Source organism: Mustela putorius, unplaced genomic scaffold (assembly GCF_011764305.1).
Source record: "Mustela putorius furo isolate JIRA1106 unplaced genomic scaffold, ASM1176430v1.1 tig00000224_pilon_pilon_pilon, whole genome shotgun sequence".
NCBI lineage: Eukaryota > Metazoa > Chordata > Mammalia > Carnivora > Mustelidae > Mustela > Mustela putorius.
The window spans coordinates 1,510,319-1,654,497 of record NW_025421321.1 but is presented as its reverse complement, the minus strand read 5'-3'; the positions used below and the strand labels follow the sequence as shown (position 1 = coordinate 1,654,497).

The 144,179-nt window shown below is 44.8% G+C and overlaps 2 long non-coding RNA genes across 2 annotated transcripts; both read right to left on the bottom strand.

Moving 5' to 3' along the window:
- Window positions 1-35,971: 35,971 nt before the first annotated feature.
- On the bottom strand, window positions 35,972-43,883 carry LOC101692957. Its single transcript, XR_001181487.2, has 4 exons — window positions 43,832-43,883; window positions 38,224-38,398; window positions 37,325-37,671; window positions 35,972-36,148 (listed from the first exon to the last, which is right to left on the bottom strand). It is a non-coding gene; the product is annotated as an uncharacterized LOC101692957 (long non-coding RNA).
- A 13,795-nt stretch (window positions 43,884-57,678) lies between these two features.
- On the bottom strand, window positions 57,679-122,082 carry LOC123391351. The gene is made up of 4 exons (XR_006605987.1): window positions 121,708-122,082; window positions 90,824-91,400; window positions 73,023-73,600; window positions 57,679-71,401 (listed from the first exon to the last, which is right to left on the bottom strand). It is a non-coding gene; the product is annotated as an uncharacterized LOC123391351 (long non-coding RNA).
- Between the last annotated feature and the right edge of the window lie 22,097 nt (window positions 122,083-144,179).

The window sequence follows — 144,179 nt, the reverse complement described above, 5'->3', positions numbered from 1 at the left end:
TTTTCTTTTCTTTTTGTTTTTTTTTTCTTTCTTCCTTTTTGAACCTCTTTTTATCCCCTTTCTCCCCACTCACGATTTTGGATCTCTTCTAATTTGGTTAAAGCATATTTTCCTGGGATTGTTGCCACCCTTTTAGTATTTTACTTGCCCCTTCATTTACTCTTATCTGGACAAAATGACAAGACGTAAAAATTCAACACAAAAAAAAGAACAAGAGGCAGTACCGAAGGCTAGGGACCTAATCAATACAGACATCGGTAATATGTCAGATCTAGAGTTCAGAATGACAATTCTCAAGGTTCTAGCCGGGCTCGAAAGAGGCATGGAAGATATTAGAGAAACCCTCTCGAGAGATATAAAAGCCCTTTCTGGAGAAATAAAAGAACTAAAATCTAACCAAGGTGAAATCAAAAAAGCTATTAATGAGGTGCAATCAAAAATGGAGGCTCTAACTGCTAGGATAAATGAGGCAGAAGAAAGAATTAGTGATATAGAAGACCAAATGACAGAGAATAAAGAAGCTGAGCAAAAGAGGGACAAACATCTACTGGACCACGAGGGGAGAATTCGAGAGATAAGTGACACCATAAGACGAAACAACATTAGAATAATTGGGATTCCAGAAGAAGAAGAAAGTGAGAGGGGAGCAGAAGGTATACTGGAGAGAATTATTGGGGAGAATTTCCCCAATATGGCAAAGGGAACGAGCATCAAAATTCAGGAGGTTCAGAGAATGCCCGTCAAAATCAATAAGAATAGGCCCACACCCCGTCACCTAATAGTAAAATTTACAAGTCTCAATGACAAAGAGAAAACCCTGAAAGCAGCCCGGGAAAAGAAGTCTGTAACATACAATGGTAAAAATATTAGATTGGCAGCTGACTTATCCACAGAGACCTGGCAGGCCAGAAAGAGCTGGCGTGATATTTTCAGAGCACTAAACGAGAAAAACATGCAGCCAAGAATACTATCTCCAGCTAGGCTATCATTGAAAATAGAAGGAGAGATTAAAAGCTTCCAGGACAAACAACAACTGAAAGAATTTGCAAATACCATACCAGCTCTACAGGAAATATTGAAAGGGGTCCTCTAAGCAAAGAGAGAGCCTACAAGTGGTAGATCAGAAAGGAACAGAGACCATATACAGTAACAGTCACCTTACAGGCAATACAATGGCACTAAATTCATATCTCTCAATAGTTACCCTGAATGTGAATGGGCTAAATGCCCCTGTCAAAAGACACAGGGTATCAGAATGGATAAAAAAACAAAACCCATCTATATGTTGCCTCCAAGAAACACATTTTAAGCCCGAAGACACCTCCATATTTAAAGTGAGGGGGTGGAAAAGAATTTACCCTGCTAATGGACATCAGAAGAAAGCAGGAGTGGCAATCCTTATATCAGATCAATTAGATTTTAAGCCTAAGACTATAATAAGAGATGAGGAAGGACACTATATCATACTCAAAGGGTCTGTCCAACAAGAAGATTTAACAATTTTAAATATCTATGCCCCCAATGAGGGAGCAGCCAACTATATAAACCAATTAATAACAAAATCAAAGAAACACATCAACAATAATACAATGATAGTAGGGGACTTTAACACTCCCCTCACTGAAATGGACAGGTCATCCAAGCAAAAGATCAGCAAGGAAATAAAGGCCTTAAATGACACACTGGATCAGATGGACATCACAGATATATTCAGAATATTTCATCCCAAAGCAACAGAATACACATTCTTCTCTAGTGCACATGGAACATTCTCCAGAATAGATCACATCCTCGGTCCTAAATCAGGACTCAACCGGTATCAAAAGATTGGGATCATTCCCTGCATATTTTCAGACCACAATGCTCTAAAGCTAGAACTCAACCACAAAAGGAAGTTTGGAAAGAACCCAAATACATGGAGACTAAACAGTATCCTTCTAAAGAATGAATGGGTCAACCGGGAAATTAAAGAAGAATTGAAAAAAATCATGGAAACAAATGATAATGAAAATACAATGGTTCAAAATCTGTGGGACACAACAAAGGCAGTCCTGAGAGGAAAATATATAGCGGTACAAGCCTTTCTCAAGAAACAAGAAAGGTCTCAGGTACACAACCTAACCCTACACCTAAAGGAGCTGGAGAAAGAACAAGAAAGAAACCCTAAGCCCAGCAGGAGAAGAGAAATCATAAAGATCAGAGCAGAAATCAATGAAATAGAAACCAAAAAAAACAATAGAACAAATCAACGAAACTAGGAGCTGGTTCTTTGAAAGAATTAATAAAATTGATAAACCCCTGGCCCGACTTATCAAAAAGAAAAGAGAAAGGACCCAAATAAATAAAATCATGAATGAAAGAGGAGAGATCACAACTAACACCAAAGAAATACAAACTATTATAAGAACATACTATGAGCAACTCTACGGCAATAAATTAGACAATCTGGAAGAAATGGATGCATTCCTAGAAACATATAAACTACCGCAACTGAACCAGGAAGAAATAGAAAGCCTGAACAGACCCATAACCAGTAAGGAGATAGAAACAGTCATTAAAAATCTCCAAACAAACAAAAGCCCAGGGCCAGACGGCTTCCCGGGGGAATTCTACCAAACATTTAAAGAAGAAATAATTCCTATTCTCCTGAAACTGTTCCAAAAAATAGAAATGGAAGGAAAACTTCCAAACTCATTTTATGAGGCCAGCATCACTTTGATCCCAAAACCAGACAAGGATCCCACCAAAAAAGAGAGCTATAGACCGATATCCTTGATGAACACAGATGCGAAAATACTCAACAAAATACTAGCCAATAGGATTCAACAGTACATTAAAAAGATTATTCACCACGACCAAGTGGGATTTATTCCAGGGCTGCAAGGTTGGTTCAACATCCGCAAATCAGTCAATGTGATACAACACATCAATAAAAGAAAGAACAAGAACCATATGATACTCTCAATAGATGCTGAAAAAGCATTTGACAAAGTACAACATGCCTTCCTGATCAAAACTCTTCAAAGTGTAGGGATAGAGGGCACATACCTCAATATCATCAAAGCCATCTATGAAAAACCCACCGCAAATATCATTCTCAATGGAGAAAAACTGAAAGCTTTTCCGCTAAGGTCAGGAACACGGCAGGGATGTCCATTATCACCACTGCTATTCAACATAGTACTAGAGGTCCTAGCCTCAGCAATCAGACAACAAAAGGAAATTAAAGGCATCCAAATCGGCAAAGAAGAAGTCAAATTATCACTCTTCGCAGATGATATGATACTATATGTGGAAAACCCAAAAGACTCCACTCCAAAACTGCTAGAACTTATACAGGAATTCAGTAAAGTGTCAGGATATAAAATCAATGCACAGAAATCAGTTGCATTTCTCTACACCAACAGCAAGACAGAAGAAAGAGATATTAAGGAGTCAATCCCATTTACAATTGCACCCAAAACCATAAGATACCTAGGAATAAACCTAATCAAAGAGGCACAGAATCTATACTCAGAAAACTATAAAGTACTCATGAAAGAAATTGAGGAAGACACAAAGAAATGGAAAAATGTTCCATGCTCCTGGATGGGAAGAATAAATATTGTGAAAATGTCTATGCTACCTAAAGCAATCTACACATTTAATGCAATTCCTATCAAAGTACCATCCATCTTTTTCAAAGAAATGGAACAAATAATTCTAAAATTTATGTGGAATCAGAAAAGACCTCGAATAACCAAAGGGATATTGAAAAAGAAAGCCAAAGTTGGTGGCATCACAATTACGGACTTCAAGCTCTATTACAAAGCTGTCATCAAGACAGCATGATACTGGCACAAAAACAGACACATAGCCAACTTTATGATCAACTAATCTTTGACAAAGCAGGAAGGAATGTCAAATGGAAAAAAGCCTCTTCAATAAATGGTATTGGGAAAATTGGACAGCCACATGTAGAAAAATGAAATTGGACCATTTCCTTACACCACACACGAAAAATAGACTCAAAATGGATGAAGAACCTCAGTGTGAGAAAGGAATCCATCAAAATCCTTGAGGAGTACAGAGGCAGCAACCTCTTTGACCTCAGCCGCAGCAACATCTTCCTAGGAACATCGCCAAAGGCAAGGGAAGCAAGGGCAAAAATGAACTATTGGGATTTTATCAAGATCAAAAGCTTTTGCACAGCAAAGGAAACAGTTACCAAAACCAAAAGACAACTGACAGAATGGGAGAAGATATTTGCAAATGACATATCAGATAAAGGACTAGTGTCCAAAAATCTATAAAGAACTTAGCAAACTCAACACCCAAAGAACAAATAATCCAATCAAGAAATGGGCAGAGGACATGAACAGACATTTCTGCAAAGAAGACGTCCAGATGGCCAACAGACACATGAAAAAGTGCTCCATATCACTCGGCATCAGGGAAATACAAATCAAAACCACAATGAGATATCACCTCACACCAGTCAGAATGGCTAAAATCAACAAGTCAGGAAATGACAGATGCTGGCGAGGATGCGGAGAAAGGGGAACCCTCCTACACTGTTGGTGGGAATGCAAGCTGGTGCAACCTCTCTGGAAAACAGCACAGAGGTTCCTCAAAATGTTGAAAATAGAACTGCCCTATGACCCAGCATTTGCACTACTGGGTATTTACCCTAAAGATACAAACGTAGTGATCCAAAGGGGCACGTGCACCCGAATGTTTATAGCAGCAATGTCCACAATAGCCAAACTATGGAAAGAACCTAGATGTCCATCAACAGTGAATGAATCAAGAAGATGTGGTATATATACACAATGGAATACTATGCAGCCATCAAAAGAAATGAAATCTTGCCATTTGCAACGACATGGATGGAACTAGAGCGTATCATGCTTAGCGAAATAAGTCAAGCAGAGAAAGACAACTATCATATGATCTCCCTGATATGAGGAAGTGGTGATGCAACATGGAGGCTTAAGTGGGTAGAAGAAGAATAAATGAAACAAGATGGGATTGGGAGGGAGACAAACCATAAGTGACTCTTAATCTCACAAAACAAACTGAGGGTTGCCGGGGGGAGGGGGTTTGGGAGAAGGGGGTGGGATTATGGACATTGGGGAGGGTATGTGATTTGGTGAGTGCTGTGAAGTGTGTAAACCTGGTGATTCACAGACCTGTACCCCTGGGGATAAAAATATATGTTTATAAAAAATAAAAAATTAAAAAAAAAAAAAAAGAATGGCCACATTCTTCCTTGCAGTGTCCAAGAATCATGGTCTGAATCTTTGAGGTGTCTTTTTAGGCTGTACCTTGCCTCAGGGCACCAATTCAGGGCCACTCCTCCTCACTGCTATAAGGAAGAGCCCTTGGTGGTTGCCCTGGCAGCCTCCTCCTGGACCAGGAGAGATCAAAAGTTCATCTCATGATCTCCTTCCAAACTCTTATTGAGGGCCAGTCCTAAAAGATACTCCAGACAAGCTCCCCAGAAAGGATCTGTCTCCCTGACATATCAGGGGAAATCCCAGCATCTGATGGCCCCCCAAGCACCTTGATCACCATCCAGTAAATCACAGTCATGATTATGTGTGTGTGTGTGTGTGTGTGTGTGTGTGTGTTGAAATAATTATAGAACTTATAGAAAATTTTCAATAGCAGTATAATGAATTCCTGCTGATTCCTTTACTTGGGTTACCCAGTGGTTGTGGTTTTACCACATTCCACTCACTGTCCCCCTTCTCCATTGCCACCCTTGCGATGCTCTCCCCTCAGTCTTGGTCACTAGCCTCTTGGATGAAAGGACAGGACCACAACACATTCTTTTCCTCCAACAATTAGGGACTCTACCACTTCAGGGCAAATTCTGTTCTCCTATGCACCTTTACCGCCATGCACACACATACACAATACAAATGTGCCCTGGCTCCACAATAACTGGACCTCACATCTAACCCACCCCGCCTGTGTAAGTCCACTGGGACTTTCAGCTCAAGCTTATGAATTTTCCTTATTGAAAATGTGTTTTAAAATTTGTGAACACAGATTCAGGTCTGTAGAATAAAATGGTATCCATGTTTTTATATTCATATATACATTCATATATATTTTTTTCATTCATATATTTTTAAAATTTTCAGTGTTCCAGAATTCATTGCTTATGTACCACATATTGCTCCATGCAATACATGCCCTCCATAATACCCACCACCAGGCTCACCCAACCTCCCACCCCTGTCCCTCCGAAACCCTCAGATTGTTTTTCAGAGTCCACAGTCTCATGGTTCAATCCCCCTCCAATTTCTCCCAACTCCCTTCTCCTCTCCATTTCCTCATGTCCTCTGTTTTATTCCTTATGCTTCACAAATAAGTGAAACCATCTGATAATTGACTTTCTTTGCTTGACTTATTTCACCCAGCATAATCTTTCCATCTCAGAGAGAAGCCTCAATCTGTTCCCCTCTGGGTGCTTCAGAACACATAAATTCCCCCTCTGCCATTGGCAGAGCACATCCCCAGTTATGGTCTCTAGGGTCACAGGAACTCCCGCTTGTACCCAAAACCAACCATGAGAGATACTAGCTGCAGCTGTCTGGGCAGGTCCAGACCACCAGAGAGGTCCCAACCAGAGATAGCAAACTGAGATTTTTCATGTTGGCCTAGGCTGAGAGTGTTCAGAATTCCTGGTCCTAGAGAGCACTGGCTGGCGCCTGCACGGATCTCTCTCAGGGGAGGGTATGGGGCGCGACTCAGACCTGGTCGTGCAGGGCACATGCAGAGAACAAAAGGCTGTGGTTGTAGGGAGCACCGGCTGGTGTCCACACCAGACCCCCTCATGACCACTGCCACCAGACGTTCTCAGACACACCTGCGGCTCAGGGACCTAGACCTCGCTTCTTCACTGTGCTCTCTGGTTCCCTGCCATCGGTGGCCATCCTGGGTCCCTGGCCATAAGTCTCTGTCCCTAACTGCCCAGTTCCACCAATTTTCCCTTAAGATCTTTTGCTCTTCTTGAGTGCTTTCAACCAAACTCCAAGTTAATGCTGGTCCCCAGTCACAGGGCACTCTCATATTGGGATATTACTTTCCAATGGGTCGCTTCTGGTGGCTCCCTCCCCCTTTTGTTTATCTTCCTGTATCAGTCCGATGTTCCCACTCCACTTCACCTGCTGACTGGCATCTTCTGCCCCTGTACAGATCCAGAAATGTATAATTCTAATCTCAGGCTAATTTCATGGGTGATCAGAGTTCTTTGGTAGATAATCAGCTGACTTTAGGGGACAGGTTGAAATAGCACCTCCTACTTCTCTGCCATCTTGTCTCCTCCCCTTCAGCAATATCTAGAACGGAACTTCCAAGGTACGTCTTCCATCATGAAGACAGACATTATTTCCAAACTAAGTTTGGAAGCCAGAGAGAGCATGCCTTGTGCTTAGGGATAAGAGGCAACACTATAGAGAGTGTTGGTTAACAAAAACGATATCCATCTGGAAGACAGAAGCATTTTATATTATTATTTTTTTAACATCTTTTCAGTGTAACAGTATTCATTGTTTTTGCATCACACCCAGTACTCCATGCAATATGTGCCCTCCCCAATACCCACCACCTGGTTCCCCCAAACTCCCCCCCCCCGCCACTTCAAAACCCTCAGGTTGTTTTTCAGTCCATAGTTTCTCATGGTTCTCCTCACTTTCCAATTTCCCTCAACTCCCTTCTCCTCTCCATCTCCCCATGTCCTCCATGTTATTTGTTATGCTCCACAAATAAGTGAAACCATATGATAATTGACTCTCTCTGCTTGACTTATTTCACTCAGCATAATCTCTTCAAGACCCATCCATGTTGCTACAAAAGTTGGGTATTCATCCTTTCTGATGGAGGTATAATACTCCATAGTGTATATGGACCACATCTTCCTTATCCATTTGTATGTTGAAGGGCATCTTGGTTCTTTCCACAGTTTGATGACTGTGGCCATTGCTGCTATAAACATTGGGGTACAGAGGGCCTTTCTTTTCACTACATCTGTATCTTTGGGGTAAATACTCAGCAGTGCAATGGCAGGGTCATAGGGAAGCTCTATTTTTAATTTCTTAAGGAATCTCCACACTGTTCTCCAAAGTGGTTGCACCAACATGCATTCCCACCAAGAGTGGAAGAGGGTTCCCCTTTCTCCACATCCTCTCCAACACATGTTGTTTCCTGTCTTGCTAATTTTGGCCATTCTAATTGGTGTAAGGTGGTATCTCAATGTGGTTTTGATTTGAATCTCCCTTATGACTAGTGATGATGAACATTTTTTCATGTGTCTGTTAGCCATTTGTATGTCTTCATTGGAAAAGTGTCTGTGCATGTCTTTGGCCCATTTTTTGACACGATTATCTGTTTTGCATGTGTTGAGTTTGAGAAGTTCTTTATAGATCCTGAATATCACCCTTTTGTCTGTACTGTCATTTGCAAATCTCTTGTCCAATTCCGTGGAGTACCTCTTTGTTTTGTTGACTGTTTCCTTTGCTGAGCAGAAGGTTTTGATCTTGATGAAGTCCCAAACATTCATTTTCGCTTTTGTTTTCTTTGCCTTTAGAGATAGATATATCTTGAAAGAAGTTGCTGTCGCTGATTTCAAAGAGGTTGCTGCCTCTGTTCTCCTCTAGGATTCTGATGGATTCCTGTCTCATTTGAGGTCTTTTATCCATTTTGAGTTTATCTTTGTGTACAGTGTAAGAGAATGGTCGAGTTTCATTCTTCTACATATAGCTGTCCAGTTTTCCCAGCACCATTTATTGAAGAGACTGTCTTTTTTCCACTGTATATTTTTTCCTGCTTTGTTGAAGATTATTTGACCATTGAGTTGAGGGTCCATATCTGGACTCTCTACTCTGTTCCACTGGTTGATGTTTCTGTTTTTATACCAGTACCATGCTGTCTTGGTGATCACAGCTTTGTAGTAAAGCTTGAAATCAGGTAACGTGATGCCCACAGTTTTAATTTTGTTTTCCAACATTTCCTTAGCGATTCAGGGTCTCTTCTGATTCCATACAAACTTTTGGATTATTTGCTCCAGTTCTTTGAAAAATACCGGTGGAATTTTGGTCAGAATGGCATTAAAAGTATAGATTGCTCCAGGCAGTATAGACATTTTAACAATATTTATTCTTCCGATCCAAGAGCATGGAATGGTCTTCTATCTTTTTGTGTCTCCTTCGATTTCTTTCATGAGTGTTCTGTAGTTCCTCGAGTACAGTTCCTTTACCTCTTTTGTTAGGTTTATTCCCAGTTATCTTACTGTTCTTAGAGCTATAGTAAATGGAATCGATTCTCTAATTTCCCTTTCTGTATTTTCATTGTTAGTGTATAAGAAAGCCACTGATTTCTGTACATTGACTTTGTGTCCTGCCACGTTGCTGAATTGCTGTATGAGTTCTAGTAGTTTGGGGGTGGAGTCCTTTGGGTTTTCCATGTAAAGTATCGTGCCATCTGCAAAGAGAGAGAGTTTGACTTCTTCATTGCCAATTTGGATACCTTTTATTTCTCTTTGTTGTCTGATTGCTATTACTAGGACTTCTAATACTATGTTGAAGAAGAGTGGTGAGAGTGGGCATCCTTGTCGTGTTCCTGATCTCAACGGGAATGCTGCGAGCTTTTTCCCATTGAGGATGATATTGGCTGTGGGTCTTTCATAGATAGATTTGATGAAGTTCAGGAATGTTCCCTCTATCCTATACTTTGAGGCGTTTTAATCAAGAATGGATGCTGCATTTTGTCAAATGCTTTTTGTGCATCAATTGAGAGGACCATGTGGTTCTTCTCTCTTCCTTTATTAATTTGTTTTTTTCACATTGATTGATTTGCAAATGTTGAACCATCCTTATAACCCAGGGATGAATCCCACGTGGTCATGGTGGATAATCTTTTTAATGTGCTATTGGATCCTGTTTGCTAGGATCTTGTTGAGAATCTTAGCATCCCTATTCATCTGGGATATTGGTCTGAAATTCTTTTTGGTGGGGCCTTTGCCTGGTTTGGGGACCAGGGTAATGGTAGCTTCATAAAAAGAGTCTGGAAGTGTTCTTTCTGCTTCATTTTTTTTGAAACAGCTTCAGGAGAATAGGTGTTATTTCTTCTTTGAAAATTTGGTAGAATTCCCCAGGGAATCTGTCAAGTCCTGGGCTCTTGTGTTTTGGGAGGTTTTTGATCATGCTTCAATCTCGTTACTAGATATCAGTCTATTAATGTCATTTTTTTCCTGGTTCAATTGTGGGAATTTATAGTTTTCCAGGAATGCATCCATTTCTTCTAGGTTGCTTAGCTTATTGGCATATAACTGTTGATAATAACTTCTGATAATTGTTTCTGCTTCCTTGGTGTTCCTTGTGATCTCTCTCTTTTCATTCATAATTTTGTGAATTTGGGCTTTCTCTCTTTTCTTTTGGATTAGTTTGGCCAATGGTTTATCTATCTTATTGATTCTTTCATAAAACCAGCGTCTAGTTTCACTGATGCATTCTACAGTATCTCTAGTTTCTATCTCATTGATCTCTGCTCTAATCTTGATTATTTCCCTTCTTGTGTGTGGAGTTGGCTTAATTTGTTGTTGATTCTCCAATTCTTTAAGGTGTAGAGACAGCTGGTCTATTATTTTTTATTTTCAGCATAACAGCATTCATTATTTTTGCACCACACCCAGTGTTCCATGCAATTCATGCCCTCTATAATACCCACCACCTGGTACCCCGACCTCCCACCCCTCGCCCCTTCAAACCCCTCAGATTGTTTTTCAGAGCCCATAGTCTCTCATGTTTCACTTCGCCTTCCAATCTACCCCAACTCCCTTCTCTTCTCTATCTCCCCATATCCTCCATGTTATTTGTTATGCTCCACAAAAAAGTAAAACCATATGATAATTGACTCTCTCTGTTTGACTTATTTCATTCAGCATAATCTCTTCGAATCCCATTCATGTTGCTACAAAAGTTGGGTATTCATCCTTTCTGATGGAGGCATAATACTCCATAGTGTATATGGACCACATTTTCCTTATCCATTCGTCTGTTGAAGGGCATCTTGGCTCTTTACACAGCTTGGCGACTGTGGCCATTGCTGCTATAAACATTGGGGTACAGAGGGCCCTTATTTTCACTACATCTGTACCTTTGGGGTAAATACCCAGCAGTGCAATTGCAGGGTCATAGGGAAGCTCTGTTTTTAATTTCTTGAGGAATCTCCACACTGTTCTCCAAAGTGGTTGCACCAACTTGCATTCCCACCAAGAGTGGAAGAGGGTTCCCCTTTCTCCACATCCCCTCCAACACATGTTGTTTCCTGTCTTGCTAATTTTGGCCATTCTAAGTGGTATAAGGTGGTATCTCAATGCGGTTTTAATATGAATCTCGCTGATGGCTAATGATGATAAGCATTTTTTCATGTGTCTGATAGCCATTTGTATGTCTTCATTGGATAAGTGTCTGTTCATATCTTCTGCCCATTTTTTGATATGATTGCCTCTTTTGTGTGTGTTGAGTTTGAGGAGTTCATTATAGATCCTGGATATCAACCTTTTGTCTGTACTGTCATTTGCAATTATCTTCTCCATTCTGTGGGTTGCCTCTTTGTTTTTTTGACTGTTTCCTTTGCTGTGTCGAAGCTTGTGATTTTGATGAAGTCCCAAAAGTTCATTTTCGCTTTTGTTTCCCTTGCATTCTTAAGCAAGGTTGTCTTTAGTTTCCAGGTATTTGAGTTACTTCCAAACTTTTCCTTGTGATTGAGGCCCAGTTTCAAAGCACTGCGATCTGAGAATATGCATCAAATAATCTCAATCTTTTGGTATCAGTTGAGCCCTGATTTGTGACCCAGTAGGTGGTCTGTTCTGGAGAAAGTTCCATGCACTTGAGAAGAACGAGTATTCTGTTGTTTTAAGGTGGAATGTTCTGTACATATCTATGAGGTCCATCTGGTCCAATGTGTCATTTAGCGCTCTTGTTTCTTTATTGATTTTATGCTTGATGATCTATTACTGAGAGTGGCATGTAAGATCTCTTACTATTTTACTGTATTCATATAATATGACTCTTTATCTTGATTAACAGTTTTCTAATGTAATTGGCTTCTCCCATATTGGGGACATAAATATTTACTGTTGTTAGATATTCTTGGTGGATAGTGTTGGGCTGGCAGGAAGGGGGCTACCAAAGATGGCAAAAGTTCCCGCCACAAGACCTGAGCTCGGACAGGAGAACAAAGGCCCAAGCAGGAATCTGAGACCCCCGCCCTGGGCTCCTGTGGACCAATGGGATCCCGATGAGCAGGCGGGATATCCAAATAAGGGAAACTTCCAAGAGACCCCTGAGCTTCCTCCGAGACCCCTTAAAAGCCCCCTCCTCCCTGCCTTGGGTGCGACTTCCGCCACTCTGCTTTCCAGAGTGGCGGAACCTCGCCCGAGGGTGCCCACCTCCTCCCGGCGCAACTTTCCTGGCTCCCCTTCTCCTGAGCCCTGAAACTTCGCCAGAGAGCGTTTTTAATAAATCTTGCCTTGCACCCACTTTGCCTGGTGTTGTGTTTATCTCGCCGGAAAAAACTTTACAGATAGTCCCTTTAAGAATGATGTAGTGTCCTTCTGTATCTCTGACTACAGTCTTTAGTTTAAAATCTAATTAACTGATATGTCTGATATGAGAATCGCTATTCCAACCTTCTTTCGAGGCCCATTGGCATGAAAGATGCTTCTCCATCCCTTCACTTTCAGTTTGGTGTAGTCTTAGGTTCGAAATGGGTTTCTTGTAGATAACATATGGATGGGTCCTGTAGTTTTATCCAATCTGCAACCCTGTGTCATTTTATGGGCATATTTAGGCCAGTCACGTTGGGAGTGATTATTGAGAGTTATGTTTTTATTGACATCATGCTACCTGTGAAGTGTTTGTTTCTATAGTTTGTCTTCATATGTTTCTGTTCAATGATTTCCTTAGGATTTTTTCTCTTTTTTAGAATACCTCTTTAATATTTCTTGAAGTGTCAGCTTGGTGGTCGCATACTCTTTTAAACTTTGCTGGTCTTGGAAGCTCTTTATCTTTCCATCCATTTTGAATGTCAGTCTTGCTGGATAAAGTATTCATGGCTGCATGTTCTTCTCATTTAGTGCCCTGATTACATCTTGCCAGCCCTTTCTGGCTTGCCAGGTTTCTGTGGACAGTCTGATGTTATTCTGATGGGATTTCCTCTATATGTAAGGAGCTTCTTTGTCCTAGCTGCTTTCAAGAGCTCCTGTCTATAATTATGATTCATCAGTTTCACTATCAGGTGTCTTGAGGTCTTTCTAGATTCTGTGATCTTATGGGGAGACCTTTCTGCCTCTAGTACAGGAAAGCTGGTTCTATTTGTGAGATTGGGAAAATTTTCATGGAGAATTTGTCTAGTCTTTTTTCTTTCTCCTCCTATTGAATGCCTTCAGGCATTCCAATAATTCTGACGTTGGAACGTTTCATGGCATCATTTATTTCCCTGATTCTGTTTTCATGGCTTCTAAGTTGTTTGTTCCAGGCTTCCTCCTGATCCTTTTTCTCTGTTTGTCCTCCAGATCACTAATTCTATCTTCTGCCTCAGTTACCCTAGCTTTTAGAGAATTTACATTTGATTGGAACTCATTGAGAACATTGTGAACATCATCCCTGGTGGCTTTCAGTTCTGCCCTAATCAATTCCATTTTGTCATCCATGGCTTTTTCCAACTTAGCTATTGCCTGGATAATTGTTAGCCTGAATTCCCTTTCCAACATACTGTCTATGTCCATATCCATCCTTCTGTTGCTGAAGGCCCAGTCTCTGAACTTTTCTTCTGTTGGGCATTCCTCCTCCTAGTCATTTTGGTGAGAGATGGCTGAATGGATGTGTAGCTGAATGTATTGACCGTGGTGCAGTCAAGGTGGATCCTGGAACGCTTCTGAGCAATCAAGTAACCCCACCCAAAAGAATGAAAAGAAAAAAGAGAGAGAGAGAGACAGGAAAATAAAAAAGGAAGATAAAAGAGAAGGCCCAGTCCAATTAGGCCCCAGGGTAAGATTTATTGATGAAGTTCTAGAACCTAGGTGAAGTTGGGTGGGCTGAGGTCCGGAGCCGATGACCAAGAAAGAATTCTTGAGACATCTTTGGTGCAAAATGGTGGTTTATTAAAGCACTGGGACAGGACCTGTGGGCAGGAAGAGCTGCTGCCCTGGGTTGTGAGGGATGGCAGGTTATGTACCCTGCAGTTGGGGGAAGGTGAGGGGAAGGGAGGTTTCAACGGAGTTTTCATATGCTAAAGAGGGCCTACAAGGTGCCAAGATGTCAGAGGCCTACCCAAGGCCTTGCCCTTGAGGCTGGATCAATGTTGTCTTTAGACCAGCCATTAACATTAAGATAGTTGGGAGACTTTTTGGTGGGGGGTCACAATCCTGCTATCAATCGTCTTTGTTAGTGAGATTTAGGACATTTTTAAGCCAAGGGAGACTCCTGTCTAGCAGGATTGTGAGCTCTGCAAATTAACTATTTGCTTATTGTTCATGGCAGTCAGGGCTGCCTGAGGGATGCTACACATATGACAGAGGGGAAGCGGATGGTGGGGGGGGTACTAGGAGCCAGCTTTTGCTTTGTCTTCAGCCAGCCTTGTTCTCCCTCATCATTATGAAGTATACAAACAAAAACAGACCCCCAAAAAAGACCAACAAAAGTAGATGACAAGAGGAAAAATAAATGAATAAAAACAAAAATAGAACCTTGTCAAAAAGAACCCCAAGCATAAGATTTATATACTACTAGCACAAAACAAATACACAGAAACACTGGTAGAAGAAAAAGATGGGAGAGTGGTTATAATTTCTCAGTGTGGATGTGGAAGTTTATTTTGATTCTTCCTGGATGTATCTTGGTATCTTTGTTAAAGGACCCAATTTCCTAAGATAAAGGGGGATTAAAACTAGTTTACCTAAAGGGGTAGCATTGTTTGGGGAAAGGGGATTCCTTTGAAGCTTATCTCTATATGAATATTAGAAAAAATAAAATTAAAAAAAAATAAGAAATTGAAAAGCAAAAGAAAAACACAGGTATATGTATCAAAAAGTTCAGGTTAAAAGGTTGTTATGGGATTTGATGTACTGAATATCTCACTGTGATGGCAAATAGGTTAAAACGTCATATATAAAATTTAAAAAATGAAAAGAACCAGAATAGTGGGAACGAATTAAAAATAAATGTTGCGTCTATAAAGTAGTGGTGTTTGTCCTCTTGTCTTGGTTTTTGTTTGTTTATTTGTTTGTTTATGTTGGCTTTTGGGTTGAGGGGCCCTGGTTTTCAGGGAGTCTTGTTAGAGTTAAGTCCTCCTGCCCCCATCAAGGGGGTGGGCTCTGAGGAAACCGGTTTTTCAGGCTTTTGTCTCTGGTGGTTTGTTTGTTTATTTGTTTTCTCTCCCCTTGGCAGCTTTTGATGGTTTTTGGATGTTTAGAGGAAAGCAAACTGCTGAGAGAAGCCTCAGTCTGTTCACCTCTGGGTTCTCCAGAGCACATAAATTCCTCCTCTGCTGCTGGCAGAGCACGTTCCCAGTCACAGTCTCTGGGCCAGACCACCAGAGAGGTCCCAAGCACAGAGAGTGCACTGAGATTTTCCCGCAGGCACGGGCTGGGAGTGCTCAGACTCTCAGGGTCCGGGGTCCTAAAGAGTGCTGGCTGTTGCCTGCACACACCTCTCTCAGGGGAGGGTGTGGGGCGCAACTCAGACTCTGGTCGAGTGGAGAGTGCAAAAGGCTGTGGTTCTGCCAGCTGGTGAGGCTCTCTCACTCTCACAGTTGCTGGCACCCAGAGGTGACTCAGGGACCAAGACCTGGCTTCTTTGCTGTACTCCCTCTGGCTCAGCACCAGCAGTGGCTGTGCTGGATCAGGGGACTTAAGCCCCTGTCCCTAACTACCAGATTCCCACAATTTCTCCCCCATTATCCTTTGCTCTTTTTGAGTGCTTTCAACCAGACTCCAAGTTAATGCTGGTCCCCAATCGCAGAGCACTCTTATATTGGGGTATTACTTTCCAATGGGACCCTTCTGGTGGCTCCCTCCCCCTTTTGTTTATCTTCTGCTCCCTCCCCCTTTTATTTATCTTCTGATATCAGTCTGATGTTCCCACTCTGCTTTACCTGCCCATTGGCATCTTTTGCCCCTGTAGAGATCCAGAAGTGTATAATTCTAATCTCAGGCTGATTTCATGAGTGGTCAGAGTTCTTTGGTAGGTAATCAGGTAGGGTACAGGTTGAAACAGTGCCTCCTCCTACTTCCCTGCCATCTTGTCTCCTTTATTTTAATTTCTTGTGGAATCTCCACACTGTTTTCCAAAGTGGCAGCACCAACTTACATTCCCACCAACAGTGTAAGAGGGTACCCATTTCTTCTCCAACACACATTGTTTACTCTCATTTTATTTTGGCCATTATAATTGGTGTAAGGTGGTTTCTCAATGTGGTTTTGATTTTACTCTCCCTGATGGCTAGTGATGATGAACATTTTTTCATGTGTCTGTTAGCCATTTGTATGTCTTCATTGGAGAAGTGTCTGTCTGTGTCTTCGGCCCATTTTTTGACATGATTATCTGTTTTGTTCACACACAGTTTTGAAAAGGCTTCTGTCCTCAAGATAGAGGCCCTTCTTGTAATTGGGTTTCTCTCCAGTGTTGTTTCATTGCCAAAAGCAGAAGAAATATTCTCTCTGACACCCAAGCATAGTTGGGAATTCATATTGGTCTTTATGATGCAAGACGTGACTTGGGTGTTGTATTTTACAACAGGTTCTTTATGGTCCAGTATGTTACTTTCCATTACTGTGATACACAATTTGGAGAACACTCCCAAATGGCTGTAGGGTGGTAGTGGTAGGGTTGGTTTTTTGACAGGGTTCCATCTCAGAGCAATGTACATGGAAATTTCCTGAAAGTATCACACAGACTTTTTTCAGAGTTTCCATCTTCATTACGATGTTTATTGAAACTCCCGATCTGACAGTGACGCTTCTTAGAGTTAAGTATATGGTACTTTGCCTAAGCATCTGCACATCCATAAGAAATCGCTTCTGCCAGCATGAAGCAAGGTTCTAGTGGAAGGACACTTTGCCAACAGACTGGAATCTCCCAGGTAAGTATATGTCACTCTGTGTCCCTTCCCTTCCAGGTTTGAAATGGCTTCCACCTTCAGGAGAAACGATGTTAGCTGAAAATCAGTTACTCTCCCTTGTTTCTTACAGTTACATTCATGGCAAGGTGCTTACCCTCTTCTTGAAACCAGATATTCATTGAACTTAACCTTCTACACACACTTCGTCTTCCTAGGTAAGATATTTCAGTTTACCTTATGCTCCATACACATTTTTGAATGTACATCTGTCCTCTGGCAAGATCATGTTTGTGGAAGTTGGGTCTTGCTATAGTGTTGAGTTGAAAGGTGCTTTTTCAAGATACTAGTTTCTCACTCACAGTGAAGTGCATGTCTCATTCCTCAAGTTTTCACTCACACTTTTTGAAAAGGTTTCTGTCTTCTGGATGGATGGTGTTTTTTGGTAACTGGCTTTCTCTATGGTGTTGCCTCTTAGCCTTAAGCACAAGGCACACTCTCTGGCTTCTAAGCTTAGTTTGGAAATCACATTTGTCTTAATGATGGAAGGCATGCCTGTAAAGATCCATTCTACATGAACTGGTTCCTCAGAGTCTAGTATATGTTACTTACCGTGTACTGGACCACACATGTTGGATAACACTCCCATCCACCTGTGAGACGGTAGTGGAAGGAAAGTTTCTTGACAGGATTCTTTCTGATAGGTACGTACATGGCACTTTGATGATGTTATCACACAGACATTTCAAAGAACTTCCATATTCACAAACGATATTCACTGGAACTGCTTTACTGACAAAAAGGCATCTTAGAGTTAATAAATAGCACTTTGCTTAGCCTTTCTCAAGTACATTTGTAATCGCCTATGTCTTGATGAAATACGGTTTTAGTGGAAATATGCACGCTGCACACACTTGTATCTCCCAGTTAAGTACATGGTACTTTCTGTGTCTTTTCACTCCCAGGTTTCAATAGCCTCTACCTTCAGGAAGACAAGGTTAGCTAAAATTCCCTTTCTCTCCCATGTTGTTTCAGGGCAAATTGTTTCAGGGCAAGTTCCTTACCTTCATTGTGAAACTAGATATTTGTGGATCTTAATCTTCTGCACACGCTTCGTCTTCCTAGGTTAGAAGATTTCAGTTTTCCTTTTGCTTCATGTACATTTTTTAATATACTTTTGCCTCCTTTTAATACCGTGTTTGTGGAAGGACGGTTTCTCTACAGTGTTGTTTGAGTTCAAAGGTGCTTTCTCAACCTACTTGTATCTCCTTCACATTAAAGTCCATGACCCTTTCCTCATGCTTTCACACACAAAGTTCTTTTTTAAAATACCTTTTCAGTATTTAAGGATTCATTGTTTATGCACCAAGTCCAGTGCTCCATGCCCCTCTTTCCCTCCGCAATACCCTCTATCAGTCTCATCCAACACCGCACCCCACTCCCCTTGAAAACCCTCAGTTTGTTGTTCAGAGTGTACAGTCTCTCATGGTTCATCTCCCCCTCCAATTTCCCCCAACTCACTTCTCCTCCCCATCTCCCCATGTCCTCCATGTTATTCCTTATACTCCACAAGTAAGCAAAATCATGTGATAATTGACTCTCTCTGATTGACTTACTTCACTTAGCATAGTCTCTTCCCATCCCATCCATGTTGATACAAAGGTTGGGTATTCATCCTTTCTGATGGAGGCATAATACTCCATTGTGTGTATGGACCATATCTTCTTTATCTATTCTTCCGTTGAAGGGCATCTTGGTTCTTTCCAGTTTGGCGACTATAGCCATTGCTGCTCTGATCATCGGGGTACAGATGGCCCTTCTTTTTAGTACTTCTGTGTCTTCGGAGTAAATATCCAGTAGGGCAATTGCAGGGTCATAGGGAAGCTCATTTTTACTTTCTCCAGGAATCTCCACACCGTTTTCCAGAGTGACTGCACCAACTTGCAGTTTCACCAACAGTGGAAGAGGGTTCCCCTTTCTCTACATCCTCTCCAACACATGTTGTATATTGTCTGTTTAATTTTGTCCTTTCTAACTGGTGTGAGGTGGTATCTCAAAGTGGTTTTGATTTGAATCTCCCTGATGGCTAATGATGGTGAACATTTTTTCATGTGTCTGTTAGCTATTTGTATGTCTTCTTTGGAGAAGTGTCTATTCATGTCTTCTACCCATTTTCAATGCTATTTTCTGTTTTGTGTGTTTGAGTTTGAGGAGTTCTTTATAGATCTTGGATATCAGCCCTTTGTCAGTACTGTCATTTGCAAATACCTTCTCCCATTCTGTGGGTTGCCTCTTTGTTTTGTTGACTGTTTCCTTTGCTGTGCAGAAGCACAGAAGATGAACTCCCAGAAGTTCATTGTCGCTTTGGTTTCCTTTGTCTTTGGAGACATATCTTGAAAGAAGTTACTGTGGCTGATGTTGAAGAGGCTACTGCCTATGTTCTCCTTTAGGATTCTGATGGATTCCTGCCTCATGTGGAGGTCTTTTAATCCATCTCAAGTTTATCTTTGTGTATGGTATAAGAGAATCGTCGAGTTTCATTCTTCTACACATAGCTTTATTGCAAAGCTGGGGTCTCCAAGCCAGCATGGTACTGGCACAAAAACAGACCCGTAAACCAGTGGAACAGAGTAGAGAGCTCAGATATGGACACTCAACTCAACTTTATGGTCAAATAGTCTTCAACAAAGCAGGAAAAAAATATAGTGGGGAAAAGTCTCTTCAGTAAATGGTGCTGGGAAAATTGGACAGCTCTGTATAGCAGAATGAAACTCACATACCCTTTTGAGAATGCTTCTGTCTTCAGGATGGATGCAGTTCTTTGTACGTGGCTTCCTCTGCAGGGTGGCCTCTTAAGCAGAAGACACATTCTCTGGCTTCCAAGCCTAGTCTGGAAACCTTGTCTATTGTCATGATGCAAGACGTGGCTTGAAAGGTCCATTCTACACCAGTTGGTTCCTCAGCATTAAGGGTAGGTTAGTGACCAGAGTATGGTGGCACACAGTTTACAAATACAAAGCACTACCATCTGCCTGAGAGGTGGTAGTAGAAGGATGGTTTCTCGACTATCCTGTCCATGTTTATACAAAGGCTGGATATTCACCCAACCTTTGTTGTTGTTGTTACTCATTGTTATGGACATGGCACCTTCTTGATGCTCTCACACAGATTCTGAAAAGTGCTTTGATCTTCCGGAAAGATATTTATTGAAACAACTTTTCCAGCAGTGAGGCTTCTTGGACTTAAGTCTGTGGCACTTTGCTTTGGTTTCTGCACATACATTTGATATCACTTCTGTCTTCATGAAGCAAGATTCTAGTGGAAGGATGCATTACAAATAGACTTGTATCTCCTAGGTAAGTACATGGCACTTTCTGTGTCCCTTCACTCCCAGGTTTGAATAGGTTTCCACTTTCGGGAGAGACGATGTTAACTGGAATTCTTATTCTCTTCTATGTTGTTTCTTAGGGTCACGTTCATGGCAATTTGACCCAGCACCAGTAACTCACACACAGCACACATACACCAAACACCTATACACTACTTATATTGCACACCCACACAGCACATACACCACACACATACCATTCCTACACAGAACACATACACATACACTGCACCCACACTTCATACCTAAAACACACAAAATACGTGTACAACTCTAAGGGCCTGGTTGGCCAGAGGGAGTCATTTTGTGTTTATGTAGTGAACTTAGATTGACCCCACCCCTCCCAGAGGAACTTACTTGCAAAGCCTAGGTACAAGGGCGGGCCAGGCCAGGGGAAGACATCCAGTCAGTGGGGCACGCATATATCTACTAGGGTAAATTGAAATTCAATTGGCCACCCGTGTGTTACCTAGCAGTTTTTTCTATGTGTGGCAGACTTAGCATAACTGTGCAGTGTTCTCTGTGTATTGCAATCTCATTGGCCCTCTGTGTATAGCCCGGCTAAACTACCTCTATAAAAGTTAGTCTGTGAGGCTGGGAGGGATTGACTCTTTGCAAGAGATGGCCCTGACTGGTCAGTTTGATTCTCAATGCTTGGCATGACATAAAGCTTTGCTTGACCTTCGCTTTGTATCAGTCTCGCTCCTTTGATCACGGACCCTAACACAATGCATATACCATACCTACACCACAGACACATAAACACACATAACCATACCATCACAACACACACTGTGCACATACACAACATACACCATGCACGTGGCACACACAAACCTCTCACTCAACACATGTACCACACACACTTATCACAGAACACACACCAAATTCATTACAGAGACACACCCCATGCAATACACATACTATGCATGCCACACACGTACCATACACACATCACCCAACAATACACAGTACACATACACCACACACGTTTCATTTGCCTCATATACAACAGTCACACCAAATCACCCAATGTATTTAACAACATGTACGTCAAAACACTCATAGTACACACACACACACACCAAAAGGACACCAAAAGGACACAACACCTCCATCACAGACACCTCACACCTACAACAAATGACTCCCATAGAATGCAAGCACACACCACACACTATACAAACAGTACACATCAAAGGACACTACACAAAACCCACACTGAAAGCGCTAGGAGAACACCCACACAACAAATTCATACCCACACATAGTTGACCCATTTCCCACATGTACATCACAACCAATAGAGACATGACACATACAACACATTGGCCACACACAAACACATCTTCCCACATCATATACACCACACACACTACTCAATTCAACACACACACTACCCGTATTCCACACATCACACATAATTCAAACACACACGACACACATGGAAAAATCAAATCCACCACAACACCACAAATCCACTGCACATACCTGTACACAAACATGCCACATACTTCCCTCATGCACACTACACCTTCAACAAGAGTCACCACAAAAACAGCACTTATCCACCCCATATACACCGTCTACATGCCACAACTCTACCCCGACCCACGCCTCAGATCTCCACATACTTACCACAGAAACTCAACATATTGGCCTCACACACACACACACCAGACACACACCAAAGGCACACACAGAAACCACACAAAACCCACAACACATAAATAGCTTACACAATATAATGCACACCACACATGGGACATAAATTTCAGGCATATATGACATACACGCATGTCACATGACAACATACATCATATATATACCAGAAACTCACGACAATTCAACAACAAAAGTAGGTCAAACATACACAACACACACAAACCACAATACACCATGCACACCATACATCTCTCACCAACATACCACACATGGACCACAAAGAAAGACAGCACACACACACACACACACACTCACTCACCATACATAAACCATCCATATACCACACTTAGCCCACACATACCACCCAAAACCACACTGCACATACACCATGCACAGAGCACATAAATAATCCACACACAACACATACACCACAAGCACACTGCATGTATATCATACATACACACCACACATACCCCACCCATGCACACTACACAAACACCAAACATACACCATACAAAACACATCTCAAACATGCACAAAATGCACATATAACACACTCGACACCTCTACCCACACAACTACACCCACATATGCAACAACTTACATATACCACCCATACACCACCCAAGCCAGAATGCCTACTAGACTCACATCACACTCAAGCAATGCTGTCTACACACGCACCCATATACCACACCACACTGCTCACATAATGAGCATAGACAGGCAGATAGACACACATGCCCACATGCACACACAAACATATACAAACTCACACACACGTCTACTTAGTTCTTAGATGGCTGTTGTCAGCCTACTCCACTGTACCCAGCTTGTCTCCCTCTCCCAGCTGATTAACATGCCTTCATTATGAAAAGAAGCTCATTTCCCCCATGCATCGAACACGGCACAGCATGGCCTGCCCAGAAAGAGGTCTTGCATTTAATACTATACCGAGTCCCAGTTAAACACACTTGAGAGTCACCCCCCCCCACCCAAAACAACCCTGCTATCCCCTAGCCACTCCTACCTGTATTCACTGGTGGGAAGGACAGGAAAAAGAGCCAAAAGAGCCAAGGCCAGAAGACTTCTCTCTCTCTCTCTCTCTCTCTCTGGGCAGCAAGGATTGAGGTGCAGCCAATGGAAGTTTCCTTGGCTCAAACCCACAGGTGTTTCTTATTCCTGATCTGGTTAGCTCACTAGCAAATTGTGCTAGTCACTTCATTTTCAACCTTACCACATTCTCATCTCTACTGAAGAACTCTGGCCCTTTGTGTCCATTTCCATTTATTGATTCATCCATCCTTACGAGGTACAGCCTTGAGGCCATTCAGATTCTGTGTTTCTGAGCAATAATATCTCCATTAAACTGGGAGTCTGGCCAAGTCCCTGGGCCTGTGCTTCATGCTAGGCCACAGGATCACTTGCAGTTTGGTCTCAGCGGTATATGGACATTGGGAGGCATAGGGAATTGATTTTAATATGCTAGTATCGGATGTTTGTGTGTAGGCTGGGCCAGAGGTTTTGAGGGGCAACTGGTCACATTGCTGTAGCACAGGGAAACAAAGTTAAACCTCCTGCCAGATTTACTTATTCCCATGGGAATGGAGAATGTCAGCCCTCCTGGTAGCCATTCTCAGAAGCTTGCTGTATGTCCCACTAGACCTGGGTTCACATTCATGGGACATGGAGCCGTCAGTCACACAGCTACCGCTCCGTGGTTTGTGGCAAGCTTCAGTCCTAAATGAGAGCAATCTGTATGTGACAGCGCCAAAGAAATTGGTCCTCTTTCTTCTAATTGCTTGCTGCTTTGCTGGATGGACCAAGTATTGTAATGGGTGGTCAGCTTGCTCTATTCTTTGGCTAAGATGCCTCTGTTCTGTGGACCAGATGGCAAGGGAAAGTAGAGTACTCTCCATGCGTACTCTCCATGCAGGTCGTGGTGAGTGCGGAAAGAGCATATTCAGTGGATTTTGACTGAGGGCCCGGTTCCAAACACATGAGCATCAGCAGAGAGGCCTCAACTGCTTCCCTTGAACTATGACTGTCCCTGCTCCCTAACCTGAAGGGCAAGAGAAATATCCGAGGCCAGAGGCTTTCCCTCTCCTTCTGAAAGGAGAATGGAAGCCTCTTTCTAACTCTCTGGTGCAGCCAGTGAAGGTTTCCCTTGGCCAGAGTCCAAAGGCATTTCTTAACCTGGAGAAATCCAGCTCATTAGGAGACTGTGCTAGCAGCTCTATTCTGAACATAGTCCCATTTTTACCAGTCACGAAGGCCTGTAGTATGCTGTGTAACCTTTCCAACCTGTTGCTCTTTTACACAACTGCCCTCATCTTTTGAGCCATTCTGAGCCAGTGTTTCAGAGCTATTCCACCTGCTTTTAAACTAGGGAGGCTGGCAGAGTCCTTTGGAATGTGGGCTAGGTATGATCACTGGGCCCCCTCAAAGGTTGCTTCTAGAACTACCTGGACGGGGAGAGGCCTAGGGCCAAAGCATGTTTATGTGTAAGCTGGGAAGGAGGTTTGGGCAGGTGGTGGCCTCATGTCTGGGGCAACACTAACAAAAGGAGACATCTCCTTGGATCCCATGGATCCCATTCCTTTTCCAAATAAAGACATTTGGTCTTCCCGTTGCCATTTCCACCACCTTGCTATGTTTCTAACAAGTTTTTGGTTTATATTCCATGGCAATGGGACTCTGACTAACACAGCCAGCCTGCAGGGATTGCTGGTGAGTTTGTACTCCAGTTCTGTGCTGTGCAAGTGAATCAGTGTCTGGTATCGCCCCCACTGTGAAAAATAAAACAAAGCAAAACTCAACCAAACAAAAACTAAACAAAACTGGCTGTGTGGTCCCTGAATGCTTGCTTCTCACTCAGCCAGCTGTGGCAAAGGTGGTGATTGGCAGCCAGATTCCTGACCACCCTTAACCAACCTGGATGCCTGCATCCTGAAAAGCAGGTGGTTCACACATGTGAACTATGCCCTGGGAACCACTCAGTGCAAAGAGAGCCCTTTCAAAGAATACTGAGATCTTGAGATCTCACACACATTTCATGGGATAAGATCATATTCCAACTTTCATGAGATCTCATCCAAAATGTCCCCATATCTCTGTCCAAATCTCGTGAGCTCTCACCCACACCTTGTGAGATGTCTTGCCAAATCTCATGAGCTCTCATCCCAATCTTGAAGTCTCTGCCCAAATCTCAAGAGAACTCATCCAAGCCTCATGGTATATTATACAAATCTCAACAGATCTCATTCTAAGTATCATGAAATGTCACACACATCTTGAGAGGTTTCGAACCAAATCTCCTGCAGTCTTGGTCCTGTAAGGACCTATTTTAGCCAGAACACTCCCATCCAGGTTAAACAATAACCTTGTTGTTTAACCCTTAAATTGTCCCTGCCCCCCTTCCCCCAGGGGACTTACTCAAAAACAAGACCCAGAAACCAGTCCCAGGTAACAAAGCCCAAATACAAGGGTGGAGACATCTGATCAGTAGGGAGGTGCATACTGTCTCCCTAGTTACCAAGGAGAATGGGACCCGCCCCCTGGGGCACCTTTTGGGCCCCAATTCTGACCAAGGTGATAGGCTGGTTCAAATATCTACTAGGGTAAATTATAATTCAATTGGTCACTTATGTATGACCTAACATCACTGTGCAGCTTTCTCTGTGTGTTACAATTTCATTGGCCACATGTGCATGGCCACATCCAACCAACTGCATGGACTTTGCCCTTAAAAGCTAGTCTGTGAAACAGAGAGGGGTCACCCTCTCTGTAAGAGGCATGGCCATGGCCGGTCAGTTTGATTCTTGATGCTTGGTGTGAAATAAAGCTTTGCTTGACCTTCGCTTTGTATCAGCCTCGCTCCTTTAATCACGGACCCATTATTGGGGACCTAACAGTCTGAATCTCATGAGATCTCCATTCAATATTGTATGATCTCATTCAAATCTCACCAAATGCCCTCCAAAAAAGGCAGCAGTCTCCCCCTGAATGATCCAAATGATCTCCTCACTTCAGCTTGTTGTGTGGTCACAACTCACTGCACTCTTTCCAACTTGCTCCCTTTCCCTTACTTTATTCTGTGAACTGGGCTTCCTCCCTGTCTGAGCTACTTGGTTTCTCAACCCCCCAACTCACGGCTCTGAACCTCGCCTCTGCCTTCAGCTGTTCAGACTGTTTCCTTCCCTCCCTCCATATATAGATTGTTTCCTTCCTCCTCCAATTCTCTTCTTAGTTGTTCAAAAGAGTTGAATGTTGATCTAGTCCTATCCAAAGGACACTGCAAGTTCTGGATCCCCCAAGTAATCAGCCATCTTGGAAACATAACTCATATAGAAAACTGTGTCCTAAGGAAAGTAAGATGTTCCTTTAGGGACACTTAAACATAATGTAGTTTCAAGGAATTTCCCTGCTATGTATACATGTATACTATGTGTACACATACACACACCCACGTTACTTGATGGCTGATGTAAGTAGTGTAGTTTCAAGTAGATCAGCCTTTTAAAAAAAAAAAACACTATATATTCATGACAGGAAGATGTTTCTGACAAGTTCCTTTTTTTTTAATTTTTTTTAATTTCTTTTCAGTGTAACAGTATTCATTGTTTTTGCACCACACCCAGTGCTCCATGCAATCCTTGCCCTCTCCAATACCCACCACCTGGTTCCCCTAACCTCCCACGTCCCCACCCCTCAAAACCCTCAGGTCGTTTGTCAGAGTCCATAGTCTCTCATGGGTCACCTCCCCTTCCAATTTACCCCAACTCCCTTCTCCTCTCTAACTCCCCTTGTCCTCCATGCTATTTGTTATGCTCCACAAATAAGTGAAATCATAGGATAATTGACTCTCTCTGCCTTATTTATTTCACTCAGCATAGTCTCTTCCAGTCCCATCCATGTTGCTACAAAAGTTGGGTATTCATCCTTTCTGATAGAGGCATAATACTCCATAGTGTATATGGACCACATCTTCCTTATCCATTATCTGTTATTCATCATCCATTATCTGTTGAAGGGTATCTTGGTTCTTTCCACAGTTTGGTGACTGTGGCCATTGCTGCTATAAATACTGGGGTACAGATGGCCCTTCTTTTCACTTCAGCTGTATCTTTGGGGTAAATACCCAGTAGTGCAATAGCAGGGTCATAAGGAAGCTCTATTTTTAATTTCTTGAGGAATCTCCACACTGTTCTCCAAAGTGGCTGCACCAACTTGCATTCCCACCAACAGTTTAAGAGGGTTCCTCTTTCTCCACATCCTCTCCAACACATGTTGCTTTCTGTCTTGCTAATTTTGGCCATTCTAACTGGTGTAAGGTGGTATCTCAATGTGGTTTTAATTTGAATCTCCCTAATGGCTAGTGATGATGAACATTTTTTCATGCCTTGACAGGTTCCTTAAACAGTGTTCTGAGGAGTTCAACAACTGGTTTTTAGTAGTCTTATGCACAAAGAGAAAACACTTGTGGTTTTTATTTAATTTCTTTTCAGTGTAACAGAATTCATTGTTTATGCACCACACCCAGTGCACCATGGAATACTTGCCCTCCATAATACCCACCACCAGGCTCCCCCAACCTCCTACACCCTGCCCCTTCAAAAACCTTCAAAATAAAGATAGTTTTTCAGAGTCCAGTCTCTCATGGTTCATTTCCCCCTCCAATTTTCCTCAACTCCCTTCTCCTCTCCATCTCCCCATGTCCTCAGTGTTATTTCTTATGCTCCACAAATAAGTGAAACCATATTAAAACACTTGTGTTCTAAAGGAAAGAAGATGTTGCCTGGAGCATGGATAAAAGAACACTGTCAGTTAAGATTTGGCCACAGTGCCAATTCATTGCATTGAAACGACAGGGGATGTTTCTTGAAGATTTTTCTTTTTTTTTTTTAATATTTTATTTATTTATTTGACAGAGAGAGATCACAAGTAGGTAGAGAGGCAGGCAGAGAGAGAGAAGGAAGCAAGCTCCCTGCTGAGCAGAGAGCCCGATGCGGGGCTCAATCCCAGGACCCTAAGATCATGACCTGAGCCAAAGGCAGAGGCTTTAACCCACTGAGCCACCCAGGCGCCCCTCTTGAAGATTTTTCAAGGCATTAGTGTTCCAAGGAATGAAGGACAAGGACACATTCTCTGGACTCTTCACATAAGTACTTGAACTCATATGTGAAAAAAAAAAGTTGTTACTTAAGCGATGCTTTAAAAGCACAGAGTAGTTTCAAGAAGTTAAGCACCTGTTTTTGTTTCAGCTAATGCGTCCTCACATAGCATGCAAATGAAAAGAAATTGTCAACTCAAGGACACGTTCAGCAGAGTGTAGTTCCAGGGAGGTAAACGCATGGATTTGTTCCTACTTATTCTACACCTTCTATCCATTATATGCCATTACAACGCTTATGTCTTCATGAATGGAATATGTTACTTGACACGTTTTTAAACACAGTGCAGTTTTAATTAGGCGCAAAGGCTAGGACTCCCAGGACTATGTTAAATAACAAGCAAAAGAATTAAACGGGGTTCTTTCTTACAGCATACACAAAAAAATAAACTGCAAGCGGATGAATGACCTAAATATGTGACAGGGAACCAAGAAATACCTAGAAGAGAAGAAAGGCTGCAACTTCTTTGACCTAGGCTGCAGCACTTTCTTGCTAGACACAGCTCTAGGGCAAGGAAAACCAAAGCAGAAACAACCTATTGGAACTTCATCAGGATACAAAGCTCTGGCACAACAAGGAAACAGTCAGACAAAGTAGAGGGCAACACATGGAATGGGAGAAGGTATTTGGAAGTGACTTAACAGATAAAGGGCTAGTATCCAAAACTGGTAAAGACTATCAAACTCAACACCCAGAAACCAAACACTCCAGTGAAGAAAAGAGTGAAAGGCATAAACAGACATTTCTCCAAGGAAGACAACCAAATGGCTTGCAAACATGTGAGAAAATGCTAGGCATCACTTGGCATCCGGAAACTACCAATTAAAACCACAATCAGTTCCATTAGTCATCAAGGGCTTTCTCCAACTTAGCTATTGCCTGGATAATTGTTAGCGTGGATTCCCTTTCTGACATACTGTCAATGTCCATATCCAATAGCTCTGATGCAGAAGGCCCAGTCTCTGAATTTTTTCTTCTGTTGGGCTTTCCTCCTCCTAGTCATTTTGGTGAGAGATGGCTGAACAGATGTTTAGCTGAATGTACCAACCGTGGTGCAGGGAAGGTGCACCCTGGAACGATTCTGAGCAATTGAGAGTCCCCACCAAAATGAAAGAAAAAAGAAAAAAAAGAGACAGAGAGACAGGGGAAAAAAAGAAAGATAAAATAAAAAAGAAGGCCCAGCCCAAACAGGCCCCAAGGTAAGATTTATTAAGTATACAAACAAAAACAGACAAACAAAACGACCTACAAAAGTAGATGAAAAGAGGAAAAAAAAATAAATAAAAACAAAAATAGAACCTTGTCAAAAATAACCCCAAATATAAGATTTATATACTCCTAGCACAAAAACAAATACACAGAAACACTGGCAGAAGAAAAAGATGGGAGAGTGGTTATAAATTCTCAGTGTGTGGGCGTGGAAGGTTATTTTGATTCTTCCTGGATGTATCTTGATATCTTTGTTAAAGGACTCAACTTTCCTAAGATAAAGGGGGATTAAAACTGGTTTGTATTTATGAAGTAGTGGTGGTTGTTCTCTTGTCCCCCCCTTTTTTTTTGTTGGCTTTCTGGGGGAGGGGCCTGCTGCCTGGGTTTTCAGGCAGTATTCCTAGAGTTAAGTCCTCCTGCCCCCATCCAGGTGGTGGGCTCTGAGGAAACTGTTTTTTCAGGTTTTTGTTCTCTGGAGGTTTTTTTGTTTGTTTGTTCTTTTGTTTTTTCTCCTCTTGGTGGCTTTTGATGATTTTTGGAGGTTTAGAGGAAAGCAAAGTGCACCCAGTCCTCCCTCTCAGAGAGAAGTCTCAGTTTCTTCCCCTCTGGGTGCTCCAGAGCACATAAATTCCCTCTCTGCTGCTGGCAGAACACATTCCCAGTCACAGTCTCTGGGGTCACAGGAACTCCCACTTGTACCCCAAACCATGAGAAATAATAGCCCTGGCTGTCTGGCAGGTCCAGACTGCCAGAGAGGTCCCAAGCAGAGATAGTACACTAGATTTTCATGCTGGCCAGGGCTGGGAGTGCTCAGACTCCGGGTCTAAGAGCGCTCTGGCTGGCTCCTGCAGGCACCTCTCTCAGGGGAGGGTGTAAGGCACGACTCACTCTGGTCACGCAGCACATAAGTGGAGAATGCAAAAGCCTATGGTCCTGCTGGCTGGCAAGGCACCCTCACCCTCAGGGGCTCCACCACCCAGACGCTCTCAGGTGCAAGCCCATGGCTCAGGACCAAGACCTGACTTTTTCGCTGCACTCTCTGCTTCAGCGCCAGCTGTGGCTGTCCTGGGTCTGTGGGCTTAAGCCCCTGTCCCTAACCACCTGATTCCCCCAATTTCGCCATCCTTTGCTCTTTTTGAGTGCTTTCAACCAGAATCCAAGTCAATGCTGTTCCCCAATTACAGGGCACTCTCCTATTGGGGTATTACTTTCCAATGGGACACTTCTAGTGGCTCCCTCCCCCTTTTGTTTATCTTCCGATATCAGTCTGATGTTTCCCCTCTGCTTTATATGCCCACTGGCGTTTTCTGCCCTGTAGAGACCCAGAAGTGTGTAATTCTAACTGCAGACATTTCATGGATGATCAGAGTCCTTTGGTAGGTAACCAGCTCACTTTAGGAGACAGGTTAAAATGGCACCTCCTCCTACTTCTCTGCCATATTGTCTGCACTGCTGCTTAGTTTTGAAACGAGGTCTGTCTTCATCTCGGAAGACATGCCTGGAGAGACCCATTGTACACGAAGAGGTTCCACAGAGTTCAGCATATATTACTTACGGTGTATTGCACCAGAGAGGATGGCTAACACTCCTGTCTGCCTGGGACATGGTAGTGGAAGGATGGTTCTTCACAGGATTCCTTCTCATAGGTACAGAGAGGGATCTTTGCTGATGCTGTCACTCAGACATTGCAAAGTTCTTCCATCTTTTTGAACCATACTTCATGAAACTGCCTTACTGAAAGTAAGGCCTCTTGGAGTTAATATATGGCACTTTGCTTGGGCTTCTTCAAGTACATTTGAAATAATTTCTGTCTTCATGAAACAAGGTTTTAGTGGAAAGATGCAAGCTGCACACACTTGCATCTCCCACTAAGCACATGGCACTCTCTGTGTCCCTTCATTACCATGTTTGAACAGACTTCCATCTTCCAGAGAGCTGGTGTTCGCTGAAAGGTGGTTTCTCTCCAGTGTTGTTTCTTAGAGTTCCATAACTGCAATTTGCTGGCCCTATTCCTGAAACCAGGGATTCATTGAACTTAACCTGCACACACTTCGGCTTCCTAGGGGAGATTTTCTCAGTTTTCACTATCTTTCACACACACTTTTTTTTTTTTTTAAGATTTTATTTATTTATTTGACTGAGGGAAATCACAAGTAGACGGAGAGGCAGGCAGAGAGAGAGAGAGGGAAGCAGGCTCCCTGCTGAGCAGAGAGCCCGATGCGGGACTCGATCCCAGGACCCTGAGATCATGACCTGAGCCGAAGGCAGCGGCTTAACCCATTGAGCCACCCAGGTGCCCCTCACACACACTTTTGAGTCCACTTCTGTCCTATGGCCAGACCATATTTGTGAATGGATGGTTGCTCTACAGTGGTGTTTGAGTTGGAAGGTGTTTTCTCGAAGGACTTGTTTCTCACTCAGAGTGAAGTGCATGACACATTCCTCAAAATCTCAAACACTATACTGGACATGCATCTGTCTTTTGAATGAATGCCCTTTTTGGGTTAAGTGGCGTTCACTACAACATTGCCTCTTGGACTTAAGCAAAAAGTACACTCTCTAGCTTCCCTGCTTAGTTGTGAAATGAGGTCTGTCTTCAAGATGGAAGACACGCCTGAAGAGACCCATTGTACATGAAGTGGTTCCACAGAGTTCAGCATATATTCCTTACTGTGTATTGCATGACAGAGGTTGGCTGATACTCCCGTCTGCCTGGGATGTGGTAGTGGGAGGATGGTTCTTCACAGGATTCCTTCTCATAGGTATGGAGAGAGACTTTGTAGATGTTGTCACTCAGACATTGCAATGTCCTTCTGCCTTCACGAACAATACTTCCTGAAACTGCTTCCTGAAAGTAAGGACTCTTAGACTTAATATAAGGCACTTTCCTTTGCCTTCCTCAGGTACATTGGGAATAATTTTTGTCTTCATGAAACAAGGTTTTAGGGGAAACACATGCTGCACACACTCGTATCACCCAGCTAAGTGTATAGCACTCCTTGTATCCCTTCACTCCAAAGTTTGAATAGGCTTCCACCTTCCAGAGAGATAGTGTTCGCTGAAAGACCGTTTCCCTCCAGTGTTATTTCTTAGAGTTCCATTCCTGCAATTTACTGAACCTCTTCCTGAAATCAGGGATTCATTGAACTTAACCTTCTGCAAACAGGTCAGTTTCCTACGGGAGATTATTTCAGTTTTCCCCATTGATCGCATAATCTTTTGAGTCCACTTCTATCCTCTGGCCTGACCATGATTGTGGGTGGATGGTTGCTCTACAATGTTGTTTGAATTGAAAGGTGCTTTCACAACAGACTCACAGTGAAGTGCATGACACCTTCCTCTATCTCTCACACACTGTATTGGACATGATTCTGACTTCCGGATGAATACCCCTACGGGGGTACTGACCTTCACTATGATGTTGCCTCTTGGCTTTAAGCAAAAGGCACACTCTCTAGCTTCCCTCCCTAGTTTTGAAATGATACCTGTGTTCATCATGGAAGACAAATGTGGAGACACCCATTGTACATGAAGTGGTTCCACAGAGTTCAGTATATATTATTTACTGTGTATTGCACCACAGGTTGGTTAACACTCCCGTCTGCCTGGGACATGGTAGTGGAAGGATGGTTCTTCACAGAATTCCTTCTCATGGGTATGGAGAGGGAACTTTGTAGATGCTGTCACTCAGACATTGCAAAGTGCTTCCATCTTCACGAAGGATACTTCCTGAAACTGCTTTCTGAAAGTAAGGAGTCTTAGACTTAATATATGGCACTTCCCTTTGCCTTCCTCAAGTATATTTGCAATAACTTCTGTCTTCATGAAACAAGGTTTTAGGGGAAAAACTCATGCTGTCCACACTTGTATCTCCCAGTTAACTACATGGAATTCTCTGTGTCCCTTCACTCCAACGTTTGAATAGGCCTCCACTTTCCAGAGAGATGGTGTTCACTGAAAGGCTGTTTCTCTCCAGTGTTGTTTCTTAGAGTTCTAGTCCTGCAATTCGTTGACCCTCTTCATGAAACCAGGGATTCCTTGAATTTAACCTTTTGCACACACTTTGGCTTCCTTGGGGAGAATATCTCAGGTTTCCCTGTGCTTCATACACACCTTTGAGTCTGCTTCTGTCCTCTGGCCAGACCATGTTTGTGGATGGATAGTTGCTCTACAGTGGTGTCTGAGTTGGAAGGTGCTTTTTCAACAGACTTGTTTCTTGCTTACACCAAGGAGCATGACACCTTCCTCAAGCTTTCACACACTGTACTGAACATGAATCTGTCTTTTGAACGAATGCCCTTTTCGGGGTAAGTGGCTTTCACGACAATGTTGTCTCTTGGCCTTAAACTCAAGGTACACTCTCTGGCTTTCGTGCTTAGTTATGAAGTGATGTCTGTCTTCTTGATTGAAGATGTGCCCCAGAGAGCCATTGTACATGAACTGGTTCCACAGAGTCCAGGATATATTACTTACTGTGTATTGCACCATAGAGGTTGCCTAACAGTTGGGACTGCCTGGGAGGTGGAAGTGGAAAGATGGTTCTTCACAGGATTCTGTGTCAAAGGTAAGGACAGGGATTTTTGCCGATGCTGTCAGACAGTGCAAAGTGCTTCCATCTTCATGAACCAAATTCTTTGAAACTGTCTTATTGACATTAAGGCCTCTTAGTGTTAATATGTGGGACTTTGCTTTGGCTTCTTCAAGTACATTTGATATCCCTTCTGTCTCATGAAGGAAGGCTTTAGTAGAAAGACGCATGTTGCACACACTTGTATCTCCCAGCTAAGTACATGGCATTCCCTGTGACCCTTCACTCTAATGTTTGAATAGACTTCCACCTTCCAGAGAGTTGGCATTCACAGAAAGATGGTTTCTCTCCCGTTTTGTTTCTTAGAGTTACATTCCTGGGATACGGCAAACCCTCTTCCTGATACCAGGGATTCTTTGAACTTAACCTTCTGCAAACACATCAGGTTCCTAGGGGAGAATATCTCAGTTTTCCCCATTGATTGCACATTCTTTTGAATCTACTTCTGTCCTCAGGCCAGACCTTGTTTGTGGATGGATTGTTGCTCTACAGTGTTGTTTGAGTTGAAAGGTGCTTTCTCAACAGACTTACTTCTCACTCACAGTGAAGTGCATGACACCTTCCTCTATCTCTCACACACTGTATTGGATATGCTTCTGTCTTCCAGATGAATGCCCTCTTTGGGGAACTGGCCTTCACTACAACGTTACCTCTTGGCTTTAAGCAGAAGGCACACTTTCTAGCTTCCCTGTTTTGTTTTGAAATGAGGTCTGTCTTCATGATACAAGACATGCCTGGAGAGACCGATGTACAGGAACTGGTTCCACAGAGTCCAGGACATATTGCCTACCGTGTATTGCACCACAGAGGTTGGCTAACACTCCTGTTTGCCTGGGACTTGCTAGTGGAAGGATCGTTCATCACAGGATTCCTTCTCATAGGTATGGAGAGGGAACTTTGTAGATGCTGTCACTCAGACATTGCAAAGTGCTTCCATCTTCATAAATGATACTTCCTGAAACTGCTTCCTGAAAGTATGGACTCTTAGACTTAATATAGGGCACTTTCCTTTGCCTTCCTCAAGTACATTTGCAATAACTTCTGTCTTCATGAAATAAGGTTTTAGGGGAAAGACATACGCTGCCCAAACTTGTATCTCCCAGCTAACTACATGGCATTCCCTGTGTCCCTTCACTCCAATGTTTGAACAGGCTTCCACCTTCCAGAGAGATGGTGTTCACTGAAAGGTGGTTTCTCTCCAGTGTTGTTTCTTAGAGTTCTATACCTGCAATTTGATGGCCCTCTTCCTGAAACTAGGGATTCTTTGAACTTAACCATTTGTACACACTTCAGCTTCCTTGGAGTGATTTTCTCAGTTTTCCCTATTGTTTGCACACACTTTTGGGTCCACTTCTGTCCTCTGGTCTGACCATGATTGTGGATGGACAGTTGATCTACAGTGCTGTTTGAGTTGAAAGTTTTTTTTTTTTTAATCAGACCTGTTTCTTGCTCACCTTGAAGTGCATGATGAATTCCTCAATCTCTCATATACTCTATTGGCCATGAGTCTGTCTTTCTGATGAATCCCCTCTCTGGGGTACAGGTGTTCACGACACCATTGCCTCTTAGCCTTAAGCACAAGGTACACTCTCTAGCTTCGCTGCTTAGTTTTGAGATGAGGTCTGTCTTCATGGTGGAAGATGTGTCTGGAGAGACCCATTGTACACGAACTGGGTCCACAGAGTTCAACATATATTATGTACAGTGTATTGCTTAAAAATGACTGTATCTATGAACTGCATAGAAAATCTTTACCATATAAAAATAAACATAAAAACTTAAATAGTTTTGTTAGCTATAAACATTTAAACATAAATAGTCAAATGACATATCTTCATATAATCATTTAATTTTATATTATAAAAATACCATTGTACTGAATTTGTACAACACAGTTAAGTAGACCTGACATTACCAGGGCTTGGTGGCAAAGTTTTCTCTTTTCAATCCATTTTGTTCTATTCTTGTGTTGTCTGTTTTGAACTTTTTGGAGAAGAGCAAATTGGCACCACTGAGCTTTGAAATGGCAGAAAAGAAAGAAAGGGGTTTTGTGTGGTGACAGAAGCCAGAAGAAGCCTGTTTTGCTCACTCCTAACCATGACCCTGCTCCTACTTACTGGTTTGCCCTCAATAAAGTGTCAATGATTCTCCCCCTTGAATTACTTGGCTTGTAATCATCCAGCCTTCTGTTCACCATGAAGAAGAATAACATTTATTCAGTGCTAACTGAGCGGTTGGCCCATGGTTTAACTTTTACCACTATAGTGTCAGGGGGTAGGTGGTAGTATTATCCTCATTCCTGTAGAGGAGAAAAGTGAGGTTTCAGAGTCAAGTAACTGGTCCAATTTTCTGGAAGTAGTGACTTGGCTGGAGCTCACTCTGTACCTGTACTCTAAATTTGCTCACATACTTTTTGAGATGGTCACTGGGGACTAGGGATGTTATCACGGGTCACAGTGAATGTTATTAAAAGGGAAACAAAGCTCTGATTTTATGTTAATTTCATTAACAAACTATTTTACCCAAATCTTAAATTTAGCATACCTATTCATACATTGCAAAATGGTGAGCAGTATTCAGCTGAATTACACAATTAACAAGATGACATCCCATCTATAGGGCTGCCTATGTGTTCTTTAAGAGTGAAGTAAAGCAGGGGAAAAAAAGTATCTCTCTATCATATTTTAAGTTTACCCATGAATCTCTACAATGAGATTTTCTGTGGTTTGAATATATACAATAAGGTATTTTTAAAAAGATTATTTCTTTATTTACTTGGAGAGAGAGAGAGAGAGAAAGCACAAGCTGGGAGAGGGAGAAGAAGACTCCCTACTGAGCAGAGAGCCCGATGGGGTACTCAATTTCGGGATTCTGGGATTGTGACCTGAGCTGAAGTCAGACACTCAGCCAGTGTTAGAAGTGAAGTGTTCTGTGTGAATATGGTAATATGAAAGCAGATGGGAGAACTCTATTGTTTCCTTGACATACACTCTCACACAAAATATTATGTATGCCAGGTCTTTGCTGATGTGATATGGCACATATTCAAGTTCTAGTGAAATATCATAAAGAGTCACCTCAAAAACCAAACAAACATACAAAATATGAATGAGCTGGGATAAAATAAGCAATGTTTCCTCTTTCCTATCAAGAGGAAGGACATTCCTGAATTATCCATGATTTTTCTCTTACCTGAATAACCATATAGTTCAATAGTACTTGAAGAAAAAAGCATGTTTGGTCCTCAGTGATCCTTTCCCCTGATATGGCCGGCAAGAGCGGAGTGATTTCTTGTGCATATATCCTTACTCCAGAGTGGGGAAAAAAGGAGTTCTTTCACCAACGTTCAAAGGGTTTTTAAAAAATGGCCTCCATTAAAATACATCTGCCCCTCCTTTGGAACCTGCTCACACTACACTCCAGGCCAGTGAGCATCCAGGGCTTGGAAATATGGTACAAAGTCCCATGAAGCCACATTTCCCTCTAAACCATTCTTCTCTCTGCCAAATTCTGCTTTGGTCAGCCTAAGGATCAAGTACCTGTCATGGGGCAATAAAGTGATATGCATTAATCAATCAATGGCCCTAACTGGCAAGTTCCTTAAAACTCATGGGGCACAGATGGCTGCGATGACTATTCCCAGGAAGCAGCTTCTGTCTTTCCATGAATGCAGCATGAAAATACACAGCTGGGTGAGCAGATAAATGTCCACTCATGAAACAACCATGATGAGGACAATAAACAGTAGTTTTGGATGGCAGATTTAAATTTCATTCACAGCTAAGAAAACACTCCAGATACATGATGTGTCTCTACTTCCTGCTGTTCCCAACATCTGATTCCTCCCTTCCATTCCTGTTTCCACCACTTCAGTAAATGTCTCCTGTCCTCATTTCATATAAAAAAGGCTCTGATTCTTTCTATCCTAATGTCTGTAAGACATTGCTGTGAAAAAGAGCAGGGGATAATTCCTCCTCCAAACCCATCTACGAAATAAAGAGTTCTATTCGGGATCATGACAAGCTGAGGAATCCCTCAAGAGAACTTCCAAAGTCATTTCAACATGTAAGGCTGGCTAAAATGTTCCTCACCATCCACCACACCAGGGTTAGGACTGATGAATATCTCCACCGTGCAGGTCCCTCTGGATGACATGATCACTGGGAAACCAGGCACGAGGCAAGCAAAAAGCACCTGCTCTACTGCACAGTTTGTATGAAGTGCTTGAAGCCACAGAAGAAACAGCTTGACTCCTTCAGATATTATCTAAAAAACAAAATTAAAGGTGGCAAAATTAAATACATGTTTATGCAGATATGCAATGCAATGCAGATTCAGTTCTGAGAAAGAAAAAACTAGAAGTTAAAGGTACTGTTAAATTCCTGCACCAAGTTCTTAGTGACAAGGAAGCAGGGGTGCTGCAAGAAGCCCAAGGGTGAAGAGTTGGGGTCTGGAGCCACAGTGCCTGGTTCCAATGCAGGCTCTGCTTCTTGCTAGCTTAGCTGTGGCCAGTGGAGAACCACTGAACTTCTCCCTTTGCATCAGTCTCCCCCTCTGAAAAATAGGGATAATAAAAGAATTTACCACAAAGTGCTGGCACAGGGTTAAGTGACTTACAACAGTGCCTGTATTATTAACTGCCAATTAATCATAAAAACAATGCAAAGACAATCGTTCTCCAAATTTACAGTGTGCTATGAATAGGGTTTTTGTTATGTCACTATAATATGCACATGTATCATGGAAAGTTCTTGAAAAATCTCAGAGCTAAATAAGACCTTAAAGACCTGGCTTAGTTATCTGACCTTGAAGCCCAGTCATCAGGCATTTCTACATCAGCCCTCCTTTTCGCCTGTGCAGGGAGCTACCTCGAGGGCTGCCACCAAAGCATCACTTCCACAAAGAGCCATTCAGAATTTTCTGGGACTCATGTCATCGTTGGACTTCTGGCATAAGTCCATTATTCCTGGTGGATGCTTCCAGTAGTACAAAATGGAACACGCTCAATGAGGGCAGAGGGTTGTGTCTGACTGGCCCACCACCATATCTCCAGCACCTAGAAAGGTGCCTGAAACACGTAGCTGGCATCCAGTAAATGTGTGTAATAAATGAGTGAACTAAACAAGAATAGATACGTACTGGTAGACATGGCCTGTGGAGTATAGCTTCAAAAGCAGGAGAGTATTGAGACTCCTACATGGTAAGTTGCATGGCACTGAGTTAAAGAAAATGGGTCCTACAATCAGACCAAAGGTTAAACCTCGAAAGCTGTGTGATCTTGGACAAGTCACCTACAACAACAAAGACCCCGGTCTTCCATTGATAACAGCTGGGAAGAGAGAATCCATTTCAGAAGGAAAGGGGACACAGGATGGCTGTGTACAACACTTATATTGTTGTCAAGATGGCAGTGTAAATTCATTTTATGGGGTCCCACACCATCATTCCCCACTACCATTTGAAATACATGGCAATGATAGATGAAATATATATGTATATATATTTTTAAATATTTATTTATTTGACAGATCACAAAGTAGGCAGAGAGGCAGACAGAGAGAGAGAGAGAGAGAGAGAGAGGAGGAAGTAGGCTCCCTGCCGAGCAGAGAGCCCAATGCAGTCGATCCCAGGACCCTGAGATCATGACCTGAGCTGAAGAGACAGGCTTAACCCACTTAGCCACCCAGGTGCCCCTAGATGAAATATATTTTTAAGAGAAGAGTAAAGTTAGCAAGTTAACCTCGGTAAAAAACAAAACAAACAAAACCCAAAACTGACAAACATCCCCATAAAGCAGCAACCACAGAAATTCTCAGTGATGCACAGATGTGTAGCCACAGGAAAAGGTGTCTGGAGACCAACTTCAAGGAGGATAAGTTGCTCCCACTGGAGATATAGGCAGACTGAAAGGCCTGCTCGCTTGCTGCCTGAAGCTGCAACTTCAACTGGGTTGGCGCCTTGATTGCACACCACTTGCTCCACCAGAACACTGTGAGATTTCCAGTAGCTCATTACATCTAAACACTACTGCCTCCTTTAACAAGGTTTCGCTTCCAGATTGCCCCTGACTTACAGGGATAGGCAGCAGGTGTCCCTACACATGCTCCTTCCAAACTCCTCTCTCTGCTTTCTTCTGTTGAGCATCTGACTTTTTTTAAAAAAAGATTTTTATTTATTTTTTTGAGAGAGAGACAGTGAGAGAGAGCATGAGAGGCGGGAAGGTCATAGGGAGAAGCAGACTCCCCATGGAGCTGGGAGCCTGATGCGGGACTCGATCCCGGGACTCCGGGACCGTGACCTGAGCCGAAGGCGGTTGCTTAACCAACTGAGCCACCCAGGCGCCCCTCTCTGCTTTCTTCTGATCCACTTTTTATTTACGGGCTAGCTTTACAGGATATCCCTCCTGTGATTAAACAGGTCTTAATAATCCTACCTTTTGTAAAGGAAGCCTTCCCCAATTATTTATATGTTGATAAATATTTACCTCTGAATCTCTATAAATCATCACTTTATATGGCACCAACATGTAGAAAATAAGAATGAAGTTACCCAATTTTCAGAATGAACCATACAAATTACAACCTACCTTCTAAAGCCAGAGACAGAAAGAAAACATCTGCATAAAAAAAAAGTGATGCGGGTTCCTTATTCATTCATATTTATTGTGCAAAATGGAAGTTTTAGGAAGATTAGAATAATGCATACTTGTTCTATTATATAGGCAACTAATCCTCTGTAGATGGTAATTATGGTATCCATAATTCCATCCCGAATCTAGAATTTCTGGACAAGAGGAGAGGGTATTAAAATCTCCTCTGTGAGAGGCAGAGCATTATAGTGTCTGGCTCTGGCCTTCCTGCTGCAGGACAAGACTTGCAATTAGTGATGACAAATGGAATTCACAAAACATTTCTGGGCTTTAGAGGACATCGGAAAACTAAGAAAGGACTTAGAAGATGGTAGGAAAGGAAACAGGAAGAAGGAAGGTGGCAGACAAAGTGAGCCAAAACCTGATCTGTAAGCAACATGCTCAAGAGAAACAAATCAGGGTGCCAGAGAACAAATGCCATTTTCACTGCAGGATCTCTACAAGTCTGTGCCCTCCAGACCCCAGTTCCCACCACATGGTAAGTTAGGGTAACTGAGCCTGAGCTTTCCTTAATAAACCAGGACCCTCAAATGGAACCAAAGTGATCCCAACCAAGAACACTCCCAGCCTCTTGGCAAAGGAAAGACAAACCCTCCAGAAAAACACAGAATTAAAAGAGATTACATCTATGTTCCAATAAATTTGGTCTCAAAATCCCATCACAGAGCACGCAAGAAATGAGGCCACTGTGAGAGACAGCAGACTGAGGGAAAATGAAGGCTTTAGACACTGGAATGATCAGATACAGAATAGGAAATATTATATGTTACTTGTTTAAGAACACAAAAGAGGTTTAAAAATGAAGAAGGATCAAGAGCCTATCAAAAGCAACAGGCCAAGTGTAAACATGGAACTGAAGGAAGTTAAATGGGGACCAAAAATCACTGAGACGTAAAACACAACAGAATGGTGGGGCAGTAGATGAGCCCCAAATGAAGGACTTCACACACTGCACACAAGAAGTGAAGACATTCCCCAGAATGCAACACAAGGAGTCAGGAGAAGAGTATGAACGTCAGCTCTAGAGACATGGACAACAGATGGGAGGTTTAGATAAGAATCTGGGAAGTACCGCAGAAGGACAGAGTCAACATTTCAGAAGACAACAGCTGAGGATTTTACAGAAATGATAAAACCAGAAATACAGGAAATGCACAGATAACAAGCAAGACAAGAAATCTTCAACTAGACATTTTGTGGTAAAGCTACAGAACACCAAAAACTAAGAAAAAGGTTTTAAGGAAAGCCAGAGAGAAAAGGCATTTAAAGGAATGAACAGGGTGGAAGCAGGGTTTAAAGTTGCTACAGTGATAAGGGACGCTAGTAAAATGGTAAAATTTTAAAATGGTAAAAAAAATTAAAATGGTAAAAAGGGTGACAGGAGTATTTTTACTGCTACTACTGCTAATACTGTGTCTAATGCAAATAACAACTGAAGACTGTGAAGTTTAATCTGGAACAGAAAAAACTAAATGAATTATGACCCTCAAAAGAAGGATCATGCCAATGAATTTCACAACTCTAGTGATCACTTTCAAAGCATCTCCTCTTTTTATCATAGCATTTGTATCATGTCCGGGATGAGATATTACAGCATACATGATAGAATATTTCAAAACAATAGTCCATTTTGTTCATACTCCATGGTGAAAGCAAATGACTCTGTCAAACACTTTGAAGAAGGAGAAAGTAGTGGAGCCATGTTTTGTCAAGAAAGCCCAGGGAGAAAAGTAGGTAGTAAAACCTCAGTAAGAAAATGAACACCATTTTCTTCTGCTTTGTTCTCTTTTTTGTTTTCTTGTTGTTGGTATCTTTTTTTTTTTTTTTGGTCTTTCCCAGAAATCACTTCATATATGCACATTTATCTGTTCAACTTCAGTGAAAGTTGGGAGGGAAAGGTGCCAGAACTTTTGAATGGCTGTCTTCAGCTGAGTGCTTATTTTCTTCTTTCAGTTTTTCTGAGGTTTCCCACTATTCTTCAATAAACATGTGTTGCTTTCTGGCAGGGGAAAGCCAAATGCATATTTAAAAGAAGTAATGGCAGGTCATCCGTCCATCCAGGTCAGGAGACAGCCTACCAGGGCAGGCAGAGAGGGTAGTAGACTCCCCTCTGTGAGTTCCTGCCCTCTTGGTCTTTCCTCAGCCCTTGCTCTCTGCTCTGTCTCTCCAGTCACACCCCAAACCCAGAGCAACAAAAGGACTGTTCAAAACTTAAACCCTGTGAGAAGGGCCATGCAGAGGTAAGGAGAGCCCTGTAAGACTCTGAGCCATGTGGTCTGTATCTGAGACTGCACATCTCCTTGAGCCACGTTCCATTCCCTCCATGCCTAATGTTGGCCTCAGGTTCTACAGAAGCAGTCAGGGCATCCATACACTCCTCTCTGTGTGCTTTTCTGTATACCTGATCCCATCTCAACCCACAACCCCCAGCACCATGCACCATGTGTCATCTCCCTTCAGTCAACCTGCAAATAGGTAAACACAGCCTGTAAAACCCATGCTCATCCAAGCTATGCCTGGAGTTATGATCGTCTGTCTTTACCATCAAACTTCCTAAAAGGCTATTCTTGTGTGTGGCCTCCATGGTCTCACACCCAGTCACTCTATCTCTCTGTCTGGCTTAGGACTCCACTACTCACCTTGCCTTTTCTTTCAGTACTCAGTGACCACCTCCTCGATCTACCACCACCCCCTAATCAAGCTGCTCTGCAACTTTTTGCATCATTGAACATTGCTGACATTTCATTCCTTGAAATCTCTCTTCTCTAGACATCTGTGCAAAAATGCTTTCCTGGCATCAAAGCCACATCCCTCCCCTTCCACCCACTACTCCTTTACCCTTTCTCTTTATCTGCCCAAGAAAAGAAGGAATTACCCTAAATCCTTAACTGTCACTCTACAAGGAGTATGTCCCTTGGCAACAGCATGATTGCATCTCTCTTCCCCCAAGCACCCATCCCTACATTTTGACTGTCCAAACCAGAACCTACACCTGCAGGTCCCACAGCCACCTCAACTGAGACCGCCTAAAGCTGCACTCCTCCTCTTACCTCCTGGACCTGGCTCCCTTCCTGAGTCCCCACGACTGTTGTGGCAGTTGACACATCAGACTCAACATTCTGAAAGCACAGATGAGCCTACTGCAGCATTTTTTTCCATAGCTGAGATATGGAAGCAGCCCAAGTGTCCAGCAACAGAAGACAAAGTGGTACATACACAAAATGGTATATTACTCAACCATCAAAAAGGATGAGCTCCTGATATTTACCACAGTATGGATGTACCTAGAGGGTACTGTGCTAAGCAAAATAAGTCAGACAGAAAAAAACAAATACTGTATTTCCAGGGATGAATCCTTGAAAAATGCCCTACATACCCAAGTTTTAACGCAGGGCCAGTAGCTACAGTTTTAGCATATATCACCACGATGTAAAATAAAATCTTTAAGAAAAAAAGTGAAATAATAAGACAACAACAGCTAGGGTAAAAAGACTTAACAATTGTCTTGCTCATCATCACCAGCACCACACCAGTTACACATCTGACCCCCAGGCCAGCATAGCAGGTGGAGGACAGGTCCAGGCAGAGAAAGTATTACTTGTTTTTCACATTTTTTGAAAAATGATAAACAGAAGAGATGCCTGGGTGTCTAGACTGGTTGAGCAGCTAACTCTTGATCTCAGCTCGGGTCTTGATCTCACAGTGGTGAGTTTCAGTCCCACACTGGGCTCTGCACTGGGCGTGGAGCCTGTTTAAAACTAAACTAAACTAAAATAATACCTCTGTCAAATTTACGTAAATTCTGGGGTGCCTGGGTGACTCAGTGGGTTAAAGCCAGTTCACGGCTCAGTTCATGATCCCAGGGTCCTGGGATCGAGCCCCACATCAGGCTCTCTGCTCAGCTGGGAGCCTGCTTCCTCCTCTCTCTCTGCCTGCCTCTCTGCCTACTTGTGATCTCTGCCTGTCAAATTAAAAAAAAAAAAAAAAGTACGTGAATTCACAACCTACATGTAAGTTAATTTCTACTTGTTCTAAGACAGCATGAAAACAAAGATGTAGTTATCAAGACAGGAAGCAAGATAAATTGTGTATGCCATGTGCCGTGAGATGACCCCAACTGCATCCAAGTCAGCCATGGCCCTCCACACATCTACAAGAGAGGGCATATTATCCCCATTACCAAAGAGGAAACCAAGGCTCAGAGAGGTAAAAAAGAAAATGAGTCCAAGATCATAGCATCATTTAGCAGCACAGCCAGAATGTATAGAAATGACCCCCAAAAAGGCCACACCTAGTGGATGAATAGCTTAGTTATGAGTTATGAAAACCCGGGTAGAAGGCTCCCTAAGAAAGGCAGATAATCAATAAAGGAAAAATAAAGAGGCACCTGGGTGGCTCAGCCGGTTAAGCATCTGCCTTGGGCTCAGGTCATAATCAGAAATTGGGTCCTGGGATCTTGCCCTATGTCAGGCTCCCTGCTCAGCAAGGAGTCTGCTTCTCCCTCTGCCTCTGCTCCCCACTCATTCTCATAAACAAACAAACAAACAAATAAATAAAATCTTACCAAAAAAAAAAAAAGGAAAAATAAAGACCATAAGCTTATAATAAAGATATGAATGACGAGTCAAAGCTTTTGGTGACACACACACACACACACACCTGCCAACAGTTCTCTGGCTAAAACATGGGTGGAAATGATGGGGTAGGAGGCACACAGGCCTGGACAGCACAGCCCCAGCAGATGGAGAACCCTGGTGTAGGATTAGCTACCTTCCAGTGTCCTTTAAAATGTTGAAACTAAAGAAATCTGAAAAATAATCTGAGGGGTTTGAAGCGGCAGGGGGTGGGAGGTTGGGGGAACCAGGTGGTGGGTATTAGAGAGGGCATGGATTGCATGGAGCGCTGGGTGGGGTGCAAACACAATGAATACTGTTATGCTGAAAATAAAAAATAATTAAATAATTAAACAAAAAACAGAAAACAACAACAACAAAAAAACTAAAGAAATCTGGTAGGGTTATTGAGGTCTGATCCCGGGGGGTGCCTGGTTGGCTCAGTCTGTTAGGCAGCAGCCTAACATGACTCAGGTCATGATCACAGGGTCCTGGGATCAAGTCCTGCATCAGACTCCTTGCCCAACCAGGAGCCTGCCTCTTCCTTTGCCTGTTGCTCCCCCTGCTTGTGTTCTCTCACTGACAAAGAAATAATCTTTAGAAAGAAAGAAGAAAGGAAAAGAGAAAAATAAAATCTGATCCACAGTATAGAACAGCATCCTTTGTGTTGGGCTGATTTTATTTGATTGATTTTTTTTTAATTCTGACTTTATTTCAAAATGAAAAGTTAAAGAAAAAGTCAATTTTAACTATCACTCAGCTTTAAGGTACAACTGCTGATGTGTGAACCAGTTAAAGCAAATAAAAATTAATAGATTTTTGAATTTTTGTCTTTATATAGAACATTTGTAGGTATATTCTGCAGCAGATGTCACAAATGGAGAATTATACATGTTTTCAGTATTCTACTATACTGCTACGAATATTCATTGAAAGCATACAAATTTATTTGATTGATTTTTAAGTAGGCTCCACAGCCAGCATGGACACTTGTGCAGGTCTTGATCTCAGGACCCTAAGACCATGAACTGAGCTGAAGGCAGACAATCTATTAAGCCACCCAGGCATCCCACTTTCTTGGGTTCTAATAGGACTTTTCCTAGGTTCTAATCCTAGCTGTACTGGCTGCCCAGGGGGAATGAAGTCCAGCACCACGAGAAAAGCATCCCAAGGCAGCAGTCCTCTGCAGGAGATTTGCTGGTGGCTGCCACCATCAAAGAGTGAGTGGGTTAAGGTATAGAAGCAAAGAGGGAACAATGATAGTCACTGCCTTTTGGGTGTCACTGAACCATCCTACTCACCTTCAGGAAGCCTGGCCCTTCTCCAGTCAACACAGCAAAAGCAAACTTGTTAGAAGAACAGGGGAGGGGGTCATCTCCCTCCCTCAGAAATAGAAGCAACCAGCCAAACAGTGCAGCACTGGAGGAAAAATAAAAATATGAAGGAATGTGGGGGCACCTGGGTATCAGTCTGTTAAGCATCTGCCTTCAGGTCAGGTCCTGGGACCTGGGATCTGAGCCCCACATCAGGCTCCCTGCTCAGTGAGCAGTCTCCCTCTCCTTCTGCCCCTAGCTCATTCTCTCTCTCTCTCTCAAATAAATACAATCTTTAAAATAAGAAATTTAAAAATGAAGGAATGAATCAAAATGCAGAATTCAGAAACAGATGAAACTACATATAAAAACCTGAAATATGACCCAGTGAGTGAGGAAGGATTATTAAATCATGATACTGTGTGAATTGATTGCCAATTTTTTCTTAGAACATAGAGCACACTGCACTACACCAAAACAAAAACACAAAATTAGGATTGAATACAAAAACAAAATTATATCAGTGTTATTCCATCAAGTGTTTCTCTAACCTACTGATCAGTTTATCCTCCAAAAGAATCTGGGCACCACCTCAGCACACATGAACACATTTTCAGGCCACAGTTCACACTGTTCCAGTCCCCAGTCTGAGTCCTGAGCCCTGGGCTCCTCCATGCAAAGCCACCACCAACTATGTCAGGCCCCTGCCCTAGAAATCCCCAAACCAAACCACTTCACAACAGGGAGACTCAGGGAAATTCAAATGGGCAGAAACTTGGGACTTTGACTTTTTTTAAAAAAAAATTAAAAGGAAAATACAGCAAGAAACATTTCTAGCAAAAAGCGAAGAGCTAATCTTTCACAGTGTCGAGAGTTATTGGAATTATCAAAACACCATTAATAGTCTGACAGGTCAAACAGACCAAAGCTGGAAACACCAGAGGAAATGCTCACAGCAAACAGACCTGAAAGCCAGGGCCTAGACCGGCTGACATGGCTCTGCTGCTTACTACAGTGAGAAAGTGTAACTTTCCTGGGCCTCAACTTCTGTCCTGGCCAGCAGGAAAGTGGCAACACCACAAAACTCACGTCTGGTCGGGGATTACATGAAAGGAGGATGCTCGGTGAGAGCCCCGCCACACCGCCCGTCCAGCCACAGTCTGTGCCAGTGAATGGGAATTTCCTCTACCGCAGCCACACGAAGAGCTGAAGGATCTGCACAAGATGCCTGTTTATTTATTTACCAGTAACAAAACCACGTTCTGCCACAAGCACAGAGGGTAAGAGACCCCAAGAGATGGGAATATCTCTCACCCTGCCTGGACCAGGCTTTCAAGACAAGTTGGAAAGCCCACAGCAGCTCTGTCACTGACTGAATGAGGCTTTGGAAGACAACGTCATCCCAAAGAACAGTTTAATTTACTTCTCTTTAAAAAGCAGCGGGACAAGGTCTTGACCACGTCTTCATAAATTAACAGCTTAGGAGGCTAAACCCCAATGATTTAGTTATGTCCCCAGGAGGCACACCTCCACTCGTGGGTAGCTTCAGGGAGAAAGGGTGCCTCCCCATCCATGAGGATACCCTCTGACACTCATCTGCCTGAACATGCTTCCTGCCCATGTGCATTTACTCCCTGGAACCCTCCCCATCTAAGCTCCTCTCTGGATGCTGCAGGAGGCAACTTCCTCACACCCCCATCACCACTGGTGACACCGCAGCTACTCCCAAGCCTTCAAGCAGGGTGCAACTGTCTGTGTTGCCAAGCGTCCCATCAGCCCAGCTCCATCACTGATTTCTGTACCCATAATTAATTAATGTATGTATGTATGTGTGTATTTTTACAGATTCATTTATTTTAGGGAGAGAGACAGACAGACAGACAGACAGAGATACAAAGAGAGTGCACACACACAAATACGGGGAGATAGAACCTCCAGCAGATTCCACACTGAGAGCAGAGCACACCTCAGGGCTCAATCCCACCATCCTGAGATCATGACCTTAGCTGAAACCAAGAGTTGGATGCTTCAACGACTGAGCCACCAGGTGCCCCTCTGTACTCTTAATCTTAAGAAAAGACAGACACCGCTTCTTTCTGTCAGCCATGGCCTCAGAAGCCATCTGTCACACAGCCAAAGCTTCCAGAGGGTAGGACCAGGTCTGCAACACCAGTGATGCCAGAGTATCACCATAAAACTACAATCTAGTGAGTACCAGGCTCTGCTCTAAACTCCTAATATGGCCTTCTGCTTTGTGCCCCAAACCTGTATGCTAGGTATTATCCCCAGTGCACAGAGGAGGACACTGAGGTCCATGGCTTTATCCAAGGGATCTATTTTTATGGGGCAGCAGTGGGGACCTGAACCCAAGTCTGTTACTCCAAGGCCCCTCGGTTAACTCTGCTACTCACGCAGCCCCAACAGAGTCACCAAATACCTCCCTAAACCCTCATCCCTCCTGTGAAAAAGCATGGTCTTCTGCCATTTCCCAGATGGAAAGAAAGCTGGCTTGAGCCAGATATAGTGACCTGCCCATGATGGTACAGGCGATGTCCCCCCTGTTCTCCCTCCAACACCCATGTCATTCTGCACGAGGCCCCATGGGGTCCTTCATGCTTCCAGCGGAAAACTCTGGTGAGACCACCAGTCTCCTGGCAGGCCTTCATCTTGACCCTGGAGGACAGGACCAGTTAGGAGAAACTGGCTAGTTAAGCCTCTGAAATGGGGTCCTACCACGCAGGAAAACCTCTTATCCCCAGGGCATTGCCCACGTGAATTAGCTGGCTTTGTAGAGGGCCCCACAAGCACCAGCCTTGCTGAGTCACTTTCTCTAAGGCGGTGGTTGAGACAAAAAGGACCCAGGAAAGAAAGGCATAGGCTGTTGTGGAACTCCAGTGCCTTGGTATCAACAATTAATGTGAGCAGCTGCTTCTGCTCACTAGATCTGCATTTTATGTGGGGCACACTGTTCAAAGTTTACACCCCCATCTCTGTAACCTTCACGACAACACCCGGAGCTCCCTGCACCATCATTACCACCTCACAGACAAGGAGACAAGGCATGAGGGGTGTGTAGAATGATGCAGCTCTGCGCTGGGGCCAACCTGGGGAGGACTCCCACAGGCTTGCTCTTGCCACTGCTGCAGAAGGAGCTGAAAACAATGGGTCAGTTTGCATTATGTAAGGTGGGAAAAGTCAACCATAAAAGTCATTCGATTTTTAAATGGGTTATTCCTCAGGATAAAAACAGTTTCAAAAAATAATTTCCTAGAAGTTCAACATATTCCTTCTTCCAGGTGCCTGGAATGTGATGGAATGTTGTTAAAAATAAGTTTGGGCACATCACCATGCCAGACAGAAACTGGAAGTAAGCTGTTGTGGGTTCCCAAAGGCTCCATCACAACCCTAAGGAGAAGACATATAACTTTCACTGTCCCAAAGTGGTTATGTTTAAAAAAAAAAATAGGCACAGGTGGGACATTTTAAGTTACAGACTTTCAATGCAGGGGCAGTGGGGACAGGGGGGGGGTGTCCCCCCACTACCCCCAAATGTTTCAGTTATATATAGTGACTTACCAAAGTGACTCATCACAAGTACCTACAAGGTGACAGGCAACTGACCGATGAGGAAGGTATTCGGACCACTTAACAAAATCAGCACAACTTAGAATCCTCATTATTAAGAAGAGAAAACCATTTATTAAACATTCGCCAGGCACCAAACCTGCTAAGCACTGTCACACGCTCTACTCATCACAAGGCTGCCAAACTCAGTGCAGAAACTGAGGCTGAGGAAGTCACCTAAGGTCATGCAGCACCAGAAACTGGATTCCAACCAGGTCTGACATCAAAGCCCACCCCAGCTTGCTGCAATGATTCAGAACCTAAGCTTTGTGATGATCGATAAAATACATGCTTAACAATGTTTACACGTCTCTCTATGTTAGAATTCAGGGAACGGTTTTTAAAAATGACATACACAATGGGAAAAAATAATGCAGGTTTTGGAGGCAGGCTGCCCAGGGTTCAAATATTGGCTCCTCCACTTACAAGCTGTGTGACCTTGGACTCCTTTAACTCCCCTGTGCCTATATTTCCATGCACTAAAATGGTAGCCATAACAGACCTATCTCCTCAGGCAAATAAAGCATTTTGGTGGTGGTGGTGTTGTTTTAAGATTTTATTATTTATTTGACAGAGAGAGACAGGGAGAGAGGGAACACACACAGGGGGGGTGTGAGCAGGAAGCCTGGTGAGGTGAGATCCCAGCACACTGGGAGCCTGGTGAGGTGAGATCCAGCACCCTGGGAGCCTGGTGAGGTGAGATCCAGCACCCTGGGAGCCTGGTGAGGTGAGATCCCAGCACCCTGGGAGCATAACCTCAGCTGAACAACTGAGCCACCCAGGTGCCCACAAATAAAACATTGAGAATCATTCCTGGCATGAGTTAAACCTCAGAAGGAGTGGGCTGGTGTTACTTCTTGCTGGGCACTAGATAGGGCCAGCAGCCTCAGGCCCACTGTTTTAGCAACTCATTTGCATAGACAAAGCCCAGGCTCAGCCACTTCCTGCTCACCCTATGGTTTCTTCCTGTCACTAACATCTCTCCTCACACGTGCTCTGTGGCACTAAGCTCTGGGCCTCAACTTCCCATCTGTCAAATGAGGTGAAGAGCCCAGCTGATCTACCTGAGGTCCTTCCGGCTGGGCAATCTAGGATTCTTGACAATTCAGGCCCTAGAAATTTCAGAACCATCCTAACACAAACATTACCAGATGACACCCACTCATTTTCCTCAAATCTTCTCTTCCGTATTATGTATAAATGCCTATTTTCATGGCAAATCTTCTCCAAGATCCCAGAGCTCCACGAGCACCCACAATAGGCTGGGCAGGCATCCCCAGTGCTGAGGCTGGGGACATGATAGTCAGAATCTCTGACCCCCAGGGAAGACGGATTCCAAATCAAGCTGCTCTGATAAGCAGGTCCTCCCTGTCAGAGAGGATTTCAACAGAGCACAGTTGAGAGGAAGTGCAGGCATGAAACTCAGAACTTGGCCCACTGGACAGAAGGCAGTAGGACAGTGGGCCGGAGGTGTGACAAAGGGATAGAGAGGAATGGCACAATCAACAGAGGCCAGCCAAGGCAGCACCGATGCTGAATGTGAGAGGGTGGGCTGGGGACACACTGTGAAAATGGTTTCACAGGCAGGAAGCAAGCCCAGCTCAGCACAAAGCAAAGTGCTGAGCAGGAACCTGCAGGGACCAGGTTGGACACTAAGTTGGGCTGAAAATGGCTGCAGCACCCAGTGCAGTCTGAATCTCACCCATGCCTCTCACAGGCTGGGTGACCCTGGACCAGTTATGCTACATCCTTTAATGTTTCCTAAAGGGTATATTCACTCCATAACCCTGACCCATGTTCTCATTTGGGTGAGGATCTGATGGTGCCCACAATCTACAGGATCCAATATATACAACTAGGACAGCCTGGAGGGGGGTGGGCAAAGCAGGCTGGACAGGGGGTTAAGAAGGAATCAGGAAGAAGTCATTCCCACACTTGGGGCATGGGTTGGTACTGACCAGATACACTGGGCAAGAGACAGTGTCCTAAGACTGCTCTAAGACTAGCTGGGTCCAGGCAAAGCACCTAACAGTGCGTAGATGTAATCCATCTGTAAAAGGGAGGCGAGTGGTGGTGGTTGTAGCTGGTTGAGCTTCTGACTCCTCGTTTTGACACAGGTCATGATCTCAGGGTCCTGGGATCAAGCCCCACCTAACTCCAGACACAGTGGGGAGTCTGCTTGAGATTCTCGGTCCCACTGCCTGGCCCATTCACCTGTGCCTGCATGCGTTCTGTGGTGCGCTCTTTATCTCTCTCTCTCAAATAAATAAATCTTAAAAAAAAAAAAAAAAAAAAAAAAAAAAGGAAGTCAGGAAGGACCAGGAGACCTGCTATTAAAGTCTCAAAGATGCCACCCTCCTCAACTAGCCTCAGGAAATAAAGTAAGTGGATGCCCAGGAGCCTCCTGGACACAGAACTTTCCAAAGCAAAGCTTTCAATTTCATACTGGAGAAAAGGGTGCTGTGCAAATTCAAGACAAAAAACCCAACCAGGGTGGGGTGGGGGATGAAGGTGGGTTTGGACGGGGTTGGCCCTGTAGGGCTCTGGCCACTAAATGCCCACTGCCCAAGCCAGAGGCCTGGAGTCTGCACCCAGTCCTACTGCTTCCTGAGGTTTCCATATCATGGCCTCACCCTGAAGCTTCCTCCTGGCAGCTCTTTACCCAGGGAGGCCACCTGTGAGCAGCCCCCCCCCACACACACCCCAGCTTCTGCCCCTTCATCCAGCTGGAGAGAAGGATCCCCAAGCCTGCTGCTCTCTCTGGTCTCTCCTGCAAAGAGAGGGGTATGTGGCCCAGGAAAGGAGGGTCCCTGAGGATATCTGAGTCCCTGGCCCAAAGACACCTGGCTTGAGAATGTGGGGTTTCTGTGCTCTAGGCACAGCAGTTCCTAGAGGAAACAGGGTAGGGAGCTCCAAGGTGGAGGGGAGTCCTGGGAGTCTGGGATCACAGATGCCAGTGGCCCCCTAGTGGAAGGGTTTCAGTGACTCCAGAGGTGAGAGGGGCCAGGGGTCAGGCCTGGAGGTGGACAAGGACCTGCGGGGTAGGGGGCCGGAGATGGAAGTGATCCCAGGGTGGTCGCAGCCCCAGTGGAAGGGTGGGGATGGGGAGAAGGGGTCCATGGGCCAGAAAGGAATTGCATCCTGGGGCTCCTGGGTAAAAGGCACTGGAGGTAGAGGGGGCCCAGTGGGGCCCAGGCTGCGCGGGCAGAGCCAGCTCCCATCGGGCAGGGGAGCCCAGCGAGTCTGAGGGACAAACTTTTCCATCAAGTTCTGGAAAAGAAGCCTATCAGCACAGGCGTCTCTCCTGGGGGCAGACGAGCCCAGTGGTGCTGGGCCCCTCAATGTCAGTAGGGCGCCACGCGTTCCCCGGGTACCGGGAAGTGGAGCGGGGGCTGTGGGGCAAGGGCTGTGGGGCGCAGGAGCACCAGGCCACCAGGAACCTGTCCGCCAGGTCCCCCTCCCGCTCCCGCGGACGCAGCAGCAGGTGGCAGCCGGCAGGAGCGCCCCAGCCTCCCTCCCTCCCTAGTGCCCTACCCCCGCCTGAGCCCCGCAGTACCTGAGTCAGCGGGGCTCCAATGCCATCCCTCGCGCCCTCCCCCGGCAGCCCAGAAATCCCGCCTCCCAGGGAGGCGCTACTTGCGCGGCGAGCTCAAGAGACCCGCAGAAGGCGGTGGGCTGGACAGGCAGGTGCGGGAGCGCTGCGGCGGGTGGGGGGCGGGAAACAACCGCGCGCGCCTCCGCAGGCCGGCGCGCCCTCGCCCAGCCTCCTGTTCTGTTCTGTCCTGTCCGGTGAGGGGGCTGGCTGCGCCCCCTGCCGGCTCCCGCCACTCTTCTGCCCGGCTGACTCCAGGACCCCAGTCCCCCGCCCAGTCCCCCGGTGCTGTGTGGCCGGCCCTTTTCTCTCCTCAGGGCACAGTGGAGCAGCGAGGGAAGGCCTGAGGGGAACTTCCGGTCCGCCCAGCCCCGGCGGATACCCGTCAGGGGCCTCTGTACCTGGTGGGCGCCACCCGTGGCCATCTTGGAACACCCCAAACCCCCTTCAGAGACCAGGCGAAGCCCTCCTTGGGGAATCCAGGTTCCTGGGGCCAAAGCGAGTTGATCTTGTGTACTGCTGTGTTTGTTCCCTGGCCTGGCATGGATTGACAGTCGCTGAACTGATCTATTCTGGGGTCATCAAGGGCAGAGGAAAGAGTTCAGGGCTGGGATCCCCAGGCCTGGGGTCCACTCAAGGCTTGGAGCCCTCTTGGCTGTCCCTGGCAGAATGACCAAAGAGGAACCGTCAGAAACATGGATCTGCCTTGAACTGGCAGAGCATTCAGGGACAGGGAGGGGACTGTCTCCTTCGCAGAGTATCTGGAAGCCTGCGGTGGAAAATGGATTTGTCTGAGCCATGGTCATTAGTGTTGGGCCAAGGAACCCCTGGCTTGCTTCTCCTACCTGCATCCTAGGTCTAAAAACTCTCACAGGGTGCCTGGGTGGCTCCCTCAGTACAGCATCTGTCTAGGGTCCTGGGATCCAGCCCTGCATCTGGCTCCTTGCTCAGTGGAGAGCCTGCTTCTCCTTCATCCTCTCCCTCTACTTGTGCTGTCAAATAAATTTTTAATAAATAAATAAATAAAATGTTAAGAAAAAAAAAAGAAAAGAAAACTCTTAGCACCTATTAATTATGATGGCAGGAGGGGTGAGAAATTCTAAAAAAAAGCAATCTCTTAAGAGAATATATTAACACCTCTTACAGTGCTTGGTGCATAATACATAATACATAAGCATTTTACAAATGCTTACGTTTCTGGGTGGTTTTAAGGAAAAACGCTGAGTTTCCTTCAAACCCAATATACCTTCCCCTGCTTTTTTAAGACAACACCTACACAAGAGTACACACTGCCTCAGGCCTGACTTAATTAGCTATGTAATAAATAGAATTAATAAATCCACCTTTATGGTGTTCCTGGCAACTCTCCCAAGTCGTCTCCAGCCCTCATTCTAAGTGTTTTAAAACACCACAATGACTAGCAACCATTGTTCTGAATCCAGAAGCAAAACAAAACAAAAGATAAAAACATTATGGCCCACAGATTTACATGTGACACCTTCTGTCTGCCTTTTCCTCACCCTCTCCCTTGTCCTGCCACCCACCTGCAGCTCCCTGCCCCAGCCCAGAGCTCTTCCCCAGGGCCCATCAGTCACTTACACCCTCAGTGAGCCTAAGAATTAAAAATACAAGGAGTGAGATAAGCTATATGGGCGCTTGCACTCCCCTCATCTGTGAGAATCTCAGTGCCTCCTAGCACCCCTCCGTAATAATGAGACAACTATGTTAGGGTGGCCCATGCCAATCCCAGCTCTGCTGCTCACTGCTGACTGCCTTGGCAAAGCCGTCCAGCCTCCCCCATGCAGACTGAACCCCGAGACCCCCAGAATGATTCTCACCCCAGGTTTTCCTTTAAGGGCTGCAAAACTGTTGCTGGAGGAAGACAAGCATGTGCCATCAGCTCCCTCAGCTCAGCCCCAGGCCCAGGACTGGCTGACCCATTCTTGATGGCGTCCAGAAGCCTTTCCCCGTCTACCAGGCACATAGTACCTCCACCTCCCAGGTTGTGTGAGTATTGGAGACCGAGTACGTGGCAGTGATGCTAGTTGTAAAGAATTGTCTGGTTTTGTCCATTTGGGGCCTGTTTGGGAGTTATTGGTACCTCCCCAGTAATACGGTATAGAGAAAGTGTGTTGGCCAGCCTGCCAATGTGAGGGGAGATGTGGGCCTCCTCTGAGAGCCCACAGAGGGACTTCACGCCTGACCTCTGAGCCTCCCAGACCTTACTAAGCAGTAGCAGGTTTCTGATACCTGTGGAAACCTCTCCTGTGTCAGCTTCATGCTGGGCCCTGGACATACCAGAGTGACTGACAGCCTACAATCCCTGCCCTTGTAGATCCCCAGTCTTGAGGGGCAGATAGACATGTCACCTCACCAATCCAGCCCCACCTCCTTGCAAGGAAAATGATTCAATGACCAGATGCAGACCTCAGGAGGGTCATAAACACAGTGTCGGATTCTTACAGATCCTCCAGCCCATCCCTGGGCGGGGGCAGAAGGAACTGAGGTCCAAAGGGCAGGGGGATAGGAGGTGGGCTCAGGATGAGACCAGAGGCCTCTTTGCTCTGAAAAACGCTTTTGCATCTCTTGTTACGAGATATGGGGATCTAGTCTCCCAAATACACATTTTGTCTCTGGCGTTCCCACCCAGCCTCCGAATGGGAGCTCCATAAATATCTGTTGAATGGATGAATGAATGTTGTTCGTAGCTGCTCCTGTACTGGAGCCATCCCAGGTGCCCTGTGCCATCCTGGCTGCTTCATCCCATTACCACAGCTGAGCCCCACCACCTGCCGAGCTCGCACAGTGACTTGAATTTTGCAGGTAAGGAGACAGGTGCTGGGTGGTGAGGCTCCCTGGTCCAGGGCTCACAGCATGTTTTCCACTGTCTGGAAGACCATGCCCAATTGCCACCGTCCCTCCCATCCTCCTTGTCTCCAGCCTCTGTTTGAGCCACCAGAGCCAGACCATCCCCCTGGGGCAGAGGCAGATTGCACAGCCTCCATTTATTTCCAAAGAGCTTCCCCTCAGCCCAAATGCTTTCTGAAATCCACCAGAAACCTCATTCTTTCTGCCTTTAGTCCTTGGAGGGTTACCTTCTTCACCACAGACACCAGAGTGCTTACTTTTTGGAAACAATGCCTGGAACTTGGGATTCTCTTGTTGCTTCTGGAAATTGAGCAATAATCTAAAAGTAACAAATATAAAAAATAAAAACAGGCAGGGGTAGCATGGGAGAGCTGGAGGTCAGGCTTCCCACAACTTCAGCCTAGAGAAGACAGCCAGAGACACAGAGAGGGATGAGTAACAGAACCAGCAGAAAAGCCATCACAAGCCTCTGCACTTGGCTGCAAGAAGTGGCCCTCAGACCCTCACACCAGAGCCATCAAGTGACACTTTCCTTCCAGGTTTAACAGGTGCACTTACTGGTTTCCTACCCGCCCGAGGTTAAACTCAATGGATGCGGGGAGGCAGATGTTCTAGTAGCAATGCACTAGGTTAAACTCAATGAATGCAGGGAGGCAGATGTTCTAGTAGCAACAATTTCATCCACAAGAGGAGGTGCAGCTCCAGCCGAGAAGGGAAAGAAAAAAGTGTGAGATGCAGGATCTCTTCGGTCTGTTCATAGAAAGGAGCTATCCTTAGACAGTTACCCCCACATTCAGGCAAAGACTAGTGTAAAAAAGATGTGAAATGGACATCATGTAGATATCTGATCACAGAGGAGATTAAACAGAGAGACTCATACACAGCCATTAAAAAACGTTTATTGGAGCACAGAAGAAATGCTTAAAACATAAGAGTAATACTGAATTTTAAATAGAGTATAAGCAAAGGAAACAGAATATGCATCATTCACAGGCATGAAGAGGAAGAAACACTGAAATGAGTTTTGGAGCACACTCAGTGGTCTTCTGTCCCAATCTGTTTTGAAACTTAGAGTTCCCCAGGACAAGTATATGCTCTGTTTTTAAACATGAGCTAGGATGCTCACTGGAGGGTAATGAGAAGACTTTGAGGAGCACACTAAAGCATTGGATGAGGGCTCCATACCTGGAGCTCTCCTTACCAAAGCCTTTTAAGCAAAGTAAGCCCCATTCCATGCTTGTGCTCTGAGAGATTAGGGATCCCTGCACAGCCAGGCAGCACAACAGAGCCCTGGGACTGTGGTCTGTGTGGCCCACCCTCTGCCACAGCATCTCTAGCAGCCCTAGTGAACCTGTGACGTTCTATCATTGCCCCATTTCACAGGGAACACTAGAACCCAGGTGGATCTGGTCCAGAATCAAATTACTCATTCCCAGAGCATCCTAAGTAACTGGCTGGGGGAAAAATGAGTTACAATGAAACCAACAGACCCTCAGAATTAGGGAATGCGTGGCTTTGCTGGGGCAGGGGGAAAACCAGGGGGATCCTCTGTGGCCACTGGCTTCCTAAATCTTCAGAGGGGCCAGAGGCCTGGAAAGCTCTAGGTATGAAGGAAACAGAATGCCTGGGGCTGGGGTTCCACTGTACACCCCAGTGGAAACTTCCAAATAGCCTTGTGTTAAAGGTGTCATCCCATTGGTTCCTGCTGTCACCCTCAGAAAGCAAGCCTGACTTAGAAGCTGTGAGTCAGGTCCTACATGGGAGATACACAAGGAGGGTGCAGAGGATGGAGGGGAGCGGGGGGGCAGCTCCTTCCCACACATGATGATCGTCTGCGGGGCACCCCTCCTGGCCACATGTGAGGCTCTGTCACTGGGCCTGAGGTCTCTGCAGGTTCACAGTACTACCTGAGGTTTTCCTCACAAATGAGCCTTGGCCCCTGCCCTGCCCTCTAACCAGAACTCCCAGACTCCCTTCTTGCTTGAATCCCTGGTCCCTCCAGCCAGTCACTCCCAACATTACTCCAGGGGCTGCTAGACCCATACCATCCCCACCCCATTTATGCTTCCTATTATGATCCTGGGCCACCCTCCCAGATACCCTTTTGCCTTGTAGGGTTTCCATACAGTCCTTGGGTCCCTAGCAGGCAGCCCAGGACCCTCACTGAGGTGTGCACCATGGATGTGTTCAAGTCCTTCATCCTGGCACCTTTTGCAGAGAGTAGACTGAGGCTCCGACAGAGGGACCTTCCAGCAAAAGGTCCCACACCAGCTAAGCACAGAGGCATAATTTGAACCCAGGCGCTCCAGGTCCAGAGCCCTGTTCTGGGCCGCTGTATGGTATAGTGGATTCACCTCCTGTCCCTTGTGGTGGGGTTGCAGGGGGACGAAGGCCCTGCACACAATACCTACCCCCCCCCAAGACTTCCTTTGTTCATTTGTAAAATGGAGATGCCAATGGATCGAACACCACATCCTTGGGCTCATGGGAGGACTTGGGGGTGATGCAGCCCCTGGAGAGAGGGGAAATGGAGTGGGATCTGGGAAGAGCAGGTGGGGATGTTAATGTAGGAGGGGTTATCTGCAGCATCATTCAGAGGGCACATGGACTCAGGTCCATATTCTGGGGGATGCAGAGGCCACCCAGCCTGCCTCAGCTCTCTGACAGGACCCCAAGTGGATGTCGGAGCTGAAAACATAGAAGAAGCACAAGCGACCTCTTTCAGCCCCTCCTGGGGCTTCCACAGGCAGACCATGTAGAGTGAGGAAAGATACCCAAGACACCTGAGTGATGATGGGGGCAGTGTATTGACACTCTTGGTGGGAGGCCCCAGATCTGAGGGGGTTGTGAAGGCCACTCTGTCCCCCCCCCACATCCACCTGGCCCCAAGGAGTGAAGCTCAGCAAGGTTCACCTGATTCTAGAATCCCTATGCAACCTTGGAGACCACCACTGGTGTTGGACACAGACGGTGCCCCTGTACACTCCCCTCCTTGCCTCTCCCAGCTACCTCCAGGATAAACCTTTCCCAAGAGACATTCAAGGGACCTCACAAACTCAACCCTCTCACCTCCCTACTTCCATCTCTTCCTAAATGAGGGTGTCCACCCCAGCAATAACTACGTGGATGCTGCCGTTCAGACTCTGACAAACTAACCAGAGATTCTGGGGTAGTCTGACCAGGTGGCTTGGGTGGCCACTACAGAGGGAATAATAAGCACCTACCCACCAGGCTATTCATGTAGTCCCACTGTTCCTGCTCAGCCTGGTGGTCAGCCTCTCTCTGCGGTTTGTACAGAGGAGGAGACTGAGGCTTGAGAGGAGGAGTGGCTTGCAGAAGGCCACATGGCTACTGAAGAGCCAGGCAGTCTGGCCCCCGCCCTTGGCTCCTCAAGCTGCCCCAACAGCCTCCCTCCATAGGCCTGGAAGGTGGAGGCTCCCCACTGCACACTCCATCCTGCCTTCCAGGCCCCGGGAGGCTGTGCCTGGGCAGCATCTTGCCCCAGCTTTCTGGGATCTGTAGCCAGGCCAGAAAGCCAGACACTGTTCTGGAGAACACCACACTGTTGCCAGCAGCCATCTGCAGTGATGGGTGGAGATGGAGGCTCGGAGGTCTCTCTGGGATGAAATGCTTATTCGTTCTGCAGGAAGGGCCATGCCCCTGGAGTGTGTGGAATGGATGGTTGGTGATCATGCCTCCCTCCTCCCCTTGCCCTGCCCCAAGTTGCCACATGACCTTGGCAAGGCCGCCAGCTGGTCAGGGCCGAGTGGGGCCTTACCTTTTGCACTCTGGCCCCCCAGCCTACAGTTTTCCCATGGCACCCCGAGTTGGGTGGGTCTGAGGGGCCACCAGGCAGGGAAATTCTGGGGTTTAAACAAGGAAGAGCCTTTGGATGAAGAGGGCTGCCCGGACTTGTAGGCGTCCACACACCTCCCTTCAGACCCCTGGATAATGGTCATGGCATAGGCAGGCTGGAGAGGTGGAAGAGAACATCGTGCGAGGTTTCTGACCAGAGGACCGGGGCTGTGGGAATTTTACTGTATACAGAAAAATAAAACTTATTGCCAGCATCAGGGTTTGGGCCTAGCGAATAGTAGGATCTGGATACTATCTGTTGAATGAATGAATGTGTCGTCCTTCTTCAGCCTTATTTATAACCACTTTTCTTCCTAATTATCAGCTTCATGCCAACAGGAAGACACCCCAACCCCCAAAAGACCTCAATGTGAATCAACATTTCCACTGTGAGGCCTCAGTGAGGTCAAGGCATAGCAGATGGATAGGCAGTGAGGCTCCCCTGCTCACCCGCCTTGTCCATATGAAGCCCGTGGGAAGCATGTGTGAGTTGGGGATCCAGGTTCAGCATGAGGAAGTCACCCAGAGATCCAGGTCTCTAAGGGCAAGTGAAGGTGGGGGGTGGGAGAGGTGAGGAGGGAGGAGCCCAAGACCACCCAACTCCATGGAAAGAGGCTCGCAGTGCATCCTGGCTGGGCCCTTATATGGTGGGGGAGCTGCCAGGCAAATGCAGGCTCCCAAGGGTGAGGCATCGAGCCAGGTGCAGGTGTTGGGGAGGACCAAAAGCAGGAGTGTGGTGCAGCGTGAAGCTAAGGGCCAGGTCTGCCCCTGTTGAGATCTGCCATCTGGGTGTCATATATATCTCTGAGCAATTCCCAGTCTGTGGTCACTGGGCTACAGTGAGGCCTGAGGCCTGAGAGTTTAGGCATGGCTGGCGCCCTAGCAGAAGAGCCACTGGCTGGGCTGGACTGTTACCACTGCCTTGCAGTTTGTCGTCTGTGGGAGGATGCCATGGGCATGTTTGACATTTGTGACCAAAAGGAACTGGGGCCCCAGACCAGTGAGAAGAGCTAGAGTCAAGCCCGGGGGAGGGGGGGACAAGACTTGCTCAAGGCCGTCAGTGATCCCTGGGAGCCCTGGGGTCACTGGAGCCTGGGGTTTAGGGTACTCAGGCTGGGGTTCCTTGAAGGCTCCATCCGCCTCAGCATAAAGAGAAGGTGCCATGAAGCCATCCCCAGGTTGGGGGAGGTCTATCCCAGCAGGCCAGACCCACAGTTGGGGAGAGTTCCTGTGGGAGCTCTTCCCTCTGCCCTGGGGTCTGTAGAAGGGAGTAGAAGCCACAGGGGTGGGAAGATGGGGCCCAGACCAAGGAGTGTGGACCGACAGATGATAAGGGGAAGGCCAGAACTCAGGCTAGACACAACTGGCTGCACTGGGGCCTGCCAAGGAAGGTGGTTTTCCCCTGAATCTTTCTCCCCCTGAAATCAACAGGCCAAGCCTAATCAGCATAGGTGAAAGGCCATGCCACCCATGCTTTGGACTGTTCTCAGGTCCAAGGCTGATGATCTTGAGCAGGCTTGGAGATTCTCAGCCTCTTTTATCTCCTCTCTACAGTAGGGCTCTTTCCTCATGACTCCAAGGCACATGGCTCTTCACACAGGCTATGAAGAGACAGATATGCTATCATTGTCCAGCTAACAGCACATGTTGAAGTCACCAGTACATTTAAGCCTAGATGGTCCTTTGGAAGCTTAAGACCTTTTGGTTTTAGGTTTTCACCATAGAACCTTTTTCTGGGTGGACTCTCAAGTCCCTTATCTAGCACAAGTTCCCAAAGAGATGGAAGGATGCAGTCTGAGGTCCAGACCCTGCTCTTCCTGGTGGTTCACGGCATTGAAGCTGACTACATAGCTCCCGAAACCCACCCCCTTGTCTGCCTGGTGGAAAAGAAATAATTCCTGTCCCTGGATGAGGTCTGCACAATGCTGACGCTCAGAGAAGGCACAGTGCAAAATTGCGTACATTCCCTGCTCCTATCCTTCTGGGATAGAAGCTTCTCAAACATCACAACAATGTGATCCATCTACCAGATGGTCACGTAGGCTGAGCAGGTCCAGGATCAGCAGTTCAATAGTTGAGTGCTCACTCCATACACAGCACAAGGGTGAGCCTTCCATCTACTAGTTGTATGTCTTAGGAATGGTAAAGCACCTCTCTGAACCACTCTTTCCTCTTCTGAAAAGTGGGGGTGCTAAGAAGATGAACCTCATAGGACGACTGTGGGAAGTCATGGGAGAAAACATGGCACGTGCTTCTCTGGGGCCCGGCTCTGTAGAAAGGGCTGCTGGACATGCTGGGCATCTTCCCGCTGAACATTTCTCTCTTCAGGGAAGATGCGTTCAGGCTCAACCCTTACAAGTCTGTGGCCCTTCTGGGTGTATGAAAAGGAAATGGAAAGCTGGCAGGTTTTCTAGTTGTAAAGGACTTCTGGGATTCCATCTAGTTAGTCCTGGTTGTGGTCCTTTAAGTGCCCAGTTCAGGGGAGACTGGGAACAGGCAGAGCGGCCCAAGGGTCACTCAGGATTTGCAGTCTTGTTTGGGATGACTTCATTCAATCATGGGCCTTAAACACCTAGGAATGCAGGCAGTCTCTAGTCACTAAGAGCAGTGAATGGGTAAAGTAGAGACAATGTCTGGATCTAAATTGTGTCCAAGGGTCAGTTAGGCACTCTCCACATCCAAAGAACGCAGGTCCAGAGTTCATCAGATGGGCCAACTCTGTGGCCTACTCAAGGGATAAATGGATCCACCTCTGTTGGAACCATGAAGATGCACTCTAAGATCAAGGAAGAACACAATAGGTCTTTGGATTCCGAAGGAGGGCCTGCTGCCTCCACAGAGCAGGGTGGGATATGACAAATGTTGTTGCTGGGGAGGGATGTTCAGAACCATGGATCTCCCAGAAGTCTTGATTTCTATGGGAGAGCTTAATGGGGTGGCTTCTGGTGAAGAAGCCAATGAGTCCAAGGGAGCTGTGGTTGGGCTGCAAAGCTCCCTGGGAAGCAGAGCCCACTGTGGGCTGAATTGGTGCCTTAAACACCCATCCTTTGGGTGATTCATTCTTTCTCTGCCTGTCCCCTTGAATGTCCACCTCTGATGACCACCACAAGTGGGGCCAATGAGAATTGGTGTGGGGACCAGAACACTTACAAATTGGCCTCCAATATATCCCTGATACTGGTCTGCATGGAGGATGTATGACTGAGGGGGGAAAAAGACCTACCTATAGGAGGTCATTCATCCATCCTGGTCAGCTGTCAGCAAGGACAGCTCCAGAGGGGTTAGAAGTGGGCTGGGGTCATTCTGTGGGGCCCCCACAGAAAGAATGGTTCTGTGGGTATAGCATTGGGAAGGAAAAACCAGGTCTCTGACTCTGCTCCACATATGACTCTCCCTAGCACTCTGTGTCCCATTGTGGGAACCTGGCCTGAGAAGACACTGCAGGGTATAGGGCAGTCCTGGCACAGTGCCCATGTGGAGGTCAAGGGGGCCTATGTGCACCTCAAGTGGCATGACTGGGATCTGAACACCTATGCCCCCATTCTGTTGAGGCAGCAGGAACTTCTGCAGCTCAAGGAGGCTGAGGTGGAGGATAAGGGGATTTGCAAGCAGAGAAGGCCATCTGGGATGGGTCTCATGGGCTGGGTATTCCTTGAAAGGCCATGGGATCTGTCCTGTTTAGGGAAAGGCACATGGAATGTCAGTGATGTCGCTGAAACTTTCCCTTTCTCCTGCCCCAATGTCAGCTCTGTGACTCACTCAAGCATTTGAGCCAGCCAAAGGGCATCCCATGGAACAAGAGGAAATCCTGGCTCTGCATCTTCCCTCACCTTCAGGGTCAGTTATAGCCTCATTCCTCAGCTGTTCCAGAACTGGGACGGGGCTCCATGTCCTATATGGGTGACGGGTCCTAACCCCAGCAGCTAGGCCATCAGTTTGCAAGAAAGTTTTCACTCCAGCTATCCCAGTTGCCACTGAACCCACTGCAACACCAGAGGCTTCTAGCCAACACAAGAATGAGCTGAAAGAGAAGAAGGCTGACCTCCTGGACTTCCCTCCCAAGTTGGTGGGAGAGCAACTGACCTACATGGATGCAGTGAACATCTGGGCACTCAGGATAGAAGGGCAGGGCAAGCTTTTCTACTGCTCTCAGCTGCCCTGTACATCCCTTTCCCTGATGTGGACTCCTAGGTTATGAGGCCAGATCTCAGCTGCATCCCTTACCAAACATGGAAATCCATCAGGGTTTTTAGACCTGAGCTTTTACTGTTCAACTGCGGACTGTGGAGACAGACACTGAGAAGGACTGAGGGAGAGGTTCCACGTAGATGCAACGAGTCAGAACCGAGAGACCATAAATGGGAAGGCTCTGGTCCCCTCGGGGGGAGGAGGGTTGCTCCTTGTGTGCAGTCATGTCCAGCGGTCGCCCAACCATCTGCCTGGGAGCACCATCAACCTGGATTAGGATCGGATGTGTCCTGAAGGACAGACACGGCTCTACACGGAAAGCCATAGTTTCAGCCACCACGTGAGAATGGACACCTGAAAGGAGACAGGGACTGCAGGGATGAGCATTTGGAGGAGGAGATGCCCCCTGCACTACCTGGAGCAGCCCCCTAGACATGGAATGATCAGGGTGCACACGCCTTCCTTCCTTCCCTTGCCTCTCTTGGCTCCTGGGGCATCCTGCACTGGCTTTCCTCAGAGAAGAAGAGTAGCATGAAATCCAGGCTCTCTAAGCAGGCTCAGGCCACATTCGCAGCCTCCTGAGCTCCAGCTCTGACCTGGGACCCCTCCCGAGGACATGAGTCTTGCATGTGCGAACATGTGTGTGGCTCAACAAACCTCCCCCTGTCCCCTAGGAGCTGTTCAAGAAGGTGGTGCTTCATCAGTGCCTGGGCTCCATCTGGTCCCAGAGGAACAGGCCTGGCAATGAGCACCTGGCACCCACAGTCCGGGCCGCCATCGCCCAGTTCAATGCTGTGGCCAGCTGCATCGTCCCCACATGCTTTGGCAACCCAAGCATGACAGCCCGGGACAGGGCCGTGGTGGTGGACCACTAGATCTGGGTGGCCAAGGTATGCTATGGGAGGCCCAGCTCCCTGAGGCTCCCCTGAACCTCAGGAACTGCTCTTCTGTCTTGCTCCCTTCTCAGGGCTGAAGGCCCTGCTCTAAGACCTGTGGTCCCTAGGCTCTTCCTCCCGGGGACATGGCCCAACATTGGGACGCTCAGTTCCTACGTGACTCCTCCTTTGCAGTGAGGGAAAATCCTCCCTCTTGCCAGCAGTGTTCTTCTTTAGGGCTGACCTGTGCCCTTCTGCAGCTCCCTGGACATCAGCTTCATCCAGGGGGGAGCCGTAAGCTGAAGGGGGCACTGAAGCTATCGAGCATCTTGGGCTCCTGCTCTCCCACTGAAAGCTCCTTCTCTTTCCTTCCCCAGGTCTGTCAGATCCTGGGGAACTACTCCTCCCTGCATGCCATTCTCGTGGCTCTGCAGAGTGTCTCCATTCACTGCCTGAAGAGGACATGGGACAATGTTTCCAGGTGAGTAGGCTTCTCAAGGGAGGGACCAGGATGGAGGCGGGATCTCCCACAGGCCTGTCCTTTTCCCCCTCAGTCAGCTTGGACCTCCTGGGAGGCAGCAAACCCTGACCAAAGGACCTGGGCCTGGGGCTGCTTCTCTCAGCCTTCCTGGGGAACAGGCCACCATGCCTCCTGCTTGAGATTTCCAATTTCCTCCATGCCCCACCCTGGCCTCAGCTGAATTCCATATTTCCACGTGGTGACTTGGAAGCCACTGAACTCTCTGCCCATGGTTCAACCAAAACCCCAACCAAACCGAGCTGTTCAATTAAACTGGGAAGGGATGCCCAGGAGGACGCCCAGAACTCCCTTAGTGCATAGAGGAGCCCAGAGCAAACCCTCAGCCAGCCCGTTGGACATGTGGGGATTCTCCAAGAAAAGGGACTCACAGTCTACCCTGGCACGTTATGCCTTCCCTGAGCCTAACTTCTTTCCCTCTCTTCAGGAAGAACTTCCAAACATTCAAAAACCTCTGCAGAGAAGACAACCCTCCGGGCAGGGAACTACCTATCAAGGTAGCATGAAAGGTGCAGGGCTAGAAGGACAGGAGGGGTGTGAGGAGGCATGATCATATGTGGATGATGTGGGGAATGGCCTGAAGCATTCCTCGAGGAACGGAAGCCTTTGGCATGAATGTGCTGACAGCCAAAGTACCTGGGGCCTGAGGCTTCTTCTCTCAGCCTTCCAGGGGAATAGGCCACCATGTGTCTTGCTTGAGAAATCCAATTACGTCCATGCCCCACTCTGGGCTGAGCTGAATTCAATAATTCCACGTTGTGACATGGCAGCCATTGAACTCTGCCCACTGGAAACTAAAACCCTACCCAAACTGAGCTGTTCAATTAAGCTGGGAAGGGACACCCAGAAGAACTCCCTCCCATGTCCTACAAAGATCTCAGTGCTCAGAGAAACCCAGAGAAAACCCACAGTCAGCCCGCTGGACATGTGGGGGTTCTCCAAGAAAAGGGATCGCACTCTACCCTGCCACGTTAAGCCTCCCCTGAGCCTAACTTCTTTCCTCTCTTCAGGAAGAGCTTCCAAACATTTTCAAAGCTGTTCAGAAAAGACAACCCCCAGGGCAGGGAACTACTCACCAAGGTAGCATGGAAGGTGCAGGCTAGAAGGACAGGAGGGGTATGAGGAGGCATGATCATGTGTGGATGAAGTAGGTAATGGCCTGAAGCATTCCTCGAGGAACGGAAGCCTTTGGCATGAATGTGCTGACAGCCAAAGGACCTGGGGCCTGGGGCTTCTTCTCTCAGCCTTCCCGGGGAATAGGCCACCATGTGTCTTGCTTGAGAAATCCAATTTCCTCCATGCCCCACTCTGGGCTGAGCTGAATTCAATAATTCCACGTGGTGACATGGCAGCCATTGAACTCTGCCCATGGGAATCTAAAATCCTACCCAAACTGAGCTGTTTAATTAAGCTGGGTAGGGATGCCCAGGAAGATGCCCAGAAGAACTCCCTCCCATGTCCTACAAAGACCTCAGTGCACAGACGAGCCCAGAGGAAACCTTCAGCCAGCCAGTTGGATATGTGGGGGTTCTCCAAGAAAAGGGACTCGCCCTCTGCCCTGCCACATTATGCCTACCCTGAACCTGCCTTCTTTCACTCTATTCACTCTATTCAGCTTTCACAATTTTATAAATCACTGCAGAGAAGACAACCCCCAGGGCAGGAAACTACTCACCAAGGTAGCACGGAAGCTGCAGGCTAGAAGGACAGGAGGGGTGTGAGGAGGCATGATTATGTGTGGATGAAGTAGGGAAAGGCCTGAAGCGATCCTCAGGGTGCAAAAGCCTTTGGCATGAATGTGCTGGCAGCCCGGGCTGAAGATTATCTTTGGGGCTGGGACAAGCTGGTGCTGCCCATCCAGACTCCCTAGGCTAGATTTCAGGTCTCTCTGTGTCCATGGAGATGGTCCACATGGAGGCCAATATGAACCCGGACAGCCCAGAGGACAGGCCTCTACTCACAGATGGAGTGGGGATTGGTTGTGGGCCACAATAATGATAACCGTAATAGGACCCTGAGTCCTCAGGAGACCATGGGAAGTAGGTTGTATTCTCCCTTTTGCCCATGAGAAAATAGGCTAAGGCTGAGCATGTTCCAAGCTCAAGGTCACACATGGACTCAATGGAGGAACTCAGATTATTCTAGAAGGACTCATGGCATGCTTCAGGGTAATGTAGCATTAGTGTTAGCAGAGGCAGGTCAGATGTCTAGGGTCTGAAGTCAAAGATGGTGGGCGCAAGGGGACTGAGGCTATTCTACTCTCAAGGATCTTGTCCTTAGCCCTCCAGGAGCAGCCCTAGAATAAATTTGCCACCCTGGTGAGGCACCTGCAGAAAGTGCAGAAGAGGCTGCCGAAGAAGGTGAGCGTGCCTGAGGGAAAGGGCCTCCAAGGTCAGAGGAGAAGAGTTCCTCCCTGAGTACTGGGTGCCTCCAAATCAGGACAGGAAGGACGTGTGACTCCAGCTCCACTTCCTGTTGCCAGATTTTCTCATTATCTTCTTTCCAAATGACCAGTAGGAGGCAGAGCAGGCTGGGTGGAGAATTGATTTGTGGCTGGGAGGGACCCAGGGCAGGGAGGGACCCTGCGACTTTTGAAGTTCAAAAAGCAGGCCCTGGAGAGGATTAGGAGGAGCCTGATGTTCTGAGAGGGTGAATGAAAGGGAATTGAGAGGAAGCAACTAAGCGTCCATTCCATGGGAGAAGCTGGGGTGGCCAGGACGCTGAAGCCTTTTCAGGGGAGGGCCCCTGTGGGCCCCTGTGGTCCCCTGTGGTCCCCTGTGGGCACCAGAGAGCAGGGACTCATCCCAAACCTACCCCTCATGACACAGGGTGTTGTCCCATACATTGTCACTTTCCTCATTGACCTGGTGATGTTGGAAACTGCAATGGAGGACTACCGGGAGCTGGTTGATCCTGAGGACTGTGGAGAAGGGACCAGAGTCCAGAGAACTGGGAGCAAAGTGTCTTTGTACTGAGCACTGAGCTCTGCGTACTTAAGAAACCTCTCCTCCCGATAGCCTCACAGCCACCCATGTGAACAGGGGTCTCTTGCCCAGCTCAGTGCTGAGGGAAGGGTCTGCACCTAGACTGGTGCCCAAGATGGGTGAAACACCAGAGCTTCCTGAAGGCAAAGCTGCATGCATTCTGTGTGAATGGGCCGCAGTCTCTCTCTCAGAGATTGCCTGTGGTGAAGAGTAAAGTTAGGATCCTGCACATCAGTAACAGGTCAGGAACCCATAAACCCCTGCCTGCCTGAGGCTTCTGCAGCTCCCTTCTGTTATCCCAGTATGTTGTGCTGCAGGGTGCAGACCTGGAGCCCTATTAAGGATCACAAATCTTTCGTTCTCTGGACCCAAGGGCTTGTTCTAGACCCCAGTCTCATTGTTTGTGTCTCAGCGGCCCCCTCCTGTGTCCTGTCCTATGCACAGCCTAAGAAGGGGGGTGTGTAAGATGCTAGTCCTGACCAGGGGCTATTTCTAAGGAAAAATGATTGTCTCCTTTACAAGGGAATGAGATCAACCACTCCAAAAATAATAAGGTGAGCATAAGTGGCACTTCCTGTAGGGAAGGGGAGGCAGCCCCTATCAGAGACACCCTTGGGAAGAATATTCCATTGCTTCATCCAATCCCATCCATCTCACATTTCCTGGGATAAGATGCTAAGAAAGAAGTGGGAGACCCATCTAGTGAGTGAGTAGGGATCTAGAAAAGGCGTCAAGTAGAATATCCCAGAGGAGGGGCTAATTCTATTTGCCTCTGAGTACAGTTTGGGACCGGATGAAGTTGCATTCAGCAGGGTGGCCATGTGTGCCAAGACCCAGGACCCGTCCCCTGTCCCACTGCTCAGCCCTCACCTGGCCCTGTAGCTTCCCCACCCAGGCTTCGTGCGCATCCTGTGCCTCTCTCCCGGACCAGGAATACCGAGTCCTCACAGACATCATGCTGCTCCAGGCGGCAGCAGGGAATTACTGCCTAGAGCCCCAGCATCCACTCATGGCCTGATTCTGGTCTGTGGAACGGCTCAACGAGGATGAGAGGTGAAGCCCATTCAGGAGCTGGGTCAGGGTCGGGGTGGAGTCATTCTGCTGGCCCACCTGGGTTCCTTCTTCTAGGGCTCCCTGGGCAGTCTCAGGCCTCCTTGCTGGGAAGCCAGACTGCAGCTCTGGGAAAACCCTGGGAGGGACTCCTGAATGCAAGCTGCTCCTGAACACACAGTTATCTCTCTGTCCCTAGCTACATCCTGTCCTGCCAGCAGAACATAAGCACCAGGACAACTGGCCACAGCCAACATCAGGGCTGAACCCATTGCCAGTGCCCGAGTAAGGATTTCCCCTCGGCAGCTGGGGTACTTGTGCTGCATGGGCCACATCTGCACAACGCCCCTTCCTCTCAACTAATGACTTATTGTGGTGGTGGCAATATTTAATATATTTAAATGGTTTATATTTTTCTCCTCTTCTAGCCCACCAGTGTGCTTTGGTTCTTTTACTTCCTACAGTACATGCAGAGACTCTCATTGCTTCCTGAATCCAAAAATCTTAAAGAGTCATCAGCTTTTCAAAGTGGGAGGTAGAAGAAGGGCCAGCCCTCCTCTAGCTACAGGTGGCACCTCCAAATCCCCTTTCCTCAGAGGGCAGGTTTATTTCAGTGTCAGGCATCTGAGCCAACAGCAGAGGCAGTTCTCAAGACTCCTAGATGGAGAGGTTGCAGATCCTTCCCCAGGAAGGCAACAAACACTGAACTGGAGAGTCCATGAGCGTGCCTTACACTCTCCAGAACTATGTGGTGTCAAGGAGAGGGGCTGCTTTTCTCCACTCTAAAGCAAGGAGGACTAGGTCTTCTTTCCTTTGGGATATGGTGTTTGTGCTTGTGTTTGTGTTGATTTGGACCCAGTATTTGGAACTGACAGTTGTTGAGTTCAGTCTCTGGAATTGCATCAGCACTAAGTAGGGAAAAACATGTAAAGAGATCCAGTCCCAATTGTGGAAGACACAAAACCCGAGGAAGATGTTTTGTCAATGGAAGAAGGGCGGACAGGACATTCCATCCTCAGTTTCCTTTTAGGCTCTCCAGGCTCATGCTTTACGAAGATTGGAATCCTGGGATCGTTGTCTATGATCTCTGGATTCCGTTTTCCTGATCTTTATGGATCTGCTGGGGAAAATAAGAAACCAGGAGGTGTACATTTAGGGCCACAGCTGGACCTGGCTCTATTCACCTCTATGCTGACCTAGGAGCTAGGATGTCCAGCCTTCCTGCATTTTTTTACACAGTTCTTGATAAGGAAGCAGTACCCTCCAGGTCCCAGCCACTTGGTCAGATCCATGGTAACCACTGCTCCCAGGCTGGGGACTGATGGAGCAGAGATTGCTTCACTTTTGCCAGGATAAAGGTTCATATGTTAACCAGAGATTCCCACACTCTCCTTGCTGGCCAAGGGGACTGTTAGGTCCAGGTGGTTCTGAAGTCCCTGGTTTCCAACATCCACCACGTGACACACCCATGTTCCAATCACTTATCTGAAATAAGGAAATCACCTGACCTGGAAGATTGAGACACAGATATAAACTGAGCAGAGGGGAAGCATCTGTCATGCAAATGGATGCCAAAGGAAGCAAGGGTAGGAATACCTCTATCCAGACAAATAGGCTCTTAAGAAAAAAGGGGGGGTAGGATAACACAAAGAAGGAAAAGGAGGCCCCACAATGGCACCAGTTTAACAGTAACACAGAGGAGGTTCTCTTGACACCCGCTCAGAATCCCAACTCACTGAGAAAGAGTGAAGAACCCCAGTCCCTCAGGCAAAATGGACACATCACTGGAATGGGTCATTTCTCAGGAAAAGGGAAATGTGGTCAAACATGGAAAGGTACAAAATAACATCACTGAAAGAAAGCCCACTGTTATCCCCTGCCTGGGTCTTAAGTTCCACCTATGAGTGAAGTCATTTGATAATCACAGGGGAAGGGAGGGAAAACTGAATGGGAAGCTACCAGAGAGGGAGAAAAAGGATGAGAGGCTCTTACCTAAGAAACAAGCAGAGGGTTGCTGGAGGGGAGGTGGGTGGGGGTATGGGGCAATTTGGGCAGGAGCATAAAGGAGGGCATGTGATGTGATGAGCACTGGGGATGATTCGCAGCTGATGAATAATTGGAAGCTAATGAGGTACTATATGGTGGCTCACTAACTTTAACAACAACAACAACAAGAAAATAAAATCAAAGGCTCTGTGTTTTCTTGATTTTCAATGTGGAAATTACAGGACGATTTCTTGTCTTCCCTCAAGCAAGGAAACGAGATAGCCTATTCATGCAGAGGCAATTCTCAGGACACTCTGCCTTTTTTGGCCCTAAAGAGGTTTTCAAACAGGCTTTCACCATTTGCAGTCCTCATGCCCTTCTAGTCAATTCAAAGCACTCTTGACAGGAAGAAAAACACATTTTTTCTTCAAGATGACTCACTCCAAGCAGGTAACATCCGTACTTGCCATAGGAGTTACTACAGGTGTGCACCCTCCATCCTTTACAAGGGCCTCAATACAAGTTTTCCAGAAAGGTGGAATGAATACTGGTGGCTGGAGGTTTGATCCTGGATGACGTCCATCCCTTTGTTCACTTGTGGGATGACTAGGGGCAGGGTCTCCATCTCACTCATGGAGGTGTGAGAGCTCTCCAGCTCACCTTCAGACATGGCCCTCCCCTCTCTGCCATAGAAGAACCTGCAGAACTACGTGACCATGAACTGGGAACACACAACAAGGGTACAAAGGTTTTACCTGAATTCAGCTCAGCATGGCAATGACAGATTGGTCCCTCTTGGAGCTTGCTCCCAATGTCCTTGAGTCATTCGAACCTTCTTGGTGACTGACACCACAAAGTGGCTCACCTGTCACAGTGGCTCACGATAGAGGGATGAGAAGTTCCTTGGAGACAGGTGTCACCACACCACTATCATCACCCTTTGTCATGGAAGAAGTCTATGTCCCTCCTTGGATTAAGAAATACTTCAAAACAGGACTGGAGCAGAGTGCAATAAAAGGCTCCCTTTGAAGAAGGGATGAGCTTGGGGACATGTCCAGTCCTATGTCTCACTGCTCCCATCACCACACAGGTGGTGTCCCAAATGGGCAGGGTACCATTTCCAGTACATGGCTCCTGCTCGCCCACCGTACCTATTCCTATCTCGTGCCATAGCATCTGGCCAGGAACCCAGCATCAGGCCTGTGCTTCTCCAGTTCATGCTGCTGCCTGCCTCCACCAATGATCCTGTTTCATCTCTGAATTTGGAGCTCCGCAGCATTCATCTTTGTCAGCTTCACAAAACAGGATTGGGCAATAATTTCATGGATGCGACCTGCAAGGCACAGGATGGTAAAGAAAAAGAAATTCACACACTGGACATTCAGAATACTTAAGATTTTTGTGACTTGAATGACATTATCAACCAAGGGAAAGCAGAGTCCAGAAGTTGGGAGAGCATGTTTGCAAACCATGGATCTGACAGGTTCTCAATATCCACAATATCTAGAGATCCCTGAAACTCAATGATAACAACAAAAACAAAAGAAAAACAAATCAAATGTGATGTGTGAATGTACAAAGGGGGAAGAGACGTAACCTCAAAGCTATACACATGGAAGAAAATTGCGAAGGATAGTTCCCATCACTAATTCTTCAGGAAATCCTAATTATAACAAGCAATGAGGTACCATTATGCATCCATGAGGTTGACTCCCCATAGAAAAAGAAAAACAAAGCAAAACAAAACAAAGACTCAGGTGAAAGGAAAAGATCAAGTGTTGGCAAAAATATAGAGAAGTAGGAACCTTGCTGATTGTGTGTGGTTGGAATGTTTAAGGGCATGCTTGTGAAATCAGTATGACAGCTCTTCACAAAAACCAACTTTAGCGGGACACCTGGCTGGCTCAGTCTGTTGAGTGCCTGCCTTCGGCTCAGGTCACGGTCAGGATCCTGGGATGGAGTCCCGCATTGGGCTCCTTGCTCAGCCAGAAGTCTGCTTCTCCCCTGCCTGCTCTGCCTGCCACTTCTCCTGCTTCTGCATGCCCCTTTCTCATGCTGACAAATGAATAAATAAAATGTTTTTAAAAAATCAACTTTAGCATTACCATGTGTTTTAGTACTTGCCCTTCTGTGCTATATACCCACATTCATGAGCAGTATGATCCTGGAGACTTATCTGAGCACACCTTATCATGGCAGCATTGTTCCTAAAAGCTAACCCATGAACACAATCCAAGTATCTGTCCAGGGAGGAACAGATGTTGTATATACAGACGTTGGGATAGTATTCATTCTGTAAAGAGGACAAAAACATTGACATGCGCCACCCCATGGGCGAACGTTGAGGACAGTATGCTAAGTGAGAGGAGTATGCATGAAGATACCAACTTTGACTCCACTCTTAGGACCTAACTAGAGTAGATTCCGAAGGACAGAATGTAGAATGGTGTTTTCCAAGGGCTGGAAGGAGGCGCTCGTGGGAAGAGTCTGACTCATGCTAAAGAGGTTTAGATGGACAAGATGCAAGGAGATGGGAAGGTGGGTTCCAGGGAGCTTGGACAAAGACATTAATACTTTTAAGACATTTAGAATATACTCCGTGAACTTCATGGAAGTCACGACCTAAAAATAAATTGCACTGAAAAGCTGCAAAGATGGAGAAATGAACACAGGACCATTTCATCTGGCCCTTTATACCCTTTCCAGGTAGGTCCTCTCTCAGCCATTCGACTTCCGCCATTTTCCTTGAGACAACATGGAGCCAACAAAATGTTGTCCTTCTGTACCTACTTCGATGTTGAAAAACAGAATTGCCCCACCTGGGACAACTTTATGTGAGAAGGTATTTTTCAGAGTTAATTTCTTGAGACCTGTTATTCCTCGATCATGTTTTGAAACAGAACCAAAACTGAACATTCCCCTTCATCTGCATGATTTTTCCTTCCCTGATTTTTTTCCCCACTCAGAATCCATTGTTGATGCAAGGGGCTTGTATGTTCCTATGCCTGTCGTCATCTACTGACTTTAGCTTCTGCTGTTTCCAGTTTTGCTTACGTGTCATTCCTTTACCAAGTCAACTTTCCTGAGGCTCATTATGAATAGTAAAATATTTTCAGCCCCAGTTGTATTGAAAGAATTGACATTGAGCACTGTGCACGTCTCAGCTACACAACACAATGATTTCATTTGCCTAGGCCCTAAAAGGAGGACCAGAATAAGTTGAGTTCACCGCCATCCTCTCTTAGAGATAGAAAGGCAAGAGCAAAGAAATGAAAGGTTCTTCTTTGTGTGATGAGATCTCTCCAAATGGGCTCTCTTAACACTCTCTAACATGCCATAGAGCAGTATGAACTGTAGTCATAAGGTTGTACACGACCTCCCTCTTACATCTTTCTCTTAAAACGGGAAGTTTGGGGATGCCTGGGTGGCTCAGTTGGTTAAGCAGCTGCCTTCAGCTCAGGTCATGATCCCAGCATCCTGGGAGTCCCACGAGTCCCACATCGGGCTCCTTGCTCCGCAGGGAGCCTGCTTCTCCGTCTGCCTCTGCCTTCCACTCTGTCTGCCTGTGCTCGCTCTCACTCTCTCTCTCTCTCTCTGACAAATAAATTTTAAAAATCTTAAAAAAAAAAAAAAACGGGAAGTTTGTACCTTTCCACGATTCACTCCATCCCTGCCCCACCCTCTGCCCTCTGCTTCTGGTTCCTTCCATGTGAAGGCTTGGCTGAGTTCACTTTTCTCCTTTTCTCTTCTTGGTTTCAGATTCCCCCTAGAAGGGGAAAATATCTATCTATCATCTATCGATAATACCTATCTATCCATCTATCTTTCTATGTATCTATCAATCTATCTATCTATCTAAGCTAGTATCTCTCTATAGCTCCCTACCTACATTCAGATGGTACGTGCCTTCCACGGTCTCAATTATCTCACTTGGCATAATGCTTGAAAAGTCCATTCCTGGGCACCTGAGTAGCTCAGTGGGTTCAGCCTCTGCCTTCAGCTCAGGTCAGGATGTCAGGGTCCTGGGATGGAGACCTACTTTGGAACGTGCTCCACAGGGAAAAGGTTCCCACCCTCTCTCTACCTGTCTCTCTGCCCCCTTGTGATCTCTCTCTGACAAATAAATGAAGAAAAACCTTTAAAAGAGAAAAAGTCCATTAGTATTTTCACACTGCAGGATTTCCTCTCCTCATGCCTGATTTCCTCTCTTTATGGCTCCTGTTATATAGACTAACACTTCTTTATCCAGTCAGCACTAAAGGGCGCGGATATTTTTGTTGTCTTGGCTGTTGAAAACAATGTTTCTTGAACATGGGGGTGGGTTCAGGGAGTTCTTGGACATATTCCTTGGCTGTCTATGGGTATGTTCCCAGACGTGGAACTCTGGGATCCTACGGTAGATTGTTGGTTGGTTGGTTGGTTTTGTTTCTCCCAGGACCCTCCATACTGTTTTGCACAGTGACTTGTCCCAATGTGCATTCCCACTGATGGTGTCCAAGTGTTCTCTTTTTTCCATATCCTCACCGGTTATTTGTTAGCTCCCATGTTCCCTGGGATAGCTAATCCAATTGACGCGATGGGATATCCCATTGTGCACCTGGTTGCATTTTTCTGATGGGTAGTCATGTTGAGGACCTTTTCTTCCTACCAGTTCCTCATGTGTTTATGTCCTCTGGGAAAATGCGAGAGCACTGGACACTGTGTCTTGGGCCTAGCGACAAAACTAGTCTCCATGAGACCTTGAGGGTTGTCCCTCATACAGGGCACATATAAGGGTGGGTGCAGAAGCACTCTTCTGGCTGAGGTGAGGGTACTGGAATAGTAAAGAGGACACTGTGGGAATGAACAGAAAAGGAGGTAAGAGAGGTTTCTGTCATCCATGCTTTTGCTCTTAGAGCCTGGAGATTGTGCTCCTTTGCTCCTGTGACTCTGGAAAGCCCATGCTTGTGGGACTCCTTAACCACCCCTCTCTCAAGAAAAACAAATGAAGAAACAAAGAAAAAAAAAACCAGCATCTCTTTGCTGGATTTTCTGCTGGCCTTGGGCTGTCCCAGGACAGCTGGAGAACAGGATGCAGAGCACGCCCCGCCCTCGGTACATAGGCAGTACTGCTGGGTACTACTGGAGTAGGAAGAGTCAGGTTGAGACCATAGTGGTTGTTCTCCTGTGCAGAAACAGCTTGAAACTTAGAGTAGCACTTCTCAATGTAATCTAGGTGCTTGGGGAGGTGGGCTCCAAGACCATGTCAATTATTTATTCACAAACTCTGCACTACAGCACTCCCCTATGCCAGGAACCTTGGTAGACTCATGCACGGTCCTGGAAATACCTAGGGCTCCTTCCCTTAGGGAGCCCACAGTCTAGAGATGGACCAACGCATGAAACAGTGCCCTGAGAGAGAAAAGAGCAAGCTTCCATGTGACAAAAGAAGAATGCTCTGAAAGAAGGCTGCAGAGTCATTGGATAGAAAGGCCTGAAAGGCCTCACTGAGGGTCACAGTGCTGAGGACAGAATGAAAACAAGTCCCGCACAAGTCTGGCTGCCCTGTGTCATGAAGAAGGAAGGCACCTCTGCCTTAGAGTCTCACTACCAGAAGCTGGGTTGGCCAGGGGAGATGAAAAAGGCATCCAGTGTGGCCAGAGAGCAACTGGGGGCAGAGCAGAGGGTAGTGAAGAAGGCAGGGAGAGGGCCTCAGGCCTGGGAGACAGGTAGCGATCTCTTGTCCCTCTGGAACGGCATTGACCCAATACCCTCCATCTTCAAATGCATGGACTGAATGCCCCACAGTTGTTGCAGAAGAGGAATGGAGGCACAATTTCACATGCATCCTCAACATCACCATACATGAGCCATGAGCCCATGGTTGTGACTGAGGCTGGACTAGCAGAGGATTTTCCCCCACGCTAGCACCCATCATTCGGGGAGCTATTCGACTCAGAATCTGAGTTTCTGGGCACATGTTGGCCTTGCCACTGTCTCCGTTCCTGGCACTGTGAGCCTCGATGGATGGCAGCCCCAACCATCTGGGCTTGATTTTTGCTTCAGAGTGAGAGAAGAAAAAGGGAACAAGGAAGAAGTGGAACATGAGAAAAGTAACTAGGAAAGTGCGAAACTCTTTGTATGACATCTAGAGAAGCACGAGGCATGCTATTTCATCACATTGAGTACATCCTGTGGCTCAGAAGCCACTCGCTAACCACCCAGAGCTTGCAGAGTGATACCTCCACCACAGGTCAGGATCCCTGGGAGCCACTGTGAAGGCTGCTCCCCTCATAGACCAGAATGAGGGAAAGAGGTCTCATTCTAAATCTATGCGGGAAACAACTGAACCATTTTACTACCGAGGATGACAAAGTCTGCATCTTCGTGCATTTCCACCCCATCATGGTGCCCCAATATAATGACGCCAAGAGGGAAAGGGACGATTCCAAAACGACACAATGCCGGGACCCAGGCCTCCTCGGAGCGTTCCTCCAGGCCAAGTCCCACCCCTTCCTGCAATTCTTCCAGCCTTCAATGTGTGCCTCTGATTCCCGTGATACCATCGCAAACATACCACAAATATGATCTACATACACCCCAAGATGTCCCAAGGAAGTAGATTCTCCCTGGACACCACTATGCAGGTTGAAAATGTGGGCACTAGGTGAGACAAGAATGACTGAGGACACAGAAGTGGGAAAGGAAAGAGAACAAAGGTCTGACTTCAGCTCTGTCTCCTGAAAGGGAGGACCTGAGTGCCATTTCCAGAGAATGGTGCCTCTGGCATTTTTGGCTCATTGTGTACAGTCCCAGGGAACTGGGACCAGAGGTCAAGAGTCAACTGAAGGGTCTGTGGAGAGGTGTGACTGAACGAAGTGTCCCAGGTATTAGAATCCTGAAAGGTGACCTCATACCCTTCATGATAGGCCCCAGCTGAACTTAGAACTCTGGTAACCAGGTACCCACTTTCAAAGGGCAACCTGCTCTCCAGCACACTTGAGTGGAGACCTTCAACAGAACATGATGTTCAGTTGTTGTCTTCCTACTTCCAGGGGTGCTGGGCCCAGGGGATCCCACACCCAGAAACATTACTGCAGTGGCAGACAGTGCTTCAGCCCACTTTTTTGAAGCTTCTGGTCATGGGGCGGGAGACACCAACAGGTAACACAAGGCAGCTCTGGGAAGCCCACTGAAAAGCTGGCAACAACAGTGGTCCCACCACAGCGGGCCCACACCACTTGCCCCTTATTGTGTGGGCACATGTGTGTGTATGTGCGTGTGTGTGTGTGTGTGTGTAGAAGTGGGGACAGGGTATGAGGGTCATGCCCTTCTTGGGCAGAAGCAAGCTGCCTGGTGTTGGAGGTTGGACCCATCTGTCATGTTCATACCCCAGGTCATAGTAGGCAGGATGAGAAGGTGAAGGCTGACACAATGATAAGGCTCATGGTAGTCATGAGCCTTAGAGTGTCCTCTGGCTACCTCCTTGCTCGATGTCTTTTTAGCCATCCCTCTTAGTCTGAACTGGAGAACACGATGTCTAGTGGGGGTTGTCCCCTTGTGGCAATGTCCTGGGAGGCTGCTAAGGGCTCTTGGCCCTGTGTCTATGGGGCACTGCATTTTCAGAGCTGCACCCCAGAGATTGTGAATGAGCTGGCTGGGGACTTCAACGACTCTAACTTGCGGGACAAGGGTCAGGTGTCCCAGGCCACCCAGGATCAGTGCTGCTCTGAGGTGAGAATGGGAAGAAGCTTCTCCACACCCAGGGCCCCCACACAACTATGGGGACAAACCTGGGGCCTTCCTAGAGTGTTCCACCTTGAGTATCCCAAAGGCCCCACCCCAAAGTAACCCAAACCTCCGCACATCTCCCACCAGCTATGGGTAAGGGAGGAAGCCACTCTTCACCTACGTGGGACTGGTAGAGAATAAAGTGAATGTTTTCTGTGGTTTGGAGGGTGGTGGTTTTGTTTTCTTTCCTTTGGCCTTGTGTTGCTTTTCACGAAGCCATGAGTATCTTTGCCTTTTCCCACTGGTTTTATGATTTTCCCTACTCATGCCAGCTAACCTGTGGAGAACCCAGATCCACTGGGTTCTGGAGAACTGGCCCACGCCCTTCTAAATCCTCATACCAGATAGGGTGATGGAATCTACAAAAGGGCCTGTGGGATCAAGCCATTCTACAGGTCTTTCTGGAACATATCGTCTCTCAAAAGACATCGAATCCTAGGAGGTCCACCAGCTCACCAGCTGTTTCCCTCTAGGTCTTCATAGTCCCCATAAGGGAGGTGGTCTGCCACAGTGACTCAGTCTTGCAAGGCTGCTGGAACTTGACGTGACTCAAGTTGGTTGCCATTCCAGCAATGCTGCAAGGAACGGGCACCTTAAGGGTCCTCACAGATGATTTGGGTCACTCCATCTGCCAGAACTTAGACCCAGAGATTGGATGGAAGGCCTCTGATGCCTCCTGGCTCAGGTAGCTGTCTCTGTCTTTTCAGAGGTCCACCCAGGACATCTGGCATGAGCTGCTTCAAGGCTTCAGCTACTCCATCTCCCTTGACAAGCAGCACGGACCTCAGGCTGCCAACAATACCCAGTGCTGGTCTGGGGTGAGAACAGGTCCAGGTTCACGGCCAGTCTCAGGACCCAGAGATGATCAGGGCCAGGCCACAACCAAGACTAGACACAACTGGCTGACCCCTGAACCTTTCTGCCCCTGACAACAACAGCTAAGCCTCATCAGCATAGGTGAAATGCCATGCAACCCATGCTTTGGACATATCTCAGACCCAACGCTGATCATCTTGAGCAGCCTTGGATATTCTCAGCCTCTCTTTTCTCCTATCGACAGTAGGGCTCCTTCCCCATGACTCCAAGGCATACATACAGCTCTTCATACAGGCTAGGAAGAGACAGACATGCAATTGTTGTCCAGCTAACAGCACATGTTGAAGTCACCAGTACATTTAAGCCTAGATGGTTCCTTTGGAAGTTGGTTTTAGGTTTTCAGCCGAGAACCTTTTGTGTGGGTGGGCACTCAAGTCCCTCGTCATCTTGCACAAGTTCCCAAAGGGATGGGAGGATGCAGTCTGAGCTCCAGACCCTCCTCTTCCTGGTGTTTCTCGGCTTTGAAGCTGACTACGTTGACCCCCCACCCCACCCCCTTGTCTGCCTGCTGGAAAAGGCATAATCCCTGTCCCTGGACGAGGCCTGAATGATGCTGGCGCTCAGAGAAGGCACAGTGCATAATGCGGACATTCCCTGCTGTTATCCTTCCTAGATAGAAGCCCCTCAAACCTCACCACAATGTGCTCCATCTATCAGATGTTCACATCAGCCCAGCAGGTCCTGGATCAGCAGTTCCCTAGGTGAGTGCCCACCCCATAGCCATCACAAGGGGGAGCCGTCCATCTACTAGTTGTATGTCTTGGGAATGTCACTGCACCTCTCTAACCTTCCCTTTCCTCTCCTGAAAAGTGGGGGTGCCAAGAGGATGAACCTCGTAGGGCCACTGGAGGAAGTCATGGGAGGAAACATGGCACATGCTTCTCTGAGGCCCAGCTCTGTAGAAAGGGTTGCTGGACATGCTGGGCATCTTCCCGCTGAACATTTCTCTCTCCAGGGAAGACATGTTCAGGCTCAACCCTCACAAGCCTGTGGTCCTTCTGCGTCTATGCTAAGGAAAAGGAAGGCTGGCAGCTTTCTTATTGGCAAAGGACCTCTGAGATGCCATCTAGCTGGTCCTGACTTGTGGTCCTTTATGTGCCCAGATCAAGGGGACACTGGGAGCAGGCAGAGTGGCCCAAGGGCAAAGTCTTGTTTGCGATGATTTCATTCAATCATGGGTCTTAAGCACCTAGGAATGCAGTTACTCTCTAGTCAACAAGAGCAGTGAATGGGTAAAATAGACACAATGTCTGGGTCTCCCTTCTCGTCCGAGGGTCAGATAGGCACTCTCCACATCCTAAGCACACATGTCTAGCGTTAATCAAATAGGGCATCTCTGTGACCTACTCTAGGGATGAATGGATCCAGCTCTATAGGGACCATGAAGATGCACTCTACGATCAAGAAAGAACAGGATAGGTCTTTGGGTGCCAAAGGAGGGCCTGCTGCCTCCACAGAGCAGGGTGGGAGACAATAGGGGTTGTTACTGACGAGGGATGTTCAGAACCATGGATCTCCCAGAACTCTTGACTTCTGCAGGAGAGCTAGGTGGGGTGGCTTCCTCTGAAGAAGCCAGTGAGTCCAAGAGAGCTGTGGATGGGATGCCAAGCTCTCTGGGAAGCAGAGCCCATTGTGGGCTGAGTTGGTGCCTAAAACAGCCATCCCTTGGATGGTCCATTCTTGCTCTGTCTGCCCTTATCCATATCCACCTCCGCTGACCACCACAAGTGGGGCCAAGGACAGAAAGTGTGGGGACCAGACCACTCACCCGTCGGCCTCCAACCAAAGCCCAGACACTGGTCTGCATGGAGGATGCATGACTGAGGGGCCAAAGGACAGACCTATGGGAGGTCCCTCATCCCATGTGGTCAGCACTCAGCAAGGACAACTCCAGAGGGGTTGCAAGTGGGCTGGCGCCATTCTGTGGGGCCCACACCGAAAGAATGGTGCTGTGGGAGTAGTGTGGGGGAAGGAAAGGCCAGGTCTCTGACTCTGCTCTACATATGACTTTCCCCAGCACTCTGTGTCCCATCTTGGGAACCTGGCCTGAGCAGACATGGCAGGATATCGGGCAGTCCCTGCACAGTGCCCATGTGGAGGTCAAGGGGGCCTATGTGCACCTCAAGTGGCATGACTGGGACCTGAACCCCCATGCCCCCGTTCTGCTGAGGCAGGGGGAACTTCTGCAGCTCAGAGGCTGAGGTGGAGGGCAAGGGGCATTGAAAGCTGGGAAGACCATCTGGAATGGGGTTCATGGGCTGGGTATTCCTTGAAAGGCCATGGGATCTGTCCTGTTTAGGGAAAGGAACATGGAGTGTCAGTGATGTGGCTGAATTTTCCCCTTACCCCACCCCCGTGTCAGCTATGTGACGCGTTCCAGCAGCTGAGCTGGCCAAAGAGCCTCCCATGGAGTGAGAGGCAACCCTGGATCTGCATCAGCCATCACCTTCAGGGTCCGAGCCAGCCTCCCCTCCACTGGCTGCTCCAGAACTGGAACAGGGGCTCCTAGGTTATGAATTGTTGCCAGGTCCTGAGGCACAGATGGCTGGGCCATCGGCTTGCCTGGGAGTTTGTACACCAGCTGTCTCAGGTGCTACTGAGCCCACTCCAGCCGCAGAGGCATCCTGCCAACCCACGAAGCGGCTCAAAGAGAAGGAGCTTGACTTCCTGGACTTTCCTCCCAAGCTGGTGGCAGAGCAGCTCACATACATGGATGTGGTGAGCAGCTGGACCCCCAGGGTAGGAGGGCAGGGCCAGCTTTTCTTCTGCTCTCTGCTGCCCTATACCTGCTTTTCCCTGATGTGGGCTCCTAGGATATAGGGACATATCTTAGCTGCAGCCCTAACCAACTGTGGAAACCCATTAGGGTTTTTAGACCTGAGCTTTCACTGTCCAGCTGCGGATTGGGGAGACAGACACTGAGAAGGACTGAGGGAGAGGTTCCACGTAGATGCAACGAGTCAGAACAGAGAGACCATAAATGGGAAGGCTCTGGTCCCCTTGTGGGGAGGAGGGCTGCTCCTTGTGTGCAGTCATGTCCAGGGGTGGCCCAACCATCTGCCTGGGAGCACCATCAACCTGGATTAGGATCAGATGTGTCCTGAAGGACAGACACGGCTCTACACGGAAAGCCATACTTTCAGCCACCATGTGGGAATGGGCACTTGAAAGGAGACAGGGACCGCAGGAATGAGCATTTCGAGGAGAAGATGCCCCCTGCACTACCTGGAGCGGCCCCCTAGACATGGAATGATCAGGGTGCACACGCCTTCCTTCCTTCCCTTGCCTCTCTTGGCTCCTGGGGCATCCTGCACTGGCTTTCCTCAGAGAAGAGTGGCATGAAATCCAGGCTCTCTAAGCAGGCTCAGGCCACATTCGCAGCCTCCTGAGCTCCAGCTCTGACCTGGGACCCCTCTCGAGGACATGAGTCTTGCATGTGCAAACATGTGTGTGGCTCAACAAACTTCCCTCTGTCCCCTAGAAGCTGTTCAAGAAGGTGGTGCCCCATCAGTGCCTTGGCTCCATCTGGTCCCAGAGGAACAGGCCTGGCAATGAGCACCTGGCACCCACAGTCCGGGCCGCCATCGCCCAGTTCAATGCTGTGGCCAGCTGCATCGTCAACCCAAGCATGCTGCATTGGCAACCCAAGCATGACAGCCCGGGACAGGGCCGTGGTGGTGGACCACTGGATCTGGGAGGCTGAGCTTCCTGAGGCTCCCCTGAGCCTCGGGAACTGCTCTTCTGTCTTCTCCCTTCTCAGGGCTGAAGGTCCTGCTCTAAGACCTGTGGCCCCTAGGCTCTTCCTCCCGGGGGCATGGCCCAACATTGGGACGCTCAGTTCCTACGTGACTCCTCCTTTGCAGTGAGGGGAAATCCTCCCTCTTGCCAGCAGTGTTCCTTTTTAGGGCTGACCTGTGCCCTTCTGCAGCTCCCTGGACATCAGCTTCATCCAGGGGGGAGCAGTAAACTGAAGGGGGCACTGAAGCTATCGAGCCTCTAAGGATCCTGCTCTCCCACTGACAACTCCTTCTCTTCTTTTGTGTGTCTCAGTAGCCCCCTCCTGTGTCCTGGCCTACGCACAGCCTCAGAATGGGTGGGTGTAAGGTGCTAGGACTGACCAGGCGCCTCTTTCTGAAGGACAATGGTTGTCTGCTTTCCAGGGCAATGAGATCAACCACTGCTAAGAGAATAAGGTGAGCATACGTAGCCCTTGCTGTAGGGAAGGGGAGGCAGCCCCTATCAGAGACGCCCCTCAGAAGAACATTCCTTGGCTCCATCCACTCCCCTCCATCTCCCATTTCCTGGGACAGGTTGCTAAGAAAGAAGTGCAAGACCCATCTAGTCAGTCAGTAGGGATCCAGAAAGGCATCAAGAAGAACTTCCCAGAGGAGGGGCTAATTCTACTAGCCTCTGAGAACAGTTTGGGACCGAATGAAGTTGCATGCAGGAGGGTGGTCATGTGTGCCAAGACCCAGGACCTGTCCCCTGTCCCGCTGCGCAGCCCTCACCTGGCCCTGTAGCTTCCCCACCAAGGCTTGGCCCAGGAATACCGAGTCCTCATGGACATCATGCTGCTCCAGGCGGCGGCAGAGAATTACTGCCTAGAGCCCCAGCATCCATTCATGGCCTGGTTCTGGGCTGTGGAGCGGCTCAGACAGGTGAGGCCCATTCAGAAGCTAGGTGAGGGTCAGGGTGGACTCTTTCTGCTGGCCCCGCCTGGGATCCTCCTTCTAGGGCTCCCTGGGCAGCCAGGCACCAGCTGTGGGAAAACCCTGGGAGGGACTCCTGAATGCCAGCTGCTGCTCAACTCACAGGTGTCCCTCTGTACTTAGCTACATCCTGTCCTGCCAGCTGGAGCCACGGTCTTAGCTGGCCAGCAGAACACAAGCACCAGGACAACTGGCTACAGCCACCATCAGAGCTGAACCCGTGGCCACTGGCCGAGCAAGGATTGCCCGTTGGCCCCTGGGCTACTTGTGGTGTGTAAGCCCCATCTGCTGTTCAACACCCCTTCCTCTCACCTACAGAATTATTTTTTTGTGGGGGGGTGGGCAATATTTAATATAATTAAAGGGGTTTTATTTAAACAACTACAACAACAACAAAAAAGGAATGAGAACCCTTGGGATTAAATTTTTGTTACCAAAAAAACCCCCCATGTTTTTATTTTCTCCTCTTCCAGCCCACATATGTGTTTGGTTCTTTTAATCCCTACAGTAATGTACAACATGTACAGACTCTCTTATTCATTCCTAAACCTAGAAATCTTAGAGAGTCAGCAGCTATTCAATGTGGCAGGAAGGAGAAGAGCCAGCCCTCCTTACTACCTACTGGTGGCACCTCCAAATCCCTTTTCCTCAGAGGATAGGTTCATTTCAGTGTCAGGCATCTGGGCAAACAGCAGAGACAGCTTTCAGGACCCCTGAGATGGAGAGGTTGCAGGTCCTTCCCCAGGAAGGCACCAAACACTGAACAGGAGAGTCCTTGAGAGTTCCTTTCCCCCCGCCCCCAGAACTATGTGCTGCCCAGGAGAGGGGACGCTCCTCTCCCAAGGAGGACGATGTCTTGCTTCCTTTGGGATATGGTGTTTGTGTGTGTGTTTGTGTTGGTTTGGACCCAGTACTGGGACTGACGGTTGTTGAGTTCAGTCTCTGGAATTGCATCAGCACGAAGTAGGGAAAAAACATGTAAAGAGATCCAATCCTGCCTGTGGAAGCTCCAAAACCTGAGGAAGCTATTTTGTAAATGGAAGAAGGGCAGGCAGGACATTCCGTCCTCAGTTTCCCTTTAGGCTCTCCAGGTTCACCCTTTACCAAGATTGGAATCCTCCTGGGATCCTTATCCATGATCTCTGGATTCCTTTTCCCTGCTTCTTTTTGGAGTGGCTGGGGAAAAAAATAAAGGAACTGGGAGGTGTCCCTTTAAGGCCATAGCTGAGCCTGCCTCTATTCACACCTATGCTGACCTAGGAGCTAGGATGTCCAGCCATCCTGCATTCCCTAACGCAGTTCTTGGCAAGGCCGTGGTGCCCTTTAGGCCCCACCCTCTTGGTCAGGTCCTTGGTAGCCACTGCTCCCTGGCTGGGGCCTGATGGAGCAGAGATTGGTTCTCCCTTGCCAGGATAAAGGTTCATATACTTGACCAGAGAATTCCCCATACTCTCCTTGCTGGCCAAGGGCACTGTCAGATCCAGGTCGTTCTGAAGTCCCTGGTGTCCAACATCCACCAGGTGACACACTCATGTTCCACTCACTTGTCTGAAATGGGGAACTCACCTGACCCAGTAGGCCTAGACACAAATGGAATGTGAGCAGGGGAGAAGCATCTATCATGCAAATGGATGCAAAATGAAGCAAGGGTAGGAATACTTCTATCCAGACACAACAGACTCTTAAACAAAGTGGGGAGGTAGGAAGACACAGAGAAAGACACTACTTCATCACAATGGAGACCATGTAATAAGAGAACACATCTTGAAATATGTAGACATGCAACATAGGAGTACCCAAAGGCATCCAACAGTTCATAACAAACATAAAGGCACTTTTGACAGCAATACATACAGTGCGGGACTCTAACACCCCACATCTACTAATGGAGACATGATCCAAACTGACAATCAACAAGAAATCTATGCCTTTGAGGGATGCATTCATTTGAACACATAGATGCAGAAACTTCCACCCTGAAACAGCAGAATCTGAAGTGCTTTCAAGTGCACATGGAACATTCTCCAGAGTAGATTACACGTTAGGGCACAACGCAAGTCTCAACAAACTCCAAAAGATGGATATCATCCCATGCATCTTTTCTCAGCACGATGCTATGGAACTCCAAATGAACCCCAGGAGCAACCCTGGAGAGACCACAAATCCATGGAGGTTCAATTACAGGCTACCCAACAAGGACTGGTCAACGGGTCAACCCGGAATCCAAAGAGGAAATCCAAAATTATATGGAAGCAAACGGACAAGCCAAGGGTCCCCAACCTTGCAGATACAGTGCAAGGGAATCTAAGAAGACAGGATCCAGCACCACAAGAGAAATCCTCAATACCATCAGCTGACACAAAAGTACCTAGCAAAATGCAACACAGAGCTCCTGAGCAGTTGCTCAGCCTGGGTGAGTTGGAGCTCCTGCTGTTCGGTGCAGGCTTAGCTTCCATCTCGACTCTAAATCCCAGCCTGGGGGGTGTTCTTTCCTTTCTTCCAGAACTATCCCCACCAGGGCCACTGGGGAATCAACCCTTCAGGGGATTCTCAGCAGAGAGAAATGGTTAAGAAGGCCCAGGAAGCAACCACCCCTTCTCTGTGGGTGGATCAAGGTGACCAATTAGCGTTCCCTCTGTGAAACATTCCACAGTGCTTTTGCGGGGACGATCCTCTAAGGCTCTAATGCCCAGGGTTTCTCGGCAAAGTGCAAATTCCGACTGAGTAACCCTGGGAGGCACCTGACACTCTGCACTTCCAGCATGCTTGCAGCTAATGCCTGGGCTACCTGTCCCCAGAGCACATGGAGAAACAACTTGCCAGCGGACCAGTGGACAAAATGTCCTCTCTTTCACCACCAAGAAGAGATTGATCAGCAACAGTCTGGCAGCCACAAAGAGTTGTTTGATTGTCAGGAAGATCAAAAGCCAGGCAGGGCTTTGTCCACCCCCACAGGCCTCTCCTCCTGTTCTCCTCCAGAGTATAGGGAGGCAGGATGGCAGGAAAGACAGTTTGTTCAGTAGAAGCGAAATCCTGAGCTTGAGTTCCTTTCTACCTAGTAGCCTGGGCACTCCTATGCTGCTTCCTCTGTGGCCTCTGTGGAAGGCCATTCTAAACACCAGTCCTGGCTTCCCAAGTTCTGGGATACTGGGCAGAAAGTGATGGAACTCAAGAGAGTCCCAGGGAAGTGACAGTGGGTTTGGTCATGAAAGCTTGAAGGTGTGAAAGACCATCTCTTGCCCTATGTTCCCTTGGTCAGAAACCTTTCAGCAACCACTCAGAGGATAGACAGGCAGGTACATAGCAGGGATGGGCATCCTTGGGAGCCACTGTGGACTGAACCTGGTGGTCTCTTCACCACAATTCACACAGACCAAGATACTGAGGTAAGACTTAACATCCATGGGTGTTTTGTTAGCATAGGCTTTGATTCATGTGTGACTTTTCAGAAACAGAAAAGAAGAATAAAGGGAATAAGGAAAAAGAGACAACCAAAAAACCCCGGCTCAAATATAGAGAACATACTGGTGGGAACCAGGTGGGGGGATGGGTGGAAGAGGGGGTGGGGATTAAGAAGACACTTATTGTGCTGAGCACTGAGTCATATACAGAACTCCTGAATCCCTACTCTTCACCTGAAATGACGATAGCACTGTACGTCCATTAGACTGTATTTTCAAAATTGTCTTTGAAAGGTGGGTATTAGGGGATCAAAGATGAGATTATGCTCTGAGAGTTTCACAATCAGGTCTCCTCAGGCTGACCGTAAATGTACATTAAAGATCAATGAAAGAGTCCAAAGACAAAAGTAAAGTCTGTTGATATAGAAAGGCCAGTGCCCAATTCTGTGTTCACAGAAAAGATACCTTCCTATGATACTGGCTGTTGTAAAAGCATTTCACTCACATCCCCTTGGTGCTACACTCCTCTGGTGTTTCCATTCTACTTGGTTGTGTGTCTTCATGAAGTAGTTGAAGGAATTTTTCCTATCCCTTGCTTCGTGGGCTAAACCATAGTTGGCTATTTCTAGCCCCTGGAAGATTGGAGCTGGAGGGCCTTCTGGAAAACATTGCACAACTGGATCACTCATCGTCTTCCAGAGAAGGAAAGGGAGGCCCCACAATGGCACCAGTGGAACAGGAACACAGAGGAAGTTCTCCTTACACTGGCTTCAGGATCCCAACTCTCTGAGCAAGAGTGAAGAACCCGCGTCCCTCCAGACACAATGGACACATCACTGGAATGGGTCATTTCCCAGGAAAAGCGAAATGCAGTCAAACATGGAAAGGTACACAATAACCTCACTGAAAGAAAGCCCACTGTGATCCCCTACCCTGGGTCTTAAGTTCCACCTATGCGTGAAGCCATTTGATAATCACAGGGAAAGGGAGGGAAAACTGAATGGAAAGCCACCACAGAGGGAGAAAAAGGATGAGAGGCTCTTACCTAAGAAACAAGCAGAGGGTTGCTGGAGGGGAGGTGGGTGCGGGTATGGGACAATTTTGGCAGGAGCATAAAGGAGGGCATGCGATGGGATGAGCACTGGGGGTGATATGAAAATGATGAATACTTGGGCACTACCTTCAAAACTAACGATGTCCTGTATGTTGGCTAAATGATTTCAACAACAACAACCACTACAAAATACAATCCAAGGTTCTTTGTATTCTTGTTTTCAATGTGGAAAATACAGGATGATTTCTTTTCTTCCCTCAAGCAATGAAATGAGATAGCCTATTCATGAGAAGGCAATTCTGAGGACTCTGCCTTTTTCAACCCTAAAGAGATTTTCAAACAGGCTTTCACCAGTTCCAGTCCTTTTTCCCTTCTAGCCAATTCGGAGCAGTCTTGGCAGGGTGGCAAACACTTTTCTTCAAGGTGACTCACACCAAGCAAGTAATACCCATACTTGCCACAGGAGTTACTACAGGTGTGCACCCTCCATCATTTACAAGGGCCTCAACTACATGTTTTCCAGAAAGGTGGCATGAATACTAGTGCCTGGCAGTTTTATCTTGGATGATGTTCATCCCTTTGTTCACTTGTGGGATGACTAGGGACAGGGTCTCCTTCTCACTTATGGAGGTTCAAGAGCTATTCAGCTCACCTTCAAACACAGCCCTCTCCTCTCTCCCTCGAGAAACATGTAGAACTAAGTGACCATGAACTGGTAACATGCAACAAGGGGTACAAAGTCTTACCTGAATTCAGCTCAGCATGGCAATGACAGACTGGTCCCTCTTGGAGGTTGCTCCCAGTGTCTTTGAGTCACTCAAACCTCCTTGGCAACTCACTCCAGAAAGTGGCTCACTTGTCACAATGGCTCACGATAGAGGGATGAGAAGTTCCTCGGAGACAGGTGACACCATACCACTATCATCATCCTTTGTCGTGGAAGAAGTCTATGTCCCTCGTCGGATTAAGAAACCCTTCAAACAGGACTGGAGCAGGGTGCAATAAAAGGCTCCCGTTGAAGAGGGGCTGAGCTTGGGGACATGTCCAGTCCTATGTCTCACTGCCCCCATCACCACACAGGTAGTGCCCCAAATGGGCAGGGTACCATTTCCAGGACACGGCTCCTGCTCGCCCACCATACCTATTCCTATCATCGCGCCATTGCATCTGGCCAGGACCCCAGCATCAGGCCTATGCTTCCCAGTTCATGATGCTGCCTGCCTCCACCAATGATCCTATTTCATCTCTGAATTCGGAGCTCCGCAGCATTCATCTTCCTCAGCTTCACAAAACAGGATTGGGCAATGATTTCATGGATACCACCTTCAAGGCACAGGATGGAAAAGAAAAGGAAACTCACACACTGGACATTCAGAATACTTAAAATCTTTGTGACTTGAATGACATTATCAACCAAGGGAAAGCAGAGTCCAGAAGTTGGGAGAGCATGTTTGCAAACCATGGATATGACAGGGCTCAATATCCACAATATCTAGAGATCTGAGAAGCTGAACCAACACCAAAAAAAAAAAAAAAAGAGAGAGAGAGAGAGAAAGAAAATGTGATGTATGAATGTACATATGGGGAAGAGAAATAACCAAGCTATACACATGGAAGGAAATTGGAAAGGATACTTCCCAGCACTAATATTTCAGGAAATCCTAATAATAACAAGCAATTAGATACCATTTCACAGCCATGATGTTGACACACCATGGGTACAGGCTGAGGGAAGACTTAGAATACACGAAAAGTCCAAGTGTTGGCAAAGATGCAGAGAAGTTGGAACTATGTTCATTGTATGTGATAGGATTATTTAAGGGCATTGTGGTATTAGTAAAGCAGTCCTTCATAAAAATCAACTTTAGAAATGCCATGTGTTTTAATAATTGCCCTTCTGCAGTAGATAACCAAATTAATGGACAACGTAGTCTTGAAGACTTATCTGAGCACACCTTTTCATGGCAGCATTGTTCCTAAAAGCTAATCCATGAACGCAATCAAAGTATCTGTGCATGGAGGAAAAGATGTTATATATATAGTCATTGGGATAGTATTCATTCTGTAATGAGGAAGAAAACATTGGCATGCACCACCATATAGACGAATGTTGAGGATAGTATGCTAAGTGAAAGGAGTATGCATGAAGATACCAACTTTGACTCCACTCTTAGGACCTACCTAATGTAGATTCCTAAGGACAGAAAGTAGAATGGTGTTTGCCAAAGGCTGGAAGGAGGCACTCATGGGAAGAGTCTGAGTCATGCCAAAGAGGTTTAGTTTTATAAGATGGAGTGAGATGGGAAGGTGGGTTCCTGGGAGGTTGGACAAAGATATTAATGCATTTAAGACATTTAGAATGTACTCCTTGAACTTCATGGACTTCATGACCTAAAAATAAATTACACTGGAAAGTGTAATTTGCTAAGATGGAGAAATGAACACAGGACCATTTCATCTGGCCATTTATAACCTTCCAGGTAGGTCCTATCTCAGCCATTTGACTTCAGCCATTTTCCTTGAGACCACATGGAGCAAACAAAATGTTGTCCTTCTGTGACTTTTTCACAGTGTCTTGCCTGTTGTAATTAATGCTGGAAGAAGAAGAATTAGAAGAAGGAGGAGGAGGAGGAGGAGAAATAATTGTCTTTAAACATGGAGGTAGGTGCACAGATTTCTTGAACATATCCCTTGATTTTTTTCATTATTGTGTTATGATAGTCACCATTAAATGTATCATTAGTTTTTGATGCAGTGTTCCAAGATTGTTTATGTACAAAAACAAGTGTTCCATGCAATATGTGCCCTCCTTAATAACCCCCACCAGGCTCATACATCTCCCCTCCAAAACCCTCAGCTTGTTTCTGAGAGTCCACAGTCTCTATTGGTTCATCTCCCTCTCAGATTTCCCCCAATTCACTGTTCCTTTCCTTCTTCCAATGTCCTCCATGTTAATCCTTAGGTTCCCCAAGTGAAACCACATGCTAATTGACTTTCTCTGCTTGACTTCTTTCACTCAGCACCATTTCCTCCAGTCCCATACATGTTGATGCAAAAATTGGGTATTCATCCTTTCTGATGCCTGAGTAATATTCCATTGTATGTATGGACCAAAGCTTCTTTATCCATCCTCTGTTGAAGGACATCTTGGCTCTTACCACAGTTTGGCTATTGTGGACATTGATACTATGAACCTCAGGGTACATATGGTCCTTCATTTCACAACATCTGTATTCCTTGGTTTTCTGTATGCCAAAGCCACTTGTTCATGGACCACATGGAGAAACAAGGTGTCATCAGTCCAATCCAAAAATGTTCACCACTTTCAGCAAAAAATAGTGATTTATCAGCACCAGTTTGACAGCAACAAAGAGGCATTTTGAATTCCAGGAAAATGAACAGCAAGGACAGGGCTTTGTCCACACCTGCAGGGGTCTCCTCATGTTCTCTTCCTCAGTAGGTTGAGTCAGGATGGAAGGCGTCAATAGTGTATGGGTTTCATTAGGCTGGTGGCTTCCCTTTCTTGTGCCCTCCTGGATCTCTGTGATGTGTGCAGAGCACAAACTCCTTTTAAGAGGGATGGATGAACTCAGGGATATTCAAATTAAAACCACATTGAGATATCACCTTACACCAGTTAGAATGGCCAAAATTAACAAAACAGGAAACAACATGTGTTGGAGAGGATGTGGAGAAAGGGGAACCCTCTTACACTGTTGGTGGGAATGCAAGTTGGTGCAGCCTCTTTGGAGAACAGTGTGGAGATTCCTCAAGAAATTAAAAATAGAACTTCCCTATGACCCTGCAATTGCATTCCTGGGTATTTACCCCAAAGATACAGATGTCGTGAAAAGAAGGGCCATCTGTACCCCAATGTTTATAGCAGCAATGGCCACGGTCACCAAACTGTGGAAAGAACCAAGATGCCCTTCAACGGACAAATGGATAAGGAAGATGTGGTCCATATACACTATGGAGTATTATGCCTCCATCAGAAAGGATGAATACCCAACTTTTGTAGCAACATGGACAGGACTGGAAGAGATTATGCTGAGTGAAATAAGTCAAGCACTTGTTCCCTAAGGAAACAGGGATCCATGTTTAGTCAAGAACACCACCACTCTTGGCTATGGAGATTGGTTTAGGACCAAGCTGGCCAATAGAAGGGACTGATGAGTGGAAGCATAAAAACAGAGAAGCTGTCTCTCCCTGGCAATGGCTCAGCTAGCCGTTGTAAACCTCCCAGCTCTAGGGGCAGCCATGTACAGAAATCCTGGTCAAGAATGATACCAAGAAAGATGTAGTGGCCAGAGAGACAGAAAGGACTGAATCCCGATGGACTAATAGAGCCCCTGGACCCAGTTGGACCTGAATCACAGGCTGTTCCTACACTTTTTCAGTTACGAGACCAAAAATTCTGTTTTCACACATCGAATACCATTTCACTTTTATGTAGAATCTAAAATATAAAACAAGCAAAAAATACAGGAAAAAAAAAATACCCATGAATTGAAACTAGGGGCTGCCAGATGGGAGGGTGTTTGGAGACAGGCAAAATGAGTGAAGGTGATTGGAAGGTATAAGCTTCCAGTGATGGGATGAATAAGTCACAGTGATTAAAAGTACAGCATAGGGAATATAGTCAGTGGTATTGTGATAGCATTATATGATGACAGATGGTAGCTACACTTGTAAGCATCATGTATATAATTGTTCGCTCACTATGTTATAGACCTGAAACTAATGTAAAGTGTGTAACAACTCTATTTCCATTTTTGAAAAGTTAAAATGAATCCATTTTGCTACAACCAAGAGAGTCCTACCAGATGCAGCATGCTGCACAAAACATGATCTCTGCCTTGGTGTATATTTAGAATTGAAATGAAGACATGAAAAACAATAAGAACAATGTGAGACAGAGTAGTATCAGGTGCTGTACTTTGTTATAGTCTGAGTGCCATGAGTCCTTCAGAAGTCAGAGGAAGGGCAGGCAGTGGGCCTTGATAGGATTTGGGTGAGTGGAACTTTGAAGAGCTCCATAATCCTGTGCTTGCAATGGGAAATCTGATATTGTCCAAGAACCAAAAGTTTGTTTATCGTGTTGGGGCAAACTTGTATTCAAGGTGAAAGTACAGAAACTTCAAACTGCTGTCTTAAGGGATATGGCCTCAGACCCATCCGATATGTCATATTTTATAGACGTGCAGTTTTACACTTCCAACGTCTGAACTATTTAAATTCTGAAACAAATTTGGCCCTATGCAGAGTGCCTAAAAGACTGGGTCTCTGTGCTTCGTGTGTCGAGGAAGTGAGGACACATGTTTTCTGAGGCCTAGATAATTGGAGTGGATGTCAAGGAACCCATCAGGCATGACTTGAAAGGCACCCATCCCATGAGCAGCAGGGAAAAGATAGGATGCCTTAAGCACTTTAGATGTATAAACAATCCAGTGTCTCCAGGTGATAAGTCGCTACTACCACCCTAGTGATACCCAGTAGGACCCCTGGGTAAAACTAGTCAGACTATGACCTTCCCAAAGTTGCTTCATCAAGGGAGCAGGTGGGGAAACATCCAAGTTGGGCCACTTTCATTGGTCACATGGACACCTTGGTGCTGGCCGCCCATTCAGCATGTGAGTGCCCATCTTCCAACTGACTCAAAAGTGTCAATAAAGTGCCATGTGCTATGTGCTGTTTCAGATCCTTAGCCTGAGGCAGGTCAACCCCTAAAGGCAGAGCCTGAGGAAAGGATTTGAGCCAGGTGGCTAACTTGGAGGTGGCCCAGGATTTGCTGGGGAAGTAAGGCAGGAACATCAATACAGGACTTGTCAAGGAGTGAGCTACTGCTGTGAGCAGCTAGGACTCCCTCCTGTTAAGAACCTCTAGGAGACTATATGGAGCATGCCTCAGAATTGCCCCACTGAGCAGGGAGGAAGCCGGGGAACCTATCCACCCACTGGCTGAATGCTGCACGAGGGGCAGTGTCTTCCATCCCCCAGGAGGAGAAAAAGGGAGAGGCAAACAGGTACTGGAGATAGGTAGGAAGCTGTCAGGGTTCACAGAAACTTCCCACCAGCTGCAGGTGAGCACAAGGTGAGCTGAGAAGATTTGGCACACGATGTCTTCTTCAGGGATCGCACTAAGAGTTCCCACCCAACATTTGCTCATCTTGATTGGCCACACTGTTCAGCTGCCTCTCTTCTCTAGCCCCATAGAAGCCCCCAAAGTCAGGAACTGTTTCCAATCATAGCTGTATCCTCCATGTCTAGTATGATGGGTGGGTCAGATCAATGTCCAGTTAGGATTTACCAAATGATCAGATACCACGATATTTGTTTCAGTTTCTCCCTGGGTTCTTTATTCCAATTGTTCTCCACAGAGTGCACTGCAGGTAAGATGGCAGTTTCCTCTGCTGCCACTGACCGAAGGCAGGGTTGGGAGAGAATCCATTCCATGTCCCCACATTAACCACATTTGGCCCTCCTTCGGATGCTAAGGCAGGAGGCCTCTAGCTGGACCGAGTCATTGCCCAACTTCCTGCGCACTCCTGGCAGGAAGCAAACTTTTACTCTAGGTGCCTTCTCAGGATCAGGCAGTGTCCTCACACTCCACACAAGAGCTCTTACACTTGCCATCATAAAAGTCTCAGAGCTGGTTGGCTTTCTTTGGGTTTCCCAAGATAAGCAAACTCACTGCTGCCCAGATGTCTGGCTGCTGCCTGGTCCTTGGGTAGCTTCATTCACCAGTTTTGCAGTGATGTAAGAGGAAGCTTTTTCTGTCAGTTTAGCATAAACTTAATCCTCTCAGCAGCAGCTGATTCAAAACTTCCATACAGGCAGGTCCTAGGGGCAGCCCTCTGTTTGGAAGGGGGGTCAGGATTTACAGAGAGCTACCTTAATATGGCAAGCACCTTAATATCACTTAGGTGGTATGATAATTTGCAATGGCTTAATGGAGAGGTTGTTGGATTATAGGAAGCTAAAGGATGCCATCACTTTGGCCCCTATTCCTTATGAACGAGATGCCCTATGATAGAATTGGTCATGAATGGGATGGGTGAGAGGCAGAGCAAAGCCAGAGAAAACCTCAGCATTTAGCCACCGAAAATTCATGTGACCACTGCTGGTTTTGTTTTTAATAACATGAGTGTTTTTTCAGGCAAATCAGGTTAAATATCTGTTAGAAAGAAGAACCATCAGTCCTGAGCTTGGATGAGTCTTTTGTTTATAGTGGTACAATTTCTAATAATTCCCCTGGTGCAGGTGCTGCCATCCAGATCCTCATCTCCTCAGCTGCTGGCACTAGAGAAGTGCTTCCATCTGTCTAGCTGAGAAACTGTTTGCCACATCTTTGACTGATCTGTGGAGATTTGGGAATTTGTAAATCCCTGTGTTTCCCTGAATGAAAACAGACATTGTGCCAGAAACTCACTGTCAGAGAGAAACGTCTAATATTGGTAAATATTATTTATCTTACTTAGCAAATAAGAAAGAGGCCAGAGTACCCATCTCAAACTAAGACTCTTCCTCACAGGATGGATGCGACTCGGTGAAGTAATGAACAGAATTCTTTCCTTCATCTACATGTGCATTTGGAAGTGGAATTGTGTCCTGTCACAAGACACCTAGGTTTTAAAACACAAAAGATAATATGCCTTTACGAGGTTGAAAGCATGTAAGTCTTACTATGGTGAGGCGATAAGTCAGTGGCAGATGGGAGGTGTCCTGGGTTGATTTATTTTTTGCTCCCCTCTGTACTGTCAACATGGAGATGCCTTTTTTCACATAGCTCAGTCCCTGAAAGTCCCTGAAAGAGAGTTTTGTGACCTGTAACCTGGCCATTTCAAAATATCCCTTGCAACAGTGCCAGTCTTTGGAATTTCAGTGTTGATGACTAGGAACTGTGACTACATCACATCACTTGTATCCCTTTATGAGAGAAAATTGTTGTAGTTCAAACATAAACCCTATGATTTCAAATATCTGGAGTGTGGATACCCAAGGCAAGAAGCCATGGCCATGTATAGAATACTTCCAACTTCAAATACTTCATCCCTTTGTCTCCATAAACCACTGAAACATCTCAGAAATCCCAATATTCCAAATCCAGATAGTCAGCCTTGAAAGAAGCCTTCAAGCATTAGAATAACTGTATTCAAAAGTCATATCAGCTCAACAATGGATTTATGACTTATTGTCAACCATGTGTGCATTAGCCCATACCCTTTACTTATGACTGCTGCATTTACCTGGTGCATTTGGACTTTGTGTTTTGAATTACAAACCTCATGAACATCTCACTGATCTAAATTCCTATTCAATTGTGGCTACAAATGGCACAGAAACTGCTGCTGATGTGCAAAGGATGACAAAATCTCCAAGTCTGTTTGTACATAGTTTAAATCGAAGAGGGTTTCAATAGGATTCCATTATAATTTGTTCTACTAGTGTCAAAATGAGTGCAAATAACAGAAGAGAAATTGTTTTAAGGTTGCTTTATGGAAGCAATTCACTCATTTGAAACAAGAAATGACACTGAGCATAATCAAAAGATAAAATTGCTAATCGTATGATGGCTGACATGGCTGTTCATATTCTATTGAAAGTCATTCAGTTAACTGTCAAGCCTGTTAACTCAAGTGCTACAAGAAGGGCATTTCTTAAAGCAGTGCCATCTGGTTGCCTCAGTTTCCCAGGTGACTATGAGTGGTTAGAGTGGATTCATCCATATTCCAGTCCATGCGAATCCACACAGCATTGCCTCTACTCTCAACCTCTCCACTTGCTCTCCAAGCCTCCTCCCATTTCATCTTCTTGAAGCAAACCCTTCTCCTCTCTCCTCAGAATCCTCCAACAACTTCCCAGTGCTAAAGAGAATGGTCTGCACTCCTTAGGCTGGTGAGCTTGGGACAGCTACCCAATATCCACTGTTCATTCATGTCTTACAACACTGATTTTCTTCCAGGGAGCCATGCCCTGTTAGAAAATAGCATATACCAGCCTCCCTTACAGCCAGGGGTGGTCTATAAGCTATACTGGAAACCCTGGGACTTCTTTAAGAAAACGCTTTAAGGGGAGCTACTTCACCTGGATGGGCATGGCCTATCATCCTTTTTTCTTTTCCTCGGGATCAGACCTATAACATGGACAAGATGGCAGAAGCTCCTACTGCCAACAGATAGCCTCGAGGGTGGAGAATCAGAAAGGTAGATGGAGCCCAGATCTTTGAAGCTGTCATACCAGTTCTAGAGAGCCGACATCTTAACTTCTTATCCATGAAAGAGTTACCACCCAAATACTGAAGCTTCAGAATTTGGATCTCTGTTGTAGCTGCTGACCCAATTGCTAATGGATAGGGTTGGCATGGAACAGTCTCCACATTAAGTGCTCTAAGCTTCCCTATCAGCTTTTGCATCACTTATTTCTTAATTCTAACTCAAGATCATTCTAAACAGGCACAGATCCTGGATTCCTGTATCAGGTTTGCCAGCAGCTAGTTTCAGAGATCTGTATCTTCTACTTCCTCCCAGAGACAGTCTACCAAGCCTGGTTGCTTCTTCCACCAAGCCTTTTAATTTTTTTTAAGATTTTATTTATTTGACAGAGAGAGATCACAAGTAGGCATAGAGGCAGGCAGAGAGAGAGGAGGAAGCAGGCTCCCCGCCAAGCAGAGAGCCCAACACGGCGCTCGATCCTGGGACCCTGAGATCATGACCTGAGCCGAAGGCAGAGGCTTAACCCACTGAACCACCCTGGTGCCACTCCAACCAGCCTTTTAACAGATAAAAAAGGGGGCAGTGATCTATTTTACATTTGGTGGATTTTAAAAAAGCTTTTTAATGATCTTCTGAGTATATGTGCCAGGAATCAGGACAGGTGGATAGGCCCTGTTCAGGGGCAGGAAGTGGGGTCTGGCCTCAGCTGCTTCTGGGCACCTGGAAAATCACCCCCTTGCTCCATTACTGGTCACAGTGATGAGCGCCTGGATGCGGTGGACTTGTCAGCTTCCTTCCAGGCACGTGGACCTTTATTTTAAAGTTGTGATCACTGGAAGATATTATCTCAGTCCCCAGGAAGTGAAAGATCTTTCACCAACAATGTCATGACTGGAGTGACTCCTCCCAGAGCCCTAGGTCATAGAAGTCAGGCTGTACCTGCTAACCTCAGTCTGTCTGAGCTCCCACCTGCTAAGAAAACCTCTTATCAAATAGACAAAAGCTGCTTTAAAGAAAAATGGGTCTGTGGGTGAATCAGCACTCTAGGTGAATGGCTACAGGGCTCTATTGTCTAAACAAAATGACAGGAAAAAAGGAATTCAATTGGATAATTAATAGGTGAAGGGGATGAAGAGTACACTTGTGAGGAGTACTGAATAATGTACAGAAATGTTGAATCAGTATATTGAACACCTGAAACTCATATAACACTACATGGCAATTATACTAGAATAAGATCATTTTAAAGATTATATTTGTTTATTTGTCAGAGAGAGAGAGAGAGAGAAAGCACAAGCAAGGAAAGCAACAGGCAGAGGAAGAAGCAGGCTCCTCTCGGAGCAAGGACCCTGATGCAGGACTCAACCTCAGGACTCTGGGATCGTGCATGACCCAAGCCAAAGGCAGACACTTACCCAGTTGGGCCACCCAGGCATCCCAAATTCCCCCCCTCCCCCGCCTTTAACATGCTCGACACAATGATGAGGTTAGACTCTAAAATAGGATGAAAACATGAGGCAAACTTTTAGTAATGTCACTTTAAGTTTTGGCTGATTTGTCATTTTCCTACTATTCTTCATAATCTTTATCAACCAATTGCTGTAACCTCTCTTTATTCAAAATAGGCATATTTTACATATATGATAAGACTCAGTCTCTACCTCTCTTTCTCTTTGCTCTTAGTCCTCTTTTTAATTTATTAGTTCCTAATTTAAGGCTCTGTATATAATAACTATTCAATAATTCTTGGAAAATAATCTCTGTAATTGAAATTCATACCACATTCAGAAGTACCATTAACCTATTTACAGGTGGGAAGCATGACCATAGGGTTTAATGAGTTGCCCTAAGTCCGTCCTTGAGATTTCAAGTGCATTACAATATTTTCATTGAGCCAAGTTTTTAATAGTGCTATCTGCTGAGAAACAGATGATCATTTGTGAACTCAGAGGCATTTATTAATGTGTCTGCTTGCTTTCCTCTCCCTCATAAGTAATGATATCAATAAGTAGTCACATTTGTGAATATTCACTCATGCCCTCTATTTAATCACATGGAAGCCCTTTCTCAATTAAAAGCAAATGATCTACCACCTCTGTTTGTCTTATAGTGGGGGCCAGACTGCTTGCCAGGATCCCAGGCCTTCAGTCTTGGACTTGGCAGGTCTGGTGAAGGTGAGGAGTGAGGAATGGAGGTGGACACAGTGGGAGGAAAGAATGTACACAACTGCCCTGGACAGTCCCTCTCTCCCAGGTGCAGAATCCCCATCAAAATCTGGGGAACCTAATTTGAAAAATCTGCATGTGCTGGGAGGAGTGTGTTCTCATGAGTGTTGGTGCTTCTCAAGCAAAGGTTTCCTAAATCTGGCCACTGCAGAGTATGAAGCTTGCCTGTTGACTCACACCTCCTCAACTGTATTATCAGGTCCTGACACCCCAATTACAATAACACACAGTGGGTTTCTCCATGAAGGACTGTATCTAACACTGCTTCAGGTCCTCCAGGCCTCACCTGTTTCTTGGTCCAGCCACAGTAGACTCCAACTTCCTTTTCACAGGTACAATTCAGTAATGTTCGAGACTGGCCTTATTAAATGTCACAATCTCAATACAGCAATAAGCACTACCAACAAACCAACCTATGAAAGCAATGGGGTTATCCATCCATTTCCTCACATATAATCCTTTTCATACCATTTCCACTCTTTTTTAATTGAGAGGATCATAACAGAGCCTCACAAAAACCTGCTTCGGCACACCCCAGGAAACACCAAAGGAAGTGGAAAGATCCTTATCCCATTTGGGAGCCCCAGTGGAAACCCTCAAAAGGAAGAAGGAGCTCAGTGTGGTTCTTCCCTAGTAGGGAATGATCCCCCAGTCCTTCCTATCCCTCCATCTCTCCTTATGCCAACCCCTGCCCCCTGCCAGAGAACTAAGAGCCTTCCCAGCCCTGCCTACACATCCAAGTGTAAATGAAGATGGTGTCATTTACTAGCTTACACAAATTCCCTAGACAATGGCATAAAATCATGAAAGCAGGTTGTTCAAGATTACAGACTTATACAGAAAAAGGGGAAATAAACATTCAAGATGAACTTGAATGAAAGGCCTGGACAAAGCTCACCCCACCTGAAACTTGTTTATGCCCGAAAGTGTTATCAACCTCTCAGCATCACCGGCATGGAGGTCTGGGTTCGAACTCGTAATAAACGACCCTTGCTGTTTGGCTTTGACTTGCGTCTCTGGTGGTCTTTTAAGGTGGGTGTACAATGCATCCGGCATTACATTGACAACTTAAATAAAACATAATTCTATAAATAGAACAGTGATAACAAGGAAAATAAACTAGTCAGACATAAGACAGAAAACACTGACAAGGATAAATGTCATTAGTGATGCACTCACTCTTACTTAAAAGCTAATATGACTCTGGTGATTTCACCTTCTAACAACTGCCTTGGTCCCTGTCCTCTTTCCCTCTTGGGATAGTTTGTAAAAATGCCACAAATTCTTCTTTAGCTGAAGCCACACCTTTGGATGACACACACCCACAAATGATTTGGGGCAGCCAGTCCTTAGAAATATGACCCAGTTACGGCTGGAGAACCTCAGGCAGTCACTGCTCTAAGGGATACAAGGAAACTCCTGGAGCAGAGCTGGACCCAACCCATCGTGGATCCCACCCCAAGCAACCAGCAGCCAGAGACAGAACCACCCTAACCAACGGAGACTGGTGAGGAAGAAAATTAGACACTTGTTGCCATAAGGCCTATGTTAAGTCATGGGGTTTGGGAGGAGCTGTTTTTCATCATTACTGTGGAAATGTTGACAGGGAAGAAGAAACTTACCCCAAGGAGCTTCACCAGCCATGAAGGTCAGCAAGCCCATAAAGCGATGACCCCAAGGATAACATAATAATGAAGAGCAGAAAAAAATGGATCTGAATAATAGACTCTGCCCACTGATACAAACTTTCTGTCAACAATAATCCATGCTAATCAGGGTGAAGGCAAGACTCCTTTTCCTGACACTGGCCAGTAGATTTTAGAACTTCCTGTGTGTGCAGTATACTGTGCCAAGGGCAGATGAACGACCTGGAGCTTCATATCTGGTAAGGAGGTAAAATCCACACAGGGAAGCCCTTTTGAGACTCAGCGAGTAATTGGGTCATAAGACAGCAGGTATGCTGATTGTGCTTCAATGCTAAATCAACACTTTTTATTATCATCATTATTATGAAAGAGAAATATACATTTGAAAGATGCACCTATTTACAGACCTAAAAATGTCCCTTGCACAGATTATATGCAAATACAAAACCCTAATGTGGTTGAAATACTAACTACCTAGCAGATGAAAGGCTCAGCTCAGTCCATCAGTGCTGTGAAAGATGTGGTCAAGGACATGGTGGGAGAAGGCTGGTGGAAAAGGGTGAATCAGTAGTCGGGACTAGTCATCCCCTAAAGTCAGCTTGCATGGAAGGACACCTGGCGTGACACACCACCTAATATGCCACCATGCAAAATTATTTCTAGTAAGTTCCGGAAAGCATTAAGAACTCAAAGAGAAAAGTCCAGAAGAGTCTGGAACAGAAAAGAGTCCAGACTTTTCAAAGAGAAAAGTCTGCAAGCACACTTTTTCTGATGCCATGGAGACTTCAAATTTCAGAAAAACTCTCTCAAGTGCCATGTTTTCCATCCACATCCACTTTTAGGTATTAACATCACTGGACATATTTGACATGGAATTATTCCTGGAGTCATCCAGAAGTTAAGCAATAAGGGACTGAAGATAACCCTTACTACACTCCACGGCAACATAAGGAGATGTTCTCCTTTCTCCTGCCCGAAACCCAGCCCCTATTCCTCACCTTCCCACAAGATGCCTGACACCAGAATCAATAAATAGACAAACATTAGACTATGCACACAGCAGGGATGTCCCCTCTGGTCTTCCACTGGTTTCCATCCATGTTCCTAGAAATCCAAGCTTCCCACATGACCAACATTTCTGACTGTCACTTCCATATGGCTCTGGGTATCACTTAATCTCACCCCAGCTTCCTAACCACAACCTGTCCACGCCCTAGATCCAATAAAGCTCACCAAATCCCCTCTCCTGCACCACATCTCTTCTGGTTCCACCTAAAGCATGGAGTCCCTTGAAGGGACTGCTTCCCTGTAGACTGCCAGGTAAGTCTTTCATTATTTCTACACCACATACTGCCGGGCCTAAGATGAGGTTGGCATCCTTCCTGCTCCACACTACAATATCCAGATCATGGCAGTGCTTCCCCTCATGCACACCAACGCTTCTTGCTAGTCATACAACCAGTCTGCTTGCCAACTAGCCCACCCACCCAAGCTGCACACAGTTCTTCGCTCATCCCAGCATACTCTCAGAAGATTTCAGGGCCTGGCTCCCTCTTTCTCTTGTAACGAACACTGATTTCAGCATTTCCAAATGTCATGCCTGACTTCCACACTACAAGGAGGCTGTCCTCCACCCCCTGTCCCATGATGCAGGCATGCCCAAAACACAGCCTAGACCCAGGCACTGCTTTTCACCTCCCCACGTCTGGGAGTCCTGTCACCTGCCATTTCCCCTTGTCCCTGCTCACCCTTCTAGAAAGCTAATTCAGGCAACTCTTCAACCCTACCAGGTCCTTGACCCAAAGACCCCACCATCTGGTCACTATCTATATAAGCTCAAGTCTTCCCTTCTTTTTTTCTCCTATTTGGTTTCCACAGCCCACCTTTTTAATCAGCCCTTGCACATTACTCCCAATGCCCTTCCTTTCCCCTTTCTATATTCACTCAAGAGAACCCCAGTCTCAATTTTGGTCTTGAATCAATTCAATGTACTTATGTGCACAGAGGCCATGTGCTAGACATAAAAAGGCATTTAAAAAATTGTTTTAAATATTGAATGCATATGTGAAAGAATAATCTTCATAAATATGTAACTTGTGATATATAATAGAAAAAAAAACAAACACTTTAAATCCACCCACCCAACCAAGCATCCAAGACAATCAGGCTTTTGTCCCACCATTCCAGCCACCCCCATCCACACTGTTCATCCAACTTACAATCCTCTCCAGGGCCAACAGCAGATACACATGTGCCTGTATTTCCAAGCACAACCAGGCTGGCCCAAGAGAAGGAAAAGGCCCCTAGAATCCTGGCATAATGATTCTGAAGCATACTGGGGCCTAAACTATATATATATTCCTCCTTGAAAAAAGTGAACCAAACCCCCCTATTAGCTTTGCCAATAGCTTTGTTTCTTGCATCCATTACAGCCTGTCGTATATACCAGTTAGAGTGCGAAATTTTAAATTCTTCCCTAAAAATATACACATATCCAAAATGTTACCATGATTGATAATTTACTTCCATAGATATTCTCCACACCATTTAAACTAAAAAGTAACAGTGGCCTAGAGAGACACCGTTGGTTTCCCTCCAGCCCCCCACCCCACCCCCATTCCCACAATCAGATCTTTCCTCTTCCTCACAGAGCACCTATCTGCACAGAGTCATGTCCTTTCGGGAGGCTGGCCTGTCTCTGGCCCTAGGAGGGAAGACCTGATGCTGCTGAGTCAATAACAGTGCCAACACACCTCTTGCCAGTGATAGGTTTAGGCTCAAGCCTGTGACCTAACACTTCAATAAGAAATGGGAAGAATTATGATAGAGATGTCTGGAAAAGATTCATTGTTTTTATAAAGAGACACAAAGAAGAACAATTTCTTCTGTTTCTGCCTCTGGATGTTGTTCTATCTGGGTGCAATGCTTGTAAGGGCTGCAGGCATTTTGCCACCTTGAAGACAAGCCTGCCACACTGAGGACATTAAGGATGGCAGGGCAGGGAGGCAGAGCAGGTCTGAGCTGTAAACATCACAGAACTGATGAATGAATTAGCTGTCTCAGGGCTCATCCTAGTCTGGGGCTGCTTTTATAGGAATAAAAAAAAATCCTTATCATTTGCATTTTGGTTTTCTGTTACCTGCATCCAAAAACATCCTTGTAAACACTGAAATAAAACCTGACAGTTGAACAGGAAACAATTATCAGTTATGACTGAAGAAGTTGTAAAAGATAGCCATCCTAAGAAAATGGATTATTTTAATATCTTTATATTTAGAAGGTAAACAAGATGTAGAAAATAAAATTCTTACAAGTCGGGAAGATATTAACCCTTTGTAATCGAGAACTGGCAATCCACATGTAAAAGTAATTCTATATAAAGATGGAACCCAATTACCAGTGCTAAAGTTTTAAAAAGTAGAGCTGCTTTATTTAAATATTTTGACATACATTTCTTAAATATAGGATCCTACCATACTCTTTTTAACTAATAGGGAGTACCAATATAACACACAACATAAATATACACCAATTATATACAATGTTTAAGTCAAATGTGCTTCACATACATTTTAATATATCTATACCTTCAGTAGGATCAAGTTTTCTCACACTTTTAAGTCAATGCAAAATTGCCTCTACTTCTCTTGATCTGAATTGGGGCTAGCCTATATTACAGTCAAAACCACTCATCATTGAGTCACTGATAGAAATAAAACAAAAGATAAAACAGGAGCTAGCTGGTAACTTCTACCCGCACCCATCTTCAACAACTAAGGAAGTAGAAAAGTGATGATGAGGGCAGAGAGAGCCATCTTACTTATGTCAAAGTAAGTATAGCTCTTACAAAAGAGCTTTGATTATATTAACTTAATTAAACCTCTAGTAGCCATAGGAAGCAGGTACCATCCTTATGGTGAGTGGAATGTCAGAGAGGTTAGGTTAGACTCAAACCCAAGCAGTCAGGCTCCCACACTGCTCTGCCATATCAATATTAACAGGAAGTGATTGCGGAGGTATGGGGAAGTATAACTGGAAAATTATTTTTTTAAAGATTTTATTGATTCATTTGAGAGACAGAGAAAATATGAGAGAGAGAGACAGGGAGACAGAGAGACAGAGAATAGGAGTGGGGGAGGGGAAGAATGAGAGGGAGGGGGGAAGAAGACTCCCTGCTGAGCAGGGAGCCTGACACAGGGCTGAATCCCAGGACTCTGAGATCATGATCTGAGCTGAAGTCAGATGCTTAACCAACTGAGTCACCCAGGTGCCCCCAAAACATGATTTTTTTTTTAATCATAATGATCTGGTAGAAGTCACAGAACTAAAGAGTTGCTAAATCTAAAAGTGGACTGACCCAGATGTTGGTTTATTTAGGACACCAAAGTCAGCTTGCACGTGGAATGACCTTCCTCCTGGACAGATTACAAAGGTGCTCTTTCCCCGAAGTACCTCAGCAAAGGCTGAAATAGCTTTCCCCAAAGGCTTCTCTTTACCTCTGGAAATCCATCACAATGTCCCCCAACCTGCCAGCAGTTACAAACACAGCCCACTGTATTCCTTACACAAAAAGCCAAAGGCCTCTGGTCACTAGACAGCCTCTTCTCACTCCCAGGCCTCAATCTGCTAGCAGCATGGGAAAGCCAGAAACCCACAACCTGAGGAATGGGTGGCAGATCATTTGTTATAGGAGTCTAGTGGAACATAAGAAAGCCATTTAAGTACTATGTAAGTCTTCACTTACTGATGTGGAAAAATGGCCAAGAAATGTTAAGTCAAAAGTCTAGGGTTAGACTATGCCTAATGACAATTCAGGTAAAACTGTGTTCCTGTGTGCGATGCACCCAAGACAGACACAGACAAACAGGGGGAGAGACAGAGAGAGAAGAGGATGCACATAAGCAAGGGCAAGCATAGAAAACATGCTTACTAAAACTGGAACAATGGACATTAGGAGATTGCAGAATTTGAAGAGCTTTCTCATACTTCAATTATTTTCTTGCTCATTTGTATCATTCCAATGTTCACAATGAGTACATTAAATTTCATAGCCAAAAAACTATGGACAACATGGATGGATCTTGAAGGCTTTATGCTAAATAAAATAAGTCAGATAGACTCAATGATCACATCTGTACATGGAGTAGAAAGAAAGAAAGAAAGAGAAAGGAACTGACATGCATTGGAAGAGAAATCAGACTTACTGTTACCAGAGAGGGGAAGTAGGGTAGGAGCGGGAACTAATGGAAGGGAAAAAAAAAAAAAAGAGCTGCTACAGTGTTTTGGAGAGATCTTTTTTTTCAGCCATTTTTCAAAGCCTAATTCCTATAACAAAGGAAAGAACAACTCAGCAAACACAACACCAAACTATAATGTTCTCCAAACCTGTCCTACTCTTTAAAAATGAAGTACATTCAAGACCCACACAATATATTAAATAGTATTTTCACCGATGCCAAAATGCCCCCCAAAAAGCAAATAACTTAAATTTCTTCTGTCCAACACTGTAATAGAACTGTTACAACACATATGTTGTAGATAATACCTTGTAATGGCCTGTTTGGTATCTTTAGAGAAAGCTGTGTTTCTCTAATTGTCATTTATCAAAAAGTGCAGAAAAATAACAGAGCCAGGCAGAAAGAAATTATTTCTGCCCAGCCACACAATAACTTGCACTGACCCAGGGAAAAGCACATGTGTGACACCCCTGAATGGAAAAGATGATGACATTACCAATCATGACAAGCTCATATACAAGACCTGGTGGCCTTAGCACACATTCAGTCATGTTTCTTCGTTCTGTGTAAACCTGGCACCAACAAGCAACTTCCAGAACACAATCTCCATCAGGGATTCTATCAGCTAGCAACAACGGTTTATAAAAATCAGGTCTCTTCAGGTTATACTGAGCCAGAGATCAAGACTCCCTCAGGTCTTTCCATTAAGAAACACAATATAAAGTACAAATGGGGGCCTAATTTAGCAGGTTCCTGAAATGAAGCCAACCAATTGGCTTCTCTTGGCAATCATCTATACAAATAAATTAATATTACCCTGACCAATCAATATTTTCCTGCACTCATTCCTTTATAGCAGCTGGAAGATCTATCTCCATTTTTTGTCAACATCAGGGGTATTTTTTTAAGAGGGGGAGAGAGAGAGAGAGCGAACAAAGGAGAGGAAGGGAGCGGGAGCAGAAGCAGAGGGAGAGGGGGAGAGAGAAACTTTTGCAGGTTCATACCCAGCATGGAGCCTGACACAGGGCTCAATCTCACAACCCTGAGATCATGACCTAAGCCAAAATCAAGAGTCAGATGCTTCACTGACTGAGCCACCCAGACATGCCAGGGGTACTGTCTAATATATCTGCTTCTTGCATCTTATTGATATTTGGGGTAATATAGGAAGCCTGCCTCCATACTGTTACAAGCCTGGGCTGCTGTGGGCCCCGTTACAAGGCCCATGGCAGTCTAGCTTTCCAGTCCCATGGGCTGCAGCAAGCCTGTCTTCTCATCACTGCTCACTGTCACAGTAAGGACAGATACAGACCATGTGTGCCCAAGTGTGCCCACCTTCTGCAAAACCTGCTCCTGCTATGGATTCCATGGCTGCTTACTTCTCTTCTCCAGCACCACTTTCTTCCCTTACCTCTTCCCTTTTCTGTCTCCAGTCACTGCTCAGTATTGGCGCCAAGGATCAGACTTTTTATAAAGCAAGTCAAAAGAAAAGAAAGGCGTTCTTTACAAAGAAAGATCCTGAAGGTCAACTCAGATCATTCCCCTGCTCATCTACCCCCTGGGGCTTCCCATCTCACCCTTCAAAAGAAATAAAATAAAATAAACCCAAGTCCTCAGTGAGACCTACAACCCCACCTGGTCCTACCCTTTCCTCGTCCACCCCGCAACTCCTCCAACTCTATTGACTTCCCTTAGATTATCAAGGGTATTGATGACTCAGAGTCTTTACATTTACAATTCCTTCTGTTTGGAACACTACTCCCATAAATAATCCCAAACGGTTCCCTGCTCAATCCAGTTCTTGACACTAAACCGTCTTTAGGGAGGCTTTCCCTGACCCTGCTATCTAGACCAGCATACACACTCCCCGATCAAGCTTCATTTTCCTATAATCATTACCTGAAACTATACACTTACTTGTTATTTTTTTATTGTCCATCTGCCCTAATAGACTGAAAATCTCATGAAACTGGAACTTCATTTGGCCCATAGCAAGCCCTCAGTATCTACTTGCAGAACAACTTCAAAAAAGTGTATACTGTCTAACATAGAACTCAAAGAGTGGGAAATCCATTTATTAAAAGGGAAACACTACTTCCCTCCAATTAGATAAATCCTCCACTATAACTCCCACAGTTTTAAGTAAACTTATAAAATGTCATATAAGGTTTTCTCAATTACCTTGGATTATCAACATAAAAGTCAATGCTCTCTTGATACACATGGGCATGAGCAGAGATATGAGCAGTACTGTTTTATGTGGGAATGTATCAAAATGCCTTTCCAGAACTACTTTCTCAGGAATATATGAGCCAGAATGAGATTCAGTCTCCAGGAACAGGGCAAATAATATGCAGGCCAGCTAATCCGAGTATACCATCTCCTACAGGAATAGGTCCATGACCCATGGAAAGCCAATCAGTGTGGTCTCAAGACCTGGAGCCCAGAGGGGCCACACTCTTCTCAAGGGTCACTAGGTTTCTGGGACCATCTCTCCTGCACCTGGCAGAGATAGCCTGACAATGAGGTGGAAGCACAGAAAAGAAACAAACACAGAGCCAAGAGTGAAAAGGAATAATTTTCATTAACAGGGAGGTCAACAAAGAGAGTGGACGTGAGAATGGGTGGGTGTCAGGGATTCCAATTACATCCCTGTCAATAGTCATAGATACTTAAAGCCAAATTTACCCCTGGAATAGTCGTGTGTATCATTAAATCCCCCCCTTTTGAAGTTAGACTTTCTGTCACTTACAGCCAAGAATCTTGACTCATACAAATATGATCAACATACACAGCTAACCCTTGAACAATGCAGGGACTAGGGGTAATTACTCCCTGCAATTAACTTTTTTTTTCATTTATTTATTTTCAGCATAACAGTATCATTATTTTTTCACCACACCCAGTGCTCCATGCAATCTGTGCCACTTATAATACCGACCTCCCACCCCCCGCCCCTTCAAAACCCTCAGATTGTTTTTCAGAGTCCATAGCCTTTCAAGATTCACCTCCCCTTCCAATTTACCCCAACCCCCTTCTCTCTAATTCCCCATGTCCTCCAGAAAACACAGAGGCAACCCACGGAATAGGAGAAGATATTTGCAAATGACAGACAAAAGTACAGACAAAAGGTTGATATCCAGGATCTATAATGAACTCCTCAAACTCAACACACACAAAACAGACAATCATATCAAAAAATGGGCAGAAGATATGGACAGACACCTCTCCAATAAAGACATACAAATGGCTATCAAACACATGAAAAATGTTCATCATCACTAGCCATCAGGGAGATTCAAATCAAAACTACATTGAGATACCACCTTACACCAGTTAAAATGGCCCAAATTAGCAAGACAGGAAACAACATGTGTTGGAGAGGATGTGGAGAAAGGGGAACCCTCTTCCACTGTTGGTGGGAATGCAAGTTGGTGCAGCCTCTTTGGAGAACAGTGTGGAGATTCCTCAAGAAATTAAAAATAGAACTTCCCTATGACCTTGCAATTGCACTCCTGGGTATTTACCCCAAAGATACAGATGTCGTGAAAAGAAGGGCCATCTGTACCCCAATGTTTATAGCAGCAATGGCCATGGTCGCCAAACTGTGGAAAGAAACAAGATGCCCTTCAACGGATGAATGGATAAGGAAGATGTGGTCCATATACACTATGGAGTATTATGCCTCCATCAGAAAGGACGTAGCAGGGCGCCTGGGTGGCTCAGTGGGTTAAGCCGCTGCCTTCGGCTCGGGTCATGATCTCAGGGTCCTGGGATCGAGTCCCGCATCGGGCTCTCTGCTCAGCAGAGAGCCTGCTTCCCTCTCTCTCTCTCTGCCTGCCTCTCTATCTACTTGTGATTTCTCTCTGTCAAATAAATTAAAAAAAAAAAAAAAAAAAAAGAAAGGACGTAGCAACATAGACGGGACTGGAAGAGATTATGTGGAGTGAAATAAGTCAAGCAGAGAGAGTCAATTATCATATGGTTTCACTTATTTTTGGTGCATTTAACTTTTGACTCCCCAAAAGCTTAACTCATAACAGCCTGTTGACCAGAAGCCTCACGTATATAACATGATAACATAAACAATTAACACATATTTTGTATACATGGAATATGCACATGGTATGCTGTATTCTTACAATAAAGTAAGCTAAAGAAAAGAACATGTTATTAAGAAAATCATAAGGAAAATAAAATACATTTATATTCCTGTAGTGTTATTATAAAAAAAAAAATAGAATCACATAAAAGTTGACCCAAGCAGTTGAGACCCATTGTTCAAGGGTCAACTCTACTATCACTCGGGTGGAACAGAATGATTTTACAAAGAAAAAAAAAATCCCCCAACTGGTTAAACACACACACAAGTAGTTGCCAGGGCTGGAGGGAGGAAAGAACAAGAGACTGCTTCATGGGTACAGGGTTTTCTGTTGGAGTGATGAAAATTTTCTGGAACTAGATAGAGGTATGATGATTGCACAGTACTATAAATGTTCTAAAGCCAGTGAATTATTCACTTTAAAATGATTAATTTTATATTATGTGAAATTTACCTCAATAAACAAAATTTTAATTGTGAAAACAATGCTGCAATGCATTTTTAATCACCTTTAAGTGTACCTATCAAGGGGAGATAAAGAGGAGAAGGGAGTTGAGGGAAATTGGAAGGGGAGGTGAACCATGAGAGACTATGGACTCTGAAAAATAATCTGAGGGTTTTGAAGGGGCGGGGAGTGGGAGGTTGGGGGAACCAGGTGGTGGGTATTGGAGAGGGCACAGATTGCATGGAGCACTGGGTGTGGTTCAAAAACAATGAATACTGATACGCTGAAAATAAATTTAAAAAAAACTTTTTTTAAAAGTATACCTATTATCATTTCCTAGAAAAGGAAATTAAGCCAAATGAGATGTACATTTTTAGCATATTAGGACATAATAACAATTACTTACCAGAGATCATACCAAATTAGAATTCTATCAAAGGTATATTGGAAAGAAAACACAGATAACCAGGAGGAATAATTAAGGGAAAAAACACACACCAGGTACCTTGGTGGTTCAGTGGGTTAAGCCTCTGCTTAGGTCATGACCTCAGGGCCCAGGATCAAGCTCTGCATCTGGCTTTCTGCTCAGCAGGGAGACTGCTTCCCCCCTCTCTCAGCTTGCTCTCTGCCTACCTGTGATCTCTCTTTCTCTCTCTCTCTCTGTCAAATAAATAAAAAGTCTTAAGGGGCGCCTGGGTGGCTCAGTGGGTTAAAGCCTCTGCCTTCAGCTCAGGTCATGATCCCAGGACTCTGGGATCTAGCCCCACATCTGGCTCTCTGCTCAGCAGGAAGCCTGCTTCCCTTCCTCTCTCTCTCTGCCTGCCTCTCTTGCCTACTAGTGATCTCTTTCTGTCAAATAAATAAAAAAAAGTCTTAACACACACACACCAGCAACTTTGTTAAAATAATAGGTGAATACATTCTTATTTGTAAGTTTATATATCCTAGAGAATTGAAGTGACATTTAAAACACTGGTTCTTATCATTTCTTCATTTATGACATATATATGTATAATTTAAACATTTGTTCTAATTTTTCCTGTTAATATATAGGTGCTCTCTATGTACTGAGGATATAACTATATCCTGTCCTATAAATTTCAAATATTTATTCCAGTTTATTCTTTACTTTTAACTTCAGTTAAAATGATGTGTCTGCTTGTGCGCATATTTATTTTAGGCACAGAAAGAGAGGATTAGAGCCATTCTCTCCAAAATAAACAGCTGCAATATGACACACATGCACGTACACACACACACTCACAAGATATTATTTTACCTCTAACCCAAAGTTCAGCATAAGCTCTACTACAACAAGCCTAAATAAACCAAACACATCCTTCTCTTATCAGACATAAAATCCATGGAAAATGGAGGTTTAGAGGTTTACACTGTTTGTCCAAGAAATATGACTGTATAGAAATAAAACACGTTAATTCCTTTCAAAAGTTGTAAAGAAGCAACATATGTCACTGTTCCCCTCTCTTCCATGCTGTCTTAAAAATACTATCAAAGATCTTACTAAAAGAATTTTTCCCAGTTAGAACCAGTCCTTTTGGAGGGATAGTGACTCCGTTTCGGTTGCTATATATTTAAAATTTTACAATAGCGTCTCTGCAATTTGGTTTCCATGAAAGAAGCCTCATTCAAGCCTATCCTTCCCAACAGCCCTCTGGTCCGGCTGCCCCTCTCCTCCGACCCCTTTGCCCAACCTCTTCTCCCTTTTGTCCACACTTTGTCCTCTCTTACAGCTCTTCTCCTTGGGGTCAGAGGGGTGGGTGTGATAATGAGTGCATGTACACAAGGGAGAAGGTCAGGGGACTCTTTCAGGAGACCTTAATTCTCAGTCTCAAATCACTACTTTAACGATGGGAACACTAGCTTGCGAAAACAATCATTGGGGCAGGAAGGCTTTTAGAAATTTTTCAAAATATCCGGTAGCTGTTATTCTCCCAGAGACTTACACCTGCCTATTTGGAAATCACATTTTGGGGTTTGCTTTTTAAATAGTTGTTAATTCTAGACTTGGATTGAAGCTCTGGCAACCCCAACACTGGGTATAGCACCTGGAACATATTCTGTCTGAATAAAAAATAACTGCTAAATGAACAAAAGGACCATGGAGCCAGTTGCCTCGATCCAAACCCTGCCTCTGTCACTTAGCACCAGCTATGTCACCCTGGACAAGATTCTTAACCTCTCTGGATCTCATCTGTAAAATGAGAGTATTACCTATCCTATTTGGAGGATTACCTGAGTTAATTCACGTAAAAGTATTTCTGGCAGTGTTGGGCACATGGAAAGTGCTGACTAAATGCTAATTATTATGATTACAAATAAAGAAGTATGTTACCAAAACAAATCAGATGAACAAGAAGCTCTTCAAGTTCTCAGTGTATTTATCATCTAGGAGGAGAGATCCAGCAGATACAAAGCCAAAGGACATAACTGCCAAACACAAAGTTCAAAATGCCATGGGAATTCTGAGGAAATATCATCTCAGGGCAGAGGGATAAAGAAAGTTGATGTGGAAAATGTAGTGTCCTCACGCTGTCTCCTGAAAGGGTTTTAGATGGTAGGATGGACACCTCTGGGGAAAGGGATGGTGTGTGTCAGTTTGGGCTCCCTGAGAAGGAGACACCAAGACAACATTACATGTGTAGGAGATTTATTGGGGGAACTGGCTGTGAAGGCGAAAAGGAAGAGACCTGAGAAGGCATGGGGAGGTTGAACCACAATGCAGGTCTGACCCCTGTGAAGGAGACAGGGAAGGAAGGAGGGCTGGAAGGAAGGATCTCAGACTCCCAACTCAGTCCAAAGAGGGTCTTGACCAACCCAGAGTCACCCTTCAGAGGCATCTGGATCTTGCATGAGTGGACCACAGTAGTATCCCCACTTGCTCAGTAACTGTAAGTAGCCGAAGAGAAGCTCAGCTTTGGCTAAGAAGTGGTGGTGAATCCAGAGGGCAGCAGCTGGAGCCATCAGTCAGTCATGATCCCCACAGCAGAGGCCTGAGTGATACATTCTCATGGTCCCACAGTGGAGCACAGGCAGTGTCACTAGTACCTATTTGTCCTTGAAACCCTGGTTGACATTCAGTGAATATGTGCCATCACTTAAAATCAAATGCAAGACAATATCATAGGGCTCCTTATCTTTTTAGACTAAAGCACAGTTGCAATAGTAAAATGAAATATTTACTGTTACAAATTACAACTACTTTTAAAATACCTTTCAGATGTGGGTTCAGCTTCTAAAACACTACAAAAGACATAAAAATGGTTATGAAATCTCTCTTTTATAAAGATCACAGTTAAAAACTTGAAATGGACATTCAGAACTCAGTCATAAACAAAGTTTGACTAAGAATCTAAAAGGTAAGTCCTTTCTGAACTGGGAGCTTCAGGCAGCATATTTATCCAATGAAAATATAAGAAAACACTGCAAAAGGGCAAGCTACCACATGAATATGTATAATCCCAAGACATCTTATGTGAGGTCAAGTGGCATTCAAGGCAAAAATGGAGAAGATCAAAATTACTCTTAGTCACTAGAGCCACACCCAGCAGGACAGATGGTCTCACAGAGGAGAGGCATGAAGGAAAGACCATTGAGAACACAGGACTTCCCTGGGCCCACCCACAGCACTCCCGGACACATAGTCACCGAGTGGAAGGCCAAACAATATGTGCACTCTCTAACTGTCCTTGTTTTACATATATATACATTTCCTGGCTTCTGGCCAATTACTGAATATATAAGTTAAATGCATTTATGAGAATGTTCCCCCAAAGAACAACATAATCAGTAACAGGTCTTACTGATTTACAGTATTTCCTTTGTTTTAAGGCATGGGAGAGGGAACAAGACATCCTCAGTCCCTATTACTATACAGGCAAGAAAACTGGCTCAGTAGCCAGGTCTACCTCTTATCTTCACAGAGAAAACAGAAGCCAGGGCAAGAGAGCTCCCTCCACATCAAGGACCCCTTCTTAGTTCCTCCAAGTGGCCTTAGAGGAAGTGATATCCCTCTTGTCAAGCCTGATCTCCTGCCCCACACCCTTCATCTCACTGAAGGCCCCACCTTTCTCCATTTGTATTCTCCTTCTCTGCACTGCTTCTTCAATTTTGCTCTTTCATTAGTTCCTTCTTCTACATGTATATAAGCTCAATTGGCTCAGCTCTTAAAAAATAGAAAAAGCGTATCCACACATACCCACCCACCCACCCATCCTTGACCTGGGATTTCCTCCCTCTCTTTCTGGCATATTAATCTGTATTCTTTCCATTTCAATACCCAGAACTATGACTCAAGCTAGCTGAAGCAAAAATAGGGTGTTACTGGCACCTGCAACCAAGAAACTCAGAGTTGAAGATGGCACAGACACAGCCGGACCTCTCAGCTCACAAAGGGTCCACTGCACTTCTCTCACCCTCCATCTCTCTGCCCCGCTTCCCTCTCATTATGGATTCCATTTGAGGTAGGTTTCCTCCACGCTGGGGAAAGATGAATGCTGGCAGCATATGCTACACCCTCAGGGTTTGCAATCCAAAAGGTGGGAGCTCACACTCCCCTGGCACTCATGTTTCAAATCTCAGAAAGTCTGAGACTCTTGGGCCAATCATCAAGGGGGCAAAACAGATCTGGCCCCTGCCCTCTACTTAGGTCTTCCTGACTCCCAAGAACTACCACACCACAGGATAAAAGCCACTGGACACTTAACTCTATGGTGGCCACACCATTACCTTCACACAAGTTCTCCCATCCCCAGTCCCCCCATCCCCAGTCTGTCCCCCGGGAAAACCCATATTCATCACTCCAAATCCACCTCAGACTGCATCTCCCTCAGGAAGCACTGGCAACCTCTCCAAGAGGCATGGGTTCTGGGATTCTGCCCTATTAATATCTGAATACACAGCCCTCCCAAGCAGACAGACAGACAGAGATACACACATACACACACACACACACACACACACACTCACTCATACACTCATACACTCTTAAGAAAATGTGTATGGAACTGAAATTTCTTTTAAATCTGAAAACAGCATAGTTGTCTACTACTTTTATGTATTACAGTACAATCACATATTCCTCCTTTAAAAAAAACTTAAAATTTAAATGGAATCAATTTGCCATTTTGAAAGACAATTTTTTAAAAATTAACAATTCTCTACAGTTTTATCTGTAGAAAGGTCAGTATTCTAAACAGCTAGTAAAATGACCCATGCCCAATTACAAGTAAAACACCAACAAAATCAAAGTACAAGTTAAAAAAAGTTTACATCAAAATATTCTGGACCTGTCAATTAGCTCTCTTCTCAGAATAAAACAAGGAAGTCAACCTTTTTCTGTTGTCCCAAACAAAACATCTGAGCTCCATTGGACTTTTATCCTCAGTTTATACTTCTCTCATCAGAAATCCAAACATTCCCGAGCCCTAGAGGCAGGGAGTAGTGTATTTCTGATACACACATCTGTGTTCAAAGTTCATCTCATGTTCCTGAGGCTACAAATATAAAATGTTGTTTACTGATGAAAAATTAGGAAAGTGAGCATTATGGCAAGGTGACTTTGCTTCAAACAAGGTTAAATGAGAGAGACAAAACAAAGACATCCTGAAGAGCCTGAAATTACACCTCAGGCTTTGCTCTGGTCATAGAATGTCCTTTGGCACTAACATCCATGCGAATATTTTACCACCTGCTCAGCCTGCCCAAGGCCCAGAGAGGCCAATGAACAGGAAAACACAAAGGGATTCTTTTTATCTTCTGTCATCCTGACATCAAATATAGCCTCAAGTCTCCCTAGAATAATCTAGTAAAACAGACTAGGAAGAGAACCGCAGAAGTCCAAGCAATATTTTGGGGAGACCTGCAAAAACCCTAGGGCTTTTGTTTCTATGTTAATATCCAGTGTGCTGGGTAAATATATTTTCTGATATATAAATATGCTTTTGGGTCAGATAACTAGCAGAGGTACAACACGGCCTTTAGAATCAGGAATCCCAGCTCTGCTGCTAACTGACTGGGTGCTGACAGACAAGCAGTTAAGCTCACTGAGCCTCAGTTTCTTCACCCTCTCAGTGGAGGGTAGGAACACTGCCTGCACCAGAGGTTGTGGGAAGATGTGATGGAACCAGGATGAAAATAAACAACCATACCATAGCTTTCTACCCTACTATTATGTTCCAGACCCCCTGTCCAACAACCTCCCAGACATCTCCACTCCTCTTCTCAAAATCAACGCCCCTAACACCAAATTCATCTTTCCCTATCATTAGCCAGGATCTCCACCTAACTCCTCTGGCCCTCCTCCCAACACTCCCATTCTCCAAGATGTCTCCCTCCAATGATCAAATTACACCAATGTGTCTATTGCTAGTCGGACTACAGTGCACATGGTAGTCTCAATCCTTGCTGCTAGCAGTCTTACTGGGAGCAACATTTAGGAAATGAGAGCAGTCAACTGAGTCATAAACATGTTCAAATCCAGCAATTTGAATTCAGTGCAATCTGTCCTAAGGAAATGACATAAATTAGAAACAAAGCTGCTTCCCCAGATGCTTAGAGCAGTATTATTCAGATCAGAGAAAAAAAGAAAGAGAGAAAGCAAGGGAACAATTCAGTCATCCAGAAAATGGTAAGCTAACTTACAGCACAGTTTCAACAAATGTTTGTAGTTAATAAAAATGAGAGGAAAATGCAAATAATAAAATAACTTTAAATGGCAACATTTAAAATTGTAAGTGAGGGGCTCCTGGGTGGCTCAGTGGGGCAAAACCTCTGCCTTCAGTTCAGGTCATGATCACAGGGTCCTGTGATCGAGCCCCGCATTAGGCTCTCTGCTCGGCAGGAAGCCTGCCTCACCTCTCTCTGCCTGCCTATCTGCCTACTTGTGATCTCGCTCTGTCAAATAAATAAATAAATAAATATTTTTTAATGTCTTTAAACCACAGATGTTGGCCGGAGTTTACATGAGACATTATTACTAGAAGTCTTCAGACACATTTGCAAAATGTAGTCCCTATGGGTAAGACTGCAGCCAGAAAGGACACTGGGTCATTCCACAAACAAATGCATCCACAAAAAACAGCCTCATATCAATGAACCTGCCTGTGTTACAAACTGAGGTCATCATGAGGTCAATGAAGTGAAAAAAGAAAGTTCCTCAAAATAAAATACTGCACCTTAAAATGAAACCACAACTATACAGTCTCGAAAATGAACTACTTTCTCAGACTCTAAGAAGCCATATTCATCTAGGTTTAATTGATTCCGCCTTTACAAAATGGAGCCAACATAATCCTGCAGACTTGGGACAGAACAAAAGTTCAAATTCTCTACCACAGAAACAGTCCCAGAGTATCAAATCTATTCCTTTATCAAGTGTCCCTGCAGTAGTATTTATCACTCACTAGAAGAACTCTGCACAATGCCACCTGTGTGAGCATGAGATTTTCCTACAGGGAGGAGACTTCACTTTCACAACTCTTGAAAACTAATCTCTCATAACAGTAAGTAATTAATTTACATTCATTCCAAACTGAACAAGATAGTGTAAACCTCAAGGAATCTGAGATTGTAAATAACCTCACCTGGGAACCAGGTGTGTGTGTGTGTGTGTGTGTGTGTGTGTGCGCGCGTGCGTCCTCTGAGGTACTTCATAGGGTATAAATACAAATAATTAGCAACTTTTAATCTCATGAACAAGATCTTTATTTAAAATTCTCACATATAAAATGAATTCTTTTATGTCGTATTTCCTCAAGTGTGTTTTTTCCCTCATTTTAAGAATAAAAAAGACATCCAGAGGAAACAAGGTGTCCTTTTCTCAGCCTCCAGAAACACTAGGGACAGCACAGGTAGCACAGGTGTTTGGTCTTAAACAAAAGTTAAGACTAAGTAGGGAAGAAAATGGAAAACAGAACACAGCCTAGCAAAGCAGCCAGAGATCCCATGCAGCAGGTGACAGGAAGCCTTGGGGACACTTCACAGCCACCAGGATGATCTTCATCCCAGGTCCCTGCAGGCCCCCTGGGCTCCACAGAACCTCCACCCAGCAGTCCATAAAAACGAAAGGCGGCAAAGAACTCTGTCATCCCGGCAAGAAAGCAGCAGCAGCCTCCTTGAACCCAGGAAAGCCACCCCTCCCTCCACAAACAGGAGGAGCCCCCTTCACACCAACCACACAAGGAAGCCCAAGCGGCCAGACCCAAAATAAAAATAAGAGGAGCGCGGGAAGATAGACGACGGCTCAATTAAATTTATCGTGGGAGCGCTGGGAGGCTCCGTCTCTCTGAAGACTCCAGCTCAAAAGTAAAACTAAAATTTAAGGGGAGGGAGCCCACAGAAGAGAGGACAGTTCAGTTAAGTCTGGGCTGGGAACACTTGGAGACTCTACTTCGGCTGTCAGAGTCAGAAATAAAAATTAAAAAACGAGAGGGGGAGGTGTCAGTTTATTTTGTGTGTGAGTGTGTGTGCGTGTGTGTCTGTGTAGCACCTGGAGTGCAGGATTTGCCAGGGAGGGGAAAGTGGCGGCTCCGCCGGCCTTGAGGTGACCAGGCTCAAATCCGGGGTGAGTTTACGCCCTGGGCGACAGGGCAGAGTCCGAGGCCAGACTGCCCGCAGTCGGGAAAGGGGGGGTCTCACACCATCCCCACGGCACCCCCATGCCGTCGGCATCCCAGCCCCCACCCTCTCCCGGCCCACGTCAGGGCAGGAACGCCCGAACCCGGAGTCCCAGAACGGGCCTCACCCAGCAGCGCCCGCAGGTGCTTCAGGCGCGTCAGCTCGTCCTTCTTGGGGTCCAGCACCTTCTGGGTGGACTTCTCCGCAACCCCGTGGCTCCTTCCAGAGAACATCCCGCCGCCGGGGGGAAACCGCCCACTGGCGAGGCACGGGCGCCTGCGCCTTGCGAATAACCGCAAACGATCCGGGTCCCCTGTCGCGCGGACCTCTCGCCAAACCGCCAGGGGCCGCGTCCGTTGCCTGCGCCGCAGCCGCCGAAGCCGCCGCAGCCGTCTCAGCGGAGGCTCTAGGGAGGAGGGGCAGGGCGGGTGCTGCGAAATCCAGGGGCAAAAAGGCGGTGTCCACGCGGAATCCCCCCCGCACTGCGGGAGATGCGAGTCAGTCAGCCTTTCGGATGCAGAGCGAGCGCAGCCCACTTGAACCTGCCAACGGAGGGCGCTAGTTCGCGGGCTGGCTCTGAGCTCCTTCTTCCTCCTCCCCTGGCTGTGGGTGGCAAGGCCTCTCCGGAAATGTAGTTCTTCAGGGGGCGAGGTGCGGGGACTTACCCTTCCAGAGTCCCCAAGCTGCTGGACAGCACCCGCCTGCCCTCTCCAAGAAGAGGCCCAGAGCTCCCAACCCTTCACTCCTTGCTCTGGGCCACCAGCCCATTTTCCTCTAGTGCAACGTGAACCACAAGAACATCTCAGTAAGAAAAAGTCAAGGCTTTAAAATGCAAACTTTTTCCCTTTTGACTTCTAGATTCACACAAAGGAGGGAGACTGAGTCCCTTTGACCAAACTAAAATCAGAGCTCCAGCTTCACATGAACATCAATGGCTTTGGGAGCAGGAAGGGCATCCCTATACTCTGCATGAGGAGTCCAGCGGGTACACTTGTTTCCTGGGGTTCAGCTTCACTGGGGTATGAGGTAGCCTTGCTCAGAGGGCTCCTCAGGCTCTTGTCTCTTGCTTTGTAGGAAGTGCACTCACCTTCGCTGTGCTGTGCAAGGTCCCACAGCAATCCAGTGGCAGAACCAGAAACAGAACCTGAGGGACCTGACTCTCAGGCTGGTATGCTTTTGCAGATTAGGTGCCTGAAATCTGGAGCAAAACTTTGAAAAGGAAAATGGCCTGGAGATTTCTTATAAGAAATCTGTAGGATTATTTACTGGCCTCTCGATCCTCTGACGCTCCAAATGTGGACATTTGAGGGAGTACTTAAGCTGGCTCTTTAAAATCATGGGCTTTTTGTTCACTGGGAGCACCATTTTCTCATTCAAGGGAACCTGTACCTTGGGGAGAAACTCAAGAGATGTGACATAGCTTTGTATTCTCATAATTAGCATAATATTTGACCTCCAGAAGCACTCGCTAGAAGTTTATTACAGAAAATGGAATAAGAGCTAGTTCTATCTATGCTATTTTGACAATTCTAAAAACAGAAAGGCTCTAACAACTAGAAGAAATGTGTTTGCACGCCTGGATGATAGACATGTCCATATCCGAATCCAAGGAACATGGGATTGTGACTATTTCTTAGAAAAAGGATCTTTATAGATGTAATTAAGGATCTCAAGGGAAATCATCTTCGATGATCTGGGTGGTCCCTAAATCTAATGACTGTCATCTATTTATAAGAGACAGAAGAGGAGAAGACACAGAGAAGGCCATGTAAAAATGGAGGCAGAGATTGGAGTCACATAGCCATAAGCCAAGTGATCCTTGGAGCCACCAGAAGCTAGAAGAAACAAGGAAGGATTCTGTCAGCGGGTTGTCCAGAGGGAGCACCAACACCTTGATTTTAGACTTCTGAACTTAAGAAATTAGAAAATAAATGTCTGTTATTTTAAGCCACCTCATTTGTGGTACTTTGTTGTAGCAGCCCTGGAAAATGAATACCACCAGATGCTGGAGACAACCCAGTGTGACTGTCTAGCAAGATCAGAATGACCGATTTTGATTATAAGACCTTGAATAAGTAAACATTCAGGAATCCATAATGATACTCAAAAGAATCTTTTGTGATGTCCTAGGTGGGTGTTTCCAGTAGAAAACATAGCGTGTACTTTTCATGATTTGGGGCAAAGTTAGGTTTTTGTTTGTTTGCTTTTGTTTTTGTTTTTAGCTTACTTATTTGAAAGAGAGAGTGAAAGCAGGGAGAGAGGTGGGTAGAGGGAGAGGGATAGGGGCAGAGGAAGAAGGAGAAGCAGTCTCCCTGCTGAGCAGGGAGCCCCATCTTGTCTCTAGGCCAATTATCATCCAAGGACCCTGGGATCAGGACTTGAGCTGAAGGCATGTGCTTAACGGACTGAGTCACCCAGACACCCCAGGTAGGCATTTTTTTTAAAAGAAGAGAATGTGAGGGGTGCCTAGGTGGCTCAGTGGGTTAAAGCCTCTGCTTTCGGCTCATGTGATGATCCCAGGGTCCTGGATCGAGCCCCACATCAGGGTCTCAGAGCAGAGAGCCTGCTTCCTCCTCTCTCTCCCTGCCTGCCTCTCTGCCTACTTGTGATTTCTCTCTGTCAAATAAATAAAAGAGAGAGAGAGAGAAGAAGAAGAAGAATAGGAGGAGGAGGAGGAGGAGGAGGAGGAGGAGGAGGAGAATGTAAGAGCCCCAGCTGGCTAAGACCCTTTCTCAGTAACAAATGGGGAACCTGATCAGAACTGGGTATGTGTTTCAAGATTCTAACCAGGGAAGAGTGCAGGGTTTTAGAACTTTATAATTCCCCCATATGTCACATACCAGAAAGGATCATGTTTTCCTGATGACAGAAAATTGTTCTGTTCAGGAAGACAGAGCCCAAGAAACCAGGAATGAGGGAGGGAAATGAGAGACCAAAAGGTCCCAAAGAATGAGAGAAACACTTATCAATTCTTGATGATGTCTGCAGGAGAATTTCAGATTTTTGTTTTGTTTTGTTTTTGTATCCAATTTACATATATTCAAACCAACACATTTTTACTGAACAAGTCATACCATTAAACTGTGATGACCATAGTTTTCTAATTTCCATTCTTTTCTATTTTGCAGAAAATTGTTGTTTCAAGGGCCATGTGAAAACTGCAACTCCTGCCGTTATTGATGTTAAATACTTATCAAACAATTCTACCATTCCTCATTTTTGGGCTTATACCCAGCACAGGGTCAGGGTCAGCAGTCAATCACTATTTGTGGAATAAACAAAATCATTCATTTCTTCATTAATATCTCCATGAGCATTATTAAGGAATGTTGTTTAGTACAATGTTTTCAATTTAACTAATGTGTTATCAATCTAAATGTTAAAATTCTACCCTTCTGCCCTCAGAAATCTTTCTAAAATATAAAGAGACCTCCCGCTCTTCTTAAAGAGCTTATTCACTGTTTATGAAACCACAATCTGCTCTACCCATCCACTGTGATTCCCTTCAACTCCTCTTACATGGGTGTTGCTACCAGACACAAAAGAGAAATGCCTGGTAGATCTTCCCCATCTAATTTTAACCATTTCTTGACACCAAATTCAGTCTCTGCTAGCAGAGATCATTTGTTTACCTTTTGAACATTCATATTGGAATGTTTCTATATGTTTAGAACTGCTGGTTCTTAGTTTCCAGATAATCTAAAGGTTAAGGTATTTTACTTTCTAATTGTCACTCATTGGAGGTTTTCAGTTGGGAAGGATTAGGGGTTTCTTCAGGTTGACTAAATTATCTTGTGCCTACACATCAGTCCTAGTTGTCATGATTATTCTATTAATTTTAATATGTGTGAAAATTCAACTTTTTGATGCAAATTTTCTTATCAGATAAGCTCATTGTGCCTGTCCTCAGAAGTAAGATCTTTTTGTATGCTAGACACACTGTGGATCTTCATTTGGATATTGCCACAGAGAGCCAGCCCCACTGAACTTCTGTGACATAGTCTATTTTTATTGATCTTTGCATTCTTGTTTTCTTAACAAGGAAAACAATGATCTAATAAATTAAATTTTTATATCAACTCTTACCCGAAAATTTTGAATTCATTCAATGTGTATGCTGTGCCCCTGAGAATACACATCTATCTAAAATTCCTAAGAAAACATTTCCTTAGTGATTTGGGGTCTCTTCTGATTCCATACAAATTTTAGGATATTTGCTTCAGCTCTTTGACGGGCATCACGTTACCTGATGGTCCTCTCAATCGATGCAGAAAAGCATTTGACAAAATCCAGCATCCGTTCCTGTTTAAAACGCTTTAAAGTATAGGGATGGAGGGAACATTCCTGAACTTCACCAAATCTATCTATGAAAGACCCACAGCAAATATCATCCTTAATGGAAAAAGCTTGCAGCCTTCCCGATGAGATCAGGAACACGACAAGGATGCCCACTCTCACCACTCTTCTTCAACATAGTATTAGAAGTCCTAGCAACAGCACTCAGACAACAAAGAGAAAGAAAAGGTATCCAAATTGGCAGTGAGGAAGTCAAACTCTCTCTCTTTGCAGATGACATGATTCTTTATATGGAAAACCCAAAATACTCCACCCCCAAACTACTAGAACTCATACAGCAATTCAGCAACGTGATAGGATACAAAGTCAATGTGCAGAAATCAGTGGCTTTCTTATACACTAACAATGAAAATACATAAAGGGAAATTAGAGAATCGATTCCATTTACTATAGCACCAAGAACCATAAGATACCTGGGAATAAACCTAACCAAAGAGGTAAAGGATCTGTACTCAAGGAACTACAGAACACTGATGAAAGAAATTGAAGAAGTCACAAAAAGATGGAAGACCATTCCAAGCTCTTGGATCGGGAGAATAAACATTGTTAAAATGTTTATACTGCCTAGAGCAATCTATACTTTTAATGCTATTCCGATCAAAATTCCACCGGTATTCTTTAAATAGCTGGAGCAAATAATCCAAAAATTTGTATGGAATCAGAAGAGACCCTGAATCGCTAAGGAAATGTTGGAAAACAAAAATAAAACTGGGGGCATCACGTTACCTGGCTTCAAGATTTACTACAAAGCTGTGATCACCAAGACAGCATGGTACTGGCATAAAAACAGACACATAGACCAGTGGAACAGAGTAGAGAGCCCAGATATGGACCCTCAACTCTATGGGCAAATACTCTTCGACAAAACAGGAAAAAATATACAGTGGAAAAAAGATAGTCTCTTCAATAAATGGTGCTGGGAAAACTGGGCAGCTATATGTAGAAGAATGAAACTCGACCATTCTCTTACACCGTACGCAAACTCAAAATGGATAAAAAGACCTCAACGTGAGACAGGAATCCATCAGAATCCTAGAGGTGAACATAGGCAGTAACCTCTTCGATATCAGCCACAGCAACTTCTTTCAAGATATGTCTCCAAAGGCAAAGGAAACAAAAGTGAAGATGAACTTTTGGGACTTCAACAAAATCAAAAGCTTCTGCACAGCAAAGGAAAGAGTCAAGAAAACAAAGAGGCAACCCACGGAATGGGAGAAGATATTTGCAAATGACAGTACAGACAAAAGGTTGATATCCAGGATCTATAATGAACTCCTGAAACTCAACACACACAAAACAGACAATCATATCAAAAAATGGGCAGAAGATATGGACAGACACTTCTCCAATCAAGACATACAAATGGCTATCAGATACATGAAAAAATGTTCATCATCACTAGCCCTCACGGAGATTCAAATTAAAACTATATTGAGATATCACCTTACACCAGTTAGAATGGCCTAAATTAGCAAGGTAGGAAACAACATGTGTTGGAGAGGATGTGGAGAAAGGGGAACCCTCTTCCACTGTTGGTGGGAATGCAAGTTGGTGCAGCCTCTTTGGAGAACAGTGTGGAGATTGCTCAAAAAACTAAAAATAGAACTTCCCTATGACCCTGCCATTGCCCTCCTGGGTATTTACCCCAAAGATACAGGTGTCGTGAAAAGAAGGGCCATCTGTACCCCTATGTTTATAGCAGCAGTGGTCATGGTCGCCAAACTGTGGAAAGAAACAAGATGCCCTTCAACGGATGAATGGATAAGGAAGATGTGGTCCATATACACTATGGAGTATTATGCCTCCATCAGAAAGGATGAATACCCAACTTTTGTAGCAACATGGACGGGACTGGAAGAGATTATGCTGAGTGACATAAGTCAAGCAGAGAGAGTCAATTATCATACTTGTGGAGCATAACAAAAAGCATGGAGGACATGGGGAGTTAGAGAGAAGGGAGTTGGGGTAAATTGGAAGGGGAGGTGAATCATGAGAGTCTATGGACTCTGAAAAACAATCTGAGGGGTTTGAAGTGGTGGGGGGGTGGGAGGTCGGGGTACCAGGTGGTGGGTATTATAGAGGGCATGGATTGCGTGGAGCACTAGGTATGGTGAAAAAATAATGATACTGTTATGCTGAAAATAAATAGATGAAAAAAATCCAGTAAAATAAAAAATAAAATCACACCTAGTCATACATTTAAATAATTTATTTTCTTTAGAAAAATGTATTAAGAAATTGAGGCAATGCCAATAAATCTCCATATTTATCATTGGCTATGGATGAAATTATGTCCCCCAAAGTAATATGTCAAAGCCCTAATGGCCCATGTGACTGTATTTGGAGATTGGATTTTAAGGAGGTAATGACATCATAATGGTGGAGCCTTAATCAGATGGGACTGATAGCCTTGGAAGAAGAGAAAGAGACCTCTTTCTCTCTGTCTTTCTGTGCAAACAGAGGAAAGACCATGTGAGGATCCAGTAAGAAGATGGCCACCTAAAAATGAGGAAGAGAGGCTTCATCAGAAACAGAACCCTACCAGACCTTGAGCTTAGACTTTCCAGTCTGCAGAGCTACAGGAAAATACATTTCTACTCTTTAAGTCATATAGTCAGTGGCACTTTGTTATGGCAGCCCAAGCCTTCAGAATATCTGTCATGTGTAGAATGTTTGGCTGTTGGTAAATCATGACATGGAGCTCTAAAAAAATCACTTTATTGGGTGGTCAGAAGGAAGTTCTAACCATGGTATAGCTCTAATTAGCATAAAACATTGTGGGATTAATATTCCAGGAAAATAAACCAAATGTGTCATTTTAAACTAAACAACAGTGCTGTCTGTCGATTCACCACAACTGTAGAGGATTTCTTAGGTTTCATTTTGCCCAAGATGGAGAGAGCTGCTCCCTCCAGCCTGGAGAATGCTGTGGCAGAACTGTGCAGCTATAACACAGTTGGTCAGGACAAACTTTCCTGGATTTGCAGAGGTTGTTCTGCCTTCCTTCATGTAAGTAAACATAGAGACAAACAGAAAACATTACAGAAGTCGGAGATGATTACTAGAAACCAAAGGATGTAATTGAGTCATCATCCACAAGCACAAAGAAACTAAAAGGTTAAGTGACTTGCCCACATTGCTCATTCACAGGAAATAGTCAAAATCTGAAACTGGGTTTCTTGACTTCCATCGTCCATACTCTTACCCATCCACTACACATAACTCCTTTCCGTACATGAAGACTATGACTGAGCATTCAAAATGTGTGCCACAGATTCCACGGCCTAACAAAATGCTTTGTAATATCATATAATGGAGGCATGTTACTCAATGGAAAACAACCTGAAATTTGAGATAATTCTTAACACTGAAGCCATTTCAAACAGCTGCATATTATAGTGTGATTGTTTTCCTTCCTTTATAAATTATCTGGGAGGTGGACCAGTAAAATGGTCCTCACATATATTCAGGAGAGCCAACAAACATATTTACTTTCTTATTTTGTTATCTCTTATAGAGGTATATTCTTGAAAGGAAAATAATGATTTGGTTGCGTGATCTTTGTTAAAATCACTTGTAAAAGCTCTTCCATAATGAAAATGAATCAACCTTGAAATAAACTAAAATGCAGTTATTTTTCTTGACTGAAAGTACATGCCTAAAAAATAATTTCAATTCACTTTCAACTATTAAGGATTGGCTTTTTTTTTTTTACAGTTTTCTTGAGAAATAATTGACATACATTACAGTATAAGTTTATGACCTACAATATGATGGTTTGACTTACACATACCAAGAAATGATAACCACAATACATTCAGCTAACATCTGTCATATCCTATAAATACAATAAAAAGAAAAGAAAGGGGGAAATTTGTTTTATTTGTAGCATAGGATCTTTGGGGAAGAAAATAAATAACAACAAAAAACATTCTCTGAATTTCTAAGATCCTTAAGATTGCTCCAAATTTATATTCTGAACTTAAGTAATACAGATTTTAATGTTAATTGAACGTGCTTTCCACTTAAAAACTCTTTGTCTCAGAAGCAAAATTCACCACAGATAATGACTTCTAATTGTACTTTTTCACGTAGTTTGTATTATCTAGGTTTTTTGTTTGTTTGTTTGTTTGTTTTCCCATTTACTCAGTAAACTGGTAGCAAATTATTATTTTGAACAATTCACATCTTGGCAATTTAAAATTTTGCTATAGCATCCATCAATAATTCCATTGGTTGCTCACAGGGAGTGTCATATTCTCCAACAGATCTTGGGCAGCCAAGGGAGCACTTAGGTAAATTGTCTCACCTAACACCACAGCCCTGTAGTTCATAGTAGAAGATGAAAGCTGAAATCATAAAATAAAGGCTCAACAGGGAGTCAGTTCGCTCTAGGAATGATGTTGGACTGTAACAGATTTTCTAAGTTACTACACTAATAAGTAATGATTCTCGCTGCTTGAAGTAGTTCCCTTATGCATTTCCTAAATTCCTCCAGTTGCACTTTATTGTGCATTTCCTCCCATTTAGTCCTCAGTTAAAAAAAAAAAAATGAAGTTCCTTGTTAGAGGAGATGAAGAGTGTCTAGTTACCAACCTTTAAATAAGAAATTTTTATAGGCTTGGTGATAGGTATTGTATATAATCTAAACATTTTCTTCTCTACAATGAGTAATTCACTTCCCTGCATCTTTCCTCATCTACTCTCATTTCAGAATCCCTTAGTTCACTCTAAGAATTGGAAGGAACAACAGATAAGAAATTGAGAGGTAAGGCTGTAGTCACAGTTCTCCACAAATTAACTGTATGCCCTTGGATAAAATACTTCCACTTTTTGAGCTTTGTCTTCAGTGAAATGTGGAGTTCGGACACAATTATCTCTAACTATTCATCCATCTCTAAAACCAAATTTCTGATGCTTCCCTGAAATCTGTCTAGTTCATGCATCTTAGTTAGGGAAGCTACAACTGGACTCAGCACGCTGGTTCTGAGTACAGAAATTAGGTCATCACTGTGACATGGTGTATTACTACTGCTAAATCCTGATCTCATAATATTTTAAAATCATTGGATGTGAGGGGTGAGAGAATCATTTTATTATCCATGTTGACCTCAAGACTTTTTTCCTGCTAATCTCCTTCATACTTATTAACTTTAAAATTTTTTCAACTATATTTTTATGTGTATCAGCTAAAGACATATCTAATTAACATTCATGTTGTTTGCTACTGATCATTTCTCCAACATATTATTTTATTTCTATAATCTGGGAAACCATGGACTAACCAACCTTTCCACCTGGCTGCAGTCATTTACTGCCATAATTATTATTCTCGCAAATCACCAAGCAACATATTGAGCAGTGTTAGGGCTGGTGTTCGGCCCAGCATAGTACTGCCAATGTTGACACTGACCTTCTGATAAGTCCTTTCTGAAAAATGACCATAAGTTTTGTGATCCACCCTAGACTATGTTCCTAATAGACTTATTTTTCATTTATCTACTCATTTGATTATATTTAATACAGATATGTAGTATTGGTTTACTTTTCTGAGATAGAGAAGCAGGCTAAGCCAAGAAGATGATGCCTAGGCACCTATTTAGATAATATATGACAAAAGGAAACTTAGCATGGAAGGAGAAAGAAAAAAAAAAACAGAAATGCACCCAATTGAACTATAGTAATTGCTATATTAAATGTGATTGGATTAAAATTTACAAAAAAAAACAGAGATTATCAGAATGTATAATGATATAAGGCTGAAATATATGTTGTCACTATGCATACACACTTATAATAAGAAAATTAACAACTTTGAAAGAATCTAAAGTTGGTTTTTCTAAAATATTAATGGTATTGGTAAACCTCTATCAAAGCTAATAATTTTTTAAATGCCAAAATCAAAAATGAAAGCGGGACTATCACAACAGATCCTTAGAAAGAAAATAAGAAAATTCTATGCCAACAATTTTGATAACAGAGATGAAGTGGAAAAATTCTTTGAGAAATATTATTTCCAAAGTGGATACAAGATGATATGTAACCTGAAGAAAAGTACCTATGTTAAAGAAATTGAATTTGTAATTCTAAATTTCCTCAAAGAAAATTCCTCACTCAGACACCTGGCTCAGGTTAAATTCTATCCAACATTTAAAAGAAAAAATATGTCATACAAATCTTTTTGGAAAATAAGGGGGAAGAAATGCATCTCAATGTCTTTTATAAGGCCAGAATAATCTTCTAACTGAAATTTGAAAATGACACTATAAGAAAAGAAATTATAGACCAATATTCCTCATGAACCCACATACCCACAAAAACCTTAACAAAATTCAGCAATATATTAAAAAAGATAATACATTATTAGCAAATAGCATTCACCTGAAGAATGCAATATTGGTTTAATATTTAAACATCTATCAACTGAAATCACTGTACTAAACTAAATGAGAAACTCACCCAATAATTGGCATATAACTGTTGATAATAACTTCTGACGATTGTTTCTACTTCCTTGGTGTAAGTTGTGATCTCTCCCTTTTCATTCATAATTTTATGAATTTGGGTTTTCTCTCTTTTCTTTTGGATTAGTATGGCCAATGGTTTCTCGATCTTATTGATTCTTTCAAAAAACCAGCTTCTAGTTTCATTGATACGTTCTACTGTATCTCTGGTTTCTACCTCATTGATCTCAGCTCTAATCTTGATGATTTCCCTTCTTATTCATGGAGTTGGTTTGATTTGTTGCTGATTCTCCAGTTCTTTAAGGTGTAGAGACAGCTGCTGTGTTCTGGATTTTTCCATTTTTTTGAGGGAGGCTTGGATGACTATGTATTTCCCCCTTAGGACCGCCTTTGCTATATCCCATAGGTTTTGGACCAAAGTGTCTTCATTCTCATTGGTTTCCATGAATTGTTTCAGTTATTTTTTGATCTCCTGGTTGATCCAAACATTTTTAGGCAAGGTGGTCTTTAGCTTCCAGGTGTTTGAGTTCCTTCTGAACTTTTCCTTGTGATTGAGCTCCAGTTTTAAAGCATTGTGATCTGAGAATATGCAGGGAATAATCTCAGTCTTTTGGTATTGGTTGAGTCCTGATTTGTGACCCAGTAGTGGTCTATTCTGGAGAAGGTTCCATGTGCACTTGAGAAAAACGAGTATTCTGTTGTTTTAGGGTGGAATGTTCTGTATATATCTATGAGGTCCATCTGGTGCAATGTGTCATTCAATGCTCTTGTTTCTTTATTGATTTTCTGCTTCGATGATCTGTCTATTTCTGAGAGAGGCATGTTAAGATCTCCTACTATTAATGTATTCATATCAATAAGACTCTTTATCTTGATTAATAGTTTTCTTATGTAATTGGCTGCTCCCATATTGGGGGCATAGATATTTACAATTGTTAGATCATCTTGGTTGATAGCCCCCTAAGAATTATGTAGTGTCCTTTTGTATCTCTTTAGTTTAAAATCTGATTTATCTGATATGAGAATCGCTACCATGGCCTTCTTTTGAGGCCCATTGGCATGAAAGATGCTTCTCCATCCCTTCACTTTCAGTCTGGATTTATCTTTAGGTTCAAAATGGGTCTCTTGTAGACAACATATGGATGGGTCCTGTCGTTTTATCTAATCTGCAACCCTGTGTTGTTTTATGGGCACATTTAGGCCATTCACATTGAGAGTGATTATTGATACATACATTTTTATTGACATCGTGTTACCTTTGAAGGCTTTCTTTCTGTAGATTGTCTCTATATTTCTGTTCAATGCTATTCTTAGGATTTTTCCTCTTTTATAGAACCCCCTCTTAATATTTACTGCAGTGTCAGCTTGGTGGTTGCACAGTCTTTTAAGTCTTTCTGGTCTTGGAAACTCTTTATCTTTCCATCCATTTTGAATGTCAGTCTTGCTGGATAAAGTGTTTTTGGCTGCATATTCTTCTCATTTAGTGCCTTTAATATATCTTGCCAGCCCTTTCTCGATTGCCAGGTCTCTGTGGACAGGTCTGAGGTTATTCTGATGGGCTTTCCTCTGTAAGTAAGGAGCCTCTTTGTCCTAGCAGCTTTCAAGAGATTGTATCTACAATTATGATTCCTCAATTTGACTATCAGGTGTCGTGATGTTTTTTTGGAATCTATAATCTTGTGTGGAGACCATTCAGCCTCTAGTACATGAACGCTGGTTCCATTCACGAGATTGGGAATATTTTCATGAAGAACTTGTTCCATTATATCTTCGAGACTTCTTTCTTTCTCCTCCCCTTCAGGGATTCCAATAATTCTGACGTTGGAGCATTTCATGGCATCATTTATTTCCCTGATTCTGTTTTTGTGGTTTCTAAGCTGTTTGTTCCAGGCTTCCTCCTGATCTTTTCTCTCTATCTATTTGTCCTCCAGATCACTAATTCTATCTTCTGTCTCAGTTACCCTAGCTTTTAGAGAATTTAGATTAGTTTGGAACTCATTGAGAGCATTGTGAACCTCATCCCTGGTGGCTTTCAGCTTTGTCCTAACATTGTGAACATCATCCCTGGTCGCTTTCAGTTATGCCCTAATCAATTCTATTTGGTCATCCATGGCTTTCTCCAACCTAGCTATTGCCTGGATAATTGTTAGCCTGAATTCTCTTCCCAACATATTGTCTATGTTGATAGCCATTAGCTCTGTTGCAGAAGGCCCATCCTCTGTATTTTTCTTCTGTTGGGCATTACTCCTCCTAATCATTTTGGTGAGAGATGACTCAATGGATGCAGCTGGATGTATCAACCGTCGTGCAGTCAGGGTGCACCCTGGAACACTTCTGAGCAATCAGGATGCCCTACCCAAATGAGAGAAAAAAGAAAAAAAGAGAGAGAGAGACAGGAAAAAAAGGAAAGATAAAAGAGAAGGTTCAGCCCAAATGGGCCCCAAGGTAAGATTGATGAAGTATACAAACAAAAACAGACAAACAAAAAGACTGATAAATGTATATGACAAGAGAAAAAAATATATATATATATAGGCAAATAAAGGAAGAACCTCATCAAAAAGAACCCCAAGTATAAGATTTATATACTATCAGGACAAACACAAAAACACAGAAACACTGGCGGAAGAAAAAGATGGGAGAGAGGTTATAAATTCTCAGTGTGGGCGAGGAAGGTTGTTTTGATTCTTGCTGGATGTATCTTGATATCTTTGTTAAAGGACTTAACTTTCCTAAGACAAATGGGGATTAAAAATTGGTTTACCTATAGGGGTATCATTGATTGGGGAAAGGGGATTACCTTGAAGTTTAACTCTATATGAATATTAGAAAATAAAAATAAAAAAAGGAATAAGCTAGACTAAACTAAACTAAAATTTAAAAAAAAAATTTAAAAAGAGAAATGCAAAAAAAAAAAAACACAGGTGTATGTATCAAAAGTTCAGGTTAGAAGGTTATTATGGAATTTGATGTACTGGACATCTCACTGTGATGGTAAATAGGCTAAAAAAAATATCTATGTATATAAAAAAAATGAGCCAGAATAGTGGGAACGAGTTAAAAATAAAAGTTGTCCTATGAAGTAGTGGTGGTTGTTCTCTTGTAGTCTTTTTTTTTTTTCTTTCCTGGTTGATTTTCTGGGGGAGAGGCCTGCCACGTGGGTTTTCAGTCAATGATGTTCCCTGAGTTAAGTCCTCCCGCCTCCCGCAAGGGGGTGGGCTCTGAGGAAACTGGTTTTTTCAGGCTCTTGTTCTCTGGAGGTTTTGTGTTTGTTCACTTTTTTTTCTCTCACCTTGACCGCTTTTGATGGTTTTTGTAGATTTATAGGAAAGAAAACTGCACCCTGACCTCCCTCTCAGAAAGAAGCCTCAGTCTGGTCTCCTGTGGGTGCTGCAGAGCCCATATAAATTCCCCCTTGGCCACTGGCAGAGCAGGTTCTGAGTCGCAGTCCCTGGGGATGCAGGACCTTCTGCTTGTATCCAAAACCATGGCAGCGGTGGCTGTCTAGGCAGCTCCAGACCACCAGAGAGGTTCCAAGTAGTGATTGCACACTGAAGATTTTCCTGCTGGCCCAGGCTGGGAATGCCTGGTCTTTCTGGGTCTAAGAGCACCAGGCTTGCACACGCCTCTCTCAGGGGAGGGTGTGGGTCATGCATGTGTCTCAGGCTCTGATAGCATGGCTCAGCTTTCTGCCATTTGGCTAGGCTCCCAGCCCCTCACAGGAGCTGGACCCCATGCATTCTCGTGCACGCTGGTGGCTCAGGGACCAAGACCTGGTTTCTCCGCTGCACTCTCTCTGGCTCAGCACCAGGGGAGGCTGTCCTGGGTCCGGGAACTTAAGCCTCTGTCCCTAGCCACCCTGATACCCACAATTTCCCCCCACGATCCTTTGCTCTTTTGGAGTGCTTTCAACCAGTCTCCAAGTTAATGCTGGTCCCCAGATGCAGGGCACTCTCATATTAGGGGTATTACTTTCCAATCTGTCACCTCTGGTGGCTCCCTCACCCTTTTGTTTGTCTTCCAATATCAGTCCAATGTTCCCACTCCGCTTTACCTGCCCACTGGCATCTTCTGCCCCTGTAGAGATCCAGACGTGTATAATTATAATCTCAGGCTGATTTCATGAGTGATTGGAGTTCTTTGGTAGGTAATCAGCTCACTTTAGTGTACAGGTTGAAACAGTGCCTCCTCCTACTTCCCCGCCATCTTGTCTTCCCCACTCTCCAACTCTTTGGACCTGACTTTCCAGCCCCTCTGACTGGGAAGCACAGGCCAGGTAGCACTCGACAAGGCTGTTGAAAATGCAAACTGAGAAATCTGGGGAGAAATAAAACTATGAATTTATATATGTGAAAAGCACCATTTGGGGAAAATTTCTTAAGATGTATTAATTGAGCAACAGCTAGTTAGCTTTTCTGGAAAATGAATCAAACCTGAATGACCTCCATTGTACATTGTAATAAAAAAGCCTCTCTTTAGTATGCTAACATTGGCCTTTCTTTCTAATTCCTGCTTTTTAATAAAAATAAATACATTCATATTCACCTTATATTATTTTCTTTCACATTCCTTATGTACTATAGAATTTGGTTTCCAAGGTCTGTTTTCATTGTATATGAACTGGCATAAATTGCCCTAGTGCCAACATGTCAGCAGCCTTTAGTGACCCTGTTTGACATGAAACTACACTTCTCGATGTGGACTGCATGACACGGGGGACTCCTAAGAGCAGTCATTTGACTCCATAGCATTACTGTGACAATATGAGAGCACTAGGCATTCTCAGAGGCACATGGAGGCTATAAGCTGGAACAACGTGTACTGGAAGAAATCCTCAGTAAATATTTATTAAGATCAATGGTTACATGCAATGTGCTGATGGCAGCTTTTTTTTTCAGACTTAAAATTAAGATTAATTGTATAATTGATGTATTAGGACCTCCTCTCTGCTTTTAAAGCACAGGACAGTTGTTCCCCCGGCCATATGACTTACACATCTTGTTAGTTGCCAGACATTGAATCATAACGCTTATACTTTCATTTAACCTATGGCAGTCTGTTATACTCCTGGTGACAGTGATGTGACCCACAGAAAGGGACTGGATATGGGCCCAGATCAGTTGTGGTGAGTCATTTGACCTCTAATTAGGTGGCTTGTTTTAAGGCACTAACAGTTAGTTCCTAATCACATTCAACAACACTCAATAAGGGCCAGCATTATGAAAAGCAGTGCCCTTCAGAGATGGTTCTTTGGATGTTGAAGCAGAAAAGGAAGGTCCAGAGGACCCACATTACTATAAGATGTTTATAGAAGACAAGATTCTTGATGGCCAGGGATAAAAGAGTAATTTTCTTTCCCAAATATATGTGTTCAAAAATTAGTGGTGCAAGATTTTATGTGGACCTGTATTATCTTAGATATTCTTGAGTATTATTTTGAGCATTTCCAGTATATTTCCCAGAATTCCTTCTTCCCTTAAACAGGTGTCCTTCAGAGGAAAGAATAAGATTTGGGGTTTTAATTTATAGCTAGGTATAAAGAAAATTTAAGTGGAAGGATCTGTTAGGTTAAGAACATAAACTATTTTGAATAATCCATGCAAAGCAAAGAAAATAATTTTACTCCCATCTTTGCAACAAACAGGAAGAAAGAATTGATATTGTCATATATTCTATAGTCTTTAAGAGATAAACCAAAAACTCATTGGTAAGTACTACCCCTCCAGCAGAGACTATGTTTCTGCTGCAGTCAAATTGGTAGTGTCAAAAAAGACATGTTTCCCCTCTAAAATCTGGTTTAGAGCAATGGGATTCTCAAATACTGGTCTGGAATCACTAGTGATCCATTATAAGCTTTGTTCATGCATCACACACCATTGCAGTTCTAAAATACCTCAACTAAGTTACTCAACTTTTAAATAAATATTATAGACTGATCTGGACATCTCTTTAGAGGCTTATCATCAAAATAATTGCAATTTGACCTCTAATTCTGGATCTAGCATCTGAGAGAACAATTGTGGACTTTTTTCTTCATTGATGGGGTGGTTGATTTTACTTATGAAAGAACAGTAGCCCCTCTGTTCAGATCTTGTGTCAAAAGCTACCGCTATAGAGTAATATCTGCACTTGGAGGGTAAATGCTTTGAAACCTACTGTTTTTGTCTTTGCCTAAGCTAGTGAATCCTTTCAGTTCAATCTGGCCAATAATTATGTTTTCTTACATTGAGTTCAGGAATAATAACATAGTGGCTAATGGATGTTTTTATTTTTAAGTTTTATCTATCAATAGCTGCCTTTTTCTTTTTTTTAAAGGTTTTATTTATTTCTTTGACAGATAGAAATCACAAGTAGGCAGAGAGGCAGGCAGAGATAGAGAGAGGAGGAAGCAGGCTTCCTGCTGAGCAGAGAGGCCGATGTGGGGCTCAATCCCAGGATCCTGTGATTATGACCCGAGCCAAAGGCAGAGGCTTTAACCCACTGAGACACCCAGGTGCCCCTGACTGCCATTTCTTTGAACAAACAGCAACCTCAACTAAATTTCTTTCTTTCTTTATTTTTTAGCATTTCTTTCTAAAAGACATGAGTTTCCACAAATGTTTTTTCCAGAAACTTGACAGTACATTTCTGACTCCATCTTTTAAGACTTGGTTTAAAATGCTGAATGCCACTTGACCATGCACAGAGCCATAAGTAACTTGGCTCTGTAAATCTCATCAGAGAGACAATGCAGTTCTGGCAGTCTCTGAAAGATGGCCTAATCTGTGCTCAGTAATAATCTTTGCTTCTCTTTGACTACTCCTAGAATATTGAAAAAGGTGTATCTTTTGAACGTACTATATGTTTTTCAAAGATAACAAGTTATAAAGCATTCATTTTTAATTTTTTTTTCTTAGGGACGTTCCTTAAATGTTTTTTTTGTATTGTACCGGCAAACTGATATCAAATATACATGGATGTTTAGTATATTAATAAGTCTTGTAATCCTGTACAAATCCCTTATGTGTTGATCTTTGTGTTTCCTCTAGGAAATATTGAACTATAAAATAAAGAAATGCCATCAGAAATCAAAGACACTGAAGTTTGGAAGGAACAGTTGGGAAGGGTTATGGGTGCCATGTCATATACAGAACCAAAATTATGTGGTCCTGGTCTCTGAAGAATGCAATTTCTTTGTTAAATTTGCTATAAATCAAGAAAAAGATGATCACTTGGGCAGTCACTTATTATTAACACTCACACAGCCGTGTTATCTCCTCTTGGCTAAAGTCTATACAGCAGCAGTAAATCATATTAGCAGTCAGCAATAATGAGGAAAAATAAGACCAAATTTTGCGACCCAACTGGAGTACCATTACCAAAGAGACTACACAGCTCAATGGAATGCCCCTGACAGGGCAATCAGCTGTGGTTTTAAGAGGAAATAAAGGTAAAGATTGCCTTCCAAGAGAACAAATACTTCCCAGATAACAAGTTCAATCCATTGAATTTTATGAACCTTTCCTCATTCCTCTGTCTTCAAAAAACAAAAACAAAAAACAAACCCAAACCTCCCATTTTGTTGATGTTACATAAGGCCAGCCAAATGACTATCGCGAGAAGAGACAACCTCAGAGCACAGTGCGCATCTGCCTTTATTTTCGTATTGAACCTCATATATTTGAAGCTATCGCCTACCCACCATCTTAGTTAAATTCTCAAAGAGAATGCTCACGACTCATATCCCTCTTTTCTGACTTGACTTCTACAAAGTCACCCTGCATGTGTTCTTGTTTCTCTGACATCCCTCTGCTCTGCTGCTCATGCCCACGAGAGACCTGTCCTTTCTCCTCACGGTGCACTTATTCCTTCAAACAGGAGTCTGAAGAGAGTCTGAAGAGAGGCAGCAACCATGAATAAACAATGAGGAGTATGCCTTACAAAACTACCCCTTGAGCGAAGAGCTCTGGAAATACACTGAACTGAAAAGGGAGGGTGTCTGTTGTGGGTTTCTGACTATCTGAAAGCATAGGGCACATGATGATCTAAGCAACCTTATTTTGTACCATGAAGGAGGCTGCTGTTACCATGCTCTTGTAAGGATGAACCTAAGGGAAATAATTCAGTACATGTTTGCCCAAGGCCAGACAATGCATTTGTATAACCTGGACCAAAATCCAAATCTCCTGACTTATGGTCCAGTGCTTACAGAAAGAACACAGAGCTGTTGCTGTCTGTCCTTTGATGCAACTCCTGGATGGCTCTTCTCTTGCAGTTAGCCTTCTCTCCAGGCCTGGCACCAACACTTGTGTGTGTGTGTGTGTGTGTGTGTGTGAGAGAGAGAGAGAGAGAGAGAGAGATGAAATGTAGTGTCTATGGAGAGGGTGGCTTCCCTTAATATGTAAAGGGTTAATCACAAAGGAAAGATTCTCAAGCTCAACCTCTTAGGGCAGCTGAATGCTGAATACAGATGTTTCATTAGCCAATCCTTCTTGAAATGTTTGCTATTTTTTCTCTCTCTCGAACTTAGGATTTAAGGAGAAAGGCTAGAGTAAGAGGAAGGCAAACAGGGGGAATAAGAAAAAGAAGGACTTTAAGTAATGTATGATCCCTAGATGGGGTTTCGCATCTTCCAAATGATTGTTTTTCTTAAAGGAAATCTTTCCTTGCAGTCTAAAGTATAGCCTTTTCTAGGACTTTAGACATCATTTGGATCTGAAGATCTCATTGAACATGAGAAGTTACATCAGAGTTTTACAGTTAGTGAAGTAACAGGTGCAGAACTAAACTCGAACAATTCATTCATTTATTCGTTCATTCTTTCGAGTAATCATGTTATTACCCAGCTTTAAGTGCTCTTATCTGACTCCATATTACCCTTAGAATAAAGTCCAGGGTGCCCGGGTGCCTGAGTTGGTTAAGCATCCAAGTTCAGCTCAGGCAGGTCATGATCTCGGGGTCATGAAATTGAGTCCCACAATGGGCTCTGATCTCAGCGTGGTGTCTGCTTGTGATTCTCTCCCTCCTTCTCTTCCTCTCCCCCCACTCATGCTCACTCTCTCACTTCCTCTCTCTAAAATAAATAAAATCTTAAAAAATAACAATAAAATCCAAATTCCGTGATCACATCACCAAGCCCCAATTATTTAGTTCCTGTCTGCTTTCTTCTGCTCTGCTACCCATTTTCTCTCCTCTTTTGGGGGCCCCAATCCCTCTGGCCCTCCTTCTGTTCCTCATACCTGCATGAGACCTTTTCACTCTCTGTCCCCTTTCCTTTCAGGAGAACTTCTCATTGCTCATTTGCTCTCATTGCCCTCATCTGCTCATCATTGAAGATTCAACCTTATTAGAGAGGCATTGCCATGCCACTGGGTCTAATCCCCACCTACTATACTTTATCATGCCACCCTGTTTTTTTCTCCATAGGACTGAGTACATTCATTCTTGTTTATGTACCTACATTCTTATTGTCTCTCTCTGGTCTGAAATATGCACTCTGTGAGAACAGCAAACAGAGCTGGCTTGTTTACTGTTATATCCACCATCCCTAGAAATGTGCCTGACATCTACCAGGTGCTTAACACATGTCTGTTGAACTAAATAGTAAATGGATTTTTGAAAATATTGATGATCTATGAGACATTGAGCACCAGAGACCCAGAGAAGGAAAGGAAAGAATTCTTGCTCTAATGAGACTCAGAGACTGGTAATTTCAGGCAGTTAGTTTTCTACTCTATTACACAGCCATTAAATTTTACTCAGCATTGGTGGATTCCTGGAGATTCAGGTCACCTGATTTCAAAACTAGTCATCCACTATGATTTCAGATTTTTCATTGGTAAAGTGATTATGGCTCTCATTTTGCCTGGGATACACCCGTTTACAACTGCTGTTCTGACATAATCATTGGTACTACCATTTTTTGCTCTCAAAAGTACGCAGTTTATATGACAAATTACCTACCTATTCGCTGTCAGCCAAATACACTAATAATTCATAATTATTGCTAGTTAAAGTGTCTTACCCACATAGACCATGTCAATTCAGTAATGGGGAAAGTCACATCCTATCTCTAGAAAAGGGCAACTTTTTTTTAAAATTTCTTTTCAGCGTAACAGTATTCATTATTTTTGCACCACACCCAGTGCTCCATGTAATCCGTGCCCTCTCTAATACCCAACACCTTGTTCCTCCAACCTCCCACCCCCTGCCCCCTTCAAAACCCTCAGATAGTTTTTTCAGAGTCTATAGTCTCTCATGGTTCACTTCCCCTTCCAATTTCCCTCAATTCCCTTCTCCTCTCCATCTCCCCTTGTCCTCCATGCTATTTGTTATGCTCCACAAATAAGTGAAAATCTGAGGGAAGAAAAGGGTAGATCTAGCCTCCCAGTTCCAATTCGTGAGTCCACTAATGAGGCCAGTATTTCCTAAGATATGTTTAATAATTCTAAGAAGTATAAATAAGAATTACATGCAGAATATAAAACAGAGCAGAGATTATTGTGCTGCAAACTATTCTGCGAAGTTCACTTGCACTCCCTCATCATTATTATTATGATTCCTATTTTACAGATGATCACGTTGAGGCTCAGAGAGGGTGAACAATTCATCCAAGGTCAGCAGATACACTTCTCGGTGATGTTGCCTCCAACAATTTTGCTCATTGCTTTTCAAATGAAAGAACAAATAATTGGATAAAAGCTTCCTGTGCTTAAATGGGGCATGCTGCATCAAACTAAGTTAAGCAGGCTACTTTTCCTTAGAACTTTATTATGTCTATAACATGTCAAAGCACTTGGTGCATCTCCAAGGGGTGAAAAGAGCATAGTGTCTCCATCATTCATTGGGGCACAAGACGCTTTTTTGTGAGGAGAACTAAAGTTCTGCTGAGAAAATTTTGGCCAGTGCTGTTTTGGGAACTTGATTAGGGCCAGCTATCCCTTTCTGTGGGGGTCAGCCTTACATGTGTGTAAACACACACCCACACACTGGGTCTGAGGCAAGGTCGTGCCTTGCAGTAGGGGAGGGAGGGCTCCAGTTTTTCTCAGCTCTGAATGAGAGACAAGAGCATCCTTGGATGCATGAGATTTCATGGTCTTAGCATTCAATACTTAACATCTCTGCTTTTAACCCCCTTTCAGTGCCTTTTCATTCCTCATACTGAGCATTCTGGGTTTTAATTTTTTTTTAATTTTTGTTTATTTATTTGAGAGAGAGAAAGAGCACAAGCAAAGGTGGGAGGTGAAGAGGGAGAAGGAGAAGCAGACTCCTGGCTGAAGAGGAAGCCCAATTCCAGGTTCTGTCCCAGGACTCTGGGATCATGACCTGAGCCACAGACAGATGCTTAATTGACTGAGTCACCCAGGTGCCCTGAATGTTCTGGGTTTTTATCTCACCTTCTCATTTACAACCTTAGAAGTCTCCATAGAGGGACCTATCATATTTTTGGCCAATGTCCTTACTACAGTTTAATAGCTGAACCCTTTCCATTTGAAGCACAGGAGATGAAGACAAGAAAAGGACTGCTGATAGGGAAAAGAGAACAAATGCATAGCCATTATTTCCCCTCTTTCAGATTGTTGGAGTGGGTGGGTGCGGGATGGGTGTGAAAAATGAGGGGTAGAGGGATCAGAGTTGCACCTGCACTTTCCAACTAAGCACATTTGTGTTTTCTGGATACATCTAGATACATCTGGGCTACAAATAGAGGAAACCAGGGCAGAAACAGATACCCTCTACGTGATTTCCTCATTGCAATGGGGGCAATGGCTGTCTTGCCTGTTTGGGATCCTACTGCAAT